General features: G+C 45.4%; 11 protein-coding genes and 1 pseudogene across 14 annotated transcripts; 5 read left to right on the top strand and 7 right to left on the bottom strand.

Annotated features, from left to right (window-relative positions):
• Positions 1-14,951: 14,951 nt before the first annotated feature.
• On the bottom strand, positions 14,952-21,285 carry LOC133901713 (uncharacterized). The gene is made up of 2 exons (XM_062343167.1): positions 20,935-21,285; positions 14,952-16,289 (listed from the first exon to the last, which is right to left on the bottom strand). Exons 1-2 carry the CDS (start codon positions 21,151-21,153, stop codon positions 15,138-15,140), a joined length of 1,371 nt encoding a protein of 456 aa, XP_062199151.1. The 5' UTR covers positions 21,154-21,285; the 3' UTR covers positions 14,952-15,137.
• A 6,792-nt stretch (positions 21,286-28,077) lies between these two features.
• On the top strand, positions 28,078-33,891 carry LOC133902500 (nuclear pore complex protein NUP58-like). 3 transcript variants are annotated; one of them, XM_062344112.1, is made up of 7 exons: positions 28,078-28,599; positions 29,148-29,262; positions 30,162-30,596; positions 30,863-31,364; positions 31,625-31,665; positions 31,785-31,844; positions 33,585-33,891. In XM_062344112.1, exons 1-6 carry the CDS (start codon positions 28,298-28,300, stop codon positions 31,815-31,817), a joined length of 1,428 nt encoding a protein of 475 aa, XP_062200096.1. In that variant the 5' UTR covers positions 28,078-28,297; the 3' UTR covers positions 31,818-31,844; positions 33,585-33,891. The 3 variants fall into 3 exon arrangements, with proteins under 3 accessions (XP_062200096.1, XP_062200095.1, XP_062200094.1); XM_062344111.1 differs by lacking the exon at positions 33,585-33,891 and adding an exon at positions 32,596-32,742; XM_062344110.1 differs by lacking the exon at positions 33,585-33,891 and having other exon boundaries at positions 31,785-32,029.
• Positions 33,892-34,722: 831 nt separating this feature from the next.
• On the top strand, positions 34,723-37,331 carry LOC133902198 (probable thylakoidal processing peptidase 2, chloroplastic). The gene is made up of 6 exons (XM_062343795.1): positions 34,723-35,806; positions 35,892-35,960; positions 36,045-36,113; positions 36,227-36,313; positions 36,687-36,754; positions 36,842-37,331. The coding sequence occupies exons 1-6, from the start codon at positions 35,039-35,041 to the stop codon at positions 36,957-36,959; spliced, it is 1,179 nt and encodes a 392-aa protein (XP_062199779.1). The 5' UTR covers positions 34,723-35,038; the 3' UTR covers positions 36,960-37,331.
• Positions 37,332-43,291: 5,960 nt separating this feature from the next.
• Positions 43,292-45,162, top strand: LOC133901253 (annexin Gh1-like). Its single transcript, XM_062342550.1, has 5 exons — positions 43,292-43,986; positions 44,082-44,312; positions 44,405-44,626; positions 44,720-44,809; positions 44,898-45,162. The coding sequence occupies exons 1-5, from the start codon at positions 43,777-43,779 to the stop codon at positions 45,111-45,113; spliced, it is 969 nt and encodes a 322-aa protein (XP_062198534.1). The 5' UTR covers positions 43,292-43,776; the 3' UTR covers positions 45,114-45,162.
• A 113-nt stretch (positions 45,163-45,275) lies between these two features.
• LOC133901254 (transmembrane emp24 domain-containing protein p24delta4-like) lies at positions 45,276-50,171 on the bottom strand (annotated as a pseudogene).
• A 403-nt stretch (positions 50,172-50,574) lies between these two features.
• Positions 50,575-53,413, top strand: LOC133902456 (uncharacterized). Its single transcript, XM_062344046.1, has 4 exons — positions 50,575-50,824; positions 50,935-51,034; positions 52,677-52,829; positions 52,916-53,413. Exons 1-4 carry the CDS (start codon positions 50,689-50,691, stop codon positions 52,950-52,952), a joined length of 426 nt encoding a protein of 141 aa, XP_062200030.1. The 5' UTR covers positions 50,575-50,688; the 3' UTR covers positions 52,953-53,413.
• A 2,229-nt stretch (positions 53,414-55,642) lies between these two features.
• Positions 55,643-60,561, top strand: LOC133902028 (beta-1,3-galactosyltransferase 7-like). Of its 2 annotated transcripts, none has more exons than XM_062343599.1 (11): positions 55,643-56,011; positions 56,135-56,237; positions 56,757-56,815; positions 56,902-57,092; positions 57,312-57,375; positions 57,798-57,870; positions 59,195-59,315; positions 59,402-59,489; positions 59,580-59,705; positions 59,792-59,901; positions 60,005-60,561. In XM_062343599.1, exons 1-11 carry the CDS (start codon positions 55,905-55,907, stop codon positions 60,151-60,153), a joined length of 1,191 nt encoding a protein of 396 aa, XP_062199583.1. In that variant the 5' UTR covers positions 55,643-55,904; the 3' UTR covers positions 60,154-60,561. The 2 variants fall into 2 exon arrangements, with proteins under 2 accessions (XP_062199583.1, XP_062199584.1); XM_062343600.1 differs by having other exon boundaries at positions 55,645-56,011; positions 56,138-56,237.
• Positions 60,562-60,710: 149 nt separating this feature from the next.
• On the bottom strand, positions 60,711-62,368 carry LOC133902030 (F-box protein At5g07610-like). The gene has a single exon (XM_062343601.1). It carries the CDS (start codon positions 62,165-62,167, stop codon positions 60,995-60,997), a length of 1,173 nt encoding a protein of 390 aa, XP_062199585.1. The 5' UTR covers positions 62,168-62,368; the 3' UTR covers positions 60,711-60,994.
• Positions 62,369-76,484: 14,116 nt separating this feature from the next.
• Positions 76,485-78,176, bottom strand: LOC133901953 (aspartic proteinase nepenthesin-1-like). Its single transcript, XM_062343510.1, has one exon. The coding sequence runs from the start codon at positions 78,156-78,158 to the stop codon at positions 76,821-76,823; it is 1,338 nt and encodes a 445-aa protein (XP_062199494.1). The 5' UTR covers positions 78,159-78,176; the 3' UTR covers positions 76,485-76,820.
• Positions 78,177-98,619: 20,443 nt separating this feature from the next.
• Positions 98,620-100,162, bottom strand: LOC133902088 (aspartic proteinase nepenthesin-1-like). Its single transcript, XM_062343663.1, has one exon. The coding sequence runs from the start codon at positions 100,125-100,127 to the stop codon at positions 98,796-98,798; it is 1,332 nt and encodes a 443-aa protein (XP_062199647.1). The 5' UTR covers positions 100,128-100,162; the 3' UTR covers positions 98,620-98,795.
• Positions 100,163-123,050: 22,888 nt separating this feature from the next.
• LOC133901247 (lysM domain-containing GPI-anchored protein LYP4-like) lies at positions 123,051-126,304 on the bottom strand. The gene is made up of 5 exons (XM_062342544.1): positions 125,339-126,304; positions 124,040-124,157; positions 123,756-123,920; positions 123,642-123,673; positions 123,051-123,520 (listed from the first exon to the last, which is right to left on the bottom strand). Exons 1-5 carry the CDS (start codon positions 126,003-126,005, stop codon positions 123,288-123,290), a joined length of 1,215 nt encoding a protein of 404 aa, XP_062198528.1. The 5' UTR covers positions 126,006-126,304; the 3' UTR covers positions 123,051-123,287.
• Positions 126,305-137,069: 10,765 nt separating this feature from the next.
• LOC133902242 (STOREKEEPER protein-like) lies at positions 137,070-138,800 on the bottom strand. Its single transcript, XM_062343851.1, has one exon. The coding sequence runs from the start codon at positions 138,690-138,692 to the stop codon at positions 137,355-137,357; it is 1,338 nt and encodes a 445-aa protein (XP_062199835.1). The 5' UTR covers positions 138,693-138,800; the 3' UTR covers positions 137,070-137,354.
• Positions 138,801-141,472: the final 2,672 nt, after the last annotated feature.

The raw sequence follows: 141,472 nt of genomic DNA on the forward strand, positions 1-141,472 counted from the left end.
ACCATGCATGCTTAATGATGCTCGCTTGCGTGAGAAGCGAGGTCACATACAGAGACCTTTTCTTGCTTTCTTTACAGCCCTCTAAATCTCCTCTGCCGTCCCCTCTCACGGCTTTCAAATTCAAAGACGCCGCAGAATAAACATCCCTTTCAGTATCAGGTGAGGTAGCCACCGTGCAAAATCTATATTCTTTTCTTTCACCATTTCATGTGTGTTTATGATACATCACTCATGAGGTAGGGTGCATCATTGTCACTTGGAAAAATGGGAGAGCCATACCGCGAGCTCCGACAAAGAAGACAGACTACGGTAGCCGGCGGCATAGAAAGAATCGCCTGGCTTGTAGTTTTCGCCTGTCGCAAGCGTCTGAAGACGCAACCACTTCGTAGGAGGATCACTTTTGCCGGCTTTCCTCACATGAAGGAAGAGAGCAATGAAACACATGCATATAATAATTATTAACTAATTATTCGTATGTTGCAACGAATATTAGATACGATAATATTTAACACAAACTTAAGATATGAAGATGTGGACGTGACACGAGAGTGGCTCTAAACGAATACGTCGGGAATGATGTCGTAGTTTAATTTTAGATGGGATCTGAAAAAAGGAGTAGATTAATTATCCACTATTTTTTCTTCTAATTTTTTTTATTTTCATTAGTAAAATGAGTTCTATATCCGTACCCAGTAAAAAAATAGGGAGGCTAGAGGACGAGGATATATAGCAAAAGTAGATAAATTATTCGAATTTTATAGATTTTTATTAGATAAGATGAGAGTAGGGGAAGAGATGATGCATGAACCCAGTCATGTTTTATATAGATTCTATTTGCTAGAGCGTTAACTCTAAGATATATACAGAATTTACTATTTATAGGATAAAATAAAATAATTTAAATATATATTTTTAGTCTAAAATAAGAAAAAATTATTGGTGTTATGATCTTGGCTCCCTCACGAGTCCATAGTCCACTGTCCTAAGGGGGAGTACGTCCTATCTATACGATAGGTGTAATCAACCCTAATTTAGTCAGGATCTCATTTCGTGTGATACTTAAAAAATAGGGGAGTCCAGCACCAGTGTCGATCTATTCACGTGGGTTTTAGCCGCCCCTCGGCTTCCGTTTTGATGGGTGTTCCACATCTAGGGCTAGAGATTATATTGTTCATATCACTATTAAGTTTAACAAAAATATTTCAACCAAATATCCTTAAATTATTTATAGGTCTAGCTCTAAGAATTTCTGAGATAAGAATAACTAGTTTTAAAAATGTGTAGAGCTAAAGCTCTACCAAACAAATTCTTAGAAAAAATTATCTCTAATTTCTAACACGGAGTAGCAGCAATTTTCTCTCGTGTGTTAGTGAATTTCAGGGGGTGCCGGGGGGGGGGGGGGGGGGGACGCCTCATGGAGTAGGTGTGAGGGTCTCCGCTGCTGACACAGATTTCTTTGGAAAATCATGTGGGAAACGTCGTGGATTCGGTCCGCTCATGGGTTTGGGTTCTGTAGTTGAACGGTGCTCATGTCAAGGTGGCGACGGTGCAGGTTGGACCTGCGGTTTCATTTCAGTTTGTTGGTGGTGCGTTGGTTCAGCCTCGGCGCCCCGTGCGGGTAGGTGGATGGTGTGCTGGTGCTGGTGTTGGTGGGTGGCGGATCAGGGAGCCGGATCACACGGGCTCGCTTTCACGCGTTGAAAAGATCGAGGCTGATCTTTTTTTGTTTAACTGATAGAAATGAGGTTAATCTGATTGGACCGGGGCCTTCTGCCATTTCATGTCTGAATTCTTGGACGACTTTTGACTGTGGACAGGAAGGGATCAACAGGGCGGAGGGCTGAATTTGAGCAGTTCTGCTGGTTTGACATCCAGGTGCTGAAGTAGTTGCCTACGTTGAAGAGATGTTTCTGAGCACCATTGAATTCAGAAATTCAACAGGTAGGTTTTTCGTGGTTCTCTAGTCAAATCATAGCCAAGACACGTGTCCCATTCTTGGTCAGTTATCATTTCAATTGTCCTATTTGTGAACCTGTAGCGTTTGACTTTTATGGTGTTTGCAAGCTACAAGGATGTATTTTCACTGAAAAAGAGATCAGCCGTTGATTGATCAAAGGGTACTTTAGGCGCAAAATATATTTTAAACATGGCTAGTTAATGATTGCCCCAAATGGCAAATGCTCCAAAGTCCGAACTACTCGGACGGTGATCTGCTTTCCCGTACGCTCTCCCCGGCTCCACCAAATGACTGCCGTGCGTTCTCTTGTTTTCTCATTCATCCTGAATCGGAGTTCGGAGGAGGCTTACATCAGGGTTAAAAAACCGTCCGTAACCGTCTAAAAATCACGGTTACCGACTTTCTCGATCTGATTCGGTTTCAGAAACCGAACGGTAACCGAAATTTTAATTCAAAAAATTTAAAAAAATAAAAAATTCAAACAAAATTCAAAAAAATCTTTAAAAAAAACTAGACACAATTCTAAGACCTTTTGTGAAATTTTTTTTTAAAAATAATGTCGTTTGCATCATATTCTATAGGGAGAAAGTTTGAAAAAAATGAAAAAAATTGAAGCGTACGGCTCAGTTATTAACTCACGTTAAGGAAAAGTGTAACATGTAAACACATATTTTTTTTATAAAACGTATTTTAAGAGAATCTTTAAAATTAATTTCATTTTATTTAGAGTTTTATTAAATTCTCTATGATTTTTACAAAGTTCACAAGCATAAAGTGAATATGTTAAGAAAAAGTACTGTAATTAATTTTTTCATGTCTACTATTATTTTTTCTACATAAATCATAGTATAAATAAGCTAATTAAAGTGGTTTCACTAATTTTTGAGATGTGATGGGTCAGTTATGAATTAATCTAGTGGCAACACATTTACACAATCATGCATGTTACAATAACTAATTCATGAGTTCATGTATTTTTAAAAGATATAGGATCATGTAAGAAGACTAACAAAATTAGTTTCATGATTTTTGGATTAGCAAAGAGTAAACTATGCATTTAACTTGGTTTAACAAATAAAATTTCTCACAGAAAATTTTGAACTTTTTTATGAGTATAAATACTTTTATCATGTAGATCATGTTACAAGGAAGCCAACAAAATTTGTTTCACTTGATTTGAAGCTCAGATGAATTAGTTATTGATTTTACAAGATTGAGCCCTTTTTTAGGTTTTTTTTATTGAACTGCGCTGAAATTCAATAAAACCGCTCGATAAATAGAGAAAACCGAGCGGTTACCGACCCAAGTCGGTAACCGCTCGGTAACCGATCAAATAAAAAATGCGAGAAAATCGCTCGGTAACCGACCCAAACCGCTCGGTAACCGACTAAAACCGAGCGGTTACCGAGAAGGCAAAAACACGATTTTTTCGTAAAAATTCAAATTTTGCCGAATGAATTTTCTCTGATTTTTTTTGAATTTTTGACCGTTAACCGCGGTTACCGCGAGATTTCGGTTATCACCGGAGCTCGGTAACGGTAACGTGAACCTTGGCTTACACAGTGAAGCGATGCAAGAACATATTTACAGATAAAAGCAGCATGACATTCACCTAGTTTCGACCTGTGCCACAGATGTCCAGGGTTTGTTCCTTGGCCGAATGGCATTTTAAAAATATAATTCGGTCGGATCAATAATGCACGTACAAGCAGCACACGCCCTAGGAACTTCGAGTCCCATGGAAGAATCACACACAAAAAAGGAGTTATCAACTATTTTTTAGACTATGGAATTCCGCAATTTTTAACCAACGTTTTAGTTTCTTTTAATGAACCAGCAAGGTGGCTCACGCTAATAATATGGCTAGCCCTGCAGCAATATTTTATCAAATAATCTTTGATGAAAAATTAGTCTCTTTAGTTTTTTATGAAGTTAGTGTTATTTAGTTATAAAATACATAAAATTAGAAGAAAAAATAAAAATTATGTTAGTGAAAAAAATTATTTATGCTCTAAATTTGTACCTGAATCATATACACGTGTTTGTTCGATTCGTATATATTTTGATCAACTATCAAAATCTTGCGTCAAGTGTAGTGAGCCCAACTAAAACTAGAATAGGTTTGCCTTAATCTATTATCTCAGTAAGAAATTTAAAATATTTATATTTTTTATTACGAATTTTGGCTATTGATTAATTGTATTTTATATGGACTCTTTATTTAGGTATTTGATTTGTATAGCTTTTTTTATAAGACTATATTTGATGTGGATCCTTATTTTTCTATTCTAACTTCAATTTTAATTATTATTTATTTATTTTATTTAGAATCTTTGTTTAGATATTTTGCTTCTCAAACTGTATGGAAATCGAACTGCTGATTTCTCATAATTTTTAATTTTGAATTTGGGTATTTATTAATCGTTTTGATATTGACTCTTTGGTTTCTGAATTTAGCTATTTATTATTCGTATTTGATATAACTCTTTGGTTTAATCTAAACCGTTAGATGTTCATAATAATAATTGGTCTAGATTTTTTTTATTAATGTGTTAATTTTGTGACATTGAGAGCGAACATGGTGGCTCATTTTTCTCCTCAAATAATAATATAATAGATTCCCCTTTTTAGAAATGAGATTTACTCAGTTTTTATTGAAAACCAATATAGAGTCTTATAGCCACATAGTTCACAACAAAAAGAGAAAAAGAAAACAAAATACAAAGCTGAGGAGACCAGCTAACAGGAGGCCATCACAACTAGATATCTAATAGACTACACAGCTCACCCATGAGCTAGACATAGCAAAGGCACAGACATACTACAACAGACGTCAAACTAAGATGATAATAAAATCATATCTTAAAGCTCCACCATGTCAGAAACCAGAGACCAATTCATATTAGATGTCGAAATACACTGGAGAACCTTGAACAATACTGACTCCAAAGACTTCCTATCCTCCAAAGTGAGAAGAATCTTCCATTTCTACAAATATAAAATCCTAGAAAAAATCACATCAATGGGAAGGGTTGGAAATTTCTTTCCTATCACCATCCTATTGCGAGCTCTGCAGACTGTTCAAGCTAAACCTACAAAAAGGAATACACCCAGTTTTTTCGAGCCTTTAAAAAACAAACCAAGCCAAATGGACAGAAAATCTTCTATAGATTTGAGCTGAGTCATCCAATCAAAACACTCTATGAAACAACATCAAACAAAATGAACTAAGGAACAATTAAAAAAAGAATATGATTGGTAGTTTCCAACTACCCACAAAGACAACAATTCTCAGTTCCTTTCCAACCCATTTTTTCAGTGACTGTAATTTGTTGTGGAAAGCCTGTTAGACAAAAATCTTGATTTTCAGAGGTCGTTTGCTATCCCAGATCACACCAACCCACTTGTTGATAACACCTCCAAAGGTGGTAAACCTATATAAAGATCTAGTTGTAAAGTTTCTAGTTTTTTCTAGAGTACAGAGCACATCATCATCATTACCATTTAAGTCCACCTCATGAAGTCTCCCATAAAGCTTCTTTAAATTTTCTTGCTCACTCAGGTTTAAAGACCTTCTAAACAAGACACTTCAGTTATTATCTATGACACAATCCTCAACTAAAATGGCAGGATCATCATAGAGTTTATAAAGTTAGGATATTGAATATGGAGTGGAGTCTCCTCCAACCAAATGTCTTTCGAGAAGACAACCTTGTCCCCCAATTGACTTTATAATAAGCACCCACTTAAAGAGATGTTTGACTTTATGCAGCCGCTGCCAAAATTGGGATGCTCCTCTCTTCTTGGAACTAAAGAACAGACCATCATGCATGTATTTAGCTTTCAAAATTTAACACAATGTCTCCTCACTGTTCCTAATAATCTTCTAAATCCATTTCACCAGCAGACACTCATTTAGAATCTTAGTGTTTGCAATACCTAGCCCACCAAACTCCTTAAGTCTATAAACTGCTTCCCATTTCACCATATGATATTTAAACTTGTCATCTGTACCTTGTCAAAAAAAAAAATTGCTCCAGCGGAGTCCACCTTGTCATGCACCCCTACTGGCAAGAGGTAGAAACCCATATTATATATGGAGATACTACTTAAACATGAGTTGGTTAGAGTCGGCCTACCCCCTAAAGACATAGTTTTTTCTTTCCAAGGGGCCAACCTTTTATACAACTTTATGTTTACAGGATAAAAAGCCCTCACACCAAGGTGCTGATCAGATATTAGAATGCCCAGATAACTGACAGGAAAAATATCCAATTTACAATTTAGCATATTAGCAATTTTTTCTTTGCCTTCTTGATCATATCTAAAAACAAAAATTTCACTTTTGTGGAAATTGATCTTGAGACCTGATAACCACTCAAAGCAGTAAATGATCACAACCCCCACTAAAATGTTTCTTCCTTTGATGAAGGTTATTTGTTGCTGCTTAATCAGTTGGTCAACCAAAGAGCTGATCCTATCTGTCATTTCCACATTCAACGAACAGATAGGCCTAAATTGTTTGATGTTGATTGCATCTTTAACTTTAGGAAGCAAAGTAATAACCATACAGTTTAATCTCTTAAGATCAAGACTCCCTTTTTGAAAATCTCTCACCATATCCATAATATCTCCTTTTATCACATCCCAGAAATTTTTGAAAAAAATACCCCAAAACCATTTGGTCCAGGTGCAGTGTCTAACTTCATATTAAACACAACACCCTTCATCTCATCTTCAGTAATCTCCTTGATGAATGATTCTCTATCTTGATTTTGGATTTGTTGCTCCATGCTCCAAAAGTTTTTCTTGATATGGATGTGGTTTATGTATTAGAACCAAACATATTTTTTTGTATTAGAACCAAAAAGGGTTTTGTGAAAACCCACAACATGTTTCTCTAAATCAACTTGCTCGGGAATTAGGCCGTGCTCAAATTCTAGAGAAACAATGTGACATGTCCTTCTTCTACCATTAGCACAGCGATGAAAAAACCTAGTATTACTATCCCCCTGAAGGATCCAGTCTTGACCTCCTCTCTGCTGCCAATAGATTTCATCCATGAGATATAATTGCTCCATCTCTTCTTCCAACTTATATCTAAGCTTCCATTCTTCAACACTAATACCAGGATGCTTTGCTCTCTTGTCAAAATCATTTAAAAGAACACTGATTTCTTTTCTTCTTTTTTTATTCTCACCAATCTGAGTCGAATGCTAGCCTTTAAGGAATTGTTTGGCCTTGGACATGCACCCATGCCACTTATCCAAGGAATAGATCTGATCAAGCATTCTTTCCTTACACTCACCCCATTTCCTTACCTTCAATCAACAACCACTATTTTTCAATAAACTACTTATGTCTGGACAATTATTTTACCCCTAAATCTAACACTATGAGAGTATGGTCCGAACTAACCCTGGTTAGACTTGTCACAGTGATAAGGAAAAAAATAATATCCTAATCACAAGAAACCAAAACCCTATCCAAATTCACCATGACCAAATTATCTTATTTATTTGTCTAAGTAAACCTCTCCCCTTTCCTCTTCAACTCAATGAGGTGATGAAGGTCAATAAAATTATTGAACAAATCAACCACCCTAGGACTAGCATGCCTTGTATTAATATCCTCCTTAGATCTAATCAAGTTAAAATCACCCCAAAAGCTATAGGCAAAGACATCTTGTCACAAATATCCTATAGCTCTTTAATAAAGTCATAGGATAAATCATGATTTGCAGGACCATAGATTGTAACCAAGCTCCATCTAACATTAGACCTTCTATTTTTCAAAGTTACATGAATACAAAACTCCCCTACCTAGTGGTCCTCAACTTCCAAAACATCCCCCTTGATGCCCACTAGAATACCCCCATAAATACCCCTAGATGTTAACCAGATCTAGAAAAAATCTGCCCCACCAACCAGCTGAGACAACTCCTTGCTATCAAAATCAAATTTCATGGTTTCTTGCAACCCAATCCCATCTAAATTATCTTTTTTAATGATCTCTTTAACCTGGCCTCTTCTGGCATTTTTAGCCACCCCCTAACATTCTAGAAAAGAAATCTCATTTTAAAATCTCTTAATTACCTAACCCCTTCTTTTTAGCTCTATCTGGAACACACATTGTGTTACCAGGTTGATCACCCACAGAAACACCCCTATTTCTATTATCAATGATCTCCATAATCATATTAGATAAAAAATTCTCTTCATCCCTAATATCTTTGTCAGCTAAAGATTGAAGATAAGCTTTGTAATTAGCTTCAGCAATAACAACTCTAGCATATTCCTTAGCTCTAAAAGTAGAAATAGTACCCTTCACATCTTCTACTTCTATATCTAATTGATATATAACAAAATTAATATGCTCATTAGAAGCATTATTAAGAATAGTAAAATGATTGATAGATGAAGAATTATCTCTATCCTCAAAGTTTTTTATCTTCATCCTAGCCATGACCTTCTCTTGAATTGGAACACCATCCTGATGGGCTCTTGTACTGAATCTAGTAGCAACTAAATTATGTTTACCCTCTTTCCTTGTTTTCTTAACAACAGGGATAGACCACCCTTGGTCTTTATCATTATTGACTCCATCATCATCACCAATATAGGTATCATCAGGCTGAGACTCAAAATCCAAACCCTCCAAACCATCATCATGCTTAAGCATGATCTTGCTTACACTCTGGGTGGAGCATTTATGTATGCTTTGAGCCTTAATCTCAGAAATAACAACAGTCTGACCATCTCCCAAACCAATAATTTTCTCATATTGTAGAATCATAGAAGGCCATCTTGTAGCCTCCATCAGATAAGGACCCTCTAAGTTGTGAACCACAATTTGACTATCAGGCAATTTTGCTTGGTCGGTCTTATCAGACTTTAAATCTTCTTTATCATTGGGAATGGCACTGACTACTTGAACTAGATCCTTCTGACCGTCAGGAACAACAACTGTATTATCATGTGACATTTTGGGTATATCAAAGCTCTCACCCTCATGTAGTTGCGTGCTCTGGACCCTAAATTTTCACTATTCATATCAACCTTCGTAGATAAATCTATTACACCCAACCAACAAAGGCCATTATAGATCTAAAAAGTCTGATAAGATTGAAAAAGTGCTTCTTAAAGTCTGAAAATGCCATTATAGATCCTTCACTAGGATCAAAGGCTGCAATGGGATTCACCTCCTCATATATAATTGATTCCTCTAAAGCCACAATATCTTGGCATTTCCTGACTTTAGATACATTTCCACCCTTCGAAACCTCCTCTTGCCATGATTTAGACCCTCCTTTATATCCTCTCTTAGGATTGCTATCTTCATTTGATGAGGAATCATCCGTATTATTATCCTCATCATCATCCTCATGATCCTTGGGATCATGTTTGAAGGGCCCATCTTCTTGCCTTTTACCCCCAAAAGTTTGAATAACATATGTGATCTCCTTACCCATTTTGTTGAAGAAGATCTCAATTGTAGTCCTTATCTTCAAAAGATTTATACAATTCACTTTCACTCTAACTAGCCCTTCTCTCATGAGACTTAACTCATCAACAACAACAGTTTTAGCCACTAGAGAAGTGATCTCCTTGACTAGTTCCTCCTCTTTAGCATAATCAAGTATACTAAAAATCTTAATCCAAGCTGTTTGAAGCAAGTTAGTCACACTAGGATCAATATTTTTTTTAGAGATCTTAACAAGAAATTCTTTCTTGTAAATCATCCTAATATTCCATTTCCAATTAGGATCAATAAGGTTTTTAAGTTCATCTTCTAACTTTTCCTCATTAGCATCGCCCTTGATGATAGAAATCACCCTAATGCTTAAGAAAGTCTTAGTTTTAGATTCAGGAATATTGAGACAATAAAAATCTTACTCTGGAATACTAAACCAATACATCTTAAGTTTTTTCTCCTTAGCAGATAAAAATCTACACTCTGTAACCATATGTCCGGACTTCTTACACTTGTAACACACAAGATCATTACTGCAATCAAGCTGATGATATCCTTCTTGCTGGCATTGAAAGCACATGATAACCTCATATTGTTTTGGCTTAGGAGCCTTACCTCCAGTTGAATCCACGGTTCAAAAAACCGACGGTAACCGCTCAAAAACCATGATAACCGACCTTCTCGATCCGGTCCGGTTTCAGAAACCGAGTGGTAATCGAATTTGAATTCAAAACATTCGAAAAAATAAAAAATTCAAAAAAAATCTTTAAAAAAACTAGACACAATTCTAAGACCTTATGTTAAAAAATTTTCAAAAATAATGTCGTTTGCATCATATTCTATAGGGAGGAAGTTTGAAAAAAAAATTGAAACGTGCAGCTCAGTTATTAACTCATGTTAAGTAAAATTATAACATGCAAACACATATTTTTCTTGTGTAAAGCATATTTTAAGAGAATCTTTAAAATTGATTTCACTTTATTTAGAGTTTTATTAATTTCTCTATGATTTTTACAATGTTCACAAGCATAAAGTGAATATGTTAAGAAACAGCACTGTAATTAACTTTTTCATGTCTACTATTATTTTTTCTACGTAAATAATAGTATAAATAAGCTAATGAAAGTGGTTTCACTAATTTTTGAGGTGTGATGGGTCAGTTATGAATTAATCTAGTCGCAATATATTTACACAATCATGCATGTTACAATAACTAATTCATGAGTTCATGTATTTTTAAAAGACATAGGATCATGTAAGAAGACTAACAAAATTAGTTTCATGATTTTTGGATTAGCAAAGAGTAAACTATGCATTTGACTTGGTTTAACAAATACAATTTCTCACAGAAAATTTTGAACTTTTTTATGAGTATAAATACTTTTGTCATGTAGATCATGTTACAAGGAAATCAACAAAATTTGTTTCACTTGATTTAAAGCTCAGATGAATTAGTTATTGATTTTACAAGATTGAGATAATTTTTGGATTTTTTGTTGAACTTCACTGAAAATCGAGAAAACCGCTCGATAAATCGAGAAAACTGAGCGGTTACCGAGAAAACCGAGTGGTTACCGACAATGCGGAAAATTCGAGAAAACCGCTCGATAAATCGGAAAAACCGCTCGGTAACCGCTCAACTAAAATCGTGATTTTTTTTTCCAAATTTCAAATTTTGCCAAATGAATTTTGTCCGAATTTTTTTGAATTTTTGACCGGTTACCGCGGTAACCGCGAATTTTCGATTACCGCTGGAGCTCGGTAACCGAGCTCCGGTCGGTAAGGTTAACCCTGGTTGAATCTTGGTGCAGATTTACAAAGTCTTGCCTCGGAGGGTCCTCCACCTTCTGGAATCTGGCTCCCCCATGAGCATCTTGAGATGTATGCCTACCACACTACCTACTATGTGGAATCAAGTTTCTGCCCTCTTGAGCAGAGCTCCAACGACCACATTGGTCTCTCTGTTGTGGACCTTCCCAGGCATAGATCTGGTTTTCCCTTCTCTCCGTGGGGCCTGATCTCCTTTGTAGCTTCTGGTGAAGACCCCTCTCCCGATTGGAGTCACCTCCAAGTAGGTCATCCTCATCCATCCACGACTCCTCATCTTGTCTCCTCTTCCCCTAGCCTCAGCCATGACCGTAATCAGGCCGATTAGCCATATCCTCTCCACGAACCACTTGAGCAAACGAGAGGGAGAGAGGGGGAGGAGGACCGATGCGACGCACCTTGCGTGCAAGAGACCCAAACTGCCAGATCTCGCTTGGCCTCGCGGGAAACCCTAACCCTTGCAACACGCTTGCTTTGGATATCCACACCCACACCGCCAGTAGCGGTCGACTGGAGTGAGCATATATACTAGCGTATGAATGGGCCATCGTCCTAGAAGCAAAATTTTGGCCCATCCGCCCCAATCCATCCTGGCCCATACTCATAAACCTCGTTTGTGGTCCAGAATTGTTGACCCCAATCTTCTTCCTCGACAGCGACGATACCAGACTCCTCGCCAGAGATTGTTGAGTGTAATCCCTCCTAATCAAAATCCTATCAAATTTTGCATCCGAATTAGCAGCCTTATCCAATTCGATCCCCACCACCTCCCTTGACGAATGAACGAACAACTTCGATTGAATTTCTCTCGCACAATCATTCCTCTCCGCATCAATCATCCACTGCGACTTTGAAGTTGGTGGAGGCGGATTCCAAAGTGCTTGAAGAATTTCCCGCTCCATGTGTTTGAATTCCTCAACCCGATTGACCTCAAAACCTAGCTTCGAATCCCCAATCACACTACCCTTCACATCGCACCCGCCATCACGTATCTGACCTGTAGAAGAAGGTGGTGTCGCCGCCACCTGGAGAATCATTGAATCCCTTGGTTGACGTCATTGGATTCCTCCAGAGCCCCAGGAATGAGCATGAGTCGTCATGCCCGTGCCTCAACTTCATCCTCTGCACATGGTGGAAGGGCGCTGGCGGCATCGAGACACCGTTGGTTGCCTTCACGGTGACCGTGATCGCGATGCCTGAGCCGCTCGAGGTGGTACTCAGGGTTGGATTCATTTTCTCCCTCACATCCGTCGGTCCCTTATGGACCAGATCAGCATGGTCGACGGGCGCTTCCACAAGGGTGATGTAGGGCTCAGTGTCCACTCCATAAGTTTACCTTACTAATGTATAATCGATTCCCCTTAGATGTGTGGGTTACACTTGTGAAAAAAAAAAAACTAATTCACAACAAAGAGAGGGAGAGAGAGATTAGCGCTGGATAGACAGATAGAGATAGTCTAAGTGCTGTACAACGTGAGGGAGAGGAAACAGGATCCTAGATCCCGTGCATGCGGATTAGTGGTACGTCTGGCTGCATGCAGTCATGCAGACGAGAACCGGACACCCCGCCAGCTCTTTCCATGCATGTAGCAATTAACTTTCTGTATTTTGATGGATATAGAAATTACATATCTAACCTTTTGCATTGCTTGTACCTCAGTGCTCTCTAACAAATTAAGCACCTTTTGACAAGTAGGAGTACCTTTTATTGTAAACCGTTGGATCCCTGCCAATGAAGGGCCCTCGTAACTTGCAACATTGTAAAACATCTCTTGAATTATTAGCACCTAACAGAGTCGAGCAGCTCGAGCAGATCAGCGAGAGGTCTGATCATTGCATCTCGATGCATGCAGGCTCTCGGGACCTGCACTCTATTTTTTGTTTTCTGAAGTAACTGACTGGGAATCGCACTTGCCATGTGAGGAAAACACTCCATGACCTTGGAAAACCGCACCGTTCGAGTTTAACCACTCTCATCTACGCCATTTTTTAAGCATGTGAGGTCGGCAAACAGTGCATCGATCGGAGTCTCCGGCTCCCGGCAGACAAGGTTCGCATGATACAGCCTAGCCCATATGCAACTACGCAGATACAACAATTTATAAATACACAATCTTGTCTCATACTCCATTCGATCATAAATACAGTATATATCAGTTACAAGATCGATCAAATTTTTAAAATTTTAATTAATAATAGTTTTCAAAATATTTAGTTTGAAAATTGTAAAGTCAAATGGGTAGATATATCTTAAAACATTTTAATAATATCATAAATTTAATAATATATTATAATAAAAGTGATTAAATTATACATTAGAGACCGTATATGATCCAAAATAACATGTATTTATGACCGAGGAGTACATAGTTTCGGAAAAAAACCTTGTCTGGTAGGATTCAATCAGCCACCGTCTATAAAGTTTCAGGCATACGCTGCCAAAACGAAGGCCAGTGGGGTTGACGAGGGACCAACATGCTGATGGCGCGGAACCGAGGGATAATGTATTCATTCGCTGTCTGATCTGAGACGAGGAGAGAGAAACACAACCAGGCAGACACATGCATGGTAGGCATGGCGGTGTGAGGTGTGAACCTGGAAGAGAATTGGCATCGAATCCATCGAGAGGGAATATGGGCGCACACGCCTCGTGTGATCGGGATGATTTTTTTTCTCGTCTTGACGCCGCGCTCGTTCTTGTCGCGTGTTTTCGATCGTCTCGTTGGCAGTTTTTTGGTCGAGCAGGATGGTCAAGCGTATGGCGCGAGCAGGTGCAGCCGTGCAGGATTGTGTGCCATGGATGCACTAGCAGCTAGCGTGTGGTGTTAGTTTGGCCAGGACTTGTGGCTCACAGCACAGAGGGTGGCTGCCGACAAAACGTCGTGTGCTGGAGGGGTTCATGGCTACGAGTTTCGCGAGCATGCCATGTGTGCTGGGCAACGTTTTGGTATGGACATTATCATGCGTACGACAGGGTTCGAGAAAGTGTTTCTTGAAAGTTATCCAAACCATGGCTGGGCGGGCTGGTTTTGCGGTCTAATCCCGGTCAAATCTCATTGTTCTCAAACTTCAACAGCTTTTTTTTTTAAATGTAACTAGCATGAGAACTGTCGATATATATTAAAAAGAATAAAGCTCGACGGGTTCACGTACATAAGCAAGAAGCAACCAGGAGGGAGCCACCGCAAAAACGGCATCCCCAAACCCGGAAAAACACGAAAGAAAAAGCCGAGCAAACTAGGGACTATTCTCACGAAATGAAGTATCCTACCTTAAGTGGCGCGACCCAGCAAAAACTTCAACAACTTTTGACTTCTAAGTTCTGATCGACATGATCCAACTGCAAGTAAAATGCATAGAAAAAAAATTCAAAAAGAACACAAAAATAACAGGTATTCCGTACATAGTAGGAGTTCCGGTACCTAGAAGTAAGTAGCTAATTACCATTGGGATTTGAAACCCTGAAACTGACGCCAGGAAACCAAATTTACCGTCGTAAAAGGTGAAGCAAGAATGGTTTGTTACAGTTTTTTGCTCCTTGAGTAACTGTTCATTGATACGGTAAAAGTTTTACAACACTAAGAAAGCTAGAAGAGCAAAGTCACTGTTGCAGAAGATTTGTTTTGATCAGTTTGTTGGCTGGTGATAGGACAGGTTGAAAAGAATGAACAAATAGCGGCTGCAAATTGCTCAGTAGGCGACAAAAGTGTACCAGCAGGTATCCTGAATTACTGACCCATCATCATCTGCTTAGACAGACAAATACAGTATAGGTGAAGTCACTGACAGGATAACTATTGCTAGAAAAGTACATGCATTCGGATGCAGTTCAAATCAAGCAGATTATTCATCAATCAACAGACACATGAAATTTCCCTTCTCATTTCTTCCTGAGCTTTATCTTCATCCTCTCAACTGCGGCTCTCAGTGTGTCTTCGTCCTTGCAGAAGGTGAACCTCACCAGGTTCTTTCCCTCCTCAGGGTTGAGGTAAAATACACTTGGTGGTATGGCGACAACGCCAACTTCGCGAATCAAATACTTGCAGAACTCTATATCATTGTCGAAACCAAACGGGGTGTGATCGACCATGATGAAGTATGTTCCACTTGAAGGGTAAACAATAAACCCGGCGTCCTTTAGTCCTTCCAACAGTATAGCTTTCTTGGCGCCATAATCCCTCTTCAGTTCCTCATAGTAGCTATCTGGTGCTCTCAGAGCTGCCGCTGCTGCTGACTGCATTGGTGTGCAGGTGGCAAATGTGAGGAATGAGTGTGCCTGCCTTAGGCCCCATGTCAGATGTGGAGGCGCTATTGCCCAACCGATCTTCCATCCTGTTAAGGAGAATGTCTTACCCAGAGAGTTCAGAGTCACAGTCCTCTCATACATGCCGGGAATAGAAGCCATTGATATGTGATCAGCCTCGAATGCCAACTTGTCATAGACCTCATCAGAAAACAGCAACACATCATTTTCCTTGCAGAGAGTGGCGATAAATTCAAGTTCGACCCTTGTAAACATTTTCCCAGTAGGATTGTGTGGTGTGTTTATCATTATTGCTCTGGTGTTCTTAGAGACTGCAGCCTTTAGCTCTTCAAGCGGGACTGCAAAATCCGGAGGATGGAGAGTAATGGCTTTTACATTGGCATCGGCCATCGACAGCGTAGCCTCATATGAATCGTAGAATGGAGCGAACAGTATCACCTCATCGCCAGGGTTGATCAGACCCAATATTGTTGCAGCTATTGCTTCTGTGCACCCAGATGTCACAGTAACTTCTTTCTCAGGATCAACATGCAATCCACTATCCTTTAGGAACCTTTCAGCAACAGCCGAGTTCAGTTCAGGCACACCATATCCCCTTGCATATTGATTCTTCCCAGCGTTGATAGCTTGAATAGCAGCCTCTTTCACAAAGTCCGGGCCATCAAAATTCGGAAAGCCCTGGCCAAGGTTTATTGCTCCATGCTTGATGGCAAGCATGCTCATCTGTGTGAAAATTGTCGTTTTAAACTTTTCCAACCGCTTTGCCACCTGCAATGGATAAACCGAAAAAGGATCAAATTGCAAGCTCAATGTTGTCTGTACTCTGACTAAAAGCAAACTTCCACTGATATAACTTATAAGGACACATAAAATAAAATTATGTGTAGCGAGAGAAGTTTCGTTTGACAATATAATGACTAAATTTCCAAAGAACATTTAGTTCCTGTCAGCTGGATTTTGATGTATTGGATTACAGACATGGAAATGACATATCATGTTGCATACTCATAACAGATTTGTAAATTTGGTCTGTATTAGAGCTCCAAGTGTTGGCTCGGTATTATCATCTGAACAAAACCGTTCTACTAGATACCTCACATGCACAAGAAAAGGAGTCAGTTACAGACTATATGAAATCTCATGTTGGTGAGTCATTATACTCATTAGTTATGAAAACATTGTGAATACAAACAGCAGGTTGTTGGAATTGACCTCGGACTCCCTCTCTCCCTAACGTGTCCCAACTGACGATTGAGAGATGAAGGGGAGCCCGTTTTCACAAACGCTGATCGGGGGTGCAACCGACTCCTTGGTTGCGGTCCCGTTCCACACAGCACCACAATATAAAGGGGAACGCCGAGGCTCGTGGGTGGTCTATCTCACGCAGCTAACGCACACCCGACATACCTAAACCCTACGACCAATCATGTCTGGGCGCTAGAGTGGAGCGAAGACCGCTGCCCCTGCAGCACCTACGGCGACCACGTCGACAGACCACTTTCTCACGTCGTCCACGCCTTCACCGAGCTACATCACCGTCAAGCCGGCTATCGTCTACATCACCGTGTACGCCTACACCGACATGACCACGTTCTTCAACCTCATCTGATGGCGTCACCGAACAACGGTATGTCATACGCTTCCGCAATTAGGTGTGTCTGAAGTTAGGGCTAATGATCATGTGAGTTGAGACCCGTATTAGCACTAACAATGGTACCAGAGCCTTATTAGCCCCAACTCAGACCTAATTAGGTTTAATTATGTTCGGATGACGCCAATTAACGATCAATTAGTTTCGGTTTAATCAAGTTCATGTTCATGTTCATGTGTTCATACCGATTTGGACTCGGTTTTGAGGGTTTTAAGTCGGATATGTGTATGTTCATGCCGGTTTTGGCTCGGTTTTAGGGTCGATGTATGGGGCAAATCGACATGTTTAGTGCCGAATTTAGCCTCAGGTAGCACTTAGAAGGAGGGGATTTTGGAGAATCTGAAAGAATCCGAATGAAAAACCCTAAGAAAATTCCCCAAATCCCCAATCCGAGACATTTTTCCCCCAAATTGAGAACCCTAACCCGCATATCCAACCAAATTGAGATGTGGCTTGATATTTATGTACCTTGATTACGCTCACATGGTAGCCGTGGAGTTCGCTGGAGTCCTCTTACCCTTCTTCTCCAGTGAGTTTTCTTGCTCCTCGGCATCTCAGACGCGCGCGCGGATCTCCTCAATTGGGTGCCTCCGTCGCTGCTCGCGCGTAGATAGTCGCCGCTCCTTAGCTGCGGGCACATCTCCTCCTCGTGGGTGCCATCTCAAGTCGGCTCGATAGAGCCGCGTGCACACTCCCGCACGCGCGTGCGCCGACGAGCCAACCAAAGGCAGCGTCGTCAAAGTTTCTTATGGGCCGCCGCTCTCCCTCGGATCGTGTAGAGAAATGGAGAGGAAGGAGAGGAGTGGCTAGGGTTAGGGCAACCGGGAGCCAGCACGACAGTTTTGTTTGGGCGAAACACGCGAGCATTCGTCGGATGAAGCTGGACGGCTGAGATCGCTCACGCGCACGGAGCTCTAGGCCGAGCTAGGCCGAGCAGATCTACTGGGTCGTTTTCTTTAATTTTTGGGCTTTTACTTTTTCTAATATTTTATCCAGTGGATTTTAATGTTTAACTATTTATGCACTGCGGGCACATCTCCTCCTCGTGGGTGCCATCTCAAGTCTTACCACCCCATATTTTTCATGATCATGTTATCGCTATGGGATTACTGAAAAGCCTATGATTCTAGATAAGATAATCATAATGCAAACCAACTCCCATTAGGAATAAAGAATTTTCATTTCGAGATAGAGTGATACACTATGAGTATTTGGGTTTCAGTGGTATTTTATTAGCCGTTGTAACGTTTTGTCTTGGTATGCTATTTCATTGAGATTTAAGAGTGGGCTTATGATGTTAACCTTACGATCAAGGGGGATAATGTTGGAATTGTCTCGGACCCCCTCTCTCCCTAATGTGTCCCAACTGACGACCAAGAGATGAGGGGGAGCCCGTTCTCACGAACGCATCCTGATTGGGGGTGCAACCGACTCCTTCGTTGCGGTCTCGTTCCACACAGCACCACAATATAAAGGGGAACGCCAGGGCTCATGGGTGATCTATCTCACGCAGCTAACGCGCACCCAACATACCTAAACCCTATGACCGATCATGTCTGGGTGCTGGAGTGGAGCAAAGACCGCCGCTCCTGCAGCACCTACGACGACCACGTCGATTGGCTGCTTCCTCACGTCGTCCACGCCTTCACCGATCTACGTCACCGTCAAGTTGGCGACCTTCTACATCCCGTGTACGCTTACACCAACGTGATCACGTTCTTCAACCTCATCTAATGGCGTCACTGAACAACGATATATCCTCACGCTTCCGCAATTAGGTGTGTCTGATGTTAGGGCTAATGATCATGTGAGTTGAGACCCATATTAGCACTAACACAGGTAAGGGGTGAGATTGTACATTGATTATGCCATATCTATTGAACGAGTCATGGTCAACCACAATCTTGCACTAAAGCCAACTTATGAATCTTCTTACTAGAAATGCATCAAAATAGCACACTTTCATCTCTGAGTTAAAAAAATATATAATTTGTCAAAAGTTGGAGACAACAGCAAGCAATCTTAAGTAGAAGAACCATGATCTAAGGACAGTCAGACCATTTGATTTTATATCAAGAAATCTTACACCAATGAAGTACCTACTAACTATGAATATAGCAGTAGTGCATTTATCATTACTATAAGCTTTAGCTCAGAACCCTCTGCCAGAGGTTTGGAGGCAGAGGATTGTTTCCTGGTCAAAGTTGCTTTGCTTCAGCTGTGTCTTCCAAAAATCCAAACACAGATTGGCTGACAGCCTTGAGCTTTCTTATTTCACTGTCTTCCTTTGATGCAGTGGATTATTTCGAATTTCATGGACTTCAGGCATGTCAAGTGAGGAAAGGTTTTTCAAGCTGAGGTGTACTAAGACATGAACCATCGCGATACATGCTGTCAAAACTCTAAACAATGTACCAAAAAACTATAAAGTTGTATCGAGAAAATATAGCATGATCTTAGTCAAGGGCCTGAGGAAAAAATCAACCAGGTTTGAAGTCCGTATGTTTATGGCTTGCAGTATTCTGCCAGATTTACACCTTCATACAGGAATAAGCTTGTTTATGACCACGATGAAATAGGAAACTCACATTAATGACATTTCAACTCGTCATCATGCCTATATTCTCTTTTCCATTTCTGCACATACATCTCTGCATTATGCTACAGGGGCATTGGAGAAAAGTAATTCAATAGTAAAGGAAACATCCCTCAAAACTCCTACGAGGATTCTACCTCAAGAGAGGTGTACATAGCTACATATTGGATGGACATAACATTTCTTTTGGAACATCGTATTTTATTGCTTGCAATGCAGAATATGGCATGCACAGGGAGACCAACGATCTGATAGAGTTATAGATTCAGATGATCCACTGATATCAGCATTCAGAAGCCAGGTTTATTTTACTATACGAAGAATTAGTGGATTAGCAAGATATGGAGCCAGGCTCTGTCAGATGTGTAATAACTTCAGAAAGAAGTGCGAGACGGAAAAATAACAATACATGGCAAGACTGCAAGAGCAAGGTAGTAACAATGCTCTGTAATATGTGTGTGGCCAGACTCTTGCAGACGGCAATCTACCAATCTTCCTCTTGTATGACCATCAAGTATTCGAGACTTCCAGTTACGATCATCAGACAAAGTATACATGGGTATCAAGTGTTTGTCCTTATTCTTATGTTAAATCCTGGAAGAAAACGCTATCAGGTACCATCTTCACTAGCAACTAAGAATCTGTAAATGTGCTAGTTAGCTGCCTTTTCCCCTTGGCAATATTATGCAAATAATTGAAACATATAAACTAATTAGAATCACTTGACTTTGACAAACTGACTAACGTGCGGGAGAGCTGAATGACGACTCTCACAAACTGACTAACGTGGTATCAATTCATCAAGAAAAGGTTCTAACGGTTGCCTATCCTCCAGCACTTCCGTTAGCTGAGCTAGTCATGAACAAACTTCGAGGAATCATGGGTACGCTGCACTCAATTCACAAGCATAGCAGTAATCACTCAATCAAGTAAAAGGACAGCTCAAAAATAGAGCATCGCGATCTCAAGTTTTCGATAACTGCAATAATCTGATCAAAGATGCGCGGGGTGTGCAATACGCTTCGCTTAACCGCAGCTCCCTAGTCCCAGCCTCACAATACCCATCAGCTACTCGCCGCACGCTAGCCTCACAGCGCCGCCCGCGAGCCAAATATCAGACACACAACCGAATATGAAAAGATCGTGGGAGAGCGTGGAGCACCAACCTGTACGGGCTGCTGCTCCGCCGGCTTCGCCGAGCCGTTGTCGGCGGCGGCGACGGTGGAGGCGGGCGCGGCGGAGGCCATGGGGTAGATCCTCCGGAAGGACGCGGCTAGCGAGCGGCGGAGCAAGGGGGAGGAGAAAGCGGAGGAGGGACTTAATGGCATCTCATGGAGGGGGGCGGTCGCGGGGGTGGCTAGGGAGGGGGAGGCGGCCAGATTCATGAGGCAGGCCCTGTCAGCCGAGCCGAGTCGTGGGTGCACGCCGCGGCGCGCCGCGCCGCCCCGCCCTCCGGTCAGTGTGGGGGCTGCAGTATTGCAGTGGCGAGACACGCGGGACTGCGCGGGTGACGTGGGATGGATGAAGGTTTATGACTGGTGGGTCCAGAAAATGTACTGGTCCCACGTGTCATTGAGATGATTGGTTTTGGGGTGGGTGGAGTTAGGGACGGTTGGTGTGGGAATATATACCCGGTTGTCCGGTTGTTTAGGACTTGGGAGTGTGGGGTAGCGGACGGGAAAGCCAACTCCATCAGTTTCTAACCTCAAAAAAAAACTCATCAGTTTCTGCTTGGTTTTACTACTTGGAAGTAAAAAATTGAACAAAACAGTTTATTTTTTAAATGACTTATAAGACGTAAAAATGGTAAAAACTATTATTTTTATTAGAAGCTAGATGTTGATTTGGAGGATTTTTTTAGTTTCTAAGATGATGTTTTTGATAGATATTACATGTATTATATATTTCATTCGTATTAAAAACTAATTTAAAAATAACTTTTCAACAACAAACTTTGAAAAAGTCTCAATATAACCAAATATGCATCTTATATCTAATATATATCTATCCATTGATTCTTTTATATATTTTATAATTTTTTTTATCACTGTCTTCGGTGTGAATCTAACGCTAATGAAGGTCTTTCACAGCCAAACGTGGCTGGAGTCTCGTGTGTGAGTGTATGAGGGCTGTGGCCGAGTGACGAAAGGATTGGCGTTAGTTTGTTATGTTTCATTGAATCTGGACTGTTTTTTTTTCTGACCGGGGAAACTGACCAAGTTTCAGTTGAAAAGATTGCGAAAACAAAATGTATAGCTTGCGCGGCATGAATTCGATTGCCTCGTGACTCGCGAGTCATGCATGCTGCTACCGCCGCCGCCGCAGCCAGTGCATCGGTTCCATTCTTTATGATGCTTTTCTATCTTCATATGGTTCTTTTTAATCCAACGTTTCGGGATAGTCTCCTTAGCAGTACTCAACCTCTAGCTTTTTGTTTGAATTTATCCTGATTATTACTCTATTCATATCAAATAAGTGTTGTTTGAAACATCGATAAGACCTTTAAAATATAATTTTGACTACTATTTTTTGTTACAATGTATTGTAAAATATAATAAAAATGTATTATTATAAAAATATTTTTTTAGACAAATCTATTAATGTCATTTTTAAGTATTCAAACTTAATATATATAAAATAATTTGTATTTAAAATTTAAAATAGTTGTCTCCACACAACCACACTTATTTTAGACAGAAGAGAATAATAAATTAAAAATAAGTACTATATACATTGTTTTAATAGAAAATGGTCGCATACTGCATTGACGGATGCCTAAGTTACTAGGGTGCACCCTTTCACTTAGCGTCTAATTGACACCTAGACCACCTAGGCACTAGGCGTCAACGCTTTTTAAAGCAATTGATCATATATCATCTATTTTTTAGCAAGATAGTATCTCACATGCGGCGAACCATCTTATTAACATTCCGATTATTTTTAATAAAAAAGAACTTCAGAATAAAAAAAATAAGGGCTTCTGTTCATAAATTTGTACGATCTTCTGGTGGAATACAGATTAAAAGTGCTTAGTGGATCGATGAACTTAGTTGCTTTGGATTTAAAAAAGAAAAAATCTATTTAACCTATTGAAGTTTAATTTGCGGCCACAAAACACCACGAGCAAATAAAAGGGCTATTCAACCCCTCAACTTGCAAAACAAGGTCAATCAATCATATACAGTGATTTTAAAGGTGGTTTTGCCAACCTGTGGCGATGATTATGTACAAATATTTAAACAGTGGGAAGTATATTTCTTCATTACTTTTTCTTCTCCTTTCTATTTTCTCCATAGTCATTAACATAAAATAAATCCAACTATCTAAAATGGCAGCCATGTCATCGCCACATGACAACACATATTATAAAAAAGGGAGTGAAAAAATATAATAGAGAAGAAAATGATACATAAAAAACAAAAGAAGCTTACTACTATTTTTTTCATCACCATGTGCCAGCCACATCAACTGCCATGGTGCTAAACCACCTTCTAAACAACATAGGAATGTATTGACCCAGTTTTGTAACGTTGAGATGTTGGATAAACTTTTTTGCTTCCTAGATAGTTACGTCGCACCATCAAACCTTTTAGAGGTTAGATGGATTTTTTTCCTTAAAAAATCCTTTGTCAACAGTCCATTACATGTTGCACTTGCATCCAGAGTAGACCAACTGTATTCCCTACCTGACCAAAGGCCCAAAATCAGAAGCCCATTTTGGCACCCTCCTGGCCTCCTCCCAAATACTTCCCCACTCCAAAATCCGGGAGATATCCACTCAAAAAAAAAACCCGGAGATATTTATTTTTATTGGAGTTCAATTCTTTCCTTGCCACGGTTTCTGCGAAATGTTGGTTTTCACGCACTGTAGATAATATTGCCCCTTTCTTCTTCCGTCACTTCCCTGTCTTTTCCTCTCTCTCCTCTGTCTATATATGCCGCCGTTTCTCTCCATCTCGAGCTGTCGCACGGCGATCGGTCTTTGCCATGGACAAGATGTCCAACTTCAGTGTCTCCTGAAGCCTGTAGCCTTGCTCCTAGATCTCTCTCCGGATCAGCACAAGTTCGCATGGGATCTCCACGGGAGCTCATAGAATAGAAAACAACGAAGGAAATCAACCCGTGTCTCCGAGATGCTGTTGCTCTGTCATCTGGATCCGGCGAAGGAACATGATCGTCGATTTCCACAACGACCATCATGCGCACGCTAAGGCCTCCAACGTATGATTTATAATGTCTAAAAAAAGGGGGTCATACTGTTTAATACTATAGGCCATAACAGTTACGATAGACACTACTTTTCTCTCCAGTGCGGTTTCTTTGTAATATATATCGGTTGTATTTCATGCCCAGCTAGTGTCTCGAGGAAGACATCAACTCATCCTCTCTCTTCATTTAAATCATTGTCACTCAATTTTTATCCTGCATGAACGTGTAATTAATACCTAAGACATCAGCTAGCATGGAACGCTGAGAGTTGTCTAAATCTATCATGCCATCACTGTTGCTTTGTTCGGGGAGCTGATGACCCTACCCCAATGCGCGCCCTTGAGGGCGACCTAGCAACAACACTTCAAGACAAGGAAAAGCCGAGCTTGTTGATGACCACACCCAGTTTGTGGGTGGTAGCACTAGAGGCCAACCAGGAATGAGAGAGGAGGAAGAAGATCAGGAAGGGGTGAGGTTGAATAAAGGGGCATAATTGTCCATAGTGATATATGAAATAAAACAATTCGCACACCGGTGGAAAAAAAACTGCGCTCCAATTTGTAGCAACCTCAGCTTAGGCAGGAGGATTGAGTGGGGAAAAAAGAATTTTTCTAGTTAATTGTCAACATATTATGTAGAATTACTCACCTTACCATCGGCGACAAGATTCGTGCAAGTCACCTCTTCCTCTATCTCCGACGAACTCCGTGAATTCCAACGAGTTTTAGGGTTTGGGTTCAGAATTTTTAGGGGATTTAGTGGCATGTTGTTGTAGAGGAATGGACAGGGAGTTTGTCGAACAAGCGTAAGTGGGATGGCAAGGAGGCAGTGGACGGACGTTTGGACGAGGCTAGCAGGCGGGGGTATCGGGATTCGTAGTGGTTAGTGAGGATGCGGTTTGCAAGGGAGGCGGTCGGGAGGTCGAAGCGAGGGATCGCGGGATCTATCTCCGGCGAAGGGGGAACGGAGGGGGCAAAGGGGGGGGGAGGGCCAGCAGGGGGAGGTGGTCCCGGTGGGCCACGCTGAAGCCGAGGATGGTGACGACGTGACGATGGGAGGTGGTGCGCAGGTGGGGATTGGGACTGGGGGCTACGTCGGTGGGCTGAGGAAGACGACTCGGTCGACATCAATACATATAATCGGGAGTTTAATCTAAGCCATCAGTTCTCCATCTAGCGGCTAGGAATTCGATAAATTTGAGGGCACGATATTTGTCACACGGACAACTAGCCTATCAAAAAAAAACCAAAATCCAGTGAGACAAAACCCCACCTAAAACCTCTCTATTGGCGTCCGGTCTCCACTACCACCCCTAACCACCGGCGGCTTTGGCCACATTGACCATGAGCAGCTATCTCAACCTCCTCCTATGCCCCCTCCTCTTCCACCACATCCACCGCCGCTCCAAACCCTCATCCCCACTGTGCCCCCAAACCCCCCCCCCCCAACCCGACTCGCCCATCGCAAAAGCCCGAGCCTATCTCCAACTCTCAATCCATGAGGAGACGTGGCATGACAGCTACACCTAGATGGGCATGCTCTTCGACGCCACCACCATGCACCACATGGTTGTCCATATGAAGACTGAGAAGAAGTATGATGAGGCATGCCTCGTCGCCTGCGGTGGCAATCGCCACACCCAGAAGCTCCAGCACGAGATGGCCTCCTGCCTTGCCTCGGAAGCCTGCACCCTGCTCGTTCTTTAGGGCCCTTGGCTGTACTACCGCCACGCGAATGAGGGCAAGCAATATCACGTGCTCTATCGCAGCTCTACCGTGCTCCACAGCGAGTTTGTCTCATACAGTGGCCCCTCCATAGGGTTCGACTTCACGACTGGGAAGCGCATCGAGCAGAAATTGGTGGATTACAATAAGGAGGTCGAGCGGTTCGAAGGTAACTACCGAAACAAAGTTTGCATTGCTACAATTCCATTTCATTTCGAGGACTTGCCCTTTATGTAATCTGTTATACTTATATGCGCTTGTGTTGCTTGCCCTTGCATCGCTCTCCTCAGGCCGACTTGAGGGCGACTCGGCCTTGCCGCCCCCTGGTTTTGTCATCACGCTCGGTGCGGTGGCTGCCGCCACTGCCGTCTGGTGGGGGGAGGGGGGCAAGTGGCCCCCGTCGCACCCTTTCTCCCTCTCCTCTCCTCTCCCTTTCTTCTCTTTTTCCTCTTCATGTTTCCAGACCTGTCGGTCTCGTAGTGCGTGTCCTCCTCCTTATTGCCGGTGGGCCAGATCCGTGAACCATCGGTCGGATCCGTGTGCCAGGATTCGTGCGGGTGCAGACGGATCGATGCCGCACGGTGCTGGCGTCGGCGGCCTCCACCCGGGAGTGGGTCGGTGCAGCGCAGAACACTAGCCCCCGTGCTGCTCTCCTCTGGTGGCTGCTCGCCTCCCTCCCTCATCCCCACCCGCCACCGTCTCCCCCTCTCTACCTTGCTCTCTATCAGAAGGTGAGTAGGGCGAGGGGAAGGCTCGAATGGTCGCTCTTGAAGCTCGTTGCTGCCTCCCATTGGGAGTTCGCACCATGGCTGTCATTGCGTCATCTCCGCCTTCGGCCTTCGCGCCTGCCTTGCCGGTGTTGGATGCTGTTGCTGCTTCGAAAGGGTACTGCAGCCAACCAACTGTTGTGTGTGTCAATCCCAAGTGGTCCATCACGCCGGTGTTTCAATGGATCCCAACATCTTCACTAACGCCCGGTCTCCACCGACATCCCAAAGTCCCAAAATCCGTCAGCGTTCGATCTCCACCACCACCCCTCACCACTGGTGGCTCCAGCCACATCGACCATGAGCGGTTGTCTCGACCTCCTCCCGCGCCTCCTCCTCTGTCGCTCCATCCCTCATCCCTACCGCCCCTAACCTGCCTCGCCCGCTGCAGAAGCCTGAGCCGTCTCCAATTCTCCATCCATGGGGAAACGTGGAACGACAGCTACACCTGGATGAGCGTGCTCTCCGATGCCACCACCATGCACCACATGGACGTCAATACGAAGGCTGAGGAGAAGTACGTTGAGGCCTGCGTCATTTCCTGCGGTGTCGACTGCCACGCCCAAAAGCTCTAGCTCGAGATGGCCTCCCACCTTTCCTCAGACGCCTGCACCCCGTTTGTTCTTTGGGGCCACTAGCTATACTACTGCTGCACGTCTGTCACAGCTCTGCCGTGCTCCACAACGAGTTTGTCTCGTACAGTGACCCCTCCAGTTCGGCTCCACCCTGGAGCATTGCCACTGAGCTCCATGCTCATCCGTATCATATTCACATGCTTATATGGAAGTTCTTGAGTTCTAAACCTGGGGGGTATGGTTGGGTGTAAGAATTTTGCCTATTATTTTCATCTTGTTTACTGATGCAGTCTTCACTCTTTAGGGAGCATATTACTTGAGTGGCCTCCAGGATCGAGTTTTGCTCTGGGCTATATGTTGTTAGCATATGTTGTCATTCTTTAGCCACCCTCCAAAGGTTTGCCGTCAATTTATCGCAAGGCTTTTAAGGTTGTGTTTCCTTATCTCCTCTTCAAGTGACTGAGATCTTGCCGTAAAAACTAATGCCTACAAATATAAAATCATGTTGCTTTATATGGTCATGAACCTTCTCATGACTCATGATCATGATTGTGGGGTGAGTTCTACGATCACAAGATTCGTGACTAAAAATAATAGGGTTTTACAGTTGTCAGGCTTTGTTTTTACTATCAAAATATAACTGCGACATAAGCAAAATCTCAGATGACTGAGATAGCAATTCTCATGGAGTGAACAAAATTTAAATCTTATTTGATAGAGTTTAACTCTGATACCAATATAATATTTGAAGTTTGTAAGATAAAATAAAATAATTTTAATATTTATTTTTAGTTTAAAATTATAACAAAATGTCTCAACTATTGGCCATCATACTGTTCATAGCTCTAGCTCTAAAAATTTTAAAACTAAAAATAATCAACTCTAATAATTATTAAAATTAGTGCTTTACTAATCAGACTTTAATAGATTGAAAGTGGTGGCCTGGCGGGAACTCGAGTCCGACACTGGTGGCGCTGATGGTCCTACCCAACCCCCACATATGCCTCTCCGTCTCCGAATGCCGGACAGCTCACTCCGTTTCAAAAGCTTGGTTCCGACTTTCGTGACTCCACCACCACCAGTGGCAAAAGCGTCAGTTTTTCGCTCGACTCCTTTCGATTTTTTAGGGCTTAGCTCGCCGAGCCCGCCGTTCGCCCGGCCCACCCCAGGCCCACGAACACCCTCGCGCTCCCGTCCCGTCCCCGGACCTCAGCGCCGCCGTCGCCGGAGCCGGCCTCTCTGTTGCGCGCGGCAATGGCGTTCTCCTTCGCCTCGCCGCCGGCGTCGAATCCGTTCCAGACGCCGGCCCCGGCGGCGCCGAATCCGTTCCAGACTCCCGCTCCGGCGCAGGCGCCGTCCTTGTCGCCCTCACCGTTCCAGTTCAACTTACAGCAGCAGCAGCCGCCACAGCAGCAGGTGGCGCCGGCGGCACAACCGCAACCCCAGCAGCAGAAGCAGCAGCTGATGTTGTACACGATGGAGGGGAAGCCCGCGGGGTACAACACCAAGTGGGAGGAGCTGCACGCCGAGTCACAGAAGGCGCTGCTCCAGATCGAGTATTGTTTTCCTTCTGAGTCTTTCTCCCCCTCCCTTGTACCATTGTTTAGACGGGGACGTTCATTGTCGATTTGCGCCCACAAGTAGGTCTGCCCCCATCTGATTAGAAAAATAAGCCCTCCTTTTTCGTATTTTTTCTTGTGAAATGTTCATTTAGCCTCTCGTGGTCTTTGCGAGTGAAAGGAGTGCTTTTTTTGGACTTGTGATTTGAATTAAAAGTTTTGGGGGATATCATAGCAAAAATTGTTCTTTTACTAGTATTGAGGGACCGAGGGTGTCTATCTCTGTCTGTTTTTAGCGTCCACTGTTGTGAACTTTTGGTTTTGGGCGGAAGGATATATCTTTTGGTCTGATTTGCCATTTGGGGTGGGCTTCTGTCTCATTTGATCCTAGGGTTCTTAGCCTTATATGGATGAAGCCTTAAAAGAGTGCACTTTCTGTGTTTTCCAATTTTCGTAGCCTATTAGGGCGCCCATGGGGTTTGTTGGAGCAGTTGATGTTTGAATTATTTTCTATATAAGGTTTGCTAAAGAATGTGGTTTTGCAGGGACAAGATACGGGAGTATAGAGATGAGAGTGAGAGGTTGGATCAATGCAGTCGCCTTTATGACTCCTCGATCTCAAATATCAATTTTGAGCTTGATGCGAGTCGCATTGCTCAGGTTTGGATATTTTATCACAATCTCTCCAGATTTTTCTTAGTATGTAGTGCCTGATTGATTGTTTTGTCATGCTCCACAAACAAAGCATTATTGTAGTATTAGCTGATAACCTGATACTTGATGTTGCCAGTACACAGTCTGAAAGACCAGAAAATGTTCAGAAGCTGTCATATGGATTGCAAAGAGCTGAGAGTCACTTGTAGATGCTGTCATATGCATTGCAAACAGCTGAGAGTCACTTGTATATCTTTTAAGTATTTGATATGTTAGGCCATAAGTACTGTGCCTGCTCACCTTGAACAATTGCAGAATTCTATCTCTGTCATCCCCATTTTTTTCTTGATTAGGCTAACCTTTTCTAGTTTCAACTACTATTTGATATATTATATGAATATATTAGATATAACCTTGGTCCTACTAAGAAGTAGTCTAGATGCTGTCATGTGTCATGGTTTAGTGATGTCCTGAATGAGAACAGATTAACACAATATGTTGCAACTGAACTCCCGCTTGTAACAAGAGACGCTTCATCATTTGGCAAGGACAGTTTTTGTCCATATGGTGTAGTAATAAATCTAATCAGATTAGTGAAAACTTTGAATTTTGTACCAACTTGAATGTTGACATGCTAATTTAATGGAAAATGACAGTATGTTTTGCACTTTTGCTATATGGAAAATGGCAGTATGCTTTGCTATATGGAAAATAATGTTTCACGGAAAATGGCAGTATGCTTTTCTACATGGAAAATAATGTTTGTTGGATAGCCAGAAATTGATATATCAATGCTGAATATCTTTCTTTTGTATTTTGTTGTAGTGTCGTAGTGGTAGCCTGGTAGGTGTTCGCTCTAGCAGGAGCTTGGATTCATGAGTAAATATTTATGTATGCTCTAGCAGGAGCTTGGAGGCACCACCACTGTGATGGAGAGGGAGAAGGTTTCCATTCAAGAGTTAATGACTGTTGTCAATGAAATGATGTGGAACACTGAATTTGCTATTCGGTCATATATGATGTTGAGGCCAAGATTCAGCCGTCCAGGTGCTGGAGCTGCAAATGGTGGTTCTTCGAACCCTGCTGGAAATCCATCCAATCAGCCAGTGTCAGTGGCACCGACCATTGATTTCTACAGTGGGGTCCCAAAGCGCCCTTCCCTATTTATGCAGCAAACTGTCACTAGGTTTGAGTGTTATCTTGCGGAGTGCTGCAAGTGGATCGGTGAGCTAGAGCAGCTGTTTCAAATGGAGAATAATAAAAGATCGTCAGATTCTTTGGAATCTCTTCCAAAAGTTATGTCAAATGTGCATGACTACTTCATCTATGTTGCTTCTAAGGTAATAGCTTACTCAAATAAAGGTTCACAAAAAATATTCAGGTTTACTTATTTTGAAAGTTACTTTTATGTTGTGCCAGTATCAAACAATTGTTGTCTACTTTCAATGAGTCAAATGTAAAGCTCTAAACTGATCGAACATTTAAGCAACAGCAATATGCTGTGTAGTGTGGACAAAATGAGAGGCCATTTATTTAGTTATCATTTACTAGGTTTAGTATTGCCTTGATACTAATGGGTTTTCTTGTATTCCTATTTTTTTTTCAGGTGGAAAATCTTCATCAATATGTTGGGTCAATGAAAACTGAATATCTCAATGAACAACGTCGTATGGGTATTGGGAATGATCCATTTCTAGAGGCAAACAGAAGAGAAGCAGCTAAACAAGAAGCGGCTGCCAGAAGGGTCCATCCAACTTTGCATTTGCCTGCTCCTGCACAGCCTACAACACAAATTGCTGCACCAGCAACAAGCCAACCGCAGCAATCTTTCCCTTCTGGCACGGCTTCGTCAAGTGCTTTTTCAGCTTTTGGCACTCCAGCTTCCGCTCCATCGTCTTCTAGCCTCTTTTCAACTCCAACTACTCCAGCTCCATCAGGCAACCTTTTTGGTACAGCTGGATCGGCTCAGTTGACCACACCATTTGGGACAGCTTCCACTCCAACACTTGGATCAACACCAGCTCCATCTGGATTTGGGACCAGCAATATATCTTTTGCTTCACCGTCTACATTGGGTGGAACACCACTATTTTCTACACCATTTGGAGGTACACTTACTTTCTCGCTATACGTGCTGTCAGCTATATGTTAGAAAATTACATACTATTTTAGTATTTTACCTGAAGCACTTTGGAGGTTCACATACTTCCTCGGTGCTATAGCTCAACCATATGTCCGTATTAGCATTGATGCGCTGTCATGTACGTTGCTCATTGCTCTTTCCTCCCTGAGAATTAGCTCAATGTTCCCTATAAATGACTAAACATGAGGGTAAAATGCACATCTTCACACATTTGTGTACTTTCAGGTGGAGCTACAGCTTCGGGTTCCAGCTTCGGAGGTGCATCGGTGAGTAAAGTTCCATCAGTTTATGTATTATTTTTTCAGTTAGTTGTGCTTAGCAGAAATACAACTTTGTGAAGCTTCCCTTTTCACCTTACACTGTTTTACCCATTTTCATGGTGCAGAAGGGGAGGTCCAAGCCACGGGGACGACGCTAGATATAACCAAATCAGTGTGACATGCGGGTGCTCTTCTTTCTCCTTTTGACCCAGTTCCCTCTTCCTCTGTGTTATGCAAAACTTGTAATTAATTTCCCAACAATTCTAGTGGAGTTTTGAGTAATTATCTTGTCGCTTGCTTGCTATCGGATTGATTTTATCGGATACTACTACTTGTTAATTGTTATAATTCTTAGTGCCTGTGGCCCTTCGCAGTCTTGTCAGAATACTGAGGTAACTTCAAAATTCCTATATATAGAGGAAAAGGCTGAAACCTACAACTAGTTAGTTTTGCAGTGATTTCTAGTAATTTGATGTTCTTATGCTCATGCCTTGATTTTTAAGCACACCTTAATTTTATGGTAACCTAGGAAGTAAATACTTTTGGATTCTTCATTTATTGAACTGTTGAGTGATGAAAAATATACGTGATTCTTATTCACCTTAGAGTAGACTGGTCTGAATTTGAAAAACTTGGACACTAAAAATCTAAGATCAACTATAGTTATAGCAAAACATCATGCAATAACTATCAAGTTCTGATGGAATCTTTCATGTGATTGTACAAAAAGTATGTGCCAGAGTCTGTAGATGTCATGCTATGCATTGCAGCAGCTTTGAATTTCATCGTTCTGGTCCAAGAAATGGTGCGACTTTTTGTTGTTTAGACTGTGACATGGTTTTGAAGTTTGCAATAGTGGGGAACCTTGCACGATACTAAACTAGTTTCAACATCATCCATAGATGCATCTAACGTTTTAGACTTTGTTGCTTTCAGCTATTGTCTGCATCACCAGCCAAATGCGTATTGCACCTTGATGCTGTCAGATAGTGTTGAACAAATTTAGATTTGAACCTGCCATGTGGAAGGTCAGTTCCTCCATGTAAGTTCTGGGCAATTTCATCCCAGGAACATTCTTACTGCATCAAATATGATATCCACCTGTACCAGGTTCTCACAATTCTTTTATTTAGATTGCCTCATACTGTCACACATAACTTAGACAGTAGTTCATCTGTTAGAGCACGTTTCTGTTCGTCATCAGATAGTGATGGTTCCTGGTTCCTTCCTAGTTTTTGTCCTTCAACAAGAGGGCCACAATGTTACCCTTTTCCCTGCCTCTGCATATGATTAGTATCCTTTGCCTCTGAAACGTAAGTGCTTACGACAGCCCAGACATCATTTCCCAAAAAATAATCAATCTTTTGTTTTCATATGGAGCCAATTACTTAGCGGTTGACATTTTGCTGATGTCATTGTTGCCTGGTGCTGGTGGTGGTTAGGGGTCGGGGAGTCCAGTCCAGTGTAGACGTCAATGGACCCACTTGTCTGCGTGCAAAAATTTTAGAGGCTCAGCGCAGTTCGTTGAGTTTTCTAGCACTGACGTGTATTTGACCAGCTTTATTTTACTACACAGAATGTTTCTGCCTGTCAATTTTTCTGCTATTCTACTGAATATGACTATTTTTACTGTCTCAATTTCCGAGACATTACTTGTTTAAGTGAGTTCCTTGTGTTCCTGATAAGAATCTTTGAAGCAAGTTGTTTATCTTTAAAATGTATTGACTTGGTTACCAGTAGACAATAGCCCCATGATGATTCTGGACATGTGTGAATGAAATGCTCTCCGTTTCCTGATCCGGATCTTTAACTTGGTTTTTTTATCTTCAAATCACTTGCTGAGCCACTGTTCCATCTGAAATTCTCACTCGAGGATCTGATCACTGGTGTGATTTCGTTAGTGAGTTTTGACGTGTCTGACACAGCTGGAACAATGGAAGCTGCAACGAAGCAACTCAGTAGCGTTCAGACTACTGTTGTCGGCGTCCCCAGAGCTGATGATGAACCGAGTCGTTTTCATGGCTTGGTGCTGGACACTCTGGAGGACGTCTATTTCGTCTCGTTGCGTTTGAGTTCGGAGGGTTGAGGATTGGTGTTGTTTCTCTCTCACACTTTTCCAGGGCAGCGGCGGTGCTGTTTACAACGACCAGCAGCTGCGAATGTTCTGTGACCGTTCGCCAGTCACTTTTGGTGGATAAATTGTGATGGAATATATATTTGTTTTTTCCGTTTTGCATTTTTCAAGGTATTTCTTAGGTCAACTCCAATAGAAATAGTATATGTATTTTTTCTTCTTGTTACAGTAAAATACCTCTCTATCCACACCGTATCCCTCTTCAATAGAATCTCTAAATGTACTTTTTCGTAGCTACAGTAATGCGGTCGGGATGGAGGAGCCGGCAAATTTGCTATCTACTGTAGCATGTCTCATCACTGTGCATTAAGTATGCACGTGGGTTTGGGGGGCAGTAGAGTAATGAAAGGTAGGAAATATGATGTCTGTTGGAGATTAAAAAAATAAAAGATGCTGCAAAAGTGTTAGAGAATACTATAATAATATTATAGGATGTGGATTTTTAGAATTTCTGTTGAAGATGACCTTACACATTCTTCTTGATCATTTCTTTTTTTTTTAAGAATGCACACGTGTGAAGTATAAACACATCCATCATAGCCTTTTAGGAGGGGTGAAGCTAACATTCTAAAACACTGAACGTTGATGCACTACCATTTAAATTTGCAATGCTACTTTTTACGAACATGTGATTTGAAATGGGAATGATCAGAGGCGTGCATCTGAAACCAAAAGAGCAAGGATAGTAATTTGTAGTGAAAATGGCGACGTGAAGCAATAGATTCTTCAAAAAGATCGTACTGGTAGAAATTGCAAATTGGGTACATTTCACAGAATCAATCCGAATGGGTGTATTTTCCGCTCCAAAATGCCCAACCAATTAATAAAGTATCCCAATTTTAAAGGGAAAAGAAACATAAAAAATCTCCAAAATTCAGGGGGCCTCCAACCCTCCACGGGTCCACGCGCCTATAAAGCGCACCTCTCTCGTCGCCCTCCCACTTTGTCTCCCAAATTCGCCCTCACCTCGCCGCCTCCTCCCTTGACTGCCAACGTTGACCTCGACTCCGGCGAGGTCTACTCGCCGGAGACCCCACCTCGACCTCCCCCACGCAAGCTCCCACCCTACTACACCCCCGAGCTCGCGTCTTAGCCAGCACGCCGCCCCCGCACCTCCCGCCCCGCTCGAGCCTCGGCCGACTGGCCTGCTGCTTCTAACTCGCCCGTGCCCCGCTCTCCGCTTTCTTCCCCGACAACCCAATCCACCTCCTCTCGGCATTCCTACGGCTCCTCTACCTGCTCACCATGGCGATCCGCATCACGGTGTCCTACTCCGGCTACGTGGCGCAGAACCTCGCCGCGTCGTTCGGCCTCCGCAGCTCCTCCGCCTCGGCCAGCGGCTACCGCCTCCTCCACGACGGCGCCTGGCGTCCCTTCTGCATCTTCACCTCTACCCGCCAGCCCGAGCTGCACCGTAGCGGCAACGGCAACGACCGCCATAACGGCGGCGACCACAACCGCCCGAGCCCCCAGGGCCTCGCCGCCACAGGCCACTCGCTGCTGCTCACGCGGGCGTGCTTGTTGTCCAAGTCGCCGCCGCCGTCTCTCGCCGTGGGTTTGCTTTCGCTGCTCGTTCAGGGGGCGGGGCCCAAGGCTGGGATCACCGGGGCGGCGTCGACTCTGGCAGGCTCGTCGTCGATTTCCCTCGGGTTCAACTCCACGTCCTTCCTCCCGTTCCTGCAGTCCGCGAAGTGGCTCCCCTGTAGCGACCTTGCCACCTCGTCGTCTTCGGCGCCCTCTTCCCCTCCCCGCGCGCCGGTGCCTTCAGCTCCTTCCAAGAAGGCGTTGATAGGTTCTGCGGGAATCGTGAGGAACAGCGGTGCTAGTGCAGCGATGAGCAGGAGCAACTGGTTGTCGAGGTGGGTGAACTCCTGCTCCGATGACGCCAAGACGGTGTTTGCGGCTGTGACCGTGCCACTCCTCTACGGCTCGTCCCTGGCCGAGCCGAAGTCCATCCCGTCCAAGTCCATGTACCCGACCTTCGATGTTGGTGATCGAATTCTCGCCGAGAAGGTATAGCTTTGTCTGATGAATAGCTTGGTATCTTAGTGATGTGCCGTCTCATTTATGTGTTTGCTGATGTCGTTGTGATCTGCAGGTCTCGTACATATTCCGGGAACCGGAAATCTTGGACATTGTGATCTTCCATGCGCCCCCAGCTCTTCAGGTGCGATTTCTGGCCTCTCTAGTTTGTGTGTTTCATACTTAATACAGGTGAATGTGATGTCTGAGTTGCACTATTTTCATGCAGGCTTACGGCTACAGCTCGGGTGATGTGTTCATCAAGAGAGTTGTGGCCAAAGGTGGAGACTATGTCGAAGTAAGCTTTTATCCCAATGGTAGTGCCTTCTGTTTATTTCTTGGTGTTATTATCCTGCAAAGGTTTGATTTTTTTGCTTGAGTTAACCATTGATACTCTTGGTTATTTGATAGGTGTGTGATGGAAATCTATTGATAAATGGAGTAGTACAGGATGAGGATTTTGTGTTGGAGCCTCACAACTACGAGTTGGGACCGGTGGTATGTCCTATGCTCTACCTTCCGCTAGGAACTGTGTCTGTTGTGATTCTGCTTTCATATGTTGTTTAATTGTTTTGGTGCCTAGATTAGGCATATTGTGATCGAAATACTTGGTTTGGCTAACCTAAGTGATCGAAATGCAAAATTCGAAAGTATAGATTGCGCATGGTACAGAGGTATCAATCGGCTGCATTTTCAGTGTCCCACTGATCATTAGTTGAATTGTCCAATACTCTACTCGTAGCATAGTTTTATGGAGTATTGTGTTACCTTAGGCATACTGATTAGCATTTCATTAAGCATCATGAATTCATGGTTCATCATGTGGTGTCAGAGTCCTAACCCTTCCGATTTCTGTTGATTATTGCTGCAGCTTGTACCGGAAGGTCATGTGTTTGTGCTGGGAGACAACCGTAACAACAGTTTTGATTCCCATAACTGGTATGTTGCAACCAAACATGATCTGTTACTCTAGCTTTCACTTGATAGAACATAGGCCTGATTTGTTCGAACGTCTCGCCATTGCAGGGGGCCACTTCCAGTAAGGAACATTGTTGGGAGATCTGTTCTCCGGTATTGGCCACCATCGAAGATAACCGATACAATATACGAGCCTGATGCAGCGCGCTACGCTGTGCCATCCTGATACGTAGTTGCTCCAGCAATGCTGGATTGCCAATGTGTAGTACTGTAATGCCCTTTCGTGGAGCTCCATGGATGAGCTGAGCTCCAGTTCCCTTTTTTTTTGACATACTGTTGTTTCCGTAAGTGTTGCCTGTAAATTCACTTTGACTGACGATTTGTTTTCCCTTGTTTAAAGCACGAAAAGTGTAGTGCCTTGCAACTTGCAAGCCAAAACGATCACTCGTATATGTAGGCTGTACAGAGCAACTGCTGAAGGAGCATCCGGGTTCTGCAATTTTGCTCTGCGGAGTTGGAAATTTTGTTGAGCTTCCGTCTCGATGTTATGTTGTAAATAAATAAAACAATTAAAAAGAATCTACGGTTCTTATGGTCAGCTTTGTGGCTTGCTGGGACGATTGCAAGTTCAGATCCAACGTTGTGGAGCTCCAATTTCATGTGAAACGTGATCTGTTTGTATCCCGTGATTTTCGCATCTGTACAATCAGCATGCTTGCTTTTTTTTTTTTTGAAAGAGAGTGCAGTATGCTTGTTAACCGGCAGCGTTGTGCGAGTTGCGGCTTATTATGATATTGCCTTGTTGGGCCGGAGCTCTAAAAACCGTGAGAGCCTGAGGATCAATTCTAGGGAGCTTTTTATATTTTTATATTTTGATATTATTTTTTGTAAAACTAAACGTCCGTTTGAATAAATTGTAAAAAATAGGTTATTGTCGTCCATTAGAAAAGCCAACGAGAAAATACTGTGTTCCATTGCTCTCAAGATTCAAAACAATATAAAAATGATTATGAAAAATTCTGATTAAAATTGGTGGTCTATATGATACTATGTATCTGTCAAATAAATTTCAGACTATGTACAATAAAATTTATTTTTTTCTCATAAATTTCAAAAAAATTCAGACTGTACAATAAAATTTATCTTTTTAGTTTTTAACTGTATAGATCATAATTTCGGCTAATTTGTTTTAGAACTAGATTATAGTATCCTCTACGACATATTTTTTTATCAAAAATTCCACCACCATTTTGATATTGTTTTGACAATTCCAGGCCTCGGGACCTTGGCATTGCCGTAGATTTGCTGAAGCGCACGAAGAAATTGGTGATTTTTTAAAGTACTATTATTTTATTGAAAAAATACAAAAATCAAAACAGGAAATTTACAAAAATAGGTGCTACTTTGCAACCAATTGCTGAGTAGTCACTTATTAGCAATCGGAGTGCTTGCATCTCATTTGACACACGTGGAGGTATGTCGGCACTCCAATAGCCGACAAGTTTTGTGCCCACAACCGATATTTAAAGAAAAAATCATAACTTTTTCATATTATCTCGAATGGAGATGATCTTTACATGAAAGTTATACCCATCAACGATATATATAATTTTACAGTTGAACACTTTTCCATTTGAAACTGTTTAGATACCCCAAAAGTGGCTAGAAATTCTAGATCGCTATGTAGGAGTCAGTTGGTCAGGTATTGCTCGGCTAGCCTAAGACTACACATGGCTTAGTCTATGACAAGACTGGCGCACCTTGAAGATCGCTCTGTAAGTTCTCTTGCTCGATCGTAAGCCCGAGTTCACACTCGGCCACCGCTTCCTACCTGCGCTAGTCATTGGTGTCCTCGATGGTCGTGGTCACGGGCTCAGAGCAAGTTGGAGGTTCGGTCAATTTAGTGACTCTACAACCACAACAACGACACAAGTCCATCAAGGAAATGAAACAACTTCATTCAAAGTATGGTACAAGCCTAAAATAATATGATAATTACTCTTTGATGGTCTCAACCCGGAAGAGAGACCCTACATACTCCACCTCCCCCTAACACTCCGCCTGTAGCTTCGCCTCGGCTTCGGGACCGACGATCACGACCCCTTCCCAGATGTCCTAGAGGTTGAAGTTGGGGTCACGACTATGGTAGCATTTGAGCATGTATACGTCATGTATTTTGCCGCCTTTGCCACGTCCTCCGCTGCCCACGTCGCCAGGATGCCCGTGAGCTTGGTGAACTTCTCCGCCAAGACATGGATGGCGCAGGCCCAACCCGACTCTCCTCAGAGGCCCCCGCATCGCCATGAAGGAATTTCGTAGAAAGTCGTGTGTTGTCCGCTCATCCTCTGTTAGCTTAGAATGTCGAACGATGAGCGTGGCCTTCTCCCGTTGAAACGTGGCATTCTCTCGCTGAAGCGAGTGTCTCATCTCCTTTTTCTTCAGCCACCAGCATCTCTAGATCGGCGCATCTGTTGTCTATCGCCTCTTTCTTAGTGATCAGCTTGCTGATAGAAGCGGGGAGGTTGGTGACCAAGGAAAGTAGGTTGGAGGTAGGAGCAGGACCTACAATAGGCTTTGCATACACGGGGGTCATGACCAGTACTTTTGGCGTTGGGGCCACTGCGGGCTCAAGGGCTAGAATATCCAACCGAGGCGCCAGGGGAGGGGTCACGACCATGGTAGAAGACCTGTAGTGACAACAAATTGTGGAGTCAAGAAATGACTCGAAGTACCTACGTCTAGCAGGAAGGCTTATCGCGTGGTTGGGGGGGGGGGGTGAGCACAACTCTCGATCTCGCTAAGACATTGAGTTGACTATGCGAGGAGGATGTCATGTCTACCATCGAGCCGAGAGCGGTCGGTGTCCCAAGGGCGCGCTTGGGTGCCTTTGCAGAAGCTGAATCCTCTGCTAAAATCTTCTCCGCTTGCTTGGAGGCTTGGTGTGCAGTTTGGTCACCCCCAACTAGCTTAGGGTGAGACTAGTCGCTCACCTGCAGGCTGGCGCCACTTTCAAGACCTCTGTCCGAGGTCGATGATGGACTGCAAGCAGTCTGGTTGCTCTTGTCTAACTCAGGGTGAGACTGATCGTTTCTCTGCTGACCATCACTGCTCATAGAATCTCCACCCGTGATCGGTGTTCGACCCGGGGCAAGCTGGCCATCTTCGAGACCAGATGGTTCAGAGGTGCGACCAAATGGATTAGAAGGAGGCGGAGCCATGCTCTGCTGGGCGCCTTATCGGATGCCTCCAGAACCTCGTCAATGATTATGTGCAGAATGTCGACCTCAGGGAGGCCCTGCAATGGTGCAAATCGTGAAAATCTAACTCCTGAAAAGGCCTAGGGCATGGATTTTGGAAATACCAAACTTACCCTCCTATTGCGCTCTCTCCTATAGGGTGATATTGCACAGCGGGAGCACACCAACTAAGGACTGTCTTTCCTCAGGGAGGCCGACATTAGGATTCAGATTCGCGAATCGACAACATCATCAGTGAGATCTGAATAATAGAAGAGACATGAGAGGCTCTGCACCCATACAAAAGGGCGACACCAAGGAAGCAGCGTGGGGTTACCTGTGCCACTCTCCTGGGTGACATCACTCGGACCAGAGTACAGAAACACTGGATGTGCTCGCCTCAGGAGGGGGCACAACCGGTGCTTAATGAAGTCTTGAACAATGTCCGACCCCGTCAGCCCGACTTCTCGAAGATAGCCAACCAGCTGGGCTAGGGTCACTAGCTCCAGGGTAGTTACAAGCGAATTCCCCCAGTTATCAAAGGTTGTCCAAGGAACTGTCGGCCATGAGGTAGAACCAATCCTCCCTCTAGCCCGACCACAACAACTTGAGGCCAGGCCCGTCCACTAGCAAGGGCAGGGTGGGCACTCGCACAGGGCCCCCAAATAAATAATTGGGGTCTCCAATTTCTAATTAACTTGCTTAAGTATATATTTAATCAGAGATAAAAATAAAAGCCACTCTAATCAGATTGTTTCGTTGCTTTCCATTGCCTATACGAGTCTGGATTAACTATGGTTTGGTTCATAAATTTCTAATATTACTGGTTACTGCTATTCTTTCTTGTATTTGTGCATTTGAATGTTGTTTTCATTTTCTTCGATCATTCCATATCTTATGAAAGTAGGGATAGAAAATTTGAATCTGGAGGCTAAATTGAGAGCCTGATTCAGAAGTTTAGCACAGGGCCCCCAATTTCTGCGGGACGGCCCTGCTTGAGGCTCACCTCAATGTAGGAGCCCGTGGTGCCGTCGCGAAGATGGAACCCGTAGCTTTCAGTGGGCGGCCCTGTCACTGACCAACAAGTGTAGAAGAGCCGAAAGAGGTCGAGACATGGCTCGATCCTGACAAAGTTCTCACATAGATGAGCAAAGATGCTCAGCATGAGAATGGAGTTGTGGTTGAGATGGAGGTGATAGATGTCATAGAAGGAGATGACTGTGATGAAGAACTCGAAGAAGGGCGGCATGAGGCCCACCAAGTAGAATGAGATGAACATCAAGATCTCCCTGGAGCGTTACGCCGAGTAAAGGCGCGGATGAGCATACCGACGTTGTACATCGTCTTTAGCCTCACCCTGTTGCACTTGGATCTGGGGAAGGCGGGCTCTCTACTGGTGTGTTCCATCGGATGAAATGGAAGATGTGGCGAGGGAAAGAATGGAGACGGAGATGAAGGACTCTGAGTGTGAAGACTTAGAGGCTAAGGGAGATGACGAAAGGAACCATGGGTACTTCAATTTAAAGGGTCAATGTTATATCTCAGCTGGCAGTTAGGTATTGTCAAGACCACGGCCTCATCACATGATCATTGCGAGGCTCGTGCGACCAGCCCTTGGTCGCAAAGCAAAATCCTGCAATCATGCTGGTCGCAGAGCAGCTACTTACATAACCAGTCAAGTCTCATTTAATACTGTCAACTCGAGTATTTTTCTTCCCTAGGCACTCGCTTTCATCGAGGCATGATCGTGGGGCGGTATGGTGTTGCAGTGACCCATCATGTAACATTTAATGCCGCGGGATGGTCTGACGGGTGAGCGTGACGACGTTCGTTGATGGTACAGGGCGTGCAGGATGACCATAGCGGGGTTGGTGTGCTTACCCACCATCATGATGAGCTAGGAATAGCTAAGCTTCGTCATGTGTAAGTCTATTACCTGTTTTGGCACGATCCATTTGTATAAACATCTTTTCCCTGAGTATATAAAGAGGTGAAGACCCTGTTTGTATGGAGAAGAGAATATACTTTGTAACAAGTTCACCTAACTCATAAGACAATACATATGATATAGGGCTATTATTCTACGGGAGGTATGAACCTGGATAAATTCATGTGTTTCTAGGTCCAGTTCAATATATATCCACTAGAAACGTAGATCAACACGCACATCATCCGGTATACTCTTGATTTATTGTCTGGGATCATCCCCCGACATAAGATCTCGTATGATTATATTTTGATGAGAAACTAAATATATGATGAAAAAGTCTCATAAAATTTTGACTAACCATTTTCAAGTTATATCCGTTTAACTAAACAAGAAATTGATCATCATATCATGCTACCAAATAAAAAATTAAAGAAATTGAATCACCATATCATACTACCAAATAAAAAATTAAATCAACATATCTAACAAAAATACGAACGATCATATTCCATCTAACTTTATGTTTTAACCAAACTCACCTTGATGTGTGCACAGGAGCGTAGCCACCGCCTCACCACGCTGTGCACCTTGCCTGCCACGCCTCGGCACACCCGCGCGCAGCGGCTCAGGGGAGCACGCATCTACTGTGTCTAGCAAGCTCATGGTGCTACAGCTACCAAGCCATCTCGCAAGAAAAATCTATTGCTGCCGTGTGCCATCCCAAACGTAACAGTGGAAATCTCCATTGCTGGGGCATTACCTTCGGCACCTTCGAAGCAAAATGAGGCCAAGTGAAGTGACGAATCTAGTTTCTCGTCCTGTGATCCACTTTCGTCTTGACCATGTGTGGTATGACCTAGAGAAAGCACCAGTGGCACTGGGCAACAGATAAGCATCCATGTTATTAGGGATTAAAATTTCACTAATAGGTAAATATCTAATTTTAAAATTTTCTTTCACTCATATGTAGAATCAACAGAGCAGAGAATGAAAAATGAGAAATTTTGTGAAATTTTATAAATTTTGGACTTTTCGCTGGTGAACGAATTTTTTGTAAAATGAAATTGAAATCTCTGATCTATACATTCCTAGTTGGATCGTGCTTTGACAAGGAAAATGAACAAATATCAATGCACACAGACTTCTGAGCTGAAAAGGGGTCCAAGAAAGTTCACTGATTTCTGGACGATTCATCTCTGTTCGGCAAAAGGAGAACGGGGGCCAGCCAACCGGCCAACAACAAAAGGCAAAGTCACCGACCAAAGAGCAAAGAAGGCGGATTTGACTCATATCCTACTGGGAATCCACGAGCGGGTGCCAATAATATACCATCAGCTGCAAAAAGTAGGTGAATGCAGTGTGAGTTCTTCACGAAAAAGAGCCAACTTTCTGAATCCTTTTCACAGTTTAGTGGGCTAACTTTGCAGCACTTGCATCTTATTTGGCACATATGTGTAGGATCTTTTCTCCTGGCAACCACTGATCGATATGTGCATTCTCCAAAGAACACACCCTCAAACACCACTAAACGAATTACGTGATGTTTATCCGGATCGTACTATAAGGAGTATTAAACATCGTAGGATCTAGGTGATTCATTTACATTCAAAGGAGATCAGAAGAAGCTGAAAAGGCTAATTCCAAGATTTGCTTCTCTGAAATCCTGCTCCTTGCCCTTAGTGTCCACACTGAGTATTATGACTCGGATTTGCTCCTCATGTTCCCTTTTCCTTCCTCCTCTTTTGCCATCCGAGATAACTTTCTCCCTCCTTTGGAAGAAAGGAAACCATGAGCAATGCCTGATATTTATATAGCCGCGTATTCGCTGGCCAATCTAACCGAGTTCTCTGCATCGAACACTTCAGCATCCGGCAACCATGGCCTCTCAGCCTCCTGTCACTACGGGCTTTGAAGAGGAGTGCAGAGAGATCCACGACGCGTGCAGCCAACCCCGACGCTTGGGCCTCCTCCTGGCTCCCCGGAGCCCGTCCGAGAGACAGCAGATCAGGGCGGCTTACCGTGCAACGTTCGGCGAGGACCTCGCCGAACGGCTGCACGAGACCCTCGTGGCCAACCAGGAGGATGAGGTGAGCACAGGGGCAGAGCGACTCCGCTTCACTTGAGCCTTCACGGTGAGTCCTCACCATGAGTGTTTCCTTACCATGAGTGTTTCTTCGTCCAGCTCTGCAAGCTGCTCTACCTGTGGACGCTCGAGCCAGCGGAGAGAGACGCGATCATGGTGCGGGAGGCGGTAGAGGGCGGCATGACTGCGGCCGGCCACCGGGCCCTGGTCGAGGTCTTCACGCGGCGGAAGCAGAACCAGCTCTTCTTTACCAAGCAGGCGTACCTGGCCAAGTTCAGGAGGAACCTGGAGCAGGACATGGCCACCGAGCCGTCTCATCCGTACCAGAGGGCATGTACCCCTGCTTCTCATTGTTCTTCAGTTTTCTACTGTGAAGTGTGAACTCACTTCTGACACTGTCGTTCTGTTGATGATCTGAGCAGCTGTTGGTAGCTCTTGCGGCCTCCCGCAAGTCGCACCACGATGAGCTCAGCCAGCACATTGCGAAATGCGACGCGAGGAGGCTGTACGATGCGAAGAACGGCAGCGCCGGATCGGGCGTCGACGAGGCTGTGATCCTTGAGATGTTCAGCAAGAGGAGCATCCCACAGCTCAGGCTGGCGTTATGCAGCTACAAACACATATATGGGCATGATTACACCAAGGCAAGCAAACCCAACGACCTGATGGCATCCCTTTCATACAACCTTACTAATGACTCTGTTCTTAGGCTGTTATGCAACATTGTGTCTATGCAGGCACTGAAGATGAATGGGTCTGGTGAGTTTGGAGAATCTCTGAGAGTTGTTGTCAGGTGCATCTACAGTCCCTCCAAGTATTACTCCAAGGTGACACAAAACCCTTTGTTCAGTATCAAAGCAGGCAGTATCAAAACATATGTGGTCTGACTCAATCATCTGTTCTTGGTCTTTTCAGTTACTGCAAAGAAGTATGCAATGTGCAGCAACCGATAAAAGGTTGGTTACAAGGGCTATCTTGGGCAGCGACGACGTCGGTATGGACGAGATCAAATCAGAGTTCAAGAGTAGTTATGGAAGGAACCTTGCAGACTTCGTCCTTGAAAGCTTGCCTGCGAGTGATTACAGAGATTTTCTTGTGGCTGTGGCAGGAGGATCAGTGGCCTCACGTTGAAAGTAGAGAAATCCTTGACTTGTCAATGGAATAAAATTCTATAGTAAGTTGAACAACAGTCGCATGTCATACGAACCTGGGATTTTAGGTTATAAGATGCTACCAGTTTGATTACAAAATTGTTATTTCCTGACACATGATGGGAAAATTATCCGATCTCATATACAATAAGTAGAACATAAAATTAAGTTATTGCACAAATGTCATTTATATGAGCTTCTTCTTTCGGAAGTACTCCTGTAGATGCCATATCTGCAAAACAGAGACTAAATGCAAACAATAAGAGCCATCATGCTCAACCACATGATCGTAGCATTTGTCTTCTCATTGACATCGCTCATGTTAGCTTCTCTGCATCGAGAGCAATTTTGTTAGATAAACTGGGTACGGCCTAAGGTATCAGTCAGGTACACGAATGACCAACACATCGAGCTAGAAAAGGAAGTGGGTGCACTAACTTGGATCTGAACAGGAGAAGGTTTTCATGGATTGCTTGGACAGATGTTTCAAGCTTGACCAACTCGAGCTCAACTCCCTGGTTATGGAAGTCAATGTTATTCAAAAGGGAGATAAAATAAAACAACAAATAAACACTACATATCCATGTACTTAACCTCAATCTTTTCCTTTCTAGTGACAAAATCCCAATCTTTGGCAGCAATCCCAATTTTCCACTCAAGATTTAGTTTCACCGCTAACCCCCTGTCCTCTCCATCAACCGAGAAGCAAGCTAGGTAGTTTCCTGCTTCAGCCTGTGGTGAATGCAAACTGGTCCATTGAAACCTTTTGTTTCTTATGCACAATGTCTCCAAAAGGGGATGTAACCTGCAAAAATAATGCCCTCAGGAATTTAAGCAAGTTGGCAGAATAGGAAAAATCGAAAATGAAATAATGTGCTATCATAAATCCCCATTTCCCTTCTCAGTAAAAATGTAAAGAGCCTATGTTTTCAATAAAGTGAAAAGGAAAAAAAAAAAGATTTACGTTCTACTGCTACCATGTGCAAATAGGATGGAAGCTTATACACATGAAATTGCTGGAATGCACACCCCATCTGGCCTTCTTCACAAGTGAACAAATAGGCTATCATGAATGCAAATGGGAAACTAATTTGCAGATACACATAACAATAAAAGGGTTGATTTCACACACCCCTGACTCATAATCATGAATTGGTCCAACAAAATGTTGTCTATTCGTAAATTATCTCTATTTGCAGGTCTCAGTATCCCTAAGTGACGCATCAATAACATGTTATTGGAACAACATGTTACAATCTTCATGAGTGAACGGTTAGAACTAACAATGAAATAGAGATACTTTCGATGTACCAAATATAATACAAGGTATAAATTTTATCTCTATATAGAACAAAAAATAGGGAGGGCACACGGACAAAAAGGAATCATCAATGCGTCCTATTTTAAGTACTATTCTGTTCATTGTTCAAATGTAAACGGTGATAAAGAGCCCTAACATAAAGTAAATAACTACTCTTCCTACAGTCAATCCTTGATCATATCAATGTCAGGATTGTACCGCAGTATATAGGGGCCATATGCAAAATTAAAATTACACTATCAGAAAAGAAGACATCTTTTCTCGAATACAATTGTATGTGTACCGTTAAAAACAGAATTAATGTTATATGTGGTCAATATTTATAATAAAAGAGGAATATTTGAGAAATTCATAAAAATATAATAATGTCCAATCTAGAAGAGTTGTGGTTTGTGAAGAGTCTATTTATATTCTATATGCTATACAATAGTATCCAATTTAAATAGGTGATGAAAATTCAGTTACACCTAAAGGCTAAAACATGCTTAGTACTAGTAGTATAGTTATATCTAATCTTCGCACGAAAATTCATGAGACGTAGCTGTTCGCAGTGAGATGAATGATCAAATTAATGGGTTGCTGACCTAATTAATAACTTAAACTTATAGAAATTAACTTTAGTAAGGTAGGATTGATGGCTACATGAGGCCCTTGCAGGGTGGGGGCCCTGTGCGATCACCCACCCTGCACATGCTAATCGACGGCCCTGATCAATGTTTATGAATGTAGCGACACATTTTATCAAGAAGAATGATAAAATGATTATTTTTCTGTGCATACCCACAAACAGTGTGTGCATCAAATGAAAGGAGATAGATGAATACTAGATCCCAATGGCCTTCAAAATGCCAATAGCTAGTCACATACTCACATGTACAATGTGCTCAAGTTGCCATCAATTGTTACCAATATTTGATAACTACCTTCCACAACATCAGAAAATCATCACTGAAATATATCAAATGCACAAACCAGAGCAACACTCATGGATAACGCATTCCCCCTTTTCATTTCCAATGGACATGTACTAATCCGGTTCCAATGCAACGGATCATTCTTCTGCGACCGACCCTCACCATTTCGCCGTGTAGGCCATTACCATTCGCACCTCACCTCTCACATTGTGACATCCCGATCAATCCTAATCCGGCCCCGGTGAGATGATTACCTTGACGGAGACGGTGGGGTGCGTGTGGTGGTGCTCTTAGAGGACGGAGTAGTCGCCGATGACGACGATGTTGGGTTGGATCTCCTCCGACACGCACTTGGTCGCCGACCGCTGAATCTCCAGCCATAATGCCCCCGCCCCTGCCGCCATCCACCACGTCGCCACCGCCATCGCCGCGGCCCACGCGCCACCTCGCACCATTGCCTCTTCCGGCTGCTCCAACTGCCCGATGTCCAATCGCCGAAGTCGAAGCACCACAGCGTCCATCTCTGTCGGAGCCCTCCTTCGGATCAACTGCAACTCATAACGGTTCTTGTATCAGTAACTGGTACGTATATATTTTTAACAGAAGTAGATATCATATACATATATCGATTAAAGTACGATATTAAGAAACAATACATAATTTATTACAATAAAAATCCATAGGCATAATTAAACAAAACCTCATAGCACAACAAAAATAACTCAAAAGCGACCCAAACCCTACAGGCAGCTTGAGTGTGAAAGAAACCTATCTTTTCTATTTTTCCTCTTCACCTTCGACGAAGTCGGTCTCTCGATCATTTGAATTCACATATAGCAAGAGTGAGTACATAAGGTATTCAGCGAGACATTAGATGCATAAAAATAGATCAGAGATAAGGCTGTGGAGTCTTTAGGTTCTGTAGAAAGCTAATTTTTGATACAAGGTTTAATTTGCAAAGACTATCTTAAAACATTGTTGAGGGAAACACATAAGTTGAGTTTATGAGGTTGTTGGCCCTAGAGGAGATATTTCTATCTCGTCAGTTCCCACACTTCTTTTGCCGTGAACACACAGTCTGGGATACTCCATACACAACCAATACTTTTTAAAAACACGTGCACACTACCCACTCATACGCCAAGGAAGTACTCACGCTAGAAAGCTAATCACTGTGATCGAACCATAGCATGTTCTTGACCGAGTGCACGACTATCCGGATAGATTTAACATTATGTAGAGGTTGTACACTTTAACCACAAGATATGTATAGACTTTAACCTTAGCAACTAGTGGAACTGTCATAACGAGACGCAACGTCCTCACAACGTAGCCACAATATCCACCAACGGGGACTAAGATATCAGGGGCCTTAGAATATCCACAGAAAGGACCACTTAGCAATCCCAAGGTTTTGACATAGCCTTAACAATATCACCAGCCGGACCTTGGGTTACGTATTACCCAAGTCTTCTCCTGGTCCCCGGTGCCATTACCGGCTTCCGAGTAGGTACCGAACTAAGTTGAAGGAGTTGCCACTACTAGATAGGATGTTACAGCGAACCAGTCCTTATACAACCGATACAAATGTCTCTCAGCAAGAACACCATAAAGACGAACCTTGCTCCAAAGTAGTTCTCACTTTTATAGGGTACCTTACTCACCCTGTCAATAATACACTAGAGTTTTTCAAGAACACAAATCTCTCTCACACACACACCAAGACACAACACTTCATATTTTTTTGAAAAGATATGATTAACCCATGTAATTATCCCAGTTCTTTCATTTGAGCAAAGCAATTCTAAGTATGCTAGTAAACAAGTATTCATCCAAACAATCATTATAGTTGATGTTGAGGATCTTCTAGGGTTTCAACGGAATAAAGGTGACCATATCAAGGCATGACATAAACAAGCTAGGTCATAACTACATTAGCATTTTCTTTAAAATTACATTTATTAACTTAAACATGCATATCCCTATTGAAATAATGGCTCTACGGGTTGTATTTAAAAACATAGGATTAACATGATCAACGGTGTAGGACTTGTCTTCGTTGTCCGCTCCTTTGTCAAACTCTAGATCCTCTGGGTCTTCCTCGAACGCGCATTCCTCTAATAAACACAACAAACGATAAAAATGTACATACAAGCAATCAATCAAATGATTTTATTAAAAACTAATTAAATTAAAAAAATTATGGAATTAACATGGTTTGGTAGATCTTGAATTTAGATGAATATCGGTGGAAGAATCGTCAAAAACAGAGTTAGGACGGAGGAGAAATGAGCTTTGAAAGTTTTACCGAGAGAGAAAACCATGAAAAAAAAGAATATTCTTAGAATGTTTCTTGGCTCAGCTTGGCTCACGGCTTGGCTTAGGATCGGCTAAAGGGTGGTGATGGACTCGGTTTGGTCGGGCGGGCTCACCTGTCAGTGAGAAGGAGAGAGAATAAGGGATAGGGAGAGGTGGCCGGCTCGGCCGGACGAGCTCACCTGTCAGCGGAGGGGGAGAGGGAGGAGGCGATGGAGGTGGTGGACGGCGGGCGCGCCGGCGACGGAGGGTGGCAACGGCTCCGACGAGCAACTGGTGGATCTGGCCCGGACGGGGGCGGATGTGGCCGGCGAGGGCGATGGCCGGCGACTGTGAAGAAGTGGCGACCGACAATGGCAAGGAAGACATGCTAAGGTACGGTTCTTTAGTGGGCAGGGATATAGAGGGGAATGGTAGTGGAGCTCACCAACGGCGGTGCTCGCAGAAGGAGTGAGGGAGGAAGTGGAGATGAGGGAGAGAGATGTGGTGTTGTGGTGTGGAGAGGAGGAAGAGGGCACTGTTGCTCTTTATACAGTGATGGCATTGGCACGACGGTGGAGCGGGTGCGAGGATAGACTCAAGGCTTAAGGGAGCGACGCGTGATGATGGAACAGCGGCGTGGCGCGGCGCAGAGCAGAGGATGGTGACGAAACGAGCGGTGCAGTGCGACGCAAAGCAGAGAGCTACGCTGGGTCAGAAAGAGAGATTTTTATTTATTTTTTCTCTAGGAGAACACGGATGTGACAATATCTAACGCGATTCGGCAGGTCCATGAACAAGCAATGCCCAATCGTAACCGTGATGGGCTTTGGTTGCGGCCGAAAAGTTTGAGCTTAATTTCATCTCGGCCCAAATGACGAAGTCTCCATCCACTCTCCGCAGCCTCCAGTCTCCACTTGGGAAAAATAATTCGGCAAAAAAGAAAAGGGTGAAGGGAGCAACGAACAAGCAAGGAGATTGCTTGGTGAGAGGAGTTGGTGAGGACTTGAGGAGAGGTTGCGGCCATGGAGAACCTGGCGCTGCTGTGGGCGATCATCGGGCCGGGCGTGGCCGGCGCCGTCTTCGGCGCGGGCTGGTGGTTCTGGGTGGACGCCGTCGTCTGCAGCGCCGTCCAGGTCTCCTTCCTTCACTACCTCCCGGGTGAGAGCAGGAAGCCCTATTCGGTCTTGGTGAAGTTGCCCTTTTGATTTCGTGCGTGGTTTGGGTTTGTAGTTGATGGGTGTGATTTCGTTGGGCGCGGTGATTTGCAGGGATCTTCGCCTCGCTGGCGGCGCTCATGTTCAATTGCGTGAACAAGGATGAGATCGGATACGATTATTACTCGCCGTACGGAGACGATTCCGAGTGGAGGTGAGGTTATTTATGCTCAATTTTGCATCGGTTAATCTAATTGGTGAATGGATTTGGGGTATTAAAATCCAGTTGATTGAACTGAACCCTGATTGCATGATACATTATCTGTGCAACTGAAATAGTAACAGTATAAAAACATGTTTAATTAGTTAGGTGCGTATGATTTAAGATTTTTTTTAGAATGCATGTAAATAATGGGATCAGCGACAACAGGCATCTGTTTCCTGCTGAACACAAATATGCAAACAGCTTCTCAGCATAGTTGGATAGGGCTTGCTTAGTTTATGTCTAAAGTAACATTACTACAAATTTATCTGAAAAGTTAAATACTGTGCGTCAATTTTCATCTTCCTAAGTTGGCATTCAGAAGTTTAAATTAGGACCCCACTGTGATTATAAGCTGGAAATATTTTGTAAAGATCCAAGAGGCTCCCAACTTCCCATTGGTTGATTATATACTAACTTGAGTGACACGTTTAAACTTTAAACAATTGCCTTCCCACTTAGGCAACTCTGCTATTCATTTATCAAGAAGTGGGGGCAAAAACTGCTTTATGTTGAATCTAGTTAGGCTCCTATATGATTCTTAGAATTGATGATATGTTGAAGTGTTTGTTAATCTGATTATAAGCAAGTGTTCAGGAAAGTCCTAATGACGATTTTTAAGAGATTTTGGAACTACATACTACTTAGACAACTAAGTCAACCAGTGGACTTCTCTTTTGGTTGTTTTACCAACTAAATCAGTTCATATATCTTTTGAGGGTAGTTACCTTTTGACAAATGATCCATGTTCATGGGTCGGTCTGCTTCCATATCCCTGTTTTTGTTAAGAGTAATGCAATCCGAATCTGACACCTCTGTCTGTCAAGTATAACTTATGCACTTAGGTAGAACTAGGACTCTTTGTGTTGTTAATTTGCATTCTCTGTTACTTTTTAGCTCCTCCACAACTCTGACAGGTTTAATGATGATTTGCGCCCTAGCTATCGAGAAGTTAAATGTGCTGAGATCTTAGGCTACTCCATTATATGTAGTTTTTGTTTCCAATTGCACCGTTTGTTCGTCATGTTAGTAACTATTGACAAAAAACGCCAAAAGGTCTTTGTGCAACTAGAGTGACGAGATCCAAGTCAGATTAAGTTATTTTTGTAACTCTAGATTTTAATGGTGCCTGCAAAAAGGTAAAGCTTTTAGATGCAAATTCCTATGCACTTAAACAATAGTGTAAGAGAGGTGTAAAATTAAGGAAAAGTTGTTGGTAAGTCGTATGTGATATGTTGCAGACAAAAGAAGTGTTTAGTATCCAATGCACACAACTAACTTTCTACAGTTCAAATCTCACACTAGCTTTGTACTTTCTACCAAAGGAACTTCATAGTTTGGAGCATTGTGCTGTGCTGTTGCGCATACCTTTTATCAGGCTCAGTTAGTCATATCGCAATCCTTGCTGGTATCTCCTAATGCAACGCACATACTTTATGCGCATCTGAAAATTCCTCACCTTTTTGTTTTGTCAAGAGTTTAATAGACCAGTGATGGGCGTGCTAGAGTGTATTCCAGTAGTATTTAGATTTTAAGAGCGATTTGCTTCTGATACTGCATGGAATTATAGTAATATTGGTTTGTTATTTCGCAGAGTGAAGCTTTGGCTTTTTGTGGCCTATGTCGTATCTTTTGTCTGCCTAGCTGGATCTGTGGGTTTATTGGTGCAAGATGCCCTGACCGACAAGGGCCCGTCTGTGTGGACTGGTGTTGCTGGTGTTCTGCAATGTGTTCTTGTGTTGATAAGGTATATCTTCATTCTTCATCAACTTTCTCTCTCATTCCATCATTCACTCAGTCCAGTTTGTATCTGACTTTTCATCATTCTTGCAGTGGGTTAATATATTGGACGTGCCCCACTGAGGATTAAGGGTCATAATGTTCTGAGCCGGCTATCTTGCGAAAAGAAAAATATTTCTACCAGTGTATGATTTTGTGTGAAGGAAAATCATGCCCATTGTGGAGTCGAAAGACCGGTTGTTTCATCTTGTGCATATCTGACTGCTTTCTGAAATGATGCTCAGCTCCAGTGCACGCTTGTCCCAAATCCTTGTGATGCATCATGCATATCTTCAGGTCGAACTGGAAGTGACAATCAATTGTAAGCTCGAAAATTGCTGCAATGCCGCAATTGACTGTCTCCTGCTGTAAGTTACTGTCACCTCGCCTCCTAGTCTGTTCCAGTTGACTTCAGTTAATCCAGATGCTGTTGCACCCTATTTCTTTGTTAGTGCTGCTAAACTGTTGAACAGCATCGACATGGAAACTGGAAAGGCAATAACAATGCTTGCATTGCATCACCAGAAGATAATTTATCGATCTGTTCTTTTTGGGAGTGCATCATATGACGCTACTATACCGTATGGCCGTCTGGGAGATATTTCGGCCATCTATTTCTTTTCTTTTCATCTCCAAGCAACAGATCCTCGGCGTAATCAGATATAGCAATAGATAATATACAGTTGCGTTCTTGTACTGATGAACTTACCTGAAAAACACCGTTTCTGGACTGCTGGAACCCAGCTTTTCTTGTCCGTTCCGTTCCGTTCACGAGATGCGAATTGAATTTCCTAGAAGCAATGGGCCCGGCGCCTTGTAGACGGCGCGGGACCCACCTGCCGGCCGGACATCACCTGCCTGCGTTCTTTGTTGTCCCCGTGGAGAGCATCTTATCAGTCCGGCACGCTCAGTGTTTTCCCTCAAGTTCGTCGCTTTCCCTCAAGTTTACAGTGCGTTTAGACCGGCCAACACGTGCTTTGGAAATGCCAATCGTATGTTTGTAACCCAACGACCTGGAAAGCTCTCAGTACCAGTGCATTATGAAATGGTAGAAAAATCGTAGTGGTGCTGCGACTGGGATTCAAGAAGTTAGACCGCGCCTGGACCATAAATTTTTTAATCCAGAGGACTAGAGAGGAAGGACTAACTCGGAGATAAATCATTCAATAGCGGATCAAAATCGGGTTCCAAATCAGTTCAATTCCCCGTGAAATCAAGAAATTTCAAAGTTCTAAACAGACCTCACGGACCAGTTTGGAACACATGGAATTTTCCAGTCCCTCCCCCCCCCCCCCACCCGTATCCTATAAATTTAGTGTGAAATTCTAGCGTTCCTATATAGTCTAGCACAAGTACCGGGTTGAAGTATGACGAACTGACACGGTAGTGCGGGTCACGCTCGTACGTGGATTCTCCGGTGAAACTACCTGCTTTGCCGGGGTAAATCCACCCGACCACTCCTGTGCGAGTGAATATATGAGAACGCGATACTACTGCTGCTTGTACAGGCCGGAGTCACGCCGAACACCCTGCCGTCGCCGGCGGCTGCGGGCGCGGGCGCGGGCGCCCGAGAGGGACAGGCCAGGCCAGGCGCGCAGCGCGTACGGGCGCCTCCCCGCGCGTGGGTTTCCGTGCAACGCGTAGCTGGTAAGACTGAACCTAACGGTTTCCTTGGCGGGGAGATTCCCGTCGTAAAGGGATTTCCGTTTTTTTCAGCGCTCTAACGGTTTTCCTTCACAATAGGATTCTCAGGGTCATTCTCTTTAGAACGATATTCTCTCTCATTTCCCTTCGTGATTCCTCTCGAAGGAAAGCTGTTGGAGATGAGAGAAAATAAAATGAATAGGAACGGGGAAGAGAATCGAGAAAGGAACGAAATGAAGGGAATATAGTTAAAGGTAGTCTAACAGTGGGAGAATAAGGGGATAGTAAAAGTAATTAAATTATTTAAACAGTAGAGATTTTATTAGATACGAGAAAAAAAATGAAAGAAATGATATCTAGATTAACTCATTTTTTATATAGCGGATTAGAGAAAAGAATTAGAGCTTTGCAAAACACTCTGTTTGTTGGAGGATTCCGCTGGTAGGCACGCAGGGGAGCGAGGAAAATGCGCTCCACGGCAATCATGGTTGTTTTGCCGGTAGTTGGGTGGGGAAGTAAAGCTTAAAATACATACTTTGTTGGACCTCTTTTTAATATGTTATTTATTTAAAGTTAAATTCTCCAGAGATAAAAGCGATATGCAAGCTTGTGTAAAGGGTGGAGATAACTCCTTTTTATTCCAGAAAATATGCTCTTTTTACATTGCATTGGACTAGTTAATTCAATGTGCTGAAGCAAAAAGAACTCTTAGAAAATATTCTTTCTACTGTTTAAGAAAGTAATGAAAAGTTGACATTAATCTCGTATATATGCTTTTCCAGCAAGGAGATTCCTAATATCTTGATTTCTTTTTGAAAAAAGTAAGCAGATGTTTCAAGTACTGATTCCAGATTCGTCATGTACATATGAGCTAGATCTATAAATCAACGAACTACGCTACAGATGGTTAAGCAAAGGTTCCCGGTACTGGAAATCCTTGTTCCTTTTCTTTTGAAATTTTAGGAAGAGAATATCTGACATACGAAAGAGATGAGCATGTGGATTCGAGTCTAGGTGGACGGAACGCTCGAAGGTCTCCACTACCAAATCGAGGCAGGCTCAATTTCTCGAGTAACAACCATGGTTCTATTCTTCGCATTGGTTACCATAACAGTTACCCCAGAAATCAGCCATCCTCTGTTCACACCCTTGCACCGTGAACGTAGCATTTGCTCTGAGTCCATTAAATAAGTCGTCTCCTCCCTCCTGTTGTCTCCCTCAGCTTCGGTTACTTCGAACCTTCATAAAGCCGCCTTCCCCTTGCTCGCCTCTGCTGTGGTCACAAAACGCATAGGACGAGCCGCCCTCGTCCGGGGACAGATATACACGAAGACAGAGAGGCGAGGGAGCTCACGAGGTTGCAGGCGAGGGAGCCGGAGCACAAGCGATCGAACGGGGGATGAAGCCCAAGAACGGCGCCGCCGTCTCGGAGAGGAGGCTGGTGTCGCGGCGGATACTGCTCCTCTGTGTCTTCAGCTTCTTCCTCGGCATGCTGTTCACAGACCAGTGAGTCCTAGATTGGTTTCAGTTCTTGCTTTCCTGGAAGCCATGTCCGGTGTGTGCCGTGCGCGCGATGCGATGCTTATGGGTGCTGTGTGACTGATGCTGGATTGGGCGATGGTTTTGTAGCAGGTTGGGATTGGTGCCGGACTGGCAGAACTCAATCGTGGTGCCGCGCCGGCGGCAGGACTGGGAGCTGCAGAGCCTTTCCGAAGATTTTGTTGCCAAGCCGGTAGGACTGCCTAATCCATGAACTTTAGCTTTATTTTTTCTTTATCCCTTTTTTAAGTTTTTATAACATGATTTTTTATATAATATGATCACTTTGCTACTTCAGACGCTGTTGTATGTATCATGCGCGTTTTGCAGATATGAACAATGGAGATTTCTAAAATAAAAAAAGATATCAGCTATAGCAGCATTTATCAGGACATGCGGTTTTGCTTTTCCCGGCTGTAAAACGTCGATTAGATACCCCAACATTTTAGGGAACATGCAGAAACGACAGTACACCATTTAAGAATCGATAAATACAACTCCCCTGTAGTTTTGATACACCTGTTTTTGAAAATTTATCCTACTTTTGAACACACCGTTTCGACAGAATACCATGGTTCATACTAACAAAATATGAAGCGAGTCTTTTTGAAAGATAAGATAGGTACTTTTACACGGACGTCCAAATCTGTGTCCTTCAATTCTTTAGTTTTCCTTTTGAGATGTAACTTTGAATTCCCTTTCTTGATTTCAGAAACCAGCTGAAGATAGGCACATAATGGAGGAGGTGGCAAAGACTCATGAGGCCATACAGTACGTCGGCATGAACCCTGAAAACTGTTCTTTATCTAAATCTGAATGACAATTGAGACTAATTTGGGTATCATTTTTGTGTTTAGATATTTAGACAAGTCAATCGCCACACTACAGATGGAGCTGGCAGCCAAGCGCAGCACCAATGAGCTGCTTGGGGGAAGCGCAAATGGCTTAAGCAAGCAAAGGAAGAAGGCTTTTGTAGTGATTGGGATCAACACCGCCTTCAGTAGCAGGAAGCGTCGGGATTCTGTCAGGGAGACCTGGATGCCACAAGGTTCACGCTTTGCAATGCAAGATGATTTGCTTTTTTGATAGGGCAGTGCAATATGATTTTGTTCCTTGCCTAGGCTACCTGTTGTTTAATTTGCTCCTTGTTCCAAGGCTCCTAGCTAGAAGCAATGCTGCAGGAATCTCCATTAAGGCTGACTGCTACTTCCATTCTACTGTGCTTGCTGTACTGTTTACTTGTTAAACTAACTCTGCTATTTATTAGGTGAGAAGCTCAAGAAATTGGAAGAGGAAAAGGGAATCATCATTCGATTCACGATAGGACATAGGTAAGGTTAATTGCATCGTCTTACAGTATTTCTGAAGTTCAAGGAATACATATTAGTGGGAAGAAAAAGAAGTCCAGGTAACCTCAATGTATTGGTCTGTTGTGCCTCCCAGAGGTTTGACATGGTAATTCATTTAGCTCAAACTCCGAAAAAATCAGATTGCGGCCTTTCAATTGATGTCTACTGCTGATGGTTTAGAAACTAATCATTACTACTGTGAAATTACTTAAAGAAGTAATATGGTTGATATATGAAATACCAGAAGAGGCATACAAAAGCCTGCCCTTGGCAAATAGTTCATTCAGTTTTCATTTTTCAAACATTTCTTGCAGATGGTGAAATTTACCACTAAATATTTCTCAGTGTCATGAATTTAAATACATGCATTGGCTGACTTAGTTACTGGTATCTATGTATTACAGTGCTATATCAAACAATGTCCTTGATAAGGCTATAGACTCGGAGGATGAATTTCATCACGACTTTCTTAGGCTGGTATGCTTATTTTTCTCCAACTATTGACCCACACCGCTGTTTTCTCCTTTTATATATATATTTTTTCGAAAGGACAGCATGAGTTTTGCGAAGATTTATTAGAACGAGAGAAAAAAAGGTTCAACATAATAAGAAACAAAGCCGATCCACACCGCCCCGTGTGGGAAACAACTAGGTCAACCCGGGGGGGGGGGGGGTTAACTTGACAGCTCAGCTCAGGCAAAAACCAAAAGAATTTTGAAAACAACCAGGGAGATTCTTCTAGCCTAAATCGATATTGCACTACTGAATTCCTCAAAGGCCAACTTCCTTTGATCTATTTCTTCCTTTGCCATGGTCGCCACTTGGAAGGGATTTAACTCTTTTGACGGGAAAATTCTTCGATCTCTTTCCTTCCATATATTCCACTAAAAGTAAAGCACGACACCATTGAAATATCTTCATTGCGCTTTATCAATCTTCGCTCTCGCCTTACGCCACCACACTTTTTAGCTCATCCCTTGCGCTAGACTTGGTAATTGCGGCCATTGGTTCCATTGCACCATGAACGCCCAAGTTTGTTGGGTGAACTGGCACTCCTTGGCTAGGTGCTCTGGCGTTTCCAGCGCGGATTTGTAGAGTTGGCACGTCGAATCATTGGACCAATTCCTTTTTTTGTAAGTTTTTAGCCATGATGATCTTTCCTTGCATCAGGACCCAAGCGAAAAAATTGCATTTTGGTTCTGCTTTTGCCGTCCAAATAAGGCACATGTTGTATTTTTTAACAGCACCTGTGAACTAGATGTTGTATGCACTCTTAGTTGTGTACACTCCATTTGCTATCCAATGCCATATTCTGGTTTAGTGTCGCTTCTTGCAACTGCATCCAAAGTTCAACGAACTAGACCAGTTCTTCATGAGTCGTTAATTGCCGCAACCCTTTTATCCGGTTGTCTGAATCAAGCTCTGCCTTGACCGCCATATGCTTTTTTTAGCCAATTTGTAGAGGTCAGGTGCGATGACTCTTGGCGTGAGGCCATTCAGCCAGCTATCCTACCAGAAGCGTGCTTTTCCTCCACTTCCGATGATCACCCTTATCGAGACCATGAAGAGGCCCCTATCTGTTTGATCTCACGGCAATTGCATACCTGACCATGATCTTTCCTCTTCAGTCCATTGGTACCACAACCATCTTATCCTTAGGCCCTCAAAAACTTTTCCAATTCTATGGTCCCAAGCCCTCCTTTTATATTAATCCGCAATCATCCAAATCTGTTTTCCGCCCCTGATGGGGGGCTGTCGTCTGTATTAAACTTTGTGCTGATGCAACCATACATGCATATAGGACCATGTTGAAGGGTATCACAAGCTATCTGCGAAGACCAAGATATTCTTCTCCACTGCTGTGGCCTTATGGGATGCTGACTTCTATGTCAAGGTGGATGATGATGTTCATGTCAACCTAGGTAAGCTTTATTATAATCCTCTGAAATCTGCAATCATCTTGGAGAGATTTGTTATTTAGTAATTAAATGGTTTTTAAATTGCGTAGGAATGCTCATCACAACCCTTGGTCGGCATAAATTGAAACCGCGGGTCTATATCGGTTGTATGAAGTCAGGACCAGTCCTTTCCGACAAGTAATTATTCTGAAACAGCATAGCTACTTGAAGTCCCAATACATCAAACTCTATGAATTTCAAATTTCATTTCACTGCCGTTTTCATCAGAAATGCCAAATACCACGAGCCTGAGTTCTGGAAATTCGGAGAAGACGGGAACAAGTACTTCCGCCATGCCACCGGGCAGATATATGCCATCTCAAAGGATCTTGCCACCTACATCTCAATCAACCAGTAAGACCAGAGAACACTGTGCTCATTCAGAAAATTTTCATTCCTTGAACTGCTTACTGATGCCATTATGTTCATCATATCACCAGCCCTATATTGCACAAATACGCGAACGAAGATGTATCACTGGGGGCATGGTTTATCGGGCTAGATGTGGAGCACATCGACGACAGGGACATGTGCTGTGGCACACCACCAGGTCAGTTTCTTCAGTTGTTTTGCACACCATGGATCATTCCTGAAGATCTCTAATTCACTGAAGCACTGCTTACCAATATTTGCTCTCTGAAATGCGCTTTCAGACTGCGAGTGGAAGGCGCAAGCAGGCAACGTTTGCGTCGCGTCGTTCGACTGGAAGTGCAGTGGGGTCTGCAATCCAGTTGAGAGGCTAAAATACGTGCACTCGAGATGCAGCGAAGGAGATGATGCGATTTGGAGCGCCTCATTCTGACAAGGTGCTGATAAAGGTCACAGGCTGACGAGGAAGGCCCACTTTGTATGAGATCACAAAGGAAAGGAGAAGAGAAGAGAAGAAAGCATGGATCTCTGATAAAGGAAGCAGCAGGATTATAGAACCGCAGGGACACACCATTTTTTTCTTTATTCTTTTCTTTTTTGTTGAGATAGGTGATACTGGCACACAGCCATACAGGGGTAATGTGGGTATACATGTTTTTCAGTCAGTGCAGAAACAGGATTACATTCGATTAGTTCATTTGCCTCGTTTGAAAATCATACTTGTCTCGGTGGTGTTATAGTTATACTACCCTTATTGCAACAGATAAGTTAGGAGTATTGCTGTGATCAGGTCAGCAGAGAAGCTTCTTCAAAAGTGGAGTCTTTTTTCAGTCCTTCAAAAGTGGAGTTCGTCTCGTCTCATCTCATCTCAAAATGGGAAGGGGTTACACAGGACCGGCAAGCGATCAAGAAATATGTCAAAAAAATAATAATCATAAATATGAACTTAGCAAACATATACAGAAATCAGTAAACAAAACAATTGGAGTAACAAAGTTCACTGAATTATTAGCCAGTGCAAAACCAGCTTACATGATTTTATTTTTACAAGAACCGACCACACTAATCAGAAACACAAGCAGATATGCATCTGAGACTCTGAGTGCAACCAAAAGGAACAACAGATTCAAAACGATACCCAAGTCTTTACTCCATAGCTAGAGCTGAGTAACAGACATCCATATCATCCAGGTCGAATACCCGACCATTGCGAAATCACCACTATGGATTAAGCAAGCTGGAAGTAACACTCTCAGCTCTTCTCATCTCATGCGCTAGAGCGCTAGCGAGACCGAGAACAAGGGGACATACGGGAGATATGGCACGTAGTTGGTGTACCCAAGATCACGAATTACGCAGCCTTCGCCGCGAGCCATGGCGTAGGACACCAGTGTATGGTTCTCCCCCTGGAGGAAGTAGACGATGTTGCAGTCTGGATGGATCCCAATGACGCTGTACTTGAGCCCGACCCTGTAGTCCCACCTCCCAGCAAACAGCTCCCGGAGGTTGACGCTGTGCTTCTTGGCCCAGACGCCACTGTCGTCGAGCTCCCAGACGCACAATTTCATGTGGTCGTACTCCAGTGTGTTGAGGAAATGGAGGCGGCCCTGGGACTGGGCGATGAACCCAGGCGCCGGGCCACCGAGGAAGCCGTCGTCGTCTGGGTCCGACGGCTTGGGGGCGCTCGTCCACGTCTTCCCGTCGCCGTCCACAGCCACGATCACGGGGTTGATAGGGGCCAGGCGCAGCATGCCATCGAAGAAGACGCTGCTCGACTCATCCCGCAGGGTGACCCCGGCGCCGTTCTCCCACCCGCACTCCCTGTGGGTCCAGGCCCCCGTCTCCGACGAGTAGATCTCCACCGTGGTGGTGCGCCCGCGCGGGCCGGCGCCGCTCGCGAACTCGAAGACGCGGAAGACGCGTGGGGAGGCGGCGGGGTCGAATGCCAGGCGGACGGTGCAGCACCCCGCGCCGCAGGTCGGGGAGTCGGGCAAGGCGGCCCACTCATCGGTGGCGGGGTTGCACACGGCGTAGCAGAACCCGTTCCGCGCCCCGGGCTTCCAGCAGCGGAGGAGGAGGCCGTTGCTGCAGTCGACGCGGTGGACGTTCTCGCAAAAGCGAGGGGCCGAGAGGACGGAGGGATCGATCAGGGGCGGCGGGCCACCCGGGCCCGCGCGCGCGCTGCTGAAGCGGAGGGACTTTACCGGGATGTCCTTGGGGCCGCCGCAGGTGTATCCGATGTAGAAGAAGCCGGCGAGGGTCTGGTCCAGCTTCGTGCGGTGGTCGGGGTTCGAGATGAGGCCGAACCACTGCCGGGAGACGCACTTGAAGCGGTGGAGCGCCTTGGCGGGCAGCCATGACAGGATCTCCAACACGAGGTCCTCGGTGAAGCTGGCCGCGGCGGCGTTCAGCTCGCGGCCGCCGGCGTCGCGCTCGTCGCCTTCCATCCCGATCCGTGAGTGCACGAGTGTCACGAAGGGGGCCACAGTGAACGGGGCGATGATATAGGCGGCGGCACATGTCACTGGCGCGGTGCGGGAAACGCGGGCGGCTGACGCAGAAGCAGCCAGGAAGACCGGCGCCCACCCACCAAGGCCCCAACTGCCAAGCCGCCTGTTGCATGCAGCTGTTTGCTGACGAGAGGTTGTTGGGTTGAGCTGTTCCCGGTTTGGCTCCTAGTCTCTAGGTTGCTTGTAACGTTCTTCTAGCGAAATTGTTACGTTCCAAAGGTGCTCTAGCGGCCAAAACCGATGCGTCCTTATATATAGTCTCCATGACACGTAATAGGAAGTAGAGTGAGCACAAAATTGCTATTCTCATTAATGGCGTCATCATCGGTGTTTCCCGGCCTCGTTTTGGATCAATCCGAAGTGGAGGAAGAGGAAGAAGTGCCCGTCTATTAGGAGTAACTAGTTTGCATAATTTTTGAGTTTGTATATCAAGCTGGTATAAGATGTTCTGAAAAAAATTCAATTTGTGCATGTACTTTTAAGCTAAACTACTCCACGTTAAGTAGAAAAGTTAAAGTTGAAACTCTCACCACATTAAAGTAAAACATTAAGTAATTTGCCTCCCAATGGTGGGGAAGGTGAGACGAACGCGTATTCTGGGCCCACCCTAAGTTCTGGTGAGTCTTCGTTGTCTAGCTTCGAATCCGCAAACGTAAGACACAATTTTCTTTCAGAGAGTTGCATCCCACTGGATCGAGCGACCAAGATTGTGGAGAAATTGCTGGGCTAGCCCTCCGTCACAGAGTGGGACCAGTGCCTGGAGCTAGTGGGGAGCTGGGAGTGACATAATCGATCTGCTCCCGTCTCGGACTGGCGTCTCTGGTGTGGCTCGCTCTGGCGGATCCTCGGGCCACGGGAAGTATGGCCGTGCCACAAGCTCTGTGACTTCGATGATTCTACGCTAGGCTTGGACTCCACCCAGCCCCACAGGCTCGTGTGCCAGCTCGACGGCCGAGTCGTCCAAGGGTGTGTTTGATGGGGCGAAGCACCAGAGGCATGTGGCAGATGCCAGGTCCATAGGCGGTGCTACTGAGGACGAGGCCCAGTCCGAGGGTGACGACATCGGGGAGGCCCTGGCCCCTCCAGTCCTGACCGACCGTGGCCAGGTTGGAGGAGGGAGCGAGGTGTCCCTGGGTAACTCGATGGTGTGGGATCTTGTTGATCTCTTTGCTTACGTGGACGTCACGGGCCCCGCGGATGTAGCCACTGGAGGCACATGTAAGACCTTTGCTGGTCCCTACTTGTTATCTCAATGCTTCAGTGCTTGAGTATCCTGACCTTCGTATTGCTTCTGGTTTTCAGAGGCAGCTGAATCAGAGCCAGCCTCAGCCTCCTCTCTCGAGGTCGTGGCACCCTCGGAAGGCTTGACGATCGTTTTGGCGGTTTTCCTGACTGCCACTCCGGAAGCGGAGGTTTTGACGCCTCAGGGCCCCTCATAGGGCCACAGCCTGAACCTTGTGGCTGGCGTAGTGGGAGCCGGGCCCTGCGTGGTGAGCACCCTAGCTCTCTTGAGGAGGAGCTTGGGCTTCGAGGCCCTGACTCCCGACGACTTCACCCTCTGCCCGGAGGCGTTGAGTACTTTTCCTAGGGAGCGGAGAGATCAGAGCATCTCTTGCTCGGAGGCGCTCGGAGGAGGTGGGGGCGTGTCTAAAGGCAGCGGCCTAGCATGTATCCCTAGGAGGTAGGTTTTTTTAGCCTCGACCCTCAGATCGTCGTCTCATCCGTCCTTTCCTGCATATCGCAGCAACTGTTGCTAGTGAAAGCACTGAGCTACTCACAGCTCCAAGCCCACGCAGTAGCCCAAGGCACCGCACGAGAGAAAGTGGCGACACTTCGAAGCACCCTGGAGGAGGCCACGAAGTGAGCGGATTTGGCGGAGGGTCATCTGCAGGGTGATATGGCACGCCAGGAGCGCACAGAGGGTTCCCTGAAGGAGGAGACGACGCGATGGGAGTGTACAAAGGCTTTCTTATTATAGGAGATAGCACGACAGGAGCATGCAGAGGTCGCAATGCGGGAGGCTACCGAAGCCCACTGGGTCGTGATGGAGGTTGTTAATGAGGCCAACACAGCCCGTGTGGCTGCCGAAGGCGGCGCTTGGGACCTCCGAGTAGTGTTGGCCACAACTCAACAAGAGCTGAGGGCGACACGGGTGGCGGAGAATGTCCTACGAGCAGAGTGCCAAGGGCTGGTGGAGCACGCTACAAAGGTGGCTCATGCCACCGATAGTGCTCTAACCACCCTCGAAGCGAAGGGCCCATCGTTGGCCTCTAGACCGGATGTCCTGGTCCGGACGCTCCATTGGCTCCGGTTCGCGACAGGGGCGATGGCCAACGCTGCCGAGGCTTATGCCAGCTCGAGTGTCCGGGTGGCCTTGGCGCTTCTACATCTAGCAGGGGCCCATTAGTTCAGCCCTAGGCTTCACGATTGAGGACGTTCGGCCCTAGGCACCCTCGGGGCAGATTCGCACCGCCTTGGACGGCTTTCACCTGGGAGTATGGGTGAGGCACAGGCAACCTGCGACACTGCATTTCATGTCAGAGCGCGTGAATTCCAGTGTCCCAGGGACTTCGAGTTCAAGAGTTTAGGTTCCGTGCCTAGATGTCTCCTTCGGTGCACTACCACCACCTGGGCGGCCTCCTCATTCGAACATCGCTCCATAGGGACAGTCACCGTGCGAGGACGATGCTTCGCAGGATCAACCTTCAGAGGTGTAGTCCTTAGTAGGCTTTTTTTTTGTTTCTCTTCTTCTTTTGTGGGAGACCGGAGATTCAGTGTGTTAGCCTGACACTCCTTTTTTTTATGTATTATGACTCTGCCCTCCACTCTTTGGTGAGCCCATGCTTATTTTGCGCTTTGTGTATTTATCTATGTGTTGTCCTCGCATACCTTTGGGCAGGATTCACACCTTCAGGTTCGGCATTGCGTATGTCTGGGGGAGATCATATCCACGCTGGTACAGTAGTAGGTAAGTTAGAAGGGGAACACGGAATGAATTTAGGATCCAGAGTAATAGGAAACGCCCCCGATGCTCTAGCTGCCACCTCTAAAGAAGGGCCTAACACGTCTGGATCCTTCGGGCATGTGCGAACCTTCACGTGATGGGAGAGCTTCATCCTTCCTCACGATTCCCAAGGACACATGGACCCAAAGGTGGCTGCTGATGTCTTGGTGAAGGAGGAGCTGGGGGACCCTTCCGCTTCTTCTTCGGAGGCTGGCCCGAGTTTTGTAGGGGTAGACGAGTGGTGGACGACCTTCGAGGCTGCTGGACCGAAGGAGTCCTAGTCTTTTGTTTTCCCTTGTAGCACTAACGGGTTGATGCCATCGAACATCCTTGTGGACGTAATGGCCTGAGTCAAGGAAGAGGATGCGGAGGTAGATGAGGAGCCGAATTTTATGGCCTTTGACTCGTGCCCTTTCCAGATGGAACCCTCAGCTCCTCGGGTTCGAGGGGATTCTATTTTTAGCAGGCCTTTGCGCCCGGAGTACCCGCATCATCGCTCCGTGCATCGATATTGGTCTTCCAGTGGAGGTGGTGGCTCCGGAAGTTGGGGCTAGTCCTCCTCATCTCGTCGTACTTCAGGGAGGCGTGGTGGCCTAGCGCGTTTGCTAGGCATAGATTGACTGTATGGCATATCGCCGAGTGTAACTTCTGTACATATGATACATGAGTAATAAGTAATGTGTTGATTTTAGTGCTTGTCTTTACTCGCACCTATGCTCCGGAAGTTTTCCCCTTTCCCAGCCCCCTCGCACCATGCTGCCGTTAGCGATCGGAGGGTGTGATTATAGGAACATTTAGGTGTACTAGGTGCAGAATGATTTAGGACCACATTGCGATCGAGGCTGATGCCTTCGAGGTGGCAGAGGGTTTTTAGAACCTTGACACAACCAGGGCTAATTCTTTCGGGCGGTGGAGGGTTTTAGGACCTCGACGTGATCGAGGCTAATACCTTTGGTGTGGCGGAGGGTTTAGGACCTCGCCACGACTGAGGCTGATGTTTTTGGGTGACGGAGGGTTTTAGGACCTCGATGCGACCGAGGCTGATGCCTTCAGAGTGGCAGAGGGTTTAGGACCTCAATGCGACTAAGGTTGATGCCTTCGGGGTGACGGAGGGTTTTTGGACCTCAACACGATCAGGGCTGATGCCTTTGGGTGGTGGAGGGTTTTGGTGCCTTTTATGCTGTATGTGGCATTATTTTGAGCAAAGATATAACATAGTTTTGATGTCTACTGTTATCTGCAAATAGCTAATGGTAGTAGAAGATATAGCTAGGTCGGATGACTATTCTTAACACATGCCACACTAAGAGCTTTCGTACATCATGTAAAGGTTGAAGGTAAGCAGCGATGCTGAACTTTGAAAGGGGCGATGGGTGGGAGTACCTTTCACGAATTGGGCCTCTGTCGGTGACATGGGAACCAGGGGTCCCCGAGTCCCGAGGCCAGGACAGCAGAGTGCCACGTGGTGCCCTCCCTTGAGGATTATCTCCCCGAGGTTCGAGAAGACCAAGTTCCGGGAGAGGATGCTCGGGGCTATGAACAGTTGTCCCCGAGTACCTGAGTTCCCCGAGGACCTGAGAAGTACAAGTTCTAGGAGAGGGCGCTCGGGGCCATGAACAGTGATCCCCGAGTACCCGAGTTCCCTGATGACCCAAGCAGACACAGTTCTGGGAGAGGACGCTTGGGGCTATGAACAGTGGTCCCCGAGTGCCCGAGTTCCCCGAGGACCAAGAAAAGGTATATCCGGGAGAGAGTGCTCGGGGCTATAAACAGTAGTCCCCGAGCACTCACAGTTCCCCGAGGACCTGAGAAGTCCTTCGCCGGTAGTCCCCACAAGGGCTCAGCGATGATGTGTCAATTGGTGAGAGGCCCAATGCTGCATTTAAGAGGGAGCATGGCCTGTCACTTCCAACCACTCCCCCACGCCTGCTGTTAGTCCCTGCCACTGCCTGACAGGGAGGCGTGGGAACATTTAATGCGGCGGGTCCCATCGCGCGTCATTTAGCGCACCTCGGGATATCGACGTAGGGCTCGAGGCATATCACTTCCTGCTCTGCTGTGTCAAGCTCGCTCTGATCGGACGGGCATGCGGGGTTGCTCGGTGGCTGCCTGGTGGGTCCCCCTGCTGCACCCGCTGAAAAGCGAGATGATGACGACATGACCGGACGGGGGTGCATTTTCAACCCCCCGTAACGTCAAGCTGCAGCCCATGATGGTTGCTTTCCATTTATAGCGCCTTGGAACTCTCGCCCTCCTTTCTGGGCACGCTAGGCCTCCCCGACGGGGTATAAGAAGGGGCGGGCTCCCCGAAGGAGCTTCAGGTCGACAGAGGTCGAACAGGTTCTCCAACACAGAAGTTCAAGAAGCTCAACAGACGAAGAACAAGACACACGAAGCTCTAGACTTAGATAAAAACCCTTGTAACACAAGAGATCCTCAGAGAGGCATTTCCAGAGCATTTATAGCATACACATAGGAGTAGGGTATTACGCTCCGTGCGGCCCGAACCTGTCTAAAATCCCTTGAGCATTTATTTCCACTAGTATCCGATCATCCATCCCACCTGCATCTCATTTACTCTCATTTAATTCACATATGAGGTAGATTCAGAATCATCCCCCCTGCCGAATCTCAAAGGGGGTCCCTCCGGATCCCCGCTTGTGGAGTTCATCCTCCGACAACCTCCTTGATGATGGCCGCAGCAAGGCTCGATGGAGGCAGGGTTGTCCGGAGCCCTGCAGTGGTGAGATCTTCTCCTCTTTTTCTGGCATAGCGTCATGATGGCGCGCAATGAAGGCAGTGTGCCTGACTCTAGCAGAATTGGTCTGATATGCGAGCCAACTCATTGTGGGCCCTGTACGTCATTTGACCATGCCACAGGTTGAGGTTACGCTTGGGGAATCATCTATGTTTAACTCCTGGGGTCTTGCACCTGCTGCCCTTACATGCATTGAAAGTAATTTGGGCAATAACTTTTACAGGATGTGTGCGCAAAAACTGGGGCATTTGTGTGGTCGTGTGCACCTGAGGTGGAATGAGAGTTGTCACAACCTATCTTTATAAGTCATTCCTTGCATTTCGAACTGGTTGCCTTTGAGCGGGACAAGATTTCTTCTTGCGACCTAGCTTCTCTCTCGTATGGTGTCATCTTCCACTTTGGGCGAACCGTCATTGATGTCGGCACCAGTCCCGCTGGCCGTGCTGCCGCCAAGGGTGAGAGATCTTAGGGGCTTGCTTGCTGGATTGGAGCCAGCCACCATCATGCTGCCATCTCTGCAGCGGGGACCACCTCCTGTTGCTCCAGTTCGATCTCTGATTGAGCGGTTGCTGCAGTTGAGATCGTCAACATCTCCAATAATGAAGAGGAGACTGACTGAAATCTCCTAGAGAAGGAGATTGACGAGGAGGAGAAGGAAGATGAGGAGGCGATGGAGGTGACCCCTAGTTCTTCCTCATCCTCCGATGGTGCCCACTACTGTATTAGTCTCTGAGGCAGAGTGCCGCGTCTGAAGCGCCTACGTCGGCCCTAGGGCCTCGTAGTCTGTTAGGTTTTTTTTTGTGTTTTTGTGTTTTGGGTTGCTTGTGAGGCCTGGAGCTTAGAGGGGTGCCCTCCGTGTGTGAGCCCCTTTTGGATGTAAGACCCGTTGGTTGAATGATTTGTAATGGAACTTTTGTTATCTTATAGCGATCGTTGTTGTCTATTTTTTTTCAGACGCTCTTCTACTAACTGATACCTTGGCAAGGTTCCGTTAGCTCCCCATTTTACATGTAGTATTTACAGAGTGATTCCGCATTCCATGTGTGGCCGAGGGGGCCCCGTCTGTGTCTGCCAAGCGATAGAAGCCTGGCCTTTTGGACACGAGGATGAGGTAGGAGCCTTCTCATTTGTTCCGAAGTTTTCTGGAGTCATCACGTGTCGGAGGACTAGATCTCTGGTTTAAAGGTTCATGACGTGACCTTAGGATTGTACCTAGCCTTGGTTTCAACGATGTAGCGGTCGAGGTTCTAGACGGTATGAAGCCTTGTACCCTCTACATGGTCGAGGGATACTTCTCTTTCTCCGGTATTCTCTGACAAGTGAATCCGGAGGGAGCGTCCCTTGATTTTTGCCGAAGTCATGGTTTCATCGTCGGACAAGAGACGAAAGGGAGTAAACCCGGTGGGATGGGTGACCGTAGTGCGGAGGGACCACAATACTTTTGGGAGCTCTTCAACCCATAGGCCTTTAGTGAGACCGATGAGATGTTGATTTAGTCTTGAAAGGATGTTACCATTGGCACGCTCGACCACCCCGTTGGATTGCGAGTGACGAACCACGGCGAAGCACATCTCGATGCCGAGGTCGACGCATAACTCCCGGAAAGGACCGGAGTCAACCTACGTCCCGTTGTCTATGGTGAGGTGCCGTGGGATACTAAAGTAGCACATGATGTTTCTCCAGAAGAATTTCTGGATATTCTTGGATGTGATTGCCGTGAGGGGCTCGACCTCGATCCATTTGGAGAAGTACTCCAAGGCCACGGTCGCATACCTAAGTTTCCCTTTAGTGCAAGGGAATGGCCCGATTAAGTCCATCCCCCAGCGGGGAAGGGGCCAGACAGGAGCGATTAGCTGCAGCGGGGCTGGAGGACGGTGGCTTCGGCGTCCCATCCACTGGCATCCTTGGTAGGTGCGAACGAGTTCCTTGGCATCAGTCATGATAGTAGGCCAATATAGCCCGTGGCAGAGCGCTTTGCCTGTGAGGGCACAGGGCGTGAGGTGGTTGCCACAGAGCCCCTCACGAACCTCTCTTATTAGGTCGCCCCCTGCTCCTTGGTGACACAACAGAGGAGGGGTTACAAACTCTAGTCTTGTAAAGGGCTCCATCAAGCAGGAGGTAGCCCCTGACACGCTGTTTAATATGACGGAGCTCGATCGGGTCATCAGGCTCCTCCGTTCCCTTTAGGAATTAGGAGAGGGGGGGGGGGGCTCCAATTAGAAGCCCCGATGGGTAGGATAGTGGCGGCGACCTCATCAGAGGTACCCGTTGCTGACTTGTGGAGGATTATGAAGAAGGCCCCCGAAGGGAGGACTCCTCTTTCGGTAGCGGCCTTCACCAGAGTGTCTGCCTGGTGGTTGTCCGTGCGGGGTATGCTTCGCTCTGAGATGCGTTGGAAAAATCTTTTGACCTTGCGAATGGCTTCGATAGCTCTGGATGCCAGACCTAGAAGCTCTTATCAATATGCCTGGCAACAACCTATGATTCTGTTTTGATAATTATCCTGGTGCCCCTAAGGCCCGAGCCTTGTGGAGCCCCAGGAGGACAACCTCGTACTCGGCAATGTTGTTCGTTGTCTTGAACTCCAAGAGGGTTGTGAATGCTGCCTGCTGGCCAGTCAGGTAGATGAGGATGGCTTCGGCCCCTGCGCTATTGTACCTGTATGTTCCGTCGATGTATATCGTTCATATATCTTGGGGAGGGGTCTCCATGGGCCTTGCGGACGAGGGAGTTCATTCGGTGATGAAGTCAGCCAGGACCTGCGACTTGATGGCCGTACGGGCCACGAACTGCATTGCAAAGGGTGCAAGCTCCACTGCCCATTTGCCTATGCGTCCAGTCGCCTCTCAATTGCGAAACATGTCGCCCAGTGGGTATGAGGTTGGCACAGTGATGTCGTGGGCGAGGAAGTAGTGCCCGAGCTTGTAGGAGGTCATCAAAAGTGCATATGCCACATTTTTGAGCTATGTGTAGTGCGTCTTGGCCTCGGCTAGGGCCTCTAAAATGTAGTAAACTGCCTTTTGATTGGAGCAGCCTTCCTTCTCTTCCTCTCATACGAGTACGACACTTACAGTGGAGGTAGAGGCGGATAGGTATAGGAGGAGCCCCTCGCCAGGAAGGGGTATAACAAGTGTCTTGAGGTTGGAGAGGTGGGCCTTGAGGGCCTCGAAGGCGTCCTAACACTCCTTTGTCCACGTGAATGGCCCAAAGCCCCTCAACATTTTGAAGAACGAAAGGTTGTGCTCGACGGACTTGGCAAGGAAATGGCTGAGGGCTGCCAGGTGACCGGCCAGGCGCTGGACCCCCTTCGATGGTGGGGGTGGCATCTTTGTGATGGCTCAAATTTTGCCAGGGTTTGCCTCGATGCCACGCCTGGAGACAAGGTACCCAAATAATTTTCCAGCTTTAGCACTGAAGATGCACTTCTCTGGGTTAAGCCACATGCCAGCGACCCGGAGGTTGTTGAAGTTTTCCTGTAGGTCCGTAACGTGGGTGGCTTCAAGCTTGTTTTTAATGACTATGTCGTCGACATAGGCCTCCACGTTGTGACCTAACTATTGTTTCAGGATATTCCGTACTAGATGGGAGAAGATAGCTCCGATATTTTAGAGGCCAAAAGACGTCCAGACATAGCAGTACACTCCGAAGGGGGTAATGAAGCTGGTCTTGCCCTCATCCTCAATGATCATCCAAACCTGGTGGTATCCGGAGTACGCGTCCTGGAAGTTGAGCAACTCACAGCCAGCGGTGGAGTCAACTAGTTGGTCTATGCGAGGGAGCGGGTATGGGTCTCGTGGGCAGGCTTTGTTGAGCATCGTGAAATCGATGCACATGTGTCATTTACCATAAGGCTTTTTGACTAGGACCATATTTAGTAGCCACTCCGAATGGATGACCTCCCGGATGATGTTTGCCTCCAATAGCTTCCAGACCTCCTCCTTTGCGGCCTCCTCTTGATCGGTGGACAGCTTGCAAAGCCCCTGTTGTACAGGTCAAGCCTGCGGGTCGATCAGGAGGGCATGCTCAATGATGTGGTGATCGACTCCGGGGAGGTCATGTGGAGACCATGCAAATACATCAGAGTTGTCTCTTAGGATGGCTATGAGCTGGGCTTCCTGCTTCGAAATGAGGTCTACCCCGATTTGGAACGCTCGGTTGGGGTTCCCTACTCCCAATGGGACGTGCTTGACGTCCCCCTCCAGCTAAGGCTTTAGAGGAACCCGATGTTCGAGGCATGCTGAGGAGGGGTCTTTAAGAGGGCCTTCAACCACGTTATTCATGTGGCAGCTGTAGAGAGGGGCGAGGTGCCCATACTCGATGCGCCTAGCCAAATTTTGATTGCCATGCATGAAGATCAGCCCGTGGGGCCTAGGTATCTTCATGCAAAGGTAATTGTGATAAGAGACTGCTCTGAACATGTTCAGAGTTCCCTGGCCTAGGATGATGTTGTATGTGTAGGGCATGTCCATGATGTCAAAGGTGATTATCTTAGTCCGCATAGTGGAACCTTCGCAAAAGGCAATAGGTAGCTCTATCTGGCCCAGGGCATCGAGGGGAGCCCCGTTGAACCCTTGAAGGGGACACCGGGCTAAAGAGAGCTGGCTACGCAGTATGCGGAGCTGATCCAAGGTGTGTACGAAGAGGATACTGCTGAGCTTCCTCTGTCGATCAGCGCCCTCTGACTTCAATTTCAGCGATGTTGGCCGTGATGACCAGCGTGTCGGTATGGGAGAAGGTTACTCCCATAGAGTTATCGTGGGAGAAGGTTACAAGGGCTTCATCCCATCTAGGAACTCTGTGGTGGATGCTAGTGGCCCCAACATGGTTGATCCCACGTGCATAATCCCTCCACTGCCACTTTGAGGAGCCATCGGAGGGTCCTCCTCTTGTTATGGCCAGGACCACCCGCCTAGCATGGTCCCCTTGTCGACGTGCTTCACGGTGGGTAGCAGCGGTGGTAGAGGTAGAGCTAACCGGGGGGGGGGGGGGTAGAGCTAGCGGCCTGTTGCTAGCCTACGGCCTCTGCTCTGCTTGTCGCCGGCCTGGTCCCCTACCGTGTGTGCTGCCTACTTCTCAAGGTACTCCTCTCGAAAGGTGATAAGGGTCCAGCAATCTTCAGTGTTGTAGGCTCGTTCCTTTTTCTAGCTATCGACCTTGGGCACGCTACCGCTCGGGGAAGGCTCTGTAGCGCCCTCGACCATGCCCCCTAGAACAGGACGAGCTCGGAGCCCCTCGGTCTTGATGTTGTGTATGCCACGCCATTGTTTTGCCGGGGTCTACGCACCCTGAAGCCCTCGGCTTCCTCGGAGCCCCTTTTTATCGATGAATATGGCGGGGCATGCGAGGACCCTGCTTGAGAGGTGGGCTTCTCGGGCTCGACGCAGGGGTTTGTAGTGATATGCATAGTCTCCCAACGGAGCCGCTCCTCCTCCGCACATGCGTATTCCTCAAATTTGCAGATGAGGGCGCTTACTGAGCATACCGGGCATCGCCGTGGTGGATCGAGGAGAGGCCTGGTGGCCAAACCTTGGGTAGCGGCGTCAATGACCAATGACTCCAAAATGCTCTTTACTTGGGCCTTAGTTTGGGTGAACCTTCTGAAGTACTGCCAGAGGGTCACACTGGGCTGTTACTTAATGGCATACAAGCTCCCAGAGGTCACCGACTCGAGGAAGGTACCATGGAAGTTATTGCAAAAGGTGTCCCTGAGCAAGACCCAGGCGTAAATAGACCCGGGTTCTAGCGCCTAGAACCATCGGAAGGCTACTCCTTCCAGAGCGAGAGGAAATCACTTGGCCATGGTGGCCTGCCCACCTCTGTTGGCTTCGATTGCAAGGGTGTATTCGCGAGTGAACTCCTCTAGGTCTGAATCACCTTTACATTTAGGCAGCTTGGGGGTTTGGAACCCATCTGAGAAGGGTATGGCCTGCAGGTTTGCCTGGAGGGGGCAGCCAGAGTTGATGAGCGAAGCTTTGCGCCGACAGGCCTGAGGCTCCGCTGCATGTTGGTCAATCGCTGATGGCACGCGATGCTGATGCGTCATGACGACAAAGCCCTCGCTGGTCCCCAGAGCCTGGGCTAATGCAGCGTTGACCATTATAGGCGCCACAATGGTCATGTCAGTAGGCGGTTGTGTTTCCCGCAGGGCCGCCTGCAGCCCCTCTAGCTGAGCCTGGAAGGCCACCACGTGCGCCTACCGACCGGCCGCAATGGCTTGTACGGCTGCGGCGTCACCCGCAGCCCCCGGGGCACAGCGAGGCCCGCTCCTTACTACCGCTGAAGGGCCTCTGAACGATGAGGTCCCTAGCATCAGTCATAGGCAGGGTCATGGCCGAGTCGCCGGTGGCCACGGGGCTCTCATTTCGGCCAGCTGAGGGCCTGGTATCGATGTAGCGTGAGTTTGGTCGTGGCAGCCGTGTGGACTATTGCATCGACGTGGCCGGGGAGTTAGCCGCCTGGGCCGTCGCCCTGACCATCTTCTTCTTTGGTAGCATCCTATCTTTCCTAGTGTTTCTAGGTGTATCCGCTTGCCACGGACGATGCCAGCTATTGGGGAAAGAAAATATATTCCACGAACAAAGTGCGGCGAGAGCCAATTCACTGGAATGACTCAAGCTTGGAGGAGAAGTGAATATGGATAGAATACTATGCATTTTCAGGGAAATCTGCCCCTTTGGCTTGGTAGCCAAAGGTCTGTATTTATATTGATATTCATAGTGTGAATGTACAAATATGCCCATATGAGGCTGATAGGGATATAAGTTCTTTACTGTATCACAGGGTGTATGGACAGCCCTGTAATTCATAGCTACGGCTGGTGAGGCGGTTGTCCTAGTGGCTAGTCATCTATTCTAGTGCCGCACTGCACTAGCTTGTTAGGTGGCCACTACTTGCGTCAGTATGTCAGGTAGCCACTACTTGACTGATATTAAATGCCGGTCATTTGCCGCAAGTGGGGGGGGGGGGCGACTTGCGGGCCCCCACCTGGTTGATCTTTCTGAAGGGCTGATGGCTTCAGGGGTCAGAGGGCCTCGAAGGCATGTTCTCCGAGACCCCTCCGGAGCCATGGGTCCTGGAGGGGTCCTGAGCCCGATGGTTCTTGGACCTAGACTGGTGAAGCCAAGGGGGCATCGGGGGTCCTTGATGGTGACCCCCAATAGTAGCCTCTCACCAGGATGGCCAGTGGTGCGGTTGTCCCCGTGGTACTCGAAGCAGGGCCTTCGACGATCCTCAGCTCTGTGACCATGGGCCCTCATCCCTCCGGCGGTTTCGAGTTAGGAAGTGTCGGTCTAGTGGTTAGGCAGAATGCCTAACAGTACCTGCGAGAGAGAACATTAAATGTAGTCTGAGGTTAGTGATGTAGTCATGTTTGGTCGGGCGGTAGTGGGACACATGACGCGTTGGTATTAGAGGGTTGTGGAGAGTGGTTCCGCTTCCCCATGATAGTGGGGGAGGGGACGTGATAGGGCGCGCGCCCATGCTCTGAGGCGGCAAGGGGGCGTTGGGGGTCCTTGATGGCGACCCTCCAACAGGCTTCTTCCTCTATCTGTATTAGATTAATATATGTTGTGACTATTTTTCCCTAAAATCCTTTTGAATTTAACTAACATTTGTGGTGCATGAGGCATGCAGAATGTCTATAAAGGATAACTACATAGTAAGGTATCAATATACATGATGGGTTATCTTAAAATCTTGGACACTTTTTTGTTGAGATTTAGTAAAACAATGATGCAATATTTGTATGGGGTAGGGATCACCTGGCTGGCAGCTGCTGATTGTAGATCGTAAATAAAAGGACATGTGATGTAGACATGTTCATGCCTCTCGAAGTATAATAGTCATACGTCATGTGCGTTACCTTGGTCCTTGTATTAACTACTTGAATTGAGGATTTTAATGTAAGGTGTCTATATCTAAACTCTAAGCTAATCGACGAGTCTTTCGAGCTTGTTGAGGGGTTCTCCGAAGCTTGAATGCTAGATCTCGTAGAGTTGAGCTAACTTTAATTGAGTTGTCTTGATCGTACCTTGTGCTTTGGTTATATAGTCAAGCGGAGCGAGGTCGTATCCTACTCGGAGTCCGAGCATAGTCGACTTGATCTGTATCTTTTGGGGTATCCGAGGCACTTGTTTCTTTATTGGGAGATTATTTCCGAGTACAAATAGAACTTGCCCTTGTAGGACGAGTTTGTGTCGTGCTGACTAGGATGGCTTGAGAGCTAGACACATATACTATGGAGATTCCATCCTTGAATAATACAATATTTCTAATAATATATAAATTATTAACTAAATATTCCTCGTCAGTTTCATAAGTATGTCACAAGAAAAACTAATGGTTTGAGTTGTGTTTTGGAGGTATGTCCAGAATGTCACTTATTTGTATATCATGGGATTAATTTTGCTTCCGCTTCCCAGAAAAAGCAAACCCAAAACATGTTTAGAGTGTTTTCTCTCATGTCCAAACAAGTGCATATATACATAGCTGCCCCTAGGGAACTTATTTGATGAGAGCATGAGATCACAACATTGAGGAAGCCCCCCTCCATCACTAAAATCGTATTTTCACTTCCTTTTTCGGGAGAAGATCAGTAGGAAAAAAAATACGCCACGAAATGCATCAGGGCCGCAATTTCAGCCCAAGTAGAGAAGCACCTGGCACTTTCATCTGAACATAGAACCTAAATTGGGCCAGGCCGAAGAGTAGTGGGTACGGGCTACCCATAAATCATTTATTGCTGACTTGCATTTGCTGCATGGTCAACACACGTACACTGACTCCGCATGCATCCTCAACACCACGCTCCGCTGCTCCTTGCGCGCGCGTCAGCACTGCGCCGGAGCGAATGACAAGGTCTCGGCCTCCAGATCGTACAACACGCGCATGTCCTGTTGCACCAGGTTGCCTATCGTCGAGCCGTCGTCGCCTGAGTCCGCCAGGAGGAGGCATAGGCGGCCGTTCTTGTGGTCGTCCAGGACGTAGTTGCGCCGCGGCAGGTCGAGGTCCGCGCCCTGGAAGTGGAACACCACACTCGGGACCGCCACCTGCGACGACGCGCGCCTCCGGCCCCCCGGCACCAGAAAGCACACGCCGTCGTCGGGGCTGCTGCCGTTCGCGAACGGCAGCCTCAGCTGCACCCAGAAAGCTCGCACTACCACTGCGAGCACCGCCCGCGGGAGCAGCGTGAGCGCCGTGCCGGAGTCGACGATCACCCCGCCCGAGCCGTCGGGCCTGAGCGCGAACGCCGACTCCGGTATCCGCAGCCGCCTCGTTCCGACCGTCACGCCGGTGACGTGGACGTAGTAGAAGGTCGGGTTCTGAGGGCTCTGCAGGAGCGCCGTGGTCTGTACGGGGCCGGTGGCGTCGCCGTAGACGCCGTCGGAGAGGGAGCCAAACAGGAGGGTGCTCTTCCTGCCGCTGGTGTAGGGCGTGAGGCAGTAGGAGAAGCGGCGGATGGAGAGCTGGGACACCAGCGAGAGCGGGTCCCGGCCGAAGCCCACGATGCCGGAGCCGTTGTTCAGACTGCCGACGTTCATCGAGCCGCAGCCGAACCCGAGCGGGACGTTTAGCTTCTCGCCGGACGACGACGTGAACGTGAACCGCTCGGTGGCGTAGACGCCCATGGTCATCGTCCCGTCGCCGTAGGTGTACCGGTAGGTACACGTGTCCGGCCTCTGGCAGCTGTGGTGCAGAATGTCGGAGCAGAGCTGCCCGGAGCACCGCATGGGCTCGTACGACGCCGACTCTCCCGGCGCGAACAGCGGGTCCGGCTGCGCAAGGCAGTTGGCGCACGGCGCACACTGCGTCCAGATGAGGTCGCTGCCGGTGTCTAGCAACGCCGAGACGGGCTGCGGCGGCGTGCCGATGGCGAGGTCGAGCACGTACTCGAGGTCCCCTGACGGGCGCACCGGCATGCCACCAGGCTGCTTCTGCCCGCTCTCGCCAGAGAACCGCGTGCCGCCGCCGTTCCTCACCACGGAGAGCGCGGCCGCCCTCGCCTTGCTCCGCTGCATGGCGCGCCGGATGAGCTCGGACCTGGACAGCTGCTTCCCGGCGTCGACATGCTTTAGCGCGACACGGACATCTCCAGCGAACGCCGAGGCGGCCGGAGAAGCGTACACCGACGATATCACGAGCACGAGCACTAGCAATCTCTGCTTCATGTTTAGCTCCCTAATCGGTCCCGTATCACTGCTAGTTTTCTCACCCGAAGCGACCTATATATACGTGGCCGGGGATGCCGCACGCGGCCGGCACACACGATATTCTTGCACCGTCTTGGTGCAGGCACGCATCGACGCAAGGTGTGCATGAAAGCAACGGGCAAGCAATATTCGTTTGTCCATGGTGGTTTTAGCACCAAAGTCGGGAATGCTCTTGGGGCACACCGCTCTGTGGCGAGGAAAAGTTGGCGACCTGTAACTCACCAGCTGCGCGAGGGCAATCGACCATGGCTACAACTCTTGATGTGACCGCCGAATTCTGAGGTGAATCTTCACATATGTGCCTGCCGGTGAAAAGAGGTCCGAACCTATCAGCGCTGCCGGGCTCCTGCAGGATCAAGTATTCTAACCATCTGAGTCTCGATTTGCGGATCTAATCTGGACCTAATCGAAGCGTGGTTTCACCAAGACGGCAAGTAAATTAACTAAGGCATCAGAGCAGAGCAGAGCAACCCATTAGAAGATGGTATTACAAGGTGCTAGTGAGATTCCTTCGCGGGGCAAATCACAGAAGCAAATTCGGTAGGACCTGATTTAAAAAGACCCTCATGAGACCATATTAATACTATACATCCCGTGATTTAATAGTTTAGCTGAAAAGGAGGGAGATAGAGTGAACACATATCATTATATGAGATATAGTTTTTTTAAGAACTGAGTCCTATAAAATTTGCTTATGTAAATCACCGTTCGGACGTACATCCACTTCGTGTGATCATCGTGGGATCGAGTAAACTAAGCGGAGAGATGACATATTCAGGTTAATCGGGGGCCATGTATTCTGCTGAACTAAAGCAGTACAGCACTGAACAAAGCATGTGTGTCATACCTCCGCAAATGCCGGTCAATTTCATCCGCATCACTAGCTACTTCGGGTTGCCACAGAATTATGCCTGCCTTTGCATAATGGAATGTTGGTTGGTACGATGTGACGCCAATGCAAATGTGCCACTTCACACGTGCGCAATTTGGACGGTTTGTCACTACGCACGTGCGGTACACGGTGTGTGCAGTGCAGCGAGAGATTTAAGACTGGCCATCGGATATGGTCTTCAGTCTTCACAAAAAGGAAAGATCAGGAACGTTCAAAAGGGGCACGACATGAGGAACAATCTTTTTGTCAGCAAAAAGTGGAGGTCGCAAAGGCTGTTACATTACAACAGGGACGCCGAGAATATACGCGCGCGTGCGTTGTTGAAAGTCCTGCAGAGAAAGAGACAAGCGCAGGTCCAAAAACATCGTGAAAACACAAGGTTCACCGATGAATTTTGTTCGAATCCATGATCAGTAAACTGAATCATCATGAAACTTTAAGTAAAAAGGGAATCCATCAGGACTATCGACGCATGAACTGATGTGACGTAGGGCTTATCGAGTCTCCCTGCTTTTCTGGAAAAAGGCAGTGTTGATAAGAATTTGGAACCCAAAGATTTCTGCTGTCCTATCAGGCCATCAGCTTCCCATTGATTAGCCAAGTAACAAACTGATGCATCGGTCGCGCTACTGCGCTTCCCATTTTTCAGCTTTTTTTTCTAACTGAGATGAGATTTATTAACCCACGTTTAGGGGTACACTCAACGCTCACAAGATGCGCGATTACAGAAGGACAATATCAGGGCCAGACGGCAGGCCTCATCTTGTCAGCACTCACAAAGATGCGCAATGGCTCCCAGCCCGGTGGCAAAGTCATAGGGAGGTATCCGGCCTCTCGTACGATCTGTCTCTAATAAAAACTATAGAAATAGGTCCCACTATTAAAAAAAATGCAATGACATACGCTCTTAGCAAGAACATGAGCAACCCTATTTTAACATCTACTACAATGTTTAATCTCAACCTCACGAAGCTCATCATGGAGCAGTTTAACTTCCCGTAGCAGCATAGGGAGCCGTCATCTTAAAACTTCCTTAGATTTGAGGGCCCAGCAGATTGTTTGGCACTCAGATTCTAAAATTACAGGAAGGATAGCCACTAATTGCAAGGTTAACAACCTCACGGCACGCTAACAATTCAACTTCCTCAGCATCTGCGCAGTTGAACATGACTCGTCTAGAAGAAAATAACACTCCCCCCTTTCATCTCGTGCAACAATGTTTGTTTCCTTGAAAAACGCTGCATCCACGTTCACCTTTACTCAACCTTGGGACGGAGCTTCCCATCTTGATTTGGAGCGTACATTACCTAGTGAATTACCACACGGTCCACCAGTTCGTTGACCACAAATCATTTTACCTTTACTGCGTGCTTGCAAGCCATTTTGGCAGATATTATACAGTTTTGATACATAGCTTCTGAATACACTGAACAATTGAATTCTTTGGCTCTTCACGCGTGAGTTGATTTCTAATAAACCATGTCCGCCAGAACAACATCAATACCATGGTTTTTTGATCCATGAACACTCAGCTAGCAACAACAATAGCCAGTCCGGGCCTGTGTATGCGAAGCATGTTTCATTCGGTAAATCCCAATACTCCGTCATCGCTTCTCTGAAATAAGTTGTATAAGAGCAAAGAACGAGAGCATGAAATTCAGATTCACCCACCATTCCACAGATATCACATGTAAAAACCGGTTCTATATTTCAGCGTGCCTTGTTTAGCTTTTTGGGAAGAGATCCTGAAGCCACACGACACGCAGAAGTTTTGACTCTAGGGGTTCGGGTGAAAACAGAAGGATTTTCTCCGCCCGCCCGATTACTTGAGCCATTTTAGATACTATTCGGATCTTGGATATCGGATATTATAACAAATTTTGGATATCAGATTAGATCTCAGATAATTGTATCGAATATCGGATTCGGATGCGGAGAGACAAGTATCCGTCGAAAATTAAATATTCGAGAATAAAATCGGATATATCTAAAGACTATCCGATAACTATCTGAGCCTATCTTATAGAGCTTGTAAATTTTTCATACAAAATCAGATGGAGATGATCCTTATATAAAAATTGTAACTCTCGATGAGATCTACAAGTTTGTAATTGATACTTTTTACATTTGAAATTATTAATATGTTCAAATAATTAATATAAGCTTCAGCCAGTATATTGTATGCTTGTAACTTCTCCGATTTCGCTCTAACATAACTTTTTTCATGGGAGTATATTGATGATTTGTTTGTTAGACCTATAATGCAGTTGAGTTTTGGATATGTGGAATGACTGAACAATCATAACATATACGATATATATGGTTGTTGATTTTACTCAATATCCGAATAAATATTCATGACCGACATAGTCTGCATCTGACTCGTCACATATTCGATCTGTATCGATCCGTATTCATGACCGAGACTGTCCGCATCCGTATATGTATTTGATACCATCAGTGTCTAGCTTTGGTTCTGATGAAAAAAATATAAGATATGATATAGGATCAGTGATATCCGTCCGTATCTGATCGATTACACCCATACTAGGAGAACAAAAACTTGCCATATGCCCTTCCATAGCGAGTGGTATCCATTAGGTGCCAAACTGGATGCACCCCATGTCATCACCATATTGAAGATGAAAACCCAATTTATACGCACTTCTCACAGAGAAAATCGACTTTTCATAATGCCAAAGCTACAAAATCATTGGAGCCTCTAGTTGGTAAACATATTTTTAATACCTCCTCCACGTCCGGTGCATATGAGAACACAAGGGAGAATTGTGTTGTTGATGATATGTGATTGATGAAATTATTGATTTGGAGCTTTCGGTTGTGCATAGCATGTTTTAATTGTGTTTCATTATCTTTATGGCTAACCGAGAGTGAAAATGGAGGATGGCGGAGAGACTTGTTTCTTGGCTCATGATGTGTCGGTGTATGGATGCGAGATGGCGGTCAACGGCAAGGTGGTGAAGGATAAGTGGAAGCTTGGTGCCGACAGACCGTGCGAGCCCAGGTGGAGTCATGGGCGATCCGCATCGCTCACATGGAGGGTGCAAGAAAACATGATGGGAAGAAAAGGTGATGAAGATGGTGTTGGTCAAGTCAAGGCAAAAAGGTGATGACAAGTCAAGAGGCGACCCGGTGGCGGCAGCGCAAAGACTTGAAGGTGTCAAATGTCATGGCGGAGGTTGGACACGTGTCGACATCGAGGAGTCATGCTTGGAGAGGTATGCAAGGCGGTTTTTCCGATTTCTCCTCAAAACTAGAGGCGGAGTCAGAGGATGCGTGACATTATCACGAAGCTTGCATGGAGACGAAGCAGAGTCATGAAGGCATCGGATCCATCTGATCGACAACAGAAGAGTTGGATCATTTTGCCATTCGAGGATAAATCTATGTATTAGTCTTTAAGAGAATTTTGGGAATTGTTCATTTTCCCATATATATATATATATATACATATATATATACATATACATATACATACATATATATATATATATATACATACATATATATATATACATATATATATATACACATACACACACATATATATACACACACACACACATATATATATATATCTGTAGGAAAACTAGTCTGTACTCCTGAGAGTACATACTCTCTACTATGATATACCACATAAATGAACTGGATATACTCCTTTGTCACTATAAGTATACTTATATACTCATTATAAGATACTCCAATGTGAACTGTATGAAACAATAGAAAAAAAGTTCATCAATTTTATTAGATTTTGATAATACCTTTGTATTTATACATAAAATGTAATATACTCAAAAAATATGTGCAAACCACCTAAAAAACTATACATACCACTTGGATAATCTTATATGTTCACATGCTCCATATACATACCATTTATCACACGAGATACTCCCTATGTAATAAGATACGTATGTGGGAGTACATACTCCCGAGACCTCTCTAGGACCTATTTTCATTTGGATATTTTTTAGGCTTGGTTAGAGTTTCAAAGAAAGAAGTTATGGTTCATAGCTCTAAACTTAATCTCATCAAAAGTAGGAGGATTAAGGGCGGCTTCCAAGCCATGTATCTATGAATCTTGCTATGTTCTTATTTTTATTCATCAGTTGTTTAGCAAATTTGTGATGCTATTGATTTCCCTCCTTTCAATCTCTTGTTCTTGAAGATTTGGTTGATTTTCACTTTTCGCTTTTGGCAGCGACTTTGAGTGATTTTGTTGGGGAAAAAGGTTTCCAAGACATGTCTAAGAACATCTAGAGTAATTCCAAAATGATTTCCTCACACGAGCACCTTTTAGTTGTTTTTCTTTAAAATTTCCCTCACTGTGTGATTTGATTAAATCCATGAAATCGAGGGTGAATTCTTGATCTCTTTGAGGAGATCTTTTGGATAAAGATTCACCATGTACGTGAGAAGCTTTGGTTAAAATTTCACTAGGTTTGGACCACGTTTGGTTGCTTTTCAGTTTAGATTTTAAGTTTTGAGCTGTTGTTTTTCAGTTCTGCTATCAGTTCAGAGCTTCCGGTTCCTATCCTGAATATATGTGAATAGTGTTTTTAGCAACTGGATATTTTTTGGACTTTCCTGTAGGTCGATGCACTGGTCGGGTATTGTTCATCTGGTCAAAATTACTATTCATCTGGTCTGAGTTACTATTCATCTGGTCAGAGTACTGTTCATCAGTACTGGTCAGAGTACTATTTGCCAATACTGATCAGAGAACTTTCGTTGTTCACGATGAGCGCACTTTCGTCGTTCCAGTCCTTCAATTGGTATTAGAGCTTGGTCAAGGATCACCACACCTTTATCGGCTTTGTGATCCAAGAGGGCGACAATGGAATGAGAAAGCAAAGTTTTGTATTTCGATGGTTCTGACTATGCCTACTGTAAAACTCGTATGAGATCCTACCTTGAAAGCCAAGGGTCTGCAGTGTGGAGCGTAGTTCAGAGCGCTCAATTTGTGGTTCTCGATGTTCGTATTAGCCAAGCTCAAGTTGATGAGTTTGAAGCTAATAGCAAGGCGAGAAACATTCTCTTCTCTAGCTTGAGTCGCTCTGAGTTTGATCGTGTCTCTGATCTTACTACTGCTTATGCTCTTTGGACACAATTGCAAAACTTCCATGAGGAAACTACACATGTCAAGGCTAGGTTGTTCGACACATACAGAAAAGAGTATGAGAACTTTAGGCAGTTGCTTATTGAGAGTGTAGAGTGCATGTTTAGCAGGTTTCAGGGGATAGTGAACAAGATAAGAGAGAACGGTAAACTCCCCTATGATGATCATGAGAGAGCTATAAAACTACTTTATAATCTAGATCATAAAGTTTGGGAGGTATAAGTCGCTGCTATCATTGAGCCCCCTAACTATGAGACTCTCACTATGGATGAGTTGTATAGCAAGGTTTCAACCGTGATCAACAATGAGACTAGAGCGACATATGAGCATCCATCAAACTCTCAAAGTATAGCCTTAGTTTTGGAAGGTGGTCAGTCGAGTGATAGTTCTGGTTTTGCTAACATCTCATAGTTTGGTTTTGCTTTATCATCTCTGGTTTCTGTCACATAAGAACAAGTGGATGCTCTTGGAGATGAGCTAGCACTGATCACGAAGAAGTTCAACCGCTTCTATGACAACCGAAGAAATCGAAGGAGAGGCAACTCCAAGGGCTATTTCGAGTGTGGCGATCCAAACAACTTTATCTCTCATTGCCCCAAGAAGAAGAAAAAGGTCGAGGGTGAAAAACCTAGGTACAAGAAGAAGAATTACTTAGATTGTCAGGCTCTAAAGAAAGACTTCCGCAAGAAGTTCATGGAAAAGGAATGCCCCTTCCTCACCTCCCTCAAGGACTTTGATGTCGACTCCAGCGATGATGATTCCTCAAGCTCAAGTGAGGACAAGAACAACAACAACAAGAAGATCATGGACAACCTCAATGGCTTGTGCTTCATGGCCGACGACAATAGTGACATCGAGCTTGACTCGGAGGTACAACTTTTTGCCGATAAGCTCTCTGTGAAAGTAGATGAACTAGAAGATGCGTTAGTAGCTCAAGATCACAATCTCAAGTTAACTGTGTGTGAGCTTAGATAATACAAGAAGAAATTTGAAAATTGTACCATGGAACTTGAATTGCTAAAATTTGCTCCCACAGTTGTAAAGGAGACAGAATGTGATATTTATGGTGCTTACATGATTCAAATGTTTGATCTACAAACTAGGCATACCTCTATGGTATATGAACTTGAGAAAGCTAAGCTTGTTTTAGAAGAATTTAAATCTAGATCCATTTTGCTAGGAGCTTGCAAAATTGCCCAATCTTGAAATCTGAGCTTTCTGATAACTGTGCTAAGCTTAAGGATTTCGAGAAGAAACTAGCTATTGCTACTAGCTCTAAGGCTGTTATTTCGGCTTGTGATACATGTACTTCCTTGTTAAATGAATTGCATACTTGTCAAGCTGAAATGCTTAGATTGGAAGATGGGAACAAACTGCATAGGTCTGTGTTGAGTTGGGTGTCTACCAGTGAACCACATTTGGGTATGATTGTGGAATAGTTCAAGAGAGAGGATAGGGCTGGTGTTGGGCGTGACTACACCAACATGCCTTATGAGTATGGGAAGATTGGGGAGTGCAGTGCCTTTGGAGTGAGTGCTTGTGAGAAATCCACTGCCACCAACACCCAAAACAAGTGTGATATTATCCCAGTTGAGCCACCCAAAATTCCTCCCAAGAAACAGATATGGATACCCAAGCCCAACGAGTATTGAAACCGGCTTGACACTATACCACAAATTCCTGAGAAAGGCAAACCTAAACAGCCAAGATAGCCTCCTAGAGTGAATCCCAAATCTAAGAGAGGAGTTAGATATCACTGTGAGTTCTATCACTGTGAGGGTCACCTAGTGGAGTTTTTCTTTAGGTGAAAGAGAAACGAGAGACATGTGCTTGAGTGGAACATCCATGACATGTACTACCCTGCCCATGGTGTACATGAGCCTTTTCACCAGGTTAGCCACAAGCAAGCTGCTCGCTCTCGTCGTGGTGGTAATTACAATGGTCACATGGTTGTAGGTGGTACTTTTGCCCGTCGTGGACCTAGTCATGCTCTAGCTCTATATGACTACGTCTCACATGCACGTGGCTACGAGTCTCGAGGCTTTAGCAGACCACGTTTTCCCCATCATGGTGCTCGCTTCCCTCCTATGAGAAAGAATGAGTATCATCGTTCTAATCCTACTTTTGGACGAGTGGCTCGACACTGGAATGCTTCATATTCCACTAACCCTAGTGTTGAGTCATTCGCTCACAATTTCTCCCATTATTAGCAGGAGGACAGAGGCTTGGAGAACATGTGGATCATGGATTTTGGCGGTTCGTGACACATGAACAGAAATCCCAAATGGTTCTCTAGCCTCACCCCAGTGATGCAAAAGGAGTACATCACTTTTTGGGATGACAATAAAAGAAAGGTAATATCAGTTGGTGCCATCAAGGTAAATGTTCACTTTGTACTCAAGGAGGTTGTTTTAGTTCACAACTTGAAGTACAATTTACTTTCAGTCTCACAACTTCTTGAGGATAGCATTGAAGTGCGCTTTAAGAGAAATGCTTCTCATGTTATTGATTCTTCTAGTGATCTTGTGTGTGGTATTTCTCTAGCTGGCCATGTTTTCAAAATAGATTTTTCAAAGTCTTTTGGTTCTTCTCGTTGCTTAATGGCCAGCTCGACCTCTGAGCTTTGGAAGTGGCATAGGAGACTTGGTCACATGAGCTTTGATTTACTCTCTCATTTGAGTGTTCTTGACCTTATCCAAGGATTGCACAAGCTTAAGTTTGAAAAAGATTTGGTTTGTACCCCTTGTCGTCATGGGAAAATGATTGTTGCTTCTCACCCACCTATCAAACAGGTGATGACTGACCACCTGGGAGAACTTTTGCATATGGACACGGTCGGTTCATCCCGTGTGTGTTTGGTGGTGGGGGGGGGGGGATGGTATGTCCTTGTGATAGTTGATGATTTTTTGAGGTACTGTTGGGTTTTTTTTCATGGAAACAAAAGATAAGACATCTTCTTATTTTTGAGATTTGATTTTGAGGTTGAAGAATGAATTTCCTTGCAATGCCATGAGAGCTATTCACAGCGACAATAGCAAGGAATTCAAAAATGCCATTTTCAGACTTTTTGTGCTGAATATGGACTAGAGCATCAGTTTTCTTCATCTTATGTGCCTCAACAGAATGGTGTGGTTGAAAGAAAGAATTCAACCCTTGTTGAGATGGCTAGGACGATGCATAGGACTCCTAGAAAGTATTGGACCGAGGAAATCAACATTGCTTGCCATGTTTCAAATCGAATTTTCTTCCGTTCGATTTTGAGCAGAACTTCCTATGAGCTGAGATTTGGAAGGGCACCCAAGGTAAATCACTTTCGTGTGTTTGGATCCAGGTGCTTCATTCTTAAGCAAGATAATTTGGACAAATTTGAGTCGCACTCATCTGATGGCATATTTCTTGGTTATGCCTTACATAGTCGTGCTTATCGTGTACTTAACTTGGAAACTAACAAAATCATGGAAACATGTGAGGGTATTTTTGATGAAACTATGCCATGCACAACTCTGCTTTTGAGATTGCAGGTGAACATGAATTGAGCAAAAACATCTTTGTTGATGAGGACTTTCCAGCTCCAGTTGATGATGATGATGATGTTGGTTTTCATCCATCACCAACTGCTCAAGAGCTGTCTTCTGCTTCCACTACATCAACAAAAGGTCCTGATGCTACTACCGCTTCCACATTTGCTGCACCACTACATGATCAAGCAGAAGCTCCAGCTGTAGTTGAGGGGGAGGCTACTTCAGAAAGAGAAGCCCCCCCCCCCGGCACATTCAGCGCCGACACCCCTCACACCAGATGATTGGTGGGTCGCATGAACGAACTACATGGTCAAGGTCAAATCAGATATCCCATTTTTCTCATTTTGCATTTTTTGCTAATTTTGAGCCCAAAGATGTTGGACATGTGCTATCTGATTCAAATTGGGTTAATGTTATGCATGAGGAGCTAGAAAATTTTGAGTGAAACCAAGTTTGGGTCCTAGTTGAGCCTCCCACAAGTTGTCATCCCATAGGCACCAAATGAATTTTCAAAAACAAATATGGAGAGGATGGTCTAGTTGTGAGAAACAAGGCTAGGCTGGTGGCCCATGGGTATAGCCAACAAAAGGGTATAGACTATGATGGAACATTTGCTCCAGTTGCCCGGTTAGAAGCCATTAGAAGCCTTTTAGCTTTTGCAGCCTCCAAGGGTTTCAAGCCTTTTTAAATGGATGTCAAGAGCACATTTCTAAACGGATAGATAGAGGAGGAACTGTATATTAGGCAACCCCCAGATTTCGAGAACCCAAAATACCTAGGTAGAGTTTATAAGCTCCACAAAGCCTTGTATGGGTTAAAACAAGCCCCTAAAGTTTGGTATGCTAGGTTGAAAACCTTTTTGCTCAAAAATGGGTTTGAATTGGGTTCTGTGGACAAAACATTATTTCTCCTCAAGCATGGCAGTAATTTTATTTTGGTTTAGATATACGTGGATGATATCATTTTTGTTGGTTCATCTCATGCTTTAGTTGCCAAATTTGCAGAGACCATGAGTAGAGAATTTGAGATATCCATGGTGGGTGAGCTGAATTTCTTCCTTGGAATTCAAATCAAGCAAACCAAGGAAGGTACTTTTATCCACCAGAGCAAGTACACCAAAGATGTGCTACGGAAGTTTGACATGACGGATGCCAAGCCCATGTCAACTCCCATGCCCGCATTGGCAACTCTGGATGCGGATAAAAATGGAGAAGCAATGGATAAAAAGGAGTACCATAGCATGATTGGCTCCCTTTTGTACTTGATTGCTACGAGGCCGGACATACAATTAGCCGTGTGTTTGTGCGCTCGTTTTCAAGCTTCTCCGAGAACCTCACATTGCCAAACTATCAAGCGGATTATGAGCTATCTCCGTTTTAGTCCTGAGCATGGTCTGTGGTACTCTGCATTAGTGACACTCACACTTCGCAGTTACAACGATGCGGATTTTGCTGGGTGTTGTATTGATCACAAGTCCACTTCTGGAATGTGTCAGTTCCTTGGATCTTCTCTTACGTGTTGGTCTTCCCGCAAGCAATCCAGTGTAGCCCAATCCACCACTAAAGCCGAATATGTAGCAGCCGCTAGTTATTGCTCCCAGCTACTATGGATGATTACTACTTTAAAGGATTTTGGGTTGAGCTTTCAAAGTGTGCCACTTTTATGTGACAACACCAGTGCTATAAGCATTGCCAAAAACCCCGTGCTTCACTCAAAGACAAAACACATAGATGTGAGATTCCAAATCTTGAGAGACCATTATGAAAAGGGTGATATTTATTGTCACATTGATACCCATAATTAGCTTGCGGAACCAAGCTGCTTGATCAATCCACATTTGCTCGCTTGCGTGGGGAGCTTAGTGTGTGCTTTCCATTTTGAGTTGGAGATTTTTGGTTCTCTTATAATATTGTGTATATTTGTTTTTTCCTTTTATGCATTAAATCTCATCATGTATCATCATGTGCAATATGCATTTTAGTGAGCTTCTCGTATATATCCATAACACTTGCTGGTACTAATTATGAATTTATGCTAAGTGTAGTGGATATATAACAATCTGGGCAAGTTTAGTCTCTTTTTGAGATATGAAATAAAATCTGTTGAGCAGACTTATCTTTTCTAAGGATAAAAGTTCAAAGGTGAATGCTCAACCTAATCACTTGTCACCCTTGAGTTTTTTTTTTGCTTTAGCTTGATAAATACTTGAATTAGGACTATTTCTGTGAAAATCTTGTGCTAGGTCTCCTTGTTCAGCTCAGTAGATTGGGGGCCTTTGGCTTTTGTCTTTGTAAATGTTTAGCCCATGTTTAACCCTTGGGAGAGCTTATGCTTTTTGGTGCCGCAAAGGCACAACTTGCTTTGGCATTATGAAACTTGCATATTTTGAATCACATGTTAAGTTAATTCAAATAAATGTTCAAGTATTGAGCTATTCTGAATCCAATATGGTAGCTTGATGCTTCATGAGATTTTCCAAAAAAGTAAACCCATGGTAGCTTAAGTTGACTTGAGGAAAGCAAATGATAAAATGATAAAGTCAATGTGTGCTATTAAATGTGCTACATATGTTCTGTTTCACCTAGTCAAACTAAGGCTTGGATCAATATGTGGGTGTTTGCATAGTCCGTTGGGTGAAACTTGGTAGACTAGTTTGAGCTTGACATAGCACTAGTTTTTACTTAATCATTGTACTGATCATGAAACCACGGATGCTTTTGTAGTGACATCTTTTGAAATTTGAAAGACATGATCAAAACTTGTTTTGCTCCTGGTGCTTGTGACATAGTATCACTTTGAGAATTTGTGTGCCTTTGAGCTATATTGCTTACTCCTCGTAATGCTTTGATATTTCTAGTCTCTACAAGTGCTTTTGTGATATATATGTGAAGCTTTGTAGGCTTGCACCTCGTATCACCCCATTTCATGGCATGCTTGCTTGTAAGTTTTTCTTGAAGTTTGCATTGCCAAAGGGGGAGAGATTACAGAATAGGGGAGAGAAAGAAAGGGGGAGAGATGCACAAGTAAGAGAGAGTTTTACATTCTTTTGTGCCAAAGTGTTCACAAATTGAGGGGGACCTTGTACTCATTTTGCACGGTTGCATTTATTTGTGATTTTTTTTAAAAACCGGTGCTTTTGTGAGTTTTGAATTTTATGGCTGCATTGAGATTTTACCCATTTCTTTGGGGGCCATATGATTTCTCGGTCATGTTGAGTCGTTGCCCATTTCTTTGGAAACTGAGAACTTCTTTGCTTGTCTCTAGCTTTTATTGTTTTGTCATTTAAGTGACCCTGTGTTTGCTTTTCTTAGCTTTTGGTCACTTGGGTGAATTTCTTTTCTTTTTTTTCATCAAATCAATATCTTTGTGTTTTATTGTTGTCAATACACTCATTAAGGGGGAGATTGAGAACACAAGGGAGAATTGTGTTGTTGATGATGAGTGATTGATGGAATTGTTGATTTGGAGCTTTCGGTTGTGCATAACATGTTTTAATTGTGTTTGATTATGTTTTTGGCTAACCCAGAGTGAAAATGGAGAATGACAGAGAGACATGTTTCTTGGCTCAAGATGTGTAGGTGTATGGATGCGACATGGCGATCAACGGCAAGGTGGTGAAGGGCAAGTGGAGGTTTAGTGCTGACAGACCGTGAGAGCCCGGGTGGAGCCATGGGTGATCCGCATCTCTTACATGGAGGGCGTAAGAAAACATGGTGGGAAAAAAAGGTGATGAAGATGGCGTTGACCAAGTCAAGGAGAAAAGGTGTTGACAAGTCAAGAGGGGGCTTGGTAGCAGGAGTGCAAAGACTTGAATGTGTCAAATGTCATGGCGGAGGTTGGACACACATCAACATCGAGGAGTCATGCTTGGAGAAGCATGCAAGGCGGGTTTTTCGGTTTCTCCTCAAAACTGGAGGTGGAGTTAGAGGATGCGTGGTATCATCACGAAGCTTGCGTGGAGACAAAGCAGAGTCGTGAAGGCGCCGGGTCCATCCGATGGACAACAAAAGAGTTGGACCATTTTGCCCTTCAGGGATAATATCTATGTATTAGTCTTTAGGGGCATTTTGAGAATTGTCAATTGCCTATATATATGGGAGAGGGCTGGTGCAAATAGACCTCTTCAGGACCTATTTTCATTTGGATATTTCTTAGGTTTGGTTAGAATTTCAAAGAGAGAAGTTATGGTTCATAGCTCTAAACTTAATCTCATGAAATGTGGGAGTATGAAATGTGGCTTCCAAGTCATGTATCGATGAATCTTGCTATGTTCTTATTTCTATTCATCAGTTGTTTAGCAAATTTGTGATGTTGTTAACCTCCCTCCTTTCAATCTCTTCTTGAAGATTTGGTTGATTTTCACCCTTTGCTTTTGGCAGCGATTTCGAGTGATTTTGTTGGGGAAAAAGGTTGCTAGGACATGTGTGAGAGCATCTAGCTTAATTCCAAAATGATTTCCTCGCACAAGCACCTTTTAGTTGTTTTTCTCTAAAATTTCCCTCTCTATGTGATTTTGGTCAAATCCACGAAATCGAGGGTGAATTCTTGATCTCTTTGAGGAAATCTTTTGGATAAAAATTCACCATGTATGTGAGAAGCGTTGGATAAAATTTTGCTGAATTTGGACCACGTTTGGTTGGTTTTGCAGTTTAGATTTTAAGTTCTGAGCTGCTGTTTTTCAGTTCTGCTATCAGTTCAGAACTTCCGGTTCCTATCCTAAACATTTGTGAACAGTGTTTTAGCAACAATATCTTTTTTGGACTTTCCTATAGGTCGGTGCAATGGTTGGGTACTGTTCATCTAGTCGGAATTACTGTTCTCTGGTCAAAGTTAGTGTTCATCAATACTGGTCAGAATTACTGTTCTTCTGGTCCGAGTACTGTTCTTCAGTACTTGTCGGAGTTACTGTTCATTAGTAATGGTCAGAGTATAACTCATTAGTACTGGTCGAAGGTACTATTCATCAGTAGTGGTTGAAGTACTGTTCATCAATACTGGTCGGAGAACTTTTGCTGTTCACGATGAGCGCACTTTCTTATTGTTTCTGTTGTGCATGGTGTTGTGCTTAGTTATGATTCGTTCTTGAGTGCATTGGGTTCGAATTGGACATAGGCTTTATTGCTATTGAGGAATGTTTTAAAGGCTCCTATTCATCCCCCTCTAATCATCGTTACGGTCCTTCACCATGAAGTACCGACCGAAGCAATTCTGAATTCTAGCTTTTTTAACTGTGTCTATCAACTCTAAAACCCATCTGAGCCTATTCCTGCTCTTCTTGTCTAGTACCATCAATGAGGTTGCCCATGGTAGCCAATTATCATGCCAGATACGCGTGCTTGTGCCATCTCCGATATGCCAAATCACCCCCTTCTTTAAAAGTTCTAGCCATCTCTGATATGCCAACCATCCCCTTCTTTAAAAGTTCTAGCCCTTGTTCAATTGCTCTCCAAGTTGGTGATGCATCTCCACTGAACACTATACTAAAATAGTCCATCAATTCGGAAATACTATTCGCATTTCTTTTTGAAAAAATCAAACTTTGTTTCAACTAACATTTAATCAAATTATAAGAATATCTAGTGTATAAAAATTATACAACTAGGTTCACAATTCAAAATGATTTCACAGTATATAGATTTTGTAGCTATAAATGATATATTTTGTGAACAAACCTCAGCTAAAATCCAACTTCAAATATCGAGCTAAAAAAACACATACTATTTATGAACAGAGAGAGTACATCTATTCAGGTAATAACGAGTGTTGGGGGGTTGCCATCAGGGACCTCCGATGCGCCTAGGCTCTGTCTACCTGGATCCGAAGGTCGCCTAGCTTCGGAGCCCCTTCAGAGCCTACGACTCCAGACTCTCTACGAAGCCCTAAGCCTTCAGAGGGTTGGGGACCCCCAGAGGGCATAAACTCTTGGGGGGTTTGATGATGCGGTTGAACCCCCAAAAAAAATCAGTAGGAAGTGGGTCCATCAGCTATCATCTTCCTACCACAAAATGACTGGCGTTTAATATCGGTCTAATCAATGGTCAGTCTGACACCCTGTGCAGGGCGGGCCTCGCAATCAGCTATTGGCTGTGCACGGTAGCCACCTGCCGCCACTATATTGCCACGGTTAGATGATGTCATCATAGTATGTAAAGAATTACCTGGGCCTAAGCAATATTTTACCAGGCTGGTCCTAGGTCTCGGTTGTATAGCAACAACTTGTATCTTAGCCCCTCCTATTGGAGTATGCATGTACATTTACCCTATGTAAGTCACTATAAATACAGACCGTGGATACACGGTAAAAGGGAACTTTAGCCCAGAAAATTATTTGTGGTGTTCCGTTCCTCTCCACTTATACTCCAAGCTTGAGCCATCCCTGTGGGTTGGTTCTCACCGCACCTTGTTCATAGAAGACATATATTCCTTCACCAACAGCTAGCACCGTCCGTGGAGAAGGAATAATTGTAGAAGCACTAGGAGAGTTAGAATGCTACCAAAGAAAAGAACCACCAAGACGGCGGTCCACACGGCTTTCTCCGCGGACACGCCTATGCGAAAATCCACATGGCAATCACGACCAAGTGCGCCCTACGCCGACACCAGCCCCACGACCAAGTGAGATCCTATCCCTATCATCCATCACGTGATCTAATGGTTGGGCTGAAAAGAAGAGAGAAGAAATAGACATGTGTCATCATAGGGAAGAAGATCTTTCGTAGGATAAGGTTTTAAAACATTTGCTTTGTGCTTCGAATGCCTCCTTTTCCACATGAAGAATACTTTTTATTCCTTCCTTGACCTCATCAGGTGAGTTCGCCGAGAACATAATTGAGCATTTTGGATTACTAACCAATTGACCCGTTCCTTTATCAAAGTCATCTAGGATGCAACATATTTTCAAAATCACAGAGCTGGTCTAGATTTTATTAGCAGGCATCAAGTGATCACGCTGAGTATTGCCTGAAAACCTGATTGTCGCCCGGTGCAGGTCTCTCCGTAGCACTGTTTTCAGAGATTTTTTTTTCTCCTTGGTACATGCTGATTGGAAAGGATGACAACGCTAGACAACAAAACAAAACATGAGAGAGAAGACTTGGGAAAAATGAGGAGACCAAAAAATAGGAAGACCAACTAGGACGTCTTCTGGTTCTCAAATATATCCATAAAATGTCACAATGACAGCCCATCCAGAATGGTAACCGATGTGATTATGGAATATTGAAGATGACAATTTTAATCTCATTAAAATGTCATTAGTCTAAATAATAACTACCATATTTAATTGCATTATGAGAACTAATGTCATTAATCTAAATAATAACTAACATGATTCAAACGCCTACTTAATTGCATTAAAAGAAAAAGATAATTGCACAATTGACTATCATTTCTACACATGTGCTTTTCACACGTATGTGTAGCTAAAGTCCCCCTTCCTCTCCTTCACATGTGTTTACATTTTAAACAATGGAGAGAACCAACTATTTAAATATGTTCAACTCATTTTAAACTAGCAATATGGAACTCAAGTATGCATGTTTTGAAAATTCATGAATGGGCTGACCATTTCCAACAGGGTGTGCGGCTTGTGTCGTGCATCCGCCTTATGCGTTACCAAGCAAAATCTAATCAATTGTCTTCTTCGTTTCGTAATATTTGTCCACATCCACCATTACGTATAAATTAAGGAATACTGAAATCGAGTAAAAAAATACAGTGAGATGACCATATTACACCTAATCAATGTAAGGATGAGAGCAAGTAACTCACTAACGTTGGAGCAATTGCATGTATACACTCAAAGGTATAGCAGAAAAATGAACTATAAAGTATCTTTGATTACTGCAATAGATAAATAATTTAAGGAAGATACTCCTGATATTATAGACAAATATTACAAAATATAGGGAGTAATATCGTGAAATTAGAACCCAAGAAACCTGATTCAGCACGTGAATATAGGAATAGGACGCGAGCGGGCGTGGCTCCGCATGGGCTGGGCTCTTTTGCAGCCTTTGTGGAGGATTTTCGTTGGACACGCGCCGGGCCGTCCCAGTTCTACATGGCCATATACTTGATACTCACCAAAACTAGCCTTAGCAAGATTCTCACCAAATCAACGCAAACCGGAATCAGGTTTTATTACTTTTCACAATGTCATTCCTACCATCTAACCGAATGCTATACAACAACATGAGTTTTTCTTCTTCTTTTGCAATATGAGAACTAATGTCTCACAAGAGGCCAGTAGCCCACCCTAAACATCAACGGATACAGATTTCCCTCTTCACCACACCGAGTACAACGACTTGAATGCATACAACAACAGCAGGAGCATTCACGACTAATGTGTTCATACCTTCATATGTGCTACTGCTACACCAATGTGATCCCATCATCGATGGAACAAAATTGAAATGAAGCAGCGATCTGAACCCCAAAAAAATTTGAACTGAACAAAATTGTAGACTTGTTCATGGGAAGAAGGCATCAAGTCGGCCGGTGCTTGCCTATCATTGGCAGCGGTGTCCAACATGTGACGCTGCAAGGCGCCGGCGGTGTGTAGGCACTAGTAAGCTCGACGGTGTGGACGAACCAAGCGGACGATTCGATTCAGATAGCAGGCGTGGAGCAATGAACCCAACCAGATCTACATCCTAGGAATGGTGGATTCATAAGCTAGATCCATCAGGATGCAAAGCACTAGGAGGAGGACGATGACGAGGAGGAGGGGGGAAGTCGGGGGAGAGGGGAGGAGAGAAGGCAGCACCTGCGTGGAGAAACACCCACTGTCGCCAGAGTCGGGGAGCCGAGTGGTGTGTGAGAGGGCAAGCAGTGCATGCGAGACTAGCGAGAGGGGCAACGTGGATTTAATTCCCCGGATGGCTAGGATCGGGCTCCGATCCCGGCCATTCCATGGCTTGCCAAACGAGATCTTATTGGGTTAGTTAGGTCCTTGATCTTCCTAACAATTGGACCAAGGATAAGGAGTGTCACGTAATTCGAAGTGCAGAGCCTCTCGAAATCTGACCACACTGTCGTTGGAATTTTTATTGAGATTCAAGGAGCGCAGATTGCACACATTGGGGGCCGTTGGATCAAGAATGTACAGCTTAGATAAGCTAAGTTGGGAAAATGTAGTTTGTTAGTTTTGATAGATCTCACCTGGATGATAACGAAGCAAACACCATCCAAATCTCTACTTCTCTATCTCTACTACTTGAAAAGAATCTTAGGGTGACGATGGTGGTGGTTCAATTAGATGGCTCCTATTAGTTTGGTGGTATGCCACCTCATCTAACGGTTGGCCACACACATCTCCACATGCGTACCTCCCCTAAATCACGTTACTTCCCCTCTGTGATGTTGTCCCCATCCCAAAAAAAAAAAAACACGCAACATCATTCCCTTCCCAATCCCTCCACCTACGGTGATGCCTGATCCCGCTTATCTAGGGAGACGCCTGATCCCTTCCCAATCCCACTCTCAAATGTTGTTGTTAGAACTTATGATCTACGCTGAGATTCATGCTCTGGGAGGCAAACTTCTTCTCAGGCGAGACGATGACATCCTTAATGATCACCTAGATTAGGGTCTGGGGACCCATTTAGGGCCCAGGGTTCACCGATGCACTGGGGCTTAAAGGGAGACGATGGAGGTGGAGGAGCAATAGTGGGTAGTAGAAATGGTGGACAGTAATGCGGCAGAACGATGAGAAGAAGGAGTTAGGAGGCAGCAGCCTTCAATTCTCCCAAACATAACACTCAAGAGCTCTCCTCTAAGGTTGCTTGGTTGATATTGTTGGATAAATATCACTTTCAAATTTAATTCCTAAATATAACATGAATAGAAACATATGCAAATAACCAGCTTTGACTAGCTTCCTGGCTAGCTTTCTGACTAGGATATTGATAAGCTCCTATGAGCTCCGATAAGGTCTCGACAAACCCGAAAAGCTTTCAACAATCTCCGACAAGGTATATAATAGATTGCAGTGTACGTACCCGACGGCAGCGTGAGATACAAAGACCCACGTGATGACGATGTAGTAGACGATGACAAAGATAAAGTAGATGAAGTAGATCGCAATGATATAGAAGAAGCAGATCGTGAGCAGTTGCGACGAGCGCTTCCCAAAAATCTTATTCGCCCTCTCCCGGTGCAGGATCTCAAGAGCAACGGGTTCCGGAGGCCTGCTCTCCTGTTCATCGATGCATGCCGGCGTAGCGGGATGAAGTAGACTACATGCGACGGCGCAGTAGAGAGAAATTGGTAAAACCCTAATTGTGTATATACTTTGTGGTGGTGACTGGCAAATATATAGAGAGAGAGAATCACGTGGTTGAGACACATCACGATCGGACTTTGTTACGTGTCACGATCGGATTCTTAACCGACACAAGTTAGGCCGCCCCTGTGTAAGCAACTGGACCCGATTTCGTCAAATCATTCACACAGGTGATGTGCGCCCATGCCATCCACCCTGGCCCCAGCTCGACGAGGCGAGGCAAGCTAATGTGCGCGTGTGTTATTTAGTCCTCTCATCCACACATGCTAAATGGATGGAGCAGAAAACTCCTTTTAAGATGATCTCCCTCCACAATGTAGGACTAAAAGATACACACACCTTTATTTAGTTAGACATTTAAAATTTATTTAGAATTCTCAATATATTAGGCTAAGCCCATATATCTAACAGATATTGCAGGCTCACCTATGTGATGGCACTATTATACGTGGCCTGATACATATCTTATTTATACCTTACAAACACATATAGCAGCCAATGGTTATCTAGAAAAACGCATATATCAACATTTAACTTCTGTTTAGCACACATCTAAGAACAGATGAGTTGCTTATTAATCCTCTGTTGTGTTGAGATGACAACAATACGAAAACCAATTAAAACTTCACTGATACAGATATCACCGGCGTACAGTCAGAAGCCCTGCCAAGCACCAAACCTAAGGCACAATAGCTATGCGTAAACAGAAACCAAATCGAAGTGAACGTACATATGCATGTCAAAGTTATCGCTAGGTTAGATTGCACGGCGCAGGGACGAATGACAGGAGGCTGTTCTCGAGGTCGTAGAGCACGTGGAAGTTCTGGTGCTGGAAGTTGCCGATGATGGAGCCGTCCACCGAAGGCGCCATGGCCAGGCATAGGGCCCCCGTGCTGGTGTCCGAGTACATGTAGTTCGGGAGCGGGAGCACCATATCTGCCCCGTCGAAGTGGAACACGACCTCCGGTAGCGTCACCGACTGGCGGGGCGGCGGTGGCCAGTTGAAGCACGTGTCCAGCACCGAGGCATCCGTGACGTTCAGCAAGGGCAGCTTGATCTGCGACACGAAGGCCGCGCGGACGGTGTCGTACGCCGGCTGAGCGAGGTACGTGATCGTCGTGCCGGAGTCGATGATGACTCCGCCCGTGCCGTCCGCGTCGTTGATGGCGAACACCGACGGGTCGATGCCCAGCAGGTCGCCGCCGACGCTGATCCCAGTCATGTTCAGGAAGTACATGGTCGGCAGTGCCGGGTTGACGACGAACGGCGTGGACTGCACCGGGCCGGAGGTGCTCGTGTTGGAGCTGTTCAGCGTGGCGTACACGCCGAAGTAGAACCGGCTGGGCGTCGGCGACAGGAAAGAGGTAAGACAGTAGGAGAACCTGGGGGAGCCGAGCTGGCTCACTAGCGACAGCGACCCGCGGCCGAAGCCAACCATGCCGGAGCTGTTGGCGAGCGCGCCGGAGTTGATGCTCCCGCACCCGAACGAGATGCTCGGCACGGTGACCCGCGTCGTGTTGGTGCCGAAGGTGAACGTCTCGTTGGCGAGGACGCCGGCGGTGCTGGCACTGTCGCCGTAGAAGTACTGGTAGACGCACACCTTCTGAAAACAGAGCGGGTAGTACAGGGCGTTGCACATCGGGGACGAGCAGGTCAGCCTCACGTACGTGGGCGACTGCGTCGGGTCGAAGTAGGGCGTGGGCTGGTCCACACAGAGCAGGCACGGCGCGCACTGCGTCCAGATGAGGTCGCTGCCGGTGTCGAGGATTGCCGAGTAGTACCGCGGCGGCGTGCCGATCCCCATGTCCATCAGGTACTCGCCCTCGCTGGCGCGCACCAGGATGCGCGCCGTGGTGATCACGTTCGCGGGCAACGACGTCGCCAGAGACTGCAGCGCCGCCACGCGGGCTCGGCTGCGTTGTACGGCGCGGGCGAGCAGCTGCGCCTCCGTGTAGCCCCCATTGGCATCAACGTGTCTCAGCGTGGCCTTGAAGCCAAAGCCCCCATTGGAATGCGCCGCGGCGCGAACCGCGGAAAGAAGCAGCGGGAGCAAGACGACCAAAAACGATGCAAGTCTTGGCATTTTGGAGTGGTAGCGAGTGCAGTACGCCACTGCCGTGAAAGGTATGCTGTGAGCAGGAAGGCTTCTTGGATCCGTGTATAAATACCGTGTCCATGCATGTGTGCATCACTCGACACTGATCCTGAGGACATGAGGCCTTGCTTGTGCTTGATGGAAGTGGAATAAACGCAGCTAGCTGGCGCAGGGCGTTTGGCCATGGAGCTGGGAATTTGGGCATGAAACCGAGGGAGCTTGCAAAGATGCGCTGCTGTAAATTAATTCCGGCTCTGCGTTCCTTAACATCAACGCTAGCTCGGTTAATACTAGGAGGCTTAGAGATCTGCGTTTGTGTGCCCATTTCACCAATTTGAACTCTTGCCGTTTTACTTCACGTCCAGTACCCCAGTAGTGGCACTTCAAGTCTACCATTTGAACTACTTCAACAACAACAGATACTAGTACAAGTCTCAGTTGAGAGCTACTGTTCTTAAAACGAAAGAATGAGCGTTTGCAACGAGGGATGTTGAGCGAGAGATTTTTCATTTTCTGATCACATTGCTAGTGCCGGAGGGTGTAGACCGGACAAAGTTACATGTAGCACCACAAGTCTCTGTCCATGCTGTGCAGGCAGGCGCTGAGGTGCACGAGCTAGCGTGAAGCGGGCGGAGACAAACCATGAATCTATAAAGTGTGGGGTCAATGGCATGCAGCGGCTCGACAGGACTAGGAATGGACGTGCCCCTCGGACTAACGGAGTGTCTGCCATGTGCAGCGGCCAACGAAACGGGTGCCCCCCGGGATCGGCCCCGTGAGAGTCGGCACGGGCGCACGCGAAATGTGCAGCAACTTGAAGTTCGGATCGAGTTCGTGTCCCGATCTCCGCGCAGATTTAAGTTTTTCCCCCTTCCTCTCGGACGCCGGAACCCCAGGAGTAATGGGCACGGCACCTCGCAATTTGGCTTTGGTGCCTGGCACCAGTGGCGCACCGCGCACGGAAACATTCGTGCCGCGGATGCATGTGCCTCTATCAGCGAGACCAACTCAAGTGTGCAAACCAAGCTATACTCGTGTGTTCGGATCCGAAGTGTATCAACCAAGTTTACTCGTTTTAGTGTGTTGAAGTGTACGCGCATGCTCTCCCGAGCACATGCCTACAACTGATTGACAGGGGATAAATGTGATATCTCACGAAGCAAGGGCATGCGTTTTTTCTTTCTTTTTAACGTAAAATGCATGGACAGTCCTTGAACTTTTCCTATTGTTGGGGCACGAAACGCGCCCCGGACATAGTGTGGTGAGAGTCTCTCCTAATAGGAGAGGCTCAAGTTTGGAGAAAAACACTGAGCCAAGAGCAGGGAGAGAGAGTGAGAGGAAGAGAGTACGTGGAATAAGTGAAAAAAGTACTATCCCCCCTACCTGCTCTTTGGAGGCTTATTTTATAGGAAGATGGGGTAGCGAAAATGACCATCTTCCCTCTAAGATTATGTTACAATTATGTACATATGAGACTATTTTTGATATGTTGTTACTTGCGCTATACTTATTTGGGAATTGTAGTCACTATGGTATGTCGTCGTACATCTTCAGGATATCCATGGGCTGGGGCATTTTCCCTAACAGCACCTCTCATCCGCTAGCTACATGGTTCTGAGGGGCAAGCGGATGCACAGAGAACTAGCTCCAGCCCCGCCTTAGAGTTAGGATATCCCGAACAACTTTCTGTCCGTGTAGACCCTCCTAGCGGTGGCCACAAATGGCACCGATGAGGCTCGATAGGGGTGACACCGTACGGAGTCCCATGGTAGGGGCTAGAGGAGGAGTCGACAGTGGAGCCGAGGGGCGGCAAGTCTTGGTGGAGACGGTGTGGTTCGGATCCCCACGGGGGTGACCGGAGGCGGAGTCGACAGCGGAGCAAAGGGGCGGTGAGGCTCGATGGAGACGGTGTGGTCCGGAGCCCTGCGGCGGTGGCCAGAGGCAGAGCTGAGGGGCGGCGAGGCTTGACGGAGACGGTGTGATCCGAAGCCCCGTGGTGGTGGCCGGAGGCGGAGTCAACGACTCCACCAGAGGTGAGGTCGACGTTGGAGCCAAGAGGCGGAGTGGAGCCACGACCTCTTTGGCAGTTACCGTGTGTGGTGGCGGCGAGGCTCGACTGAGACGACGTGGTCTAGAGCCCAGAGGCGCAGAAGACGGCTCCACTAGAGGTGAGGTCAACGTCAGAGTTAAGGGGCAGCGTGGTGCTGTGACTCTGTTGGCTGTTGTTGCATGCGGCGGCGGTGAGGCTTGATAGAGACAGTACGGTCTGAGCAGGCTCTCTGATAGCAAGTCTTTCAAAATTTGAACCGTCACAGTGGAGATTTCATGTGGTGATAAGATATTCTCCTCTTTTTTTGGCGCAAGTATATGATGACGCAGGGTAATGGCAGTGTGTCTGATGGGGTAATGCACCTGTTTTCCTGGGGTCCTGCGCCAACTGCCCTCTCATGCGCCGAAATAATTCAAACATTAAATGTGATGAGACGTGTGTAAAAAACTAGGGCATCGACTGTAACTCGTAGGGCTAACCGGGGTGTCGCCATGTGCCCCCGAGTAGTAATCGGAAAAGTCGCAGACCTAGCATCATGACGACCCCGTTTCCTTGTCGAGGCATATGCCTACGACCGGCAGAGCTTTATAAACATAAGTATACCTTGCGAGCCATCTATTGTTGAGCAAGAGAGAGAAATCCTCCCTCGTTGATCATGGCATCTTCTCCCACTCTAGGCGCAAGTGATCTGGTCGGGTCACCTCTGACACTAGCGCCGGTCCCGCTGACCGTAGTGCTATCGAGGGTGGGCGATCCAAGGGGGCCACGCCTAGGGCTGGAGCTAGTTCCAGAGTTAGAGCCAATTCCAATTGTCGTGCTCCCACCATCGCCGAAAGGGCCATCACCGGCTGCTCCATCCCCTTCTCTGGCCTGAGTGGGCTCCTTGGTTAAAGTCATTAATGTTTCCTCGGATGACGAGGGGAAATCGACTGGGACCTCCTCGAGAAGGAGATCGAAGAGGAGAAGGAGAAGGAGGAAGAGGAGACCGAGGCAGCAGAAAGGAAGGCAACAGAGTCCCATAGCTACTCTTCGTCTGATGGATATGGTGGTTCGAGGGCTGGCTTCTACCTCAGCCCTCGTGGTGGGAGACACCTAAAGCGTTGGTACCGCCATTAGGGACTTTTAGCATCATTTTTCTTTGTGCTTCCTTCTTCTAAGTTTCTCAAAATCTAGGAACTTAGAGAGGCGACCTATTCATGTAAGTGTCTTTTGGATGTAAAAACCATCGGTTTGATGATTTTTATGAATTCTTGGCCATCTCCTTTCGATCATCTTTTTCTATGCTCACGACGTTTTTTCCTTAATTGAAACATTGGTGATTCTCCAGTTAGGGCTTTCGTCCAACCGGGGTCCTGGTATCCCCTAGGTCACCTAACCGGGGTATTGAGTTTTCTTTGAGTAGTTCCGTGAGCCACTCGAGAAGTACTCTCTTCCGAGTAGGAGAACTCTAGTTAACCGGGAAAAATATCATCCCAAAACCTTAGGATGGGGAAGGTTTCCTCTTCGGAGGCGGAGTCGAGGCCGGAACCGAGGGGAGATGTGATGACGGTGAGGCCCCGGAGCCAATCACACTCTCGTGTGCCATTCAAGTTTATCGGGATCTTGACCCTTGCATTGATCTTGTTTGGTTCTTATGACTGCTTGAAGGTAACGTAACATGTTTTGACAGGGTTAGTGAAATCCTACAATTTTGCAAGACCATCAAAGCCAGCTATTATTGGTTGGTTTAGCGCGCAACCCGATTCATTGTTGCACAGTGCCTACCATTTTAACTTCCAAACCCCCTGGCCCCCTCACGTCTTTTGGCCGCGAGTGAGCGGTGGGCACCTCCTGCATCCTATATGCAGCGTGCATCGCGCTGAGCATCATCCCCCAACACCCTCACATATTTCGATCATGAGTGAGCAGTAGGCACGTCCTGCATCCTACGTGCAGCGTCATCCCCCAACCCCCTCACATCTTTTGGCCATGAGAGGGTAGAGGGCGCGTCTTATCTGTGCCATCATCGTGGGCATTGGCCAAGGCGTGGGGCCGTCGAGGTAATCTGTCATGTGATCAAGGCTTGGAGCCTGCAAGGTGCGGAGAAGTGCCATGGTGATGGGCTTAGTAATGCCATCATTGTGGGCTTTCGCCGAGGTGTGGGGCCATCAAGGCAATCTATCATGCGACCAAGCCTTGGAGCCTACAAGGTGCGGAGTAGTGCTACGGTGATGGGCATATTAATGCCATCATTTTGGGCTTTTGCTGAGGCACGGGGCCATCGAAGCAATCTATCATGCGATCGAGGATTAGAACCTACAATGTGCGAAGTAGTGCCATGGTAATGGGCTTATTAATGCCATTGTCATGGGTTTTTGCCGAGGCACGGGGCCATCGAGGCACTATGTCGTGCGACCGAGGCTTATAGCCTATGAGGTGCAGAGCAAGTGCCACTATAATGGGATTGCTCATGCCATCATCGTGGGTTTTTTTTCCGAGGCACGAAGCTATGTGTCATGCGATCGAGGCTTATAGCCTATGAGGTGCAGAGCAAGTGCCACTATGATGTGATTGCTCACGCCATCGTCATGGGTTTTTGCTGAGGCATTGGGCTATCAAGGCACTGCATCGCGTGATCGAGGCCTATGTCCTTTGAGGTGCAGAGCTAGTGCCACTGTGATGGGCTTATGCCATCGTCGTGTGCTTTTGCCAAGGCATAGGGCCATCGAGGCAGTGTGTCATACGACCGAGGCCTATGACCTTCGAGGTGAAGAGCTAGTGCCTCTGTGATGGGCTTATGCCATCATCATGGGCTTTTACCAAGGAATGGAGCTTTTGATGTAGTGCGTCATGCGACCGAGGCCTACGACATTCGAGGTGCGGAGCTAGTGCCACTATGATAGACTTATGCCATCATCGTGGGATTTTGCTGAGGCACGGGGTCGTCAAGGTAGTACGTCACATGACCGAGGCTTATAGCCTATGAGGTGTGGAGCTAGTGCCACTGTGATGAGCTTATGCCATTTTTGTAGAATTTTGCCGAGGCACGGGGCCGTCGAGGAAGTGCATCATGCGATTGAGGCCTATGGCCTTTGAGATGTGGAGCTAGTGCCACTGTGAAGGGCTTATGTCATTGTCGTGGGCTTTTGCAGAAGCACGTGGCCATTGAGGCAGTGCGTCACGCGACTGAGGCCTATTGCCTTCAAGGTGCGAAGCTAGTGCAGATACCACCAATGTAAGCATGCAGGATTAATATTCACATGCACGTAAGGGCCACTCCCTGGCATCATGATCTCTACGGCCCAGAGATGATTTGGCTCACGAAGCCATCTCTGGGCCAGAGCTCCGCGAGGCCAAAGGGCTGGCCCGCAAAAGGTCGAAGCAACCCACGAAGGCAGACTCCGAAAGCCCAGGAAGGTCGAAGTGACCCATCAGCCCACGAAGAAAAGGCAGATGCGTGTGATGCCGAAGCAACCCACGTATGCGGCCTGCAGAACTGACATGTGGGACTGACCCTGGACCACACAACTTGGGAAGCTGGCCTCGGACTGGAGCCCTGCAAGGTTAGGCTTGTTAAGTCGTAGCTTTGGAACAGGGCCAACGCGTGATCTGGTGTGAAGCTAACAAAGCCAGAGCTCCTGAAGCTGAAGCCGGCCGAAGCCGATGGAGCACGTGAGGCCAAAGTTGGAGCCTGGTCCGATGCAGAGCTGATGAAATGCAGGTCCGGCATGGAGCCGATGGAGCATGCGAGGCCAAAGTTACAGCCTGGAGCCGACGGAGTGCATGAGGCCAAAGCTGAAGCCTGGTCTAGTGTGAGCTCCAAACTCCGTCAGTCGAAGGCCACGCGCGAAGCCTAAGCTCACGAAGCCAATTCGGCTGGAGCCGATGGAGTATGCGAGGCCAAAGTCAAAGCATGGTCCGGTGGAGAGCCAACGAAACGCAGGTCCGACATGGAGCCAACGGAGCATGTGAGGCTAAAGCCGGAACCCTGAGCCGATGGAGCGCATGAGGCCGGAACTAGAGCCTGGTCTGATGCGAGCTCCAAACTACATTAGTCAGAGGTCATGTGCGAAGCCGGAGCTTCCTGAGATGTGCCTCAACTGTAAACATGATCAACAGGAAGCATGCATGCACATCTTTTTTTTCTTTTACTATTGTTTGTTTATCACAATTCAGTATGAATTAAATGACCAGCTCATGTATCCTTGTAAAAGCCACTCTACCAGTGCAGGCTATGACTCAGCTATCAAGGTATAGTGAGGGGACTTTACTATGAAGCTCACTATCCACAGGACCCTGTGACATGCATAGTGTCGTCCATTGTGCACCAGTAAGACAGGCCTAGAAAACACGAGCACGCCGGATTGCCATAACCTCATGCGCCTGCCTTTGATAAAAAAAAATATAAGCTTTCCAGCGGAAAGGATATGTGGCCATCATAAAGGTCAAGTGCTACCCTTCAGTACCATCCACATGCACTCTTTGATGTAGACCATAGACTATAGAGACTATGTATGTATACAACAAGTAAATAAATATAAAACTATTCCCTACACCAAGTAAATAAATACCCTAGTGACATGGCCTGACCACTCGAGGACTTTAGTCAAGCATTGTAGCACCCTGCCCTGTTGTGGATAGGAAGGTGACATGCTGCCCTGCCACAGCGTGCATAAAGCTATGCTGCTGAAGGTATGCAGATGCCACGAGTCCAACTCGGAGGCTTGCCAGGCCAAAGTGGGATCTCGCAAAGCCGTCATGGCAAGAAGGCTGGGCACACCTTCCCTGCCGGAGTTCAGGGAGCTGTACGCGTCGGAGTAGATGGCTACATGCTTGCATGCGTTGTCAGCACACAAGTACATCCCTAGTAGGGGCCAAGACCATGACTATGTTAAAATTATTAAAAGTGATCGGTGTTAGTATGAGAAGTGATAGTAGGTAAAAGTACTTTTACTCACCCAAAGAACCTTTTGACCATGCTCACATGGCCCTAGAACGTGTGCAATATGTCTAAAACACTACGACTAGGCCTAGCGGTAGCTGGTAGCTAGCGTGGTGCTCTCACACCGCTTAGAGTATGCATGGAATGACAAGTCTTGTCCCCCTTTTAGCACTAGCTCTGCTGGCTAGCGACAGCGTGCATATCTAAACACAGGTACCAATGTATATATTTAATGCGAGCAACTTTTACCAACGAGCATCTTCATTCTAATTATCTTATTTGGCTACGTAGGGGCAGCACACTTATCTGTAACTTTGTAAACCCCTGTGGTTTAAGGTTGGTCTGGGCTTGAGCGCGAACCTCACGAGTGCCACATAGGCCATGCAGCAGTGGTCTAGGCATGGAACCAGAGCCTGTAAACATAGGTGTGCAATGTGGCGGGGGCTTCGACGAAGATGTTGAACAAAATTGCGGTGATGATCTGAACGCTAGAGGATTCGAGCGCGTCGGATGGTGCGAATGGCAGCCATGGTGAGCCCACCAATGCTATGATGGTCCAGACAATGACAAGCCTGCATACACGGGAGCAGTCCTTGAGGTTGTCTGCCTGGGTTGGCCACTCACTACACAGCTGGCCACCCGCTCATGCCCATTGGTAGGGATGACGACAACGAGCAGTAGGCCCCCTTGCCACCGTATGTGCAACGCAGTGCGCTTGCAACATAGTTGCCATAGGTTGTTGTATGCCGCATCCCCTCAATCTCCTCCCTACCTTTTTTATGTAGCAATTTGCTCGGAGATCCCCACGGATGGCACCATCTGTTGGTGCGTGAAACGTGCCCCGGACAAAGGGCGGCGAGAGCCCCTCCCAACAGGGGAGGCTCAAGCTTGGAGAAGAACACTGAGCCAAGGATAGGGAGAGAGTGAGAGGAAAGGTGTATGTGGAATGAGTGAAAAAAATCGCATCCCCCCTATCTGCCCCTTCGGGGCTCATTTATAGGGAGATAGGGCAGGGAAAATTATCATCCTGCTCCTGATATTATGTTACAATCATGTATATATGAGGTTATTTTTGACCCATTGTTACTTTTACTTGCGCTATATTAATTTGGAAATTATAGTTGCCATGGTATGGCATCATACATCGTTGGGGTATCCATGGGTTGAGGTATTTTCCCCAACACCTATAGTATCATGTAAATCTCTAAACTTTCAAAATACATATTTGTGTCCCTAACTTTTTAAGTGTACCACTCTAGGTTGACATCTTAGTAATCACCATCTACTTGCCTATGAGGCGTGCCAGCACGTAGCCCGACATGTGGGGTCCACATCACATGGCAGCTGTTCATCTCTCTAATTTTCGAGGCGGGATCCTCTGTGATGGGGAACCTAGAGCGCCACCGTCATCAAAGCTCCACTACTAGAAAAGCAATTTTTTTGAGGCGGGTGGTAACTCGTTTTCACAGGCATTTAGCGCACCCATCTGTGATCGAAGGCTTGTGGAAATAGATGATTTCCACAGGCACAAAAGAGACCTTTTGTGAAAATAGGTTTCACATGCGGTTCTTTAAGAGAACCGACTATAAAAAATAGGTTTCCACAGGTGGTTCTTTAAAAGAACCCCCTCTAAAATAGATTTTTATAGGATGTTCACTTAAGAAAACATCCGTGGAAACAATTTTCATAGATGGTTTCTTAAGTGAACCACCTGTGAAAATAGATTTCCACAGGTGACGCACTTTAACATCCGCCTGTAGATAGATAGAATACCACAGAACAGTGACATAAGAACCCTCACGTGGTATGTATTTCATTCCAAATTCATAATATGCATATATTTTATTCCCTCCAGATTTCAACATAAATTTTCAAGATAGATTATTAACATCACATATTTCAACAGTATTTGAACACATATTTTCAACACAATCAACACAATATTTACATTAAAGACAATATGCATCACAACCTAATATTCAACACAAGTACAACAATAGCTCAACTAACATTACTAAATGTCCTTCCTCTCCCACTCACAAAGCCTCGGACGGCTAGCCAATCACCTCCGTGATAGAAAAACCTACCACTCTTGTGGATAACTTTATGCATGATGAACCCGCAAATGTCACATTGGATGTTTTTACAGACTCGTGGTTGTAAACATAAAATGAGGTATGCAAGACAAATGGTACTATTGAGTGTGAACAAAACTGCATACTATCACATGGCTATATCTTGTAACAATGCAGGGCCTAACACATATGCATGAAAAATTGATAGCCTTAGTACAAGAGGATGATCTAGAATTGTGATCTCCCTCTCAAAAAGTGGCATGGCTTACTTATTAGACAAATTGTAACAAGTTACATATATGGTCTTGTGCCATGCTCTAACTTAGAACAATCTTAGCGCATGTTCAGTTGGCTAGTACATTGTTTGTGAATTTTCATCAAACAATAGCAGGTGCGGGAGAGGCACCTAGCTTGCATCAAATTCAACATGAAAAACATGTTTAATAAGATGATAAGAATGGGTGAAGTCATTCCTTGAGAAAAATATGAACTTTCGCAAAACATTGTTATTGATAAAGTTCAAATAACAATAATGTAACTAAGGCTCCATTGGCATTGTACACTTTGTAGTTGGAAGAAACATTGTTACACCAAAACAAAAAAACACTGCTAGATTTAGTATACATCACTCTGTAACTAACTATAGATTAAATTCCCTAATGCATGTAGCACATCACAACAAATGCAACTGAACCGATACAATCTAGCAAATTCAGCAATGTTGTGTCATATGAAGAGAAGATTTCTATGTAGTCATAAAGGAAAGCACGGCGGCACGATGGACTTGCATCACACAGAGCACGGCGGCACGATGGTCGGACACCAAACAGAAAGGCAGCACAATGGCCAGGCATCACACAGAGAAGAAAAATGGACCACGACTCGGCCAGAGCACTGGCTACGACAACTCGATCAGGCGATAGAGATGAGGGGATGGCTACTCACCATGGCAAGGTGGTCCTCAGCGCCAGCGCCAGGGGCGGCGGTGGCTCCTTCTCCGTGGGGGTGACAGCGGTGCGGAGCGGCTCCTCCTTCGTGGGGGCGACTCTTCCTCCGTGGGGGCAACGGTGCGGGGCAGCTACTCCTCCATTGGGGCGACAATGCTCCAACTCCGAAATGGCATCGAATTCAGCAGTGGCGGATGGCGTCGGCATTGGCGGTGGCGGACGACGTCGGAGGGAGATAGCGACCGGCGCAGGACATAGGCAGCCTGATGACGCGACTGTCTACTCTCCAATGGGATTAGGGTTTCAAGGTCACGCGGGCTCCATGTATATATAATTCATTTATAAAGGCGTTTAACTTCACGAACCACATGTGGAAATAAATTTTCATAGGCGGTTAACTTAACGAACCGTTTGTGAAAATTATTTCCACAGGCGGTTAACTTAATGAACCGAATGTATAATTAATTTCACAGGTGGTTGACTTAATGAACCTGCCTGTGAAAATCATTTTAAATATATTTCTTTATTTTTTCCTAGAAATATAAATTAAAGAATGCCCTAAATACATGTATTTAGTATATATATTCTATATGAATATATTTAATACACGCTCTAAGTATAAATTAAAGCATATTATTACTCCATACATGCCTTCGATATAAATTAAATATGTTTTTTACAGTTTTATTAAACATTATCATTTCTTGTCACTTTTGGGAATCAATAATCACATTGGAAATTAAGTTACATAACATGATATGAAAATCACATTGGAATCTAAGTAACATAACATGGCACTATTTGCCATGAACTATTTATCCTACACCATCAAGACGCATGTAGGGCATCACAGATCTATCAAGGGTTGCTTCTACAAGTTTGATTTTTTCTAGATCTCCGAAAGACGGAACATCGTTGAACACATTGTATTCTTTCTCATCCTCTATATTCTCAACTTCGACAATTCTTTGTTTTCCGGCAACAACTACGTGCTTCTTTTCATTAGCATGATCAATTATATAGAAAACATGTGCGACATGATCAGCGAGTACTCACGGGTCATCATTGTGGCCTACAATGCTGAGGTTGACGGTTGTGAACCTATAGTTGTCCACCGCCATGCTATTTAGGTATTTGAATCATTTGCACCGAAAGATGGGGATCTGTAGATTCACTCCATAGTCGAGTTCCCATATTTCATCTATGAACCTATAGTAGGTGTTCTTTTCCTCTGTTATGTCATAGGCTTCTATCCGAATGTCCCTGTTTTGGGTCGTGCTCTTCTTGTCCTTTGCTTTAGTATAAAACGTATACCCATTAATATCATACGCTTGTCATGACGTAACTAAACTTGATGGGACACAATCCAACATTTTCACATTTTTTTTATCTACGGATTCACCATCTGCTAGGTTTTGGTTCTCGAACCATGTGGTGAAGCGACACTTGTACTCTTTCAAGATCCAATCATCTAAGGGACCTTGATTTTCTGTGTGAAGCTCTTTCAAGTGTTGCTAGGCGTACGACTCCACTATCTTGAGCTGCTGCAAGATGGTGAAATATGCATCTTCCACTGCTTTGTAATCATGATCAATGAATCTTTCTTTCCTTTGGTCCCTCTCCCAAACAACCTCCCCTCATATCGAGATACATGTACACCAATCAGTTTACCATCTTTCATGTAATCGATGCAACACTCAATGACTTCCTAGATATTGTAGCCCTCGATCATGGAACCCTCTGGGGGAGCATGATTCTGTACATAGCCCTTTAGAATGCCTATGTACCACTCAGACGCATACATCTAATGTAAGAATACAAGATCCAGTGCAATTATCTCATTCACGATGTGAACCAAGAGGTGTACCATAACATCAAAAAAGGATGGAGGGAAGCACATCTTAATTTGGCATAGAGTCTCTACCAAGTAACTATGTAGAGCACCCAGTTTTTCAGTATTGATCATCTTCTGTGCAATTGCGTTGAAGAAGTGACACAACCGTGTGATGACCATCTTTATGTATCCTGGCTTGATACCCCTGATTGCAATAGGGAGCATTTGCGTGATCATTACATGACAATCGTGAGACTTCATGCCGATTTAGCTTTAAATCTTTCATCGAGACTTGTTTCTTGATGTTGGATGTGTAACCAGTCGGGACTCTCACCCCACGTAAGCACTTGCACATTGAATTTTTCTCCTCAGGTGTCAGAGAGTAGCTAGTCAGGGGAAGGTAATGTTTCTCATTTGGTCTGTCTTTAGGGTGTAGCTCTGGCCTAATTTTAAAATGCACCAAGTCCTTACGTGACTTGATTCCATCTTTTGTCTTGCCCCGTATATCCAGTAAGAGGCCAATGATGCTTTCACACATATTCTTCTCAACGTGCATGACATCCATGCTGTGGCGAACATCTAAATCCTTCCAATAGGGCAAATACTTAAAGAAAATTAGTATCCTCTTTCACAGCATGCCGGTCAGCGTCTCACTTCTCTTCCTCTTTTTACCCTTCGTCGGCTTCCCAAAAACAACATTGATGTTCTTGACCATTTCAAACACTAGTGCCCCACTGCGAGGCTTTGGGCCAATGCCTTGCTTAATCGTATTATCAAAATGTTTCTTCATCTTGTGGTATTTGTGAGTTTTGAGTAAGAACCGTCAGTGTCGCATGTACACTATCTTATGTGAGTACGGAAGGTACACAAATGTGGTTTCATCCAAGCATGCTACACATCCTTACTTTTCTTTAACCTATCTTGATAGGCAAAAAAGAGCGGGATAATCATTGATGATAACGAAAATCATGGCTTTTAGTGTGAAGTACTGTCGTCGGAACTCATCCCAGACTCGGACCCCATCGTTCCACAGTTTCTCCATATCTTCCATCAATGGTTCCAGAAACATATCTATATCATTGTCAGGTTGTTTCAGTCCTTGGATAAGAATGGACAGCATAAGGTACTTCCGCTTCATGCATGGCCATGGACGAAGGTTGTAGATGGCCAGGACTACTAGCCAAGTGTTATGTGAGGTGCTCATATCACCGAAGGATTCATTCCATCTGTACTCAACACGAACATTATATTCCTTGGTTCTTTAGCGAAATCTGGATACATGATATCTGTCAGAGGGTGAACTCCTGTCACAGGGATCCTGGGGGACCCCTTTTTAGAGATTCGGCCGGGGGGATGATCCTGAATATGTTCGCCGGAGAAATAAATGGGTATGAATGCGATGGCCGGTGGTGTGGAGTGATCTAATGCGGAAAGGAGTAAATGTGCTAGTGTTTAGACAGGTTCGGACCGCACGGGGGCGTAACACCCTACTCCTGTATGGATACTATATACGCCCTGAGAAAGTCCCTCAAGGATGTTGCTGGTTACAAGAATGTTTATCTATCTTAGAGCCTGGGGCTCTTTGTTCTTCGGCCGGTGATCTTCTCTTCTCTGCTTATGAGCAATTATTTCCTCTTTCGAAGCTTGTCTTTCTTTTTTCTCCTCTTTTTCCCTCATCTTTTTCCCTGCGCTGCCGGCTGCTTTAAATACCCGCCGGCAGCAGCGTGCCCCGAACGGGAGGGGGAGCACGAGTTCTCAGACACCATAAATGGAAAGGGCGTCATCATTTCCTCTGCGCGAAGTGACCAGGGGTGCAAAATGCGTCCCACGACCGGTCGTCCGTCACCATAAATGCACTGACAACGGGCGCCGTGGAGAGGGCCCACCGGGCAGCCGCAGAGCGGCCCGGCGTGCCCACCCTGTCTTGTTCCCCTGCCACAACAGCGCGGCAGACGGAACGCCTCGGCCCTTACGACGTTATCCCGAGACGGGCCGGATGGCACGGGATGGGACCCGTGCATTCAATGACCTCACGCCCTTCTGCCAGAACGTGGCAGGAACTGACACCGAGCGCGGCGGGAGCAGTTGGAGGTGACAGGCCACGCACGCTCTTTAAATGCGGCCTTGGGCTTTTGACTAGCTGATACCTCATCGGTGGGCCCCTCGGGGGCCACTGTCAGGGGGCTCTCTGGGTCGTCGGGGAACCGAGTGCTCGGGGGTCACTGTTCACCTCCCCGAGCACTCTCTCCCGAGAATGCCCTTTCTTGTCCTTGGGGAACCGAGTGCTCGGGGGTACTGTTCACCTCACCGAGCACTCTCTCCCAGGCACACTTGTACGGCTCCTCGAGGGACCGAGTGCTCGGGGGCTGCTGCACGCAACCCCGAGCACTCTCTCTCGGAACTTCCTTCGGTGGGTCCTCGGGATACTTGGGTGCCCAGGGGGCCACCGCTAGCGGCCCCGGGCACGTTTCTCCCGGTACTTAGCTTTCCTGGTCGTCGGGGAACTTGGGTGCTCGGAGGTCACCGCACACCTTCCCGAGCACGTTCTTCTCGGCACTTAGACTTCGTGGATCATCGGGGAATTGGGATACTCGGGGACCACCGACTGTGGCCCCGAGCGCCCTCTCCCAGGACTTGATCTTTTTCACCTTGCGGGGGAGATTCCGCGGGATGGCGCCATGTGGCGGATTGCTGGCCTGGCCTCGGGATTCGGGGACCCCCGGTTCCTGATACACCGACAACATCGAACTTTCTTCATTGGCTAGCATCATCAGGGTGTCGAAGCTTAGTTCCATCCTTCTTGCGCTTATCGAAATGCCAACACATCAGTTCAAAGTCCCTAGGGTTCGAGTACAAACACTGCAAACGGGAGATCATTGGCCAGTACCACATCAACATGGCAGGACTTCTTCTCCGTGTTGGAAGAACATCATGACCAGCAGTACTCTTCTTCTTCTTCGTGTTGGCAGAAGCATTTTTGTCCTCACAATCATCATTCCTCTTGTACCGACTCATATTGCACACCGGGCATCTATCTAAGGCTCCGTACTATTTACATTAGATGATACAGTGGTTCGAACATGCGTGTATTTTTTGCACATCCCATGAATGGACAGATAAGCTTCTTTACATGATAAATGGTGGTGGGCAAGGAGTTAGCCTTTAGAAGCATGTTTGCCAAGAGACTCAACAAATCTGAGAAACTCTAGTCGGGCCATCCATTGCTGGCCTTCAATCTTAGAAGTTCAAGCACCGAATACAACACCGTAAAGTCCTTTTCACAGCCCTTCGATTCTTCATACAAAAGTTTCTTTGATGCCTTCTGTAACGCCTCGAAATTATCTAAACCTCTCATATCCCTTAAAACATGTGGTTCTGCGTAGCACCCTCCAAATCAAAATCATCATCATCCATCATAACATCAATGTCGCCTTCGACTCCCTCATCATCACCATCCACTTGATCAGCAACGATATCGTCGTTTGATTCGCATGTACATTTTTTACCGTGTTTAGACCAACATGTGTAATCCTTGATTAAAACCTCTCAAGATCAAGTGTGATTTGATTATGCTTGATTTGTCCCACAATTTCTCTTTCTTGTAGTCAGAGTATGGATAATGTATTTCCTTTATCTTCTTAGTCAAACGTCTTTCTCGTGGCTTCAATAAAAGTAGAGAGTCCTTTGATGTATTGGCGCATCATACATCCATACTCTGTTCATCTTTAACTTCAACCACAAAATTTGATACATAAATTAATTAATAAGAAAATCATAATACAAAAGATTTTTTTAAAAATGAAAAAATTGGGCTTGTTATGATTATAATATATCTACGCAATTGAATCTACATTGGCGCAAATTTATAACTCAAAACAATATAAAATCATTACTCTCTCTCCCTCTACATCTAGATCTAGATCTAGATATATCAAAAAAAACCTCTATTCATGATAAAACCTCCTAGAGATTAAAAACATCAAATTCTAGCTACATTTTTAAAATATAATGCTAGAATCATGTGAATCTACACAATTGAATCAACATTGGCTACAAATTTTAGCTAATTTGGGATTCTAAATGGCTAGAACCATAAGCATCTCTAGATCACATTTAAACCCTAATTAAGCCTTAAATCCAAATCTAAACTTCAAAAAGATGCTAGCTAGGGATGCGATACCCTTACCTTAGATGGATCCTCTGAGGAATTAAAAACAAAATCTTTTCCATCTGTTTTCAAAACTAACGATCGTCTCTGAGCTGTTCTGTTCAGACACAACGAGCTTTATCTGAATGGAGCTCCATGCAGGAAGGTACTGTTTATAGATAGATTATTACAGATGGTTCACATAAAGAACCGTCTGTGAAAACTATTTTTTAGAGGCGGTTCCTTCTGTAAACTACTTGTGCAAATGACGTATTTCTACATGCAGTTTATATAAGTAACTACCTTTTGAAATGACACATTTCTATAGGCAGATCCTTATGTGAACTGCATATAAAAATAGACTTCATTATCATAGACGATTCACATAAGGAAGCGTATATAGAAATGCTTCACTTCCACAGGTAGTTTATGTGAACCGCCTGTAGAAATGGGGTTATTTTCATAGGTGGTTTACTTAAGTAACCATATGTGGAAATTAATTTTCACAGGCAACTCAAAACCATACAGGACACTAGCCTACTACTGAAACGATTTGTCATATGAATCGTCTATAAAATGAACTCTAGGTATCTTGAAAAATAGCTTTTGTAGCAGTGCTCTAGATGCACCGCCGTAGCTCCCAGATATTGTCCTACTGTTTATTGACATAGTAGCACATGGCGAAGGACTCTGCCACTATCCCGCCCACTCGCTCGCTCTCCTCCTCCTCCTTGATGCTCTCCGACTTCCCATAAACCCTAAACCTCCTCGACACTCTTTGAGTTCTCAGCGAAGGACTCTAGGCCAACATGGGGGGACACCCGCGATGTCAAGTAGATCAGTCCGGAGCCCCTGTGCCTTGAGCTCATCGCTAGCGAATAGCTCGAAGACAATGGCGACCCAGTGCATGAACGGGGCCAAGACAACATGCGACGGATTGCTGAACCAGGTGTCGTTGATGCATGCCGTCTGCGTAGAGCGTGTTGTTGCCATCCACGGAGAGGTTGGCCGGGACTGGGAGGGGCACGTCCATGAGCTTCCATTGTTCTCCAAATTTCGAGCTCTAAGTTTAGACGTGACATGATTCAATCAGTCCTAGCCTTCTCACAACCAGTTCCAGCAATCTCTTAAAAAAATTGAGTTAATTCGTCCGAAGTCCCATCATGGGGGCACGGATGAGCACAGGACGCATTGGCTTGGACTTGGGGAAGGTGGATGCAGGTGAGCGGGTCCTATTTGCATGTACCTATCCGTGCCTCGTCGTAGGGTGCCGGAGTCCGCTACTCATCGCCTAGGGATCCTCAGGTTTGGCGCACGCGCAGGTAGCCTTGGCCAAGAAGAAATAGATGGAGGAGTTCCTCACCTTGGACGCCCCCTACTCCCACGACGGACAAAGCTAAGAAATAGGATCGGTCCTGAGATTTTGGTGGCTCAGAGTGATACTAGAAATGAGCCTTATTGAATTGAAACATAAAAAAATAATGAATATATAAATTGTTTCGCGACACAACTATAGCATCACACGGATGAGATCGTCGCCCTCCACGTGGAGAAGCGCGAGTGCACGACCTGGAGGAGAAGCTTAATGCCGTGGGCCCTCTTAAACTCCGCATCTCCGCTTCATGTCCTCAGAGTCCCGCTGCCTCGAGGAGACAAGGAGTCAAGGTCCTCGTGTCCTAGGCTTCCAAATCTTTAGGGTTTGTATGGATTTAGATATTAGCGCTTCCAAATCTTTTTGGATTCTTATTGATTTGGAAGCATCTGACCCACCAAAGATTTGCAATAGTAATTTGGCCCCAATGAGCAAAGTTGCTTCCTATATGGGAGGGCCCCTTTGGGTTTTGGGGGCCAAGGCGGCTGCCATGCTTGCCCCCCTCCAGGGCTGGCCCTGCCAAGAAGGTGGAGGTGATGAAGCACCAGCCGGTCACCCTGTCACCAGACGAGCTCGCTGAGTGGAGGAGGAGGTTTGGGCTAACTTCCAGGGCACTTGCTTCTGGCGGAGCTCGTCGCATCGCGAAGACAAGAGGTGATAGCCGGTGGCAACGTCTTCGACTGTCTTCCCCTGGTTCTTTGGTTTCTTGCATTGAGAAAGGAGAGAGAGAGAGCCATGTTGGCGCCACATAGGCATATATATACTAACTACTAAGATTTGGTTATCGAGTGTCACACTTAAAAAGCTTAGGGAGCTAGATCTGTATTTTATTGAGAGTTTAGATACCTGAATGATTTTGCAGGAAAAGTTTAAGGATTGTCGGTGCATTTTAATTTTTTTCTATCGAGACGCATTTGTGTGAGCATTCTGGTGCGTACAAGGATTTAGACCTTTGTTGGTGTAGTCACACTTCCACAACTGCACCCTACCAAGAGATTCTACCAACTACCGAGCGTGCAATAGTAACTATTGTGCGCATGTGTGTTGGGCCATTATTTTGAGAAGGATTTCTTACTAGGCCACTTTCTTGTCACTTTTACTCTTGTCCTTTTCCCTCTGCATCTTCCCAGCGGCTCTACTTCCACTTCCCTTCTCCCTTCCCATTGTAAGATAAGGTTTTTGTCGTACCGTCATGAAAAGTTAGGTTCCTTTATCTATTAAATACAGCAGGTGTCTCGATTTTCTTTGGCCTGATATAATTAATAAGTTGATAGTGAGAGCAGTTATCTCAACAGAAGTATATATGTTACTATGATGAAATTAAAGCATGAATCATGTACGAGGGCTACAAGAAGAATCCAGTCATCTTTTGAGGGCTCAAGATTTCTCGATAGCACAATACGTTCAGATCCTGCAAAGAATAGGTGTTTTGTCTGGATTGAACATGCATGACCTTTTAGTATCTATACATTTCTGAAGTACCATAGAAACAATAAAAGTAGAGGAAATACCATAGATAGGATCTTAGGAACTATCACTAACAAAATAGTTACAGACAGTTACTAATGTAGACGTTTCTGTAACATGACTGTTGTCTGAGTGTGACAAGAGGCACATATGTCTTTTTTAAATCCCTCTGTGTCTCTACAATAGACACATGTTACAGACAGTTGTTTCTAAAATCCGTTTGTGTCTCTCTGGTAGACACAGACTGATGAAAATGATAATTCGTCTGTACTTAAAGATCATCTTCACGAAGGTGAATATATAGTCTGTTCATTTTAATAACCGTCTGTGTCCCGCAATTATTGGTCTTAAGACAGGGCCTTTTGGCGTGAGTTTTTTAGACAGAGGTGCCTACGAATCTTTACACAGTGTGCACACAACGTGTTGAGCTTCCTCTGCGGGATGATTTCTTTGGTGCTACCTCTGTAGCGTGCGAGCTTCCTCTGTTGGAATAACTAGAGGCTAGTATTTACCTTCTTTAGTTCTAAATTGATAGCTAGATTCATAGAATTATTGCGTCCAAATATTTGAGTTTCTGTTCAACTTAGTGGCGCAAGCTTCCTCTATGAGATGATTTGTTTAGAGCTTTCTCTATTGGAATTCATAGAGGTTAGCTTATGATCCATTCGTAGAGCTTCCGCTGTTGTAATTCAGCAGCAGACGTACGATTCATGGGCATGTGGTACGTATGGCTGAAAAGCGGTATGCTGGTGAGGGTTAGCTTATGATCTATGGTGTTGATGCCTAGGCCTGCTTAAGGAAGCTGTCTATGATGCTGGAACCACATCTCAATAAAGAAAATATTATATATGAGGAATAAAACTCACGTAGAAGCAAAAGTCCTTACCACAGAACCATGCATGCATGGATACGTACAGCTGCGCGTACGAGAGAATAAGCCATTTGGTTCTTCAGCACTTTGTACTACCGATGAGAAAAACTAGGCCAAAGGGGCTGACGTGAATATAGCTGCCTGCTTGCGACTGTTTCATGCTTCAAAACAGCTCCAATGCAACACGGCTCAACGCTGCAGCAGGCCATACGGCCTCGAGTCTGACCAATAATATTCTTACTCTACTCAAGTTTCAGGCAAATTATTCATGTCGTTTGAACTCAGATATCACTTCTCCATCGTTGTGCTCCGACTAAGCATGAGAAGCACCATATTCACTCGATCGTCTCAAATAAATTACCTATGTCCAACAAGACCGGAGTCCTATTATAAAGTCTCTACCCGATCATCGCCCTTTCTGTGACTGACGAAGTCGGAAACCAATACATATCCTGGCCGACAAGGCTGGACACATTTCACCCCTTGACTGATGAGGCTTGGAGATCATCACCATTCTGCGACCAACGATGTCGAAAATACGCTGTCCTAGCTAACGAGGCTGGACACCTTTTGTTGGTGACCGATGAGGTTGAACATTTCTATGAGACTTTATTATGAAACTCAGTGACTGATAAGACCGAGCAAAGATATGGCGCTCGAGTTGCTCACTAGAGTGATGAGTCTAGCATTTTTTTAATTTCATGCAACACATCATAGACAGGAGACTTGAGGTTGACCACGTTTGACGTAGGTTAATCGGAGGTATTTCGTAGGCTTAATATACGGATATAATTAACCAGAGTTTTTAGAGGCTCTAGGACTAAGAACTATACAATCTATGTATTGAGACACATACATGGATATGTGTAAAAAGAGGAAACTTATAAATTCCCAATGATGAATAAGGAATACAAGTTTTCTATTTTGTTTGTGTTCCTGTGTGATGAATAAAGAATACAAGTATACAATAGTATACTGGCATTACGCCATATGCAGAGAAATCTGAATATTTCTCTCGCGGAAAACAGCCGATCATCCTCGTGTGCATTGCCGTGGTTACAGGCAAATCCAAAGTCACAAGCTACCAGAATCGATAGGACCTGGATGTTTTCTTCTTGTTCTTGAGGTATAACCAACGGGACAAGGCAAAGATTCAGATCCAAACTTGAAAGTCCTAAATTATACCCTTCAACTTTCGCAAAAATGATCATCAAAACTTTCTAAAAAAGAAAAGAAAAAAACATCCATAGTTTAAGTTGTTAGGGAGATTCGGTAACGCTCTTTCTAAAATCGAAATAAAACGTGTATAAGTTTTATGCAGTAGCTATCTCACTGACCCAGGAAATTTAAGTTGTTATGTGAAACCGTTGCTTTGTGTGCTGCAGAATCTAGTCTGTTATAGGAATTTTTACTAAAACCAGTATTTTTTTGTTCCGGATCATAAAAAGATGCTCCCAACTAACTGATACATCATAATCTAGAATGAAATAAGTGCCTTTTAGAATCAACGCGATACCAACGGAGTCTTAATGGAAGCTGTCAAATCCGAATTGAAAGTGGGTGAATGGGAGTGGAATCAAACGAAGGTTTAGGTCCAAACTTGGAAAGTGGGGATACTTTTTTGACGAACATGTTTACACTGGAGTACATACCAACACTGCTGCTGAGGAGCAGGCCATACAGATCGGTAGGAATCATCAACGATCTTTTTTATTACAAGATTGATGCACGTAAACACACACCACAACACACCTACAGTGGCGGACACAACATTTTAACAATGGGCATACATAGCTAAAAAAAATTGTATTATCGTACTTGCGCCGCCGTGGTAGCGCTCTGTCACGCTGGCACATCCTCCCCTCGTTGCGCTAGTGCTTGCGCCGCCACAGTAGCGTCCTTCCATGCTCGCGCCGCCTCTCCCCATTGTGCTCGTGAGACCACCAAGCTCGGTGTCGTCGCCTTCCATCTCTTGCGTGTGTTTGGGCATATTGAGTCATCAGGATGCTGTTGCACATTTAGGCAAATTGGGAATTGGCTCATTGGGTATTGTTGGCGCATGAGTACGTGCCCCGAACAGATACGATGAGAGCCCCACTTATAAGAGGAGGCTCAAGCTTGAAGATGAACCTATGAGCCGAAAGGAGAGAGCAGAGAGAAGCATCGTTTGGGTATCTGTGGAAGTTTGAGGAATGGGGGAAATACCTTTGGGTCCCTCTCTCCGGTCCTTTGAGAGCTTATTTGTAGAGAGAATAGGTAGGATAAATTATCAGTTTGTCGCTAAGATATTATGTTATAATAATATGCATAGAGGTGTATTTGGGTATTTTACCTTTTTATATACCACGTGGTGGCTGAGATACTATAATAGCTATAATAGTATCATAGTGCGTCATCTAAATATCTTTAGGTTGGGGCGTTCCCCCAACAGGCGTTGACGACTTGCCGTGTTGGGCTTTGGTCATTGCATGTTGCCGTGTTAGGCTTGGTCGCTTGGGCCACTAGGAGTTGAGTTGTGGCTGTTGTAGTAAGAAAAAGGCAAAAGCCTAATGCAATTGACTCGGTACCAACTGGTGCTATCTAAGTCCTTTGGCACGTCTTCAACCACTACATGCCTCGTCGAGTCATCCGGCACGTCCTCAACTACTGCATGTGCTTCACCGATTTATCATGTATATCCTCAACTGACTGCTTGATCACGTTCACCATTTCAACGAATCTCCAGACATTCACTTCTACCATAAGGCGCGTCATAGCCGCTGCATACGATGGATCACTAACAGACTATACATATCACTATGTTTGATTGTAGCAGCATATAAATACATATACTACTCTTATCAATAATTAGTACACTCTACTATTATGTCTCAAACAAATATGATATACTTATTTTTTTCCGAAAAAAATTAGGTTACATTTGTACACCATACCCTCACTTGGGCCTGCTCCTGCGCACGCGAGCTACACTTCCCTTTGCCATGATGATCCATAATCATGACATTATTGTAAGATCCAAAGCATCTGCCAAGGAATATAAAGTTCAGGATGTTTCATAAAAAAAAAAGAAGTTCAGGATGTTAATCCTCTAGATCCACTATATGATCTCTGGCGGAGGCGAGGACTCATACTAGTTCCCGAGCCCCGGTTAAAAGAGGAGTCGAAAGGTGAAAATGTTGGTCAATGTACTTTGACCGGACAAAATTGGCAGATAGTGTCGCTTCAAGTGAGAAGAAAAACAATGCAATCGTGCTAGAGAAATTATGCTAAGGCTTGTTTCCGCGATTTTACATGAAGGACCAACCAAACGAGAAACATCAAAATTTGGCACAACGCAGAGCCCATAAAAATGCTGGCCGCTCCTGTACAAGAAAACCAATCGACAGCTTCGATTATTGGACGCCAACAATCCATCCATTCCACATCAGGTTCACTCGCAGTGCTGCTCGGTTCTGACCGCTCAGCTACCGCAGCAAATGGGCGACGAGGCAGAGAGCGAGCAGCGCGAGAACGCTACCGACGTGGCGATCTGCTGGGGGAGGGCCAGAACTCGCCGGCGGGCTGCTTGTCGGCGCCGTGCCAGCCATCTGCGGACCAATGCCTCCTTCGAATGGCATCGGCGTCGGCGACGGGCCGAGGTACGTCTCAAAGAAGGACGATGTCAGCGGCGGGATCAGCGGGGGAAACTGGTGCGGGCCTGCAAGAACGCGGCCACGCGGGCACAATGGTTCAAGAAACGATAAGCAGTTATACATAATCATTTGTTTTACATCCACAAGACCATGGTCCAAATTAAGAACAGTGGCAAGAAAACTAACCTGGGCATTGAGGCTTCAGTGACGTGGTTAGCCTGCAAGACGCAAACACCGTGGGCCAATCACAGAAGTGTTCCCAAAAGTCAAAGTTAAATTTGGTTTCGGAAAATTGCTTACGCGGTGAGAATCGTCCCGTTCACGTATCCACCGTAGCTGCAGGACGTGACGCTGCACCCGGCGCTGGTCATCAGGAGCGTGAAGTTGCCGAGCATCATGCTGCTGTTGCTGCACTGCATGCTCGAGCACGTCGAGTCCGCCAACGGCGCCGGCACGCAGAACAAGCTGCAACGAGCAACGACGACGGCGTCAGAACAATCCGAGACGGCGGCCGCAGCTGAGGCTGCATGATAAAATTCTGGAGGAGATGCGTGGAAGGCAGGGGAGTCGTGGTCAGCGCCTACTCCAGGTTGCCCGGGCCACAGCTGCACTGGACGCAGCGGTTGGCAGTGATTGCGTAGGTCCCGTTCGCCACGGTTAGGCCGACGTCAGACGTGAACGCGGGGAATGATGAGGCGCACGCTGAAACAACAGAGGAAGAGGGATCGAAATGGGTCAGTACCGTATCAAATGATGAAGCGGCAGATGAGGGATTACTGATGAATCGATGAGGAGGAGGACATAATATGATACCCTACTAGTTGCTGATCAATCATGGATGCTACTACTATCCTGTTACCGTTAGTCTGTTATCTGACAGAATATCTGGGGACAATGAGGATATGAAATCTTTCTCACTTCCTTCGCACACAAATACTACAATGATCAGGTCAGAACAATCGACACTGAAAAGGGGGAAGGCAAAAATGACAGGAACAACAGAACGTACAGAGCAATGCTACTACCTTTATGCAGAAAATGATTTTTCTTGCTAAAGGGCTCATGCTCATCTGTCTGTTCTGGCTCCTGAGTCCTCTGTTAACAACTGACAGTAACACACACATGGCGCGCACTCTGTTACTACTGAACAACGTTCCAGTATTCAAAACAGAGTACCGACTCACACTTTTGACGCAACAGTACAGTGTGCTCTGTATGCTCGCTCTTAATCGTGAAAATGTGTCTTGCACTCGTGCTGCATGCTTCACTTCTTTTCTGTCCCCTTTTCATGTGTAATGAAAACATGGACGGGACCAGATTAAAGTGTTTGGTTTGAGGAATGTGATGGTGATGGATCATCGATCTTAACTCCGAACCTAGTACACTTGTTTTGCTTGAGGAGTGCAACAGGTTGATCCATCATCAACTCATTCTTCACAAGCATATGGTTAATACAATTGAGAGGGATGGTGTCATCCCACCAAAATTGATGGGACGATCCTACGATAGACCACCCCATCTAGCATGAGTTGATCTCTCAGACTAAACATCCTATACGAGGCGTCTTCCAAACATACAAACTGAACAGACAACCTGGCATTACTGCAGAAATGTAGCAAGATCAAGCAACATTTCAAGTGTAAAAACTTGTGCTATTGGTGTGGAGTCGAGGCAGCTACTTCAGGGGAGTGATTAGCTAGTATACTGTTAGCTGGGTGAACGAGTTTTTATTCTTCACCGACCAAATTTGTCGGCAACCATGGGATCTAACCAACCAACTACGAACGGTATATCTCAGGCTCAGCAATGGTCCAAACCAGCAATGCCAAGAACCAGATCCAAGAAAACATGCAAGTGGTCAAGCAAAGGTTAGCTGAGCTCACCAGGCAGCGGGACGACGACGATGTCCCCGGCGGCGACGTCGGCGGTAGCCATGTCGTTGACGCTCATCAGGTCGTTGGCCGTGGTCCGGTACCGCTGCGCGATGGTGGCCACGGTATCGTCCTTTCCAACCACGTACGTCAGGTACACCGCGGGCGCGCCATTGTCGAGGCCGCCGAAGCACGCGCAGTGGAGCGGCACGAACAGCGTGGTCCCGGCGTCGAGGGCGGCGTCGTCGAGCATGCCGTTGGAGGCCCGGATCCAGTCCGCTGTGGTGAGCCCGCCGTAGACCGCGGTGGCGATGGACGCGAGCGTGTCCCCCGGGCGGGACACGTAGCGGACGGAGGTGGCCTTGCGGATGCCGTCGGAGCAGGCGCAGGGCACGGGCACGCGCAGCGGGAGCCCCGCGGGGAGGATGCGGTCAGCGGGGTCGGGCACGGCGAAGTCGATGGCGTTGGCGGCGAGGATGGCGAGCGGGTCGGCCGAGAAGAGCGCGGCGAGCTCGGCCAGTTTGAGGTCGGCGTAGAGGGTGTAGGAGAGGAGCGCGGGGCAGGCGGTGGACGAGGCGCAGGACTCGAGCGTGGACTTAGACACGGCGGGGGCGAGCCGCGTGGAGGCGACGGCGGCGAGCAGGAGGAGGAGGGGGAGCAGGGAGGACGGTGGTGGCATGACGGCTGTTGGGCTGAGCGGGGGTGCGGTCGCGTGAGTCAGTGAGCGGAGACCGGACACTGGCGCTGCTGCTGGCTCGGGGCCGATCGGTGATTCGTTGGGCGGCGGCTGGCGAGAGCTGAGGATCAGCTGAGAGCGAGACTGCGAGTGATGTGATGGTGGCTGGGATCAGCGTGCGGGCTTTGGATCTCGGGCTGGGTTTGGTGTGCCTCGGCGCAGGATTCTCTGCGACTTCCAGTATTGTGCAGTGCAGCAGGATTTGGACTGTTGCAGTTGATCTCCTTCCGATGGAAACTGCCATGGGCAGTTGTGCTCGGTGTCCGTTGGGGAAAAGACATCTCACTAACGGTGCTGTAAAATCAATCTAAGTATATAACAATATATAAAAGTTAAATATTAGATGTATATGTATAGAAAGTAAATAATAAAAGAATGAATATATTTTTAGAATGTATGGAAAATAAATATTGAATGTATAGATATGGAAGACAATTAATATAAGATTAAATGAATTTTTAGAAGGAGAAATGAAAAGAATTTTTGCACGGTGATCGTTTGATCAACTCAGATGAACAACGAAGATTATTCGTTTCTACCCGACTCATATATTTTATAAAAATATAAAAGTATCGATATGTAAAATTACCAATAAAACGATAACGAATTTATTGTACTACATACTGTCCCATTCAATTTCAAACCTGGACTACCAGTGGAGTAGAGTTCGGACAGGAGTAGTAAATTGTACTACTCCACTGCGACACTAGCACACAAGCTCACGGCAGGCATTCGAAGCATTGCTTTTCAGGTTAGTCTGTTTGGACCTGGATCGGGAGAAGATGAAGGTTTTATCTGAGGCTATTGTAGGAAGCTGAGCTAGCATATTGAGTCAAAGAAGCTATGTACTACATTAAGATGAGTGCTTAGTCAGATAATGTCAAAATATCAAAGTAGTTACACAAGAAATTTTATACATGCTAGCCATATAATTAGCCAGTTGCGTGCTCTCTCTCTAAAAATAAGTAAAATGGTGTCCGTCTGAAGCTGTCATGCAGCATGTACATAGATGACAAATTTTTTTTTCGTCTTGAGATAAACAAGTGTGAAGTTACGATTATTCAAATACCGTTTTTCACCATTCAACAAGTTTGAACTACGAGACGGTGGTATTAGAGCCACTCGTACGGTATGTTTTTACATATGCGCTGTAGTACGAACCGCAGATGATCCAGATCTGCGTGTTGGTGGCCCGGTGGTGCTCGGCCGGTCTGTTTGGAATTAGGGTGCCGTGCTTTTGGCATTTTGGGCCGTTTCCTGATCGATCATGGATGATGTCGTTTTGTTTTCTGATCCTACCCGATCGATCAGCGCTTGCTTGGCATCTTTCATGTACGGTTGCCTTTTTCTACATTTAGGCATTGATTAGGAAAAGGTTCACAGTTGTACTCCTAGTTCTTGAGTATAGCATCATACACAGTGCTGTGTATCAGAGTAGTTTCAGTATGTAATATCGGCATGGCCCATACCATGCTCCAACACTGCCAGTTGCTACCTGAAACTATCCACCTTCGATGTCATTTTTTCGGTGGGAGATCCAACGACGTCCACTCTTCACCACCGGCGGCCAGCCCTCGCCAACAACGGCTATACCGTCCCGACCATCCAGTTCGGGAGAAGGCGCCGAGAATTTGCGCGTAGAAATGCCTTCTGGCCCTACCAGAGGACCATGGCCTCCATCCTCGTCTTACGGCGAGCCTTATCTTCTCCGTTTTATGGGCCTCGGCGTACGTAGTTTCGGCGTTCCATTCGTCGCCCTCCTGGAAGAAGGGAATGAGCGCCAGCCGCCACACAGGGGCGTTGATGCCCATAGGCGATACACCAACGCGCGCACGGACCACAGGAAAAATCACCGGCGAAAAAGAAACCCGACGAACTCCACCTTGTCATTTCCACCTCATTTCCAAGTGCCGACGACACACCGAGAGAGTAGATTTTTATTTTTTTGAGAAGGAGAGAGAGTAGATGTGTACAGCAAAAGACAAATGGGCCACAGGCCCACAAGCTAATTGGTTACTGGAATCCAGACTAATCATAGGGCCGGAACACAAACGAATCCCAAAGTAGATCCGGGGGGTAAAAAAATCGACTGAAATCTTAAAATATATTAGCTCACTATTGTTTAGCAATCACCTAGAAAAATGAGGTCCTGATTGAGTTTCTAAAACCCCAAAAGGACTGCTGTTTTAGCAATACTAAGCTTTTGAAAACTATAATATTTGTTACATCCAAACACCTCATAATTTTCCAAAACCAAAATACTTTGAAAAACCGTTGTACTTTTTTTCAAAACTCCAAAAATACTTTGTAACGAGCAGAGTTTTTCTTGTTTAACCCGATAGCTAAAGTACAGAAAAAAAAATCTTTTACCTCCTTCACCTCCACGTTACAATATACACACACTAAACTAGAGGGTCTCATACTCTCATTCACCCTACAGCACACGACCGGACGAGCTATATATTCCATCTATAGAGCATGGATCAGTAGGCGCGAGTACGTACGTACAACGTAGAGCCAATAATCGACGTAGCTGCTGGCAGTTCATCAGGGGGGCCTTCAGCCACATGCATGGATCGTCACTATAGGTAGCTACCTGCTACCTGCACGCACGTATGGAGGGATAGATCTGGCCAGCTCGCGGCACGGGTCAATAGCTAGCTCCCGTCCGAGCAATGCTCATTGAACCTGGGTTCTGAATCATGTCTGTCTCCACATCAGTGCGTCGCTTTTGTCTGCCTCGGACGAATACGGCTCGAGCTAGTACAAGTTTTGGAATGCCATGCGTCATTGTGCAACACGAGGAGACACAGTGCACAAAGGAGTGGTGTGTCGATCAAGAGCACGGTACATATATAGGACTTAGGAGTAGAGCCATGTGGACGTAGTGGTAGAATTTTGTCTTGGTGTTCTTCACTTTTCAAAAGCATCTTTGAGTATTGCTGTTACTATACCTAGCCAGCATCCGATAGAGTCAAAGAAGTTATACTCGCCAATAATTGAGCTAGCTACCCGGTCGAACAAAAATGGTTCTATATATATATGGGCATGTTTGGTTCATATTTATAGCTTACCATATTTTCTTACTAGAAGTGTGACACGTCACAGTTTTTATGGTGACCAAAATGTTCATCATAATTATTACAAAAGTTAGTAAGAAAATAAGTCATTGACAGATAGGTCCAAATAAAGAGTAAGTTTGGTATGTTTAAGTTGTGGCTGCTAACCAAACACCTCACACAATTGGCCAAACATGGCTGCCTAAGATGTGGCAAATTGTAGCCACGAACCATGTCCATAGTCTTTTGCACACTTTATTAAACAAAGGAGTAATCTATCTAACATATTAGCCCATGCAGTTGCCGGGCGCTAGTCCAACTATTTACTTTCTTGTTATAAGTTGAAGTTTAACTAACATGTTATTTTTTATTTAGACCCGACTATTGTAACATACAAGTAACACCTATTAAGTTGTAATATCAGTATAATATATTCGATGCAATGAACTCTTAGGGCCCGTTTGGTTCTCCAAATTGGTTCCAAAATTGCTGAATTGGAATTGAGCTCAAGCTAATAAAACCGTTTGGATGAGCCCAAAATTAGAATTCAAGCTCGATTACTTCTAGATTTGAGATCCACTAAAGCGAGGGCCTCTCAATACCGAGCCTTGACCCTCCTGAATAGCTGGTATTCATCTCCTCACCATGAACAAAATTGATTGATGTTCTTAGAGCGACGATAACAACCCCATCCATTGACTCAATCTCGTCCGCAGCTGGCGACCATGACCCTATCCGCCACTAGCGACCTCAGGCCCATCTGACTATGATGAACTTAGCCCTGCCTATTCCGGTGACCTTGACCCCTTCTGACAATGGAAAACTCGACCCATCCCACGATGGCGCCACCTCCTTCTTCCCCAAGTCCAGCGACACCGTTGAAATCTTCCGACGTCACCTCCTTCCCCAATTCAGGCGACACCATGGAGATCTCCTGGTGTTGCCCCCTTCCCCAAGTTCGGCCAATGCCGTTGAGATCTCCTAGAGCCGCCTCCTTCCCCAAGTCTGTTGAACCCCGTTTCTGGGTTCCCCTACGCCTCCCTCAGAACCACCATGGTGGCTAGTCGGAGAATCATCGAGTCCACTTAAGCTTTCTTCTGTATCCTATGCTTAGAAATAGAAACTTATTCTTTTGTTAGTAAAAAATAAAAAAGAATGTAAATGAAAATGGTGGAACTTCTTGGGAAGTCAATATCGAGGAGATGCCAACAACCTAACATGCTTAGTGCTACTTGCTTCCTCCTCCAACTAAAGTAGGATGACTCCGTTACTAATCGGGGAGCTTAATTGGGTCAGCCCTAGGTCTGATGTGAGTGTGAGGCATCATAGCCCCCGGGCACTTGAGGACACAATAGGGAACCTTTGTCACATCCCGTGGTGTCATAACTTAGAACATCGTCTCCACGTGAAGGATATCGCTTTGGCACAGGTATAATATGTTGTCATTGGCTCTTGGTATATAGTATTAATCCAACCCCAACTAGTTATCTAAGAAGAAAACTCAGATAGGCAGTCCAAGATAATAAGATCAAAACTATCAACCAGCCATTATGAATTAGTCGATCGAGGTAAGAGAAAAGAATTGAACGCTCATACTTCCCCTTTGGTCATAGAAACTCTTGTTTCTTGAAGTCGATTCTCGTGTGACTTTGTCTGGGATTATCTGGGTGTGCGCAATTGGTAGAGGTACCCGAATTGCGGCTTACCGCTAGTGTACCCGTCTTATGGGTGCCATACGTTGAGTTTAAGGAAGACAAAAAAAGAGTATAAAGGGATTCAAGCGACTTCATGGGAAATATGAACCTTTAATACTGTAAACTTACTCTTAGTACTTACACATAAAACTTTCGGAGCTGGTCAATGTTCCAAGAATCATTGAAAACTCATCCATCCTCCATTGCTAAGAGACCTAGGGTGAGTAAACTTGACCATAGTGTAGAGATCCTCCCACTTCGGGGATAGCTTGTTGCTGTTACGTTGGCCCTGAATAGGTTGTAGAACTAGGTTCCAGGCTTGGAGGGTTTGTTGTCGAGCGTCTTGGTCATAGTAGCTCTGGAGGGATTTGATATTCATATGATCATATTAGCACTAGAGTCATTTCTTGGTAGTGATACCGAAGGAGACAAAAAGGAACTTGAAACCCCAGGCCTTGGAGCGGGGTCCAGCGAATTTGCGAGATCATCATCATGAGTGGATGGAATAGAGCCCGGTCTCCGATGGTGAAGACTTCTCAGGGGTGATCTCTAGTGGAGGAGTCCAGATCTATTATGGATTTGTCATTAGAGGAAATCTTCGGGTAGGTATCTCGATAATCCATGTTATTGAAAGCTGTGGGGGAGGATCTTGAGTTGTGATGAACGTCGCTCTTACTATCACCTTGGTAACCAAGTGGTTCGAACTCGATGTTGTAGTCCTTAGAGCACTGATCCATAAAGCAACTTACCTCATCACTGGAGTTGTGCCAGTCAGATCTTTGTCGAGGTCCACCTGATCTATCATCGTGTCATCGTTGGTCAAGGGAGTGAGGTTGTCGTAGAACCCCTCGTCTGAGAAGCTGGTCCCTAGTGCAGGTTTGGGTGAAGCCGACGACATGTCATGTGTAGATGTTTCAACGCCTATTGTCATGATCCCTACGAACGGCGCTAATTGTCGACGATTGGTGAAACGCGGATCTTATGAATTTGTAGAATAGATGGGGGATACCTCAAGTAGACGAATCAAAGGAACACATAGGAGGTTTTTAAATAGGTTCGAGCCTCTTTTAGGATAATAACATTGCTTCATATTTGTCTTGTATTGATCTCTAAAACTGTTACAAGAGGGTACGTGGCTAGCCTAGATAGATCTAACCTAGTCAAGTGGCTTCTTACAACTTATAGACAGTTGTCCTCTATATGGTCCACTGGCTCCATATATATAGGGGGCATCGTACTTCCTCTGGAGTCTTTTTTCTCGTTCTTGGAGATAAACTTCCCTATTTACGGGATACACTAGGTGCCTATAGGTAGTTTTCATCTATCCAGGGATCTTTTTCCCTGAGATAGAGATATGCTCGAGAATTACGAGAAACTCTGGGGTGTTTGGGTATGGTAGTTACACATTAGTCATTGTCACTTTCCATTGTACACCATAATCAATATTGCTTCATAAGAAGCAAAACCATTCAAGATTGCCTTGCATGGCCTTTTGAATATATGCACATTTGCCACACCACAAGAAGAGAGTTTATCATTCTCAAATTAGATTTTGAAAAAGCATTTAATATGGTTGAGCATCAAGTGATCTTTTACATCATCACAAAGGCTTTGGGCACAAGTGGCTTCGTTAGATTCAATCTAGTACCTCTTCTATACTCCTCAATGGTATTCCAGGGTAAGTGTTTCATTGACACAGAGGTATGGAAAGTGTTTCATTGTCATAGAGGTATCAGACAAGGAGATCCTCTTTCTCCTCTTCTTTTTGTTGTTGCTGCAAATTTATTACAAACCATTCTCAACAGGACCAAAGATCAAGGTCTTTTGACTCTTTATTTATCAGGAGCTGGAAATGACTTTCTTATTATACAATATACCGATGATACATTAATTATTATGCAAGCCTATCCTAGACAGCTCTTTGTTTTAAAAGCCCTTCTCAATACTTTTTACAGCCTCCACTGGTCTTCAGGTCAATTATAGCAAATCTTGCATGTATCCAATAAATATGAGTGCAACAAAATTGGACCTTCTCTTCAGAACTACCCTTCACCTACCTGGGTCTTCCCCTTGGTCTCACAAAGCCAAAAATAGAATATTTCATTCCTTTGGCCTAGAGGATTGAAAGGAGGTTGGTTAGCTGCTCCTCCTTCTTAAGGTGGAAAATTAGAAATGGTCGATTCTTGCTTAACCTCACTCCAAACATATTATATGTGCACCCTAAAATTACCTTTGTCTGTGATCAATCAAATTAACAAATACAAAAAGCATTGCATTTGGAGAGGATCAGATTTGAATGCTAACAAATAGCCTCTTGCAGCTTGGTACTTGGTGCGCAGACCTAAATGTGAGGAGTAGGTGTTATCAAGCTCAGGGTCCAAAATGAGGCACTCCTTCTAAAAAACTTAGATAAATTCTTCAATAAGCAAGATTTTCCTTGGGTAAAGTTGATATGGGAAAACTATTATACAAATTGAAAGAACCCAGGTGTGGGTAAAAAGGGTTCTTTTTTGTGGGAGAGTATTATCAAGCTCCTAGATATTTTCAATAGATTGACAGTAGCTCAAATAGAAAATGGAACCTTAGTTCACTTCTGGTAGGATATGTGGGGAGAATTGATCCCTATACACTTTTTTCCAGAACTATGTTCCTTCATCAAGGTCAGCAACATTTCCTTGAACTCAGCTTCCAACAGGCATAATCTTCTTGAGTTGTTCCACCTTCCTCTTTGGGTTCAAGCTTTCTCACAGTTCCAGTTGCTTCAAGGCAGAGTTGAAGGAATACATCTATCAACAAGAGCATATTCCTGGACATATATTTGGGGCAAGGCTAGTTTTTCTTCACAAAGAACTTATACACTCCTCATAGGTCATACAAATGTACATCCTACTTTCAGATGGCTCTAGAGGTCCTCTTGCCAAAAGAAACACAAAGTATTTTCCTGACTGCTTCTTAAAGATAGATTGAATTCAAGAGAAATGTTGTGTACGAGGAATATGATTCTGGAGGATTATAACTGTGGACTGTGCATTTGGCAGAGAGAAGAGACAACCTCTCATCTCTTCCTCAGGTGAAATTTTGCAAAGGCTTGATGGCTTTCTATCGGCATTGCTCTTCCTCATCATATTCATCTCAACCGAATTTGGCACTATATGAAAAGGGAAATTAATGAACCATTCTTCATAAAGATAATTATTCTTATGTGTTGGAGCATCTGGTCAACTAAAAATGATTGGATTTTCAAGAATATTGGCCCATCAGTATTACAGTGCAAAAATAGATTCCTCCACGAGTTAAATTTAGTAAATCATAGGATCAAAAGGAAGTACTTAGACCAACTCTCAGAATGGATAAACTCAAGGTTGCAATCTCTTGGTTTTATTTTGTTTTTTTCCTCCCTAAACTATGTTTTTGTACTCTTCCTTTTTTTTCCTTAGTACATAACCTGTAGGGACCAAGTCCCTCCAGTTTCCCTTCAAAACAAAAAGAACAAGCGCAAAGAATTGCCTACCCCTGTTCTGCTCATGAAGATCAAAGAGGAAGCCCGGATGTGGTGCTTGGCAGGCGCAAAAGATCTAGACCGGATCATGCCAAATTTTTAAGGTCTTGACTCATGAGCCCTCTTCACTTAGTATTTCCTGTGATCATGTTCTTTTTTTCATTTTTCTTGCCTCCGGTCTTGTTCTTTGATTTTTTTTCTTGCTATCTCGATATAATTTGGCGAAGTTTCTGCCGATCATTCAAAAAACAAAAAAGTATACTTGCATTGGAAAGACAATATCAGATGTGCTTTATATATAGGCAGTGGTGAATCCAAAGCCAAAAACTAAGGGAGGGGTCTCCCTCTTCTTCTTCCTCTTCCCCTCCTCTTTTTCTCTTCTTCTTTCTCCTCCTCCTCCTCCTCCTTATCTTCTTCTCTTTTTCTTTCTCTTCCATACCCAAAAATTGAGGGGGGCGGAGCTTCAGCCCCCTGATCTGCCACTGTATATAGGTGTATGAAGATGTAGCTCTTTTCAAACACTCGTAGAACCATTTTCCTTCGGAAATGGATTGATGCCATGTTCTTCCAATAGATTTGATTGAAATCTCGGAGTTTCTAATGCTTAATGATGAACCAGTGAGGGTGGAGCTAGAATTTGAACATAAGGGAGTGAAGTTCGTAGGTTAGAATTTCGCGTAACAAAGTATATCATGTCAGCAATGTCATTTTGAAGTAATTTCTTGTGAAGCCTAGTTCCATTTATATCACAACGATTTATATATGTAGACTAATATAATATCACGGTAAGTATAAAATTTTGAATTAGGAAATATATATTAAGTTGTTAGTGACAACCACTATGCCGAACCTCATTAACGGTTTCATATGTACTAATATTTATTTATTAACGTAAGAGATATTTGTTGTTAAGCTAGGGCATAAGCACGTATGACGTTACTCATTGAATTGATGCTTGTTCATATATGTTTAAAAACTAATGCTTTGGTATATGCCTAGGTTCTTTGCTTACTCGAGTTGTGCACATTAGACTCATCAATACTGTACTACAAGAATTAAAAACGAGAAACAAGCAAAGTTAATGATAAGTGGTGTGCCAATTTGTGAACATTAGACTCAAACAGTTTGCTAGCTGAATTAGAGCCAAGCTAATTAGGGGGGCCAGGTTAATAAGATCAGTGAAGTTAGCTAACCATAGGGGGACCTGACCCCTCGTCTCCGCCCCTGTGAACCGGCGACTGCATTTACCAGGTTGAAGCCACTAGTAACTACGAACAATCACAAGTTCACATCGAAAGCTCATAGTTAAACTTTACCAGTGTCGTCTTGCTCCCCTGGAATCAGTTGATTGATGATATTCAGACCTCTTCTAGTTGAACTTTGCGTTTAACTCAAAACCAGAAGATGCGCGAAGCACAACTGACAATCTTCAGCATTACACTACTCAGCAACCCAAAGAATTGTGTACGACTAGTATCTATGGTCAACATCAAGAAAGACAGATCCAACGACAAACTTCATTTCATCCTTGGACTAATCCTGAATCTCGATCACAGTTGGTCAAGTGTTAGCTTTTCCTCATGTTCTTTATCATCATAAAAGATGCTTGTTTTATAGCCTAGGGCGTCAGCAAACGTTTGCAACAGATGGAACTCGGATGGTGCAAGCAAAATCGATGGTGACATCAAGCTGAAGAAAAAAGGCACCTCTAAGATACATATGAATCGTACACTCGGCCACATCATGATCCCCAGAACATTAATGCAAACGAAGGAACTTAAAGATCAAAAAGCTCAACAAGGAAAAAGTACTTCCTGATTCTCATATGTACTTAAAAATAAACTGAATTAGATATGTAGAAAAGAACGTACGATTCAGATTGGACGCCAATATGGTCCAGCAAGGGAACATTTTGCAGATGCACCCATAAGCACATGTATATAGAAACAAGCATCTACAGATAACATGGATGCAGATCCATAAAACATTGAACAAGACTAGCGCTCTGAGATATCATGATCAGCATGGGTTTCAAAAAGGATAAATTTAAATGATTCTAATACTGAGAAACCATTGTCTCCTACAATAAGATCTTCATATAATGCATGTGTTTCATGGCAGCACTCTCAATTTTTGATAGATCATTTCCCTAGTTTTGACCATCCAACCACAGTAAGACTGACCTACAATTCATCCTCCTATTGAAAGCCAATTTGCCAGGCTTTGTTCAAGGGGTGATATGATCCAAAGATTCTCAATATGAGAACTAGTGTCAACATATAGATCCTGGATCATGAACCAAAATAACAAGAGCAGTTACATATTGAAGTGTAATACCCTATGTTGGGACTGGCCACAGTAAACCCAACTAGCTAGTCGATGTTTCCAATACTGAAAAAAGTTGTTTCATGTGTCCACTAAAATGGTAAACATGCCACAGTGAAAATTTTGCTTTGCTCTCAAATGTGTCATTTGCACTGGCACTAAAATTTTCAATTAGGAAACACACCTTTATCCATCCATAACATCCAGTTTCCTTAAAATCAGATACCAAAGAGTAGGTATGCTATTTACTCAACTGTAAAAGTCAATCAAGAAACCAGGAGAAATAAAATGCACTTAACCCTAGGTAAGGAAAAAAAATATAATATTACTTATGACCTTATTATCTTGACAAATAATGAGTTTCAGGCTGGTTGCGTAGCACGATATTCCAACATATATGTGGCTGAAAGGACTACGAAACGAATTAATGTTGAACAAAGCATTCATAATGGAGATGCATAAACCCCAACTTAACTAAGCATAGAAATGGTATACCATATAAAGCACAAGTTAGCACCTAAGCGACACAAGATACAATGGCCTACAAGAACAACAAGGAGAGGACCATCACTTCTTGTTCTACACCTAGATACTGACTGAGGCAAGGGCACCCTGTCCATGAAAGTTAATCACAGAAATTCTATCTAGAAACAAAAGACACTGTTCGTCCTTTTAACACTGTACTACTCACCACAAATCACCCATTACTCCTCAGTCAACCCTCCAGCGCATCAAGCAACATCTTCACCGTTTCCTTCATCAGTTCCATCCGGCGCAGCTGGTGTCTGATCTCTGTCAACCTGAACTTCCGCAGCTTTTCCTCTATCCCACGCGCTTTGGGGCCTTCAATCAGCTCAAAGGCCTTCTTGAAGGCCACCCCATTCGGGTGCTCCCGGGACAGATCCTCAACAGTCTCCCAAAGGTATGGAAATGCATCTTTTCCCTTCTCAAATTCAACTTTCCCTCTACTATTGGCATTCACAGCCCTAATCCCAGTCCCGTTTCCATTTGGCATAGTGATCGGCCTCAACCTCCTGTTCTTGTGGCCACGGTGATCCCTCCCGCTCTCCATACCCCCATCGCTCTCTCCACTCTCGTGCTCCTCTTCGCTCTCACCACCACCAGCATTCTCATACCCACCACCAGCACTACCTCCTACACCAGCATCAGCACTTGCCCCCCAAATCTTCTTGCCAAGCTCATAGACACTGTGGTCATGCGGGGTGGGCAAGTCTGGATCCCGCCCATTCTTGGCACGGGCTGCTAGTATGTGGTACTTCTGCTTGAGACGTCGTACCTTATCACTGAGCTGTGTGGTGGTAACCTTAACACTGAGCTGGCCACGGATAAGGCCATGGAGCTTACCAATGTCATGCATAGAGGCAGGGAGCACGCCACGCTTGGCACGGTACGCGACGAGGTCCCGCAGGATGACAAGCTCATCAACAGGGCTCCAGAGCCGCGACGGACGCTTAAGCTGCTCCACGGAGGACGGGACGGCGGCGCTGCGAGGGCGCTTAGGACGCGGCTCGGAGAAGGAGGGCACGGAGCGGCGGGGCGGGTCCATGGGGCGGGAGCTGATGGGCTTGATGGCGGCCGCCTCGGCGCGCGAGGGGCGCGGAGGCGGGAGCGGTGAGGCGTTGCCGTCGTCGGAATCGGCGCCGGCGCCAGCGCCGTCGTCGGCGTCGGACGCAGCGGGCGCCGCGAACCCGTCAGAGTCGGAGCCGGCGTCGGGGGAGAGCGAGCGGGAGCGGGAGCGGGAGCGCGGCTTGGGGCTCCTGGGCCTGCGCGACGGCGACACCGCGGCTTTCCCGGGGGAGGAGCGGTGGTCCGCGTCGGATCCTTCAGTGTCCGATCCGGCAGCGGCGGAGGCCTCGGCCACCGCGGACGCCGAGGCGGGGGCGGCTGCGGCCGCGGCGGACTTAGGGTTAGGGTTGGGTGGCGTCGTCTTGGACAGGGACGGGGAGGACGGTTGGTGGTGGGGCGCGTCCGCCTCCGCGTCGGAGGCCTCAGACCCTGACGCCGCCGCCGCCGCCGGGCGCTTCGTTGCCATGAGGGCGTCGGGGGAGGAAGCGTGTCGGGTCGGGGTGGTTGGTTCGGCTGGACGGTCGCGCTGGTGTGAATTGCGATTCTCTGTTGGCCGAGCCCGAGGCCACTCCCACTCTTGGGTTTGGTTGGGTCCTACCTGTACCGGTGATTTTTTTTTAAGGGCGGAGTGGGCCGAGTTGGTTCAGTGAGGTGCGTGTGTTTGACGAATCTTTTTATTTTTATATTTCGAAAATAAAAAATTAGACGTCCGTCGAAAAAAATTGAAGAACTAAGGCTACTGTCGCCGCCGGAAGCGTGACAGCATCTGTCATCCATCTCGCCGACGACAGGTTTAAAAAATAAATATGTTAAAATTCAAATAAACATGTGAATTTTTTTTTAAGTTAGATCTTATTATCATCTACATCACTGAATTTTTCATAACTATTTTAATAATATTTTGAATTTTAATAATATTTTGAATTTTTCATATCTACATCACTGAATTTTTTATTTTTAAACAAATCGATAGGTTAATGTTGTCTTTTCAACGGGCAACAATAGTTTCTGCAATTTTATCAAACTGATATCTATTTTTACAATTTTTTATATTCGAAATATAAAAAAAAACTCTGTGTTTGATTGGGGCGCTGAGAGGCTAGCACTGGGCAGTGGGCCCAGGGCAGCTGGACCTAGGCCGTAGCCTGGTTGTAGGGTTGGACCGTTGGGTCATGTTTCCTAACCAACCGAGTTGTCATTTTGTGCTTCACGTACCGTGTTCAGAGGAGTTTAGTGGTGCATTTTGGTAGCTGTACTTCATCACCGTGGTGCCAATCATGCCATGACCAGTGACTTTGGTTTGGTGGCAGCTTTAGCAAACTTCTACTGGTAATTTTCCTCTTTCCCCAGGATAGATAGGTTCTTTGTGTTCCTCGAAAAAAAGATAGGTTCTTCGTCTGAGATTTTGTGTTTGTGAAATTTACAATTTGGCTTTGCGTTGCAGATTTACTGGTGTATGCTTGTACCATTACTGGTATCTCAGTACTCTGAGGTGGGTACAGACTGCAGAGTGCATAAACGTTCCCAATCTCATACTCCCTCCATCCAAAACGCTACTTCCTCCGTTTCGTAATGTTTATTCATGGTCTCGAAAGTATTTGTCTCAAATTATTTGTTTATTACGGTAATCAAGGATGATTTATGATCTATTTTTCTGTTATGTCCTTAAATACATACATGCATTTACTTCAACGTTGATGAGTTAATGGCTCTTATCCTTAAATTTATTAGGGATAACATGGTTATTTCACTGTATTTTTTTACTCGATTTTAATATTTCTTAATTTGTACGTAATAGTGGGTGTGAACGAGTATTATGAAACGGAGGTAGTAAGAAGTATTCTCCTTCGATGATGGTACGAAGACGCCGCGCGCGAGCCCGCACGAGGACAATTCTATCCTCATTTAATATCGCGCAGTTCGCCGCGCCGCGACGCCTCGCTCGCCGCGGCACGACCCTTCGCTCCTTGCATGCGTCGCGCGTTTGCATGGATAGCTCGCTCCTGCGTCGCGCGTTTAGAGCTCCTGCATGCTCGCTCAAATTTAGCCCGCGCCTGCACTTGCATGGACGGCCTAAGCGCCCATGCCCGCGCTTGCATGGATGACCTAAGCTCCTGCATGTTCACTCAAATTTAGCCCGCGCCCCGCTTGCATGGATGACCTAAGCACCTGCATGCTCGCTCAAATTTAGCTCGCGCCCGCGTTTGCAAAATTTCGATGGATGCAAATTTGGCTCGAAGTGCTGCTATTCTTGTCCTATAAATGACCATTGCCCATATGCAAGGTAAATAGAGCCCATGGAGACGCCAGTATTTACATGAACAGGCAAATTAGCCACCATATGCTAGTAGATATGTAAGGAAGTATTGAGCTAGTAGATAGCGAGGGGGAGGAGCATGACAGAGATCTTCAATTTGAATTGAATGAAGGTGCCGATTGGGAGGAGCTCACAGCTTGTGCTATCGATTTAAATGAGTTGCCGAGTGTAGATGGTGGGTTTGTTTTGAAAATTTTCAGTTGGTTCAATTATCGTTTTGCCGTAACAGTACGTACTGAGATGAATCTCAATGTTGTTTTGTGGTGTCTTTTTTCATTTCCAGTCGATGATGGCAATAATGATTCAAATATTGCAAATTTGGGTGTAAGATGCTGGTGGCATCACCACAAGATTTGTCGGCCTCGTCGTCATTTCCATCCTTGGAATCCGGCACAATTATACTGTAGCCCATAGCAGTCGTCCTATCCTCGCCCACTGAGACATCCGCGCCCTCCCGGCGAGCTTAGTGCCCGCCACTAGATCGTCATCCATACCGGGCTCGTTGCTGCTTCCATCCTCGGAGTCTGGCACAATCATGTTATAGCCCACCACCATCGTCCTATCCTCGCCCACTGTGACATCCGTGCCTGGCGAACTCCACGACATTCGCGACTGGCGAGCTCCGCGCCTGCCTAAAGAACTCCGTGCCTGCTGCGAGATCATCGTCAATGTCGGCCTCATCGCTGCTTCCATCCTTGGAGTCTAGCACAATCATGCTATAGCCCACCGCCGTCGTCCTATCCTCGCCCACTGTGACATCCGTGCCCGACGAGCTCCGTGACATCAGCAACCAGCGAGCTCCGCACCCGTGTCCGCCCGACGAGCTCCATGCCCGCCACGAGATCATCGTCCATGCCGGCCTCGTCGCCACTTCCATCCTCGGAGTCCGGCACAATCATGATGTAGCCCACTGTCGTCGTCCTATCCTC

Source organism: Phragmites australis, chromosome 20, assembly GCF_958298935.1.
Source record: "Phragmites australis chromosome 20, lpPhrAust1.1, whole genome shotgun sequence".
NCBI classification, from domain to species: Eukaryota; Viridiplantae; Streptophyta; class Magnoliopsida; order Poales; family Poaceae; genus Phragmites; species Phragmites australis.

Bases quoted from the DNA above. Each gene is read 5' to 3' on its own strand.
- LOC133901713 (XM_062343167.1), bottom strand. From the start codon at position 21,153: ATGAATCTGGCCGCCTCCCCCTCCCTAGCCACCCCCGCGACCGCCCCC. The intron at 16,290-20,934 runs GTTGGTGCTCCA...TATCCATTGCAG, and splicing joins CGGAGCAGCAGCCCGTACAG to GTGGCAAAGCGGTTGGAAAA.
- LOC133902500 (XM_062344112.1), top strand. From the start codon at position 28,298: ATGGCGTTCTCCTTCGCCTCGCCGCCGGCGTCGAATCCGTTCCAGACG. The intron at 30,597-30,862 runs GTAATAGCTTAC...TTTTTTTTTCAG, and splicing joins TCATCTATGTTGCTTCTAAG to GTGGAAAATCTTCATCAATA. The intron at 31,666-31,784 runs GTGAGTAAAGTT...TTCATGGTGCAG, and splicing joins CCAGCTTCGGAGGTGCATCG to AAGGGGAGGTCCAAGCCACG.
- LOC133902198 (XM_062343795.1), top strand. From the start codon at position 35,039: ATGGCGATCCGCATCACGGTGTCCTACTCCGGCTACGTGGCGCAGAAC. The intron at 36,314-36,686 runs GTATGTCCTATG...TTATTGCTGCAG, and splicing joins ACTACGAGTTGGGACCGGTG to CTTGTACCGGAAGGTCATGT. The intron at 36,755-36,841 runs GTATGTTGCAAC...TCGCCATTGCAG, and splicing joins AGTTTTGATTCCCATAACTG to GGGGCCACTTCCAGTAAGGA.
- LOC133901253 (XM_062342550.1), top strand. From the start codon at position 43,777: ATGGCCTCTCAGCCTCCTGTCACTACGGGCTTTGAAGAGGAGTGCAGA. The intron at 44,313-44,404 runs GCATGTACCCCT...TGATCTGAGCAG, and splicing joins CGTCTCATCCGTACCAGAGG to CTGTTGGTAGCTCTTGCGGC. The intron at 44,627-44,719 runs GCAAGCAAACCC...GTGTCTATGCAG, and splicing joins ATGGGCATGATTACACCAAG to GCACTGAAGATGAATGGGTC.
- LOC133902456 (XM_062344046.1), top strand. From the start codon at position 50,689: ATGGAGAACCTGGCGCTGCTGTGGGCGATCATCGGGCCGGGCGTGGCC. The intron at 51,035-52,676 runs GTGAGGTTATTT...GTTATTTCGCAG, and splicing joins GGAGACGATTCCGAGTGGAG to AGTGAAGCTTTGGCTTTTTG. The intron at 52,830-52,915 runs GTATATCTTCAT...TCATTCTTGCAG, and splicing joins TGTGTTCTTGTGTTGATAAG to TGGGTTAATATATTGGACGT.
- LOC133902028 (XM_062343599.1), top strand. From the start codon at position 55,905: ATGAAGCCCAAGAACGGCGCCGCCGTCTCGGAGAGGAGGCTGGTGTCG. The intron at 56,012-56,134 runs GTGAGTCCTAGA...ATGGTTTTGTAG, and splicing joins GGCATGCTGTTCACAGACCA to CAGGTTGGGATTGGTGCCGG. The intron at 57,871-59,194 runs GTATGCTTATTT...ACATGCATATAG, and splicing joins ATCACGACTTTCTTAGGCTG to GACCATGTTGAAGGGTATCA.
- LOC133902030 (XM_062343601.1), bottom strand. From the start codon at position 62,167: ATGGAAGGCGACGAGCGCGACGCCGGCGGCCGCGAGCTGAACGCCGCC.
- LOC133901953 (XM_062343510.1), bottom strand. From the start codon at position 78,158: ATGAAGCAGAGATTGCTAGTGCTCGTGCTCGTGATATCGTCGGTGTAC.
- LOC133902088 (XM_062343663.1), bottom strand. From the start codon at position 100,127: ATGCCAAGACTTGCATCGTTTTTGGTCGTCTTGCTCCCGCTGCTTCTT.
- LOC133901247 (XM_062342544.1), bottom strand. From the start codon at position 126,005: ATGCCACCACCGTCCTCCCTGCTCCCCCTCCTCCTCCTGCTCGCCGCC. The intron at 123,674-123,755 runs GTAAGCAATTTT...TGCGTCTTGCAG, and splicing joins AACGGGACGATTCTCACCGC to GCTAACCACGTCACTGAAGC. The intron at 123,521-123,641 runs GTTAGTTTTCTT...GCGTTCTTGCAG, and splicing joins ACTGAAGCCTCAATGCCCAG to GCCCGCACCAGTTTCCCCCG.
- LOC133902242 (XM_062343851.1), bottom strand. From the start codon at position 138,692: ATGGCAACGAAGCGCCCGGCGGCGGCGGCGGCGTCAGGGTCTGAGGCC.